Below are 144,179 nucleotides of genomic sequence, written 5' to 3'. Positions count from 1 at the left end.
TGTTAGGTACTTCTATTACATATGTTATATATACTTTTTTCAAAACTTTACTTCTTGTAAAAACCATCAGTAAAGTGTAAAGTACATTTTCTGTGTTAACTATGAGGCCCTTGAGGGCAAGAACTTTGTCTCTTTTGTATACTGTTGTCTTCCCAGGAGTAAAATAATGTCTGGCACAAAATACAAGCTAAATGTATGGCTATTGACTAACAGAGTAAATAAATGGCAAATTAGTTAAAAATGTTTTTTGTCAAATCACTATACCTAGTAACTTCTCATATTTTGCCGTGGGGTTTTCTAAATGTAAATGCTATGGTCAATTTCAAAATAATACATCCTAATAGTATATACCATAAGAAGACACTTTAAATGATATCCATTTTCTCAATTCAGATATTCTCTCTATAGCCTGATAAATGTTCATCCATTTTCTTGTTGAAAACTAAATAATAGGGAACTCATTCCTCATAAAGCAGCTCATCCCACTTGATATAATTGTCTCTCTCAAGCTGAAATTACGATCCCTTCTGTTCCCTAATGCCTAAACTTTAAGTCCCTGTATTTTCAGCTCTCACAATTCCTGAGCGGAAAAAAGCATAAGGAACATAACCACAAGCAGAAATTGACTATCCTGAATCCATAAAAAGTAGTTACTACTTTGTTATTTCTGATCTGTCCATATTGCCTTTCAGCAACCACAACAGAGGCATCATGAGCTATTTATGTCTTTGAGGTGAGAAAGCTTCCTGCACCACTGCACACCCCACATATCTTCTCTACTTTTCGATTCATTGCAACTATCATCCAGTTGGAAAAACTGGATGCATGTGAATTTGAAGAAGGATGTGAAGAAATTGAAACCAACCTAGGCAACATTTTATTTTTAGTTTTACCTGTGTCTGAGATACGCAAAATCATGGTCTTTTGCTCTGAGTTCCTATTTAGTGGAGGAGATAGTTATGCACAAAATGTAGCATTGTATAAGTCAAAGCAGACTTTGAGAAACATTGCAAGATAAAAAAAAAAAGTGCCAAAGACAAGAGCTTAATTTTAAACAGAAGGATGGGGAAGAAAAAAAGTTTGTGGATTGTAGGAACTGTTGGAATTAAAGATGAATGTCAACTAAGTAGTAACATTGATTAAAATAGGTTTTTCTTTTTTTTTTTTTTCAGATTGTCTAATTAATAAAGTCAGTAAATTTCTGTTGTTCTGCGTTCCACTGAAGCTTCTTGCATGATTTAACATGTTGGCTTTTCCTTCCTTCCTATATTTTGAAATACCTCTTCTATTTTGATCACTTCATTCTTCTGACCCTCCTCCTCTCATTCATAATAGCAATGATTTCCAACTCCCTCAATCCCTTGAGCAAAGGAATTGTCTTCTCTAAGTGGTTTCAATAACTAGATCACAACTCCTTCACACTCTACTGTATTTTAGTAATATCAGTAGTATTTTTCTAGAGTATCTTTCTTTTCCTGAGTTTTCCGACAAGAAATTGCTGCGTACAATTGAATAACGTCAATTACAACATGACCAACAAAAAATTGTTACTAATCAGCTCAAATACCACTGTTTCTAAATAATTTGTTATTTTTAAACAAATTGTAACAAACACATGTTAATCCCTGCAATATGCTTGCTTGTCAATACACAAACAAGCTTTAGTGCGTGGGACACAGTTGGCATGCTAGAGATTATATAATACCCTTCAGCCTGCCTCATCTCGTACTGCACAATTTGCTTTATTCTTTGAATATTTGCGAGGAATATTCAGCAATATCCTTTGGGATGCTGTACACATGTGTTTGGCATTTTTCATGGGTACACAGCATGGTGGCATCAATATTTACTGTCCTCTCATAATGAGTGCAAGTTAAGTCTCCAGTATTTTTCATGGCTTGCTCGTAACAGTCTTAGTCACTCATACATGATGAGAATGATATAAATGATTTAAGACCAAGTTAATTTCATTTTAGGGAGCAGATGAGACTATGACATAGCCTAAGCCTATCATTGATATATTTAGACATCTCTTCTTTCGGCATTCCACGTTACTAAATATATTTCCTAATCCTTCCTAATTCAATTAAATGAGTTTTCTGCCACCCAGTTAGTCAGCCAGAGTAAAAAATGTCACAAACAGTCTATTTGGGCTCTTCTGCTCATTAATAGGACTCACATCTACCCAACTGACTAACAAAGCCCTGTCTGTAATGGACACTTTGAGATAAAAAAAAAATCATACAAAAAATGAAAGAAAACAATCTGGAAAAATATATTGTTCAAGGGTAGAATTAACTAACTGGGATTCAGTTCATTGCTAGCAAGACATTAAGTCACTTGCTACTGTCCATGATCAGTTGTATACATGTGATTTTATCTAACAATGTAAGATTGACAAACTGGTGATACAACTGCAGCAAAATGTATTATTTTTTCTGCATCCTTTTCTTGCCTTATAGGCAAAATAATTGACTCTCTTAGACACTGTGTAATTTGATATTTATTAATAAAATATAAAATTATTCAATCCTTGGAAAGTTTGAAAAATAGTAATAATTTAGTGTAGGTTATGATTTTTAAAGTCAATTTCCTGAAATATTTTAAGTCATTAGCAGCAAAAATAATTTGCTTTTTCAACAAGCAAAATTAACTTACTTTAAATAAAAAATTGCAATTGTGTGTTTAATGTTCTTAGATTTGAAATACTTTTTCTCTTATGATCAAATAGGTAATAGAGATACCACTGTTTTTTTTTAACCACTGACAATTTCACATAGCAAAACCTCTCTCTAGATATCCTAGAGCTGTTTTAGTGTTTCATAATGAACTAATCAGTGAATTAGGTATAATAAAGAGTATAATTTTTACCATAGCAAAACTATTTTAATACCCTTCATAGATTTTTCTTAAACCATGGAACATAGCATAATTCCAGTATAATAAGATGGAATGGATATGCTGTTTCTGGAAATTGACTATTACTCTGGACCCAAATATTGTTGGGATTTGTCTATGTCTACCTGTTATAACATGAGCTGGACATTTAGTCAATATATGTTTATTTGCTCAAGCTAGACAACTAATCTAGAAAATGCAGTTTCTTTCGTGTTCCGTTTAACTTGACTGTCTCCACTGATCCCATTATGGGAGAACTGCCAAATCTCTGCCTCATCTGGGGCTATGGAGACAGCCCTAAGAAAAATGTATGGGAGTTGTTTTGTTGTGAGTTTTTAATCTTTTAAGTTTTCCACTGAAACTTGTTTCATTAAAATGGGAGAAACCTGTCAAAGAGCTGCCTCTGTAGTTTGTATTATTTCTTTAGATTTGGTGATCTGCTTTATGTATAGAATTCCCCCCCGTGACGGTTTATTGTACTTTCTAAGCCATAGCATTTCTGGCCATGTTTTGAATTTGCGATGACATTGTTTTGGTTTAATTTGACATCTAATGTATGTTTTAGATTAGACTGATTCTCACTTAAGGTAATATTTAATAATAGCCTGAGAATTTGAAAGATTTTCCCCCAGTCATATATAGAATAGTTACTAGGGATGCCAAATTATGCCACAAAAAATGTAATTTATTCCTTCAGTATCTGCTAATTTGTTATTTAAAAAATGAATATTTTGACTGGAGGCAGAATCTGTCCTTTTCCTTAGTGAAAAGTTATTTTCAAATTTTACCTTTGATCAAACTCACAAATACTTTAAAAAATGGATCAGTTTTTGCATGGTAATATTCCCGGGAATATAAATGTGTTGCTTCATTTCGTGACATTTTCTTTGAGAGTAGAACACTACGGCATGGCAAATGGAATTTTCTGAGCTTTTTGACTCCTTTATACTTGTTTGTTTTCTATTGTTCAAGATCTGAGTTACAATTAAGTTGTCTTTTTTGATTCTTTTTTCTTTTTTCCCCTAGTCATGAATTCTGGGCCTGTTAAGTGCTAGGACTGCACAAACGATGCCCAGGTTGTGGTCAAGAGCATTATTTAGTTATAAAAAGTTTAAAAATTAGTAATGACTTCGGTAATTCTCAGCTTGCGCTCCTTAACTCTTCAGGGGAAAGTAAACTAGGCTGTAAAGACTGGTATCGGATGATTAATTCAAGGTCACACAGGGAAGCAAGCATGGGAATCGTATGTTCTCAATAGTCTACTAATCTCAGTGAGCCTCTCGATAGCTGTGATAGATGGCCTGTACTTATTAAATACTTAACATCTATAGTAAATTATTTCAGAACTTGAAATTTAGAATGAAATACAATGGACTTTAGACTTGGTCTCTATTTTCAATAAAATTATAAGCTGATTGGAAAAGGAAGATGCTCACAGATGTTATTCCATTTAAGAACATAAAGTCCCTCATGCGTTCGTAAGATTCTAGACACTACGTTGAAGACCGAGGATGCAAAGATGAATGTCTTTGTATCTTCTACTCTTCTAAGACTTTTACCCTCAAAAAGAGAAAAGTGTGGTCAAAGAGGTAGCCATGCCACTTGATTACATTAGAGGAAGAAAAGAAGTGACATGAGAAGATAAGTTGAAAGTAAGTTGAAAAGTTAAAAACCTATCTGTGTAAATATCATTTTGTCTATATTTCATCAGAATCAAAATCCCATTTATCTGGATGGTAAATTTACTGAAGGAGGGGCCTACACCTGACACTGCTTTTGCATCCTCCGTGGGACCTATATTAGTGCTATGCTGTGCCACATACAGTCATCCTTAATATTTGCAGTGGGTAACTCCAAATGACTTCAACAACCCAAATTTTAAAATATTCTCCTGAAAATATGTTTGCCACTAAGAGTGAGTGACAGTGATTCCATGTATTTTCTAGCCGGTGATTCACTCCCATATGTTGATCACCCAGATCAAATAATCCAGGTATCAGAAAAAATTCCAGATTTTATGTAATAAAGATCTTTTTGCTCATTTATGGATAACCAAAGCTTGAATGTAGTGTTACTGAATGTCCGGATAGCAGTCAGTGAACATTTTGATACTCAACTAAAGGCCATATGTTCAGGGATTATTTCTATAATAAATTATGGTGGAAGTATAGTATGAAGCACACAGAATGATACATTTCAGTGAATTAGCATTTCTGACTGGTTTAAGACTCTTTTATTCTTCTCCAGTTTACTTCACCTTTAAATTTCCTAAAATTCTGGGCACTTCTTATATAAATGTATTATAAACACTTCCTGCCATCTCTCACAAATGCTAGAAACCCTGCTGTTGTTGGGCCTCATGAAGAAAGATCTGGCTTTAATGCTTTAACCTGAGTTCAAACTCAGCTTTGCCACCAACTGTATGATCCTGAACACGTAGACTTAAACCCTGCTAACTTCAACTCCTCATCTGTAAAATGTGCAAAGTAACACTGACCTTATTTTAAAGGTTATTTTAAAGGTTAGATAACACAGGATAAGCAAACCAAAGCGTGCCTACCCCTCATGGGGTAGTAATTTCCTCCTGATGCTTAAGTTATAATATTAAAATGAGCACACTCAAATTAAGAGGTCAGATGTACCATCCAATTTAAGCACTGTTTCACAATGTACAAATGACAGTGTTGTTGTTTTACTTGGTCTGATACAAAACAGGTATTCAATAAATATTTTGAGTGAATAAATGAATAAACAGTTATGGATAACTAAAAAAAAATCTTCAACAAAGTGATCTTTTGTGTTCTATATTTGCTAACAAATTAATTTCAAAGTACGAAAATAACAAATAATATTATATAGAACTTTTTGGCCTTTACTTATTTGCAAATAAATTAGATGTATGTTAGCTTATCCTCTAGAGATGCAGTGACCCTGGTTTCAATTCCCAGTACCTCCATCAAAAAATAAAAAAAGTAAAAAGTAAAAAAAAAAATTTGTTTTTGAAGGCAAGCCTCTCTGTGATGGTACAAATGTGGCAGCTCGTTATAATTGCCTGAGACTTGCCATCAACTTCACAACTTAGTGCTCTTATAATGATAATAACTATATTATTCGTGATGTGGTGTTTGTTTAACTAGTTTTGTTAAACTGAAAGATCAGAAGTGATAACTTCATGCCATCCATTGATGAAACAGCTGTGAGAAGGAAAAAGAAAATCTGTTTCTAATATAAGCCCAGATGAATTAAGAGAGATTAAATTACCTTCAAATATATTTACCACTCCATCTTGGGTGAGGTCATTTCCTAAAAAATTGTTGGAAAAAACTACAATTTAACACCTAACTTCAGCTGGTAAGTAATTCTCTTTCCTGTTTTTAGAGCATACTTAGGAAAGAGGGGGGGGGAATCTATAAATCCTCAAGTGACAAAGAGATTAGTGGTTTTGATCATTAACAGCCTTTGGAAAAATACAAAATCACTATGTGGCACAACTGATGTGCAAACTTGAGCATCATGTTTAAAATGCACCAAACTGGAACATAAAAGCTTCCATGCTTCCAGAATAAGTAGTCATGCGTCTTATCTCAAAAGCCAGTTATTTGTAGCTTTCCGCTGGGCTGATTGGAGGGAAAAACAAAGCTGAAGGAATTTCCTGAGTAAGAAAGAACAAATGGCAACTGTGTTATGATACCAAGAGTGAAAAATAATTAACTTAATAAAAGCTTTGATACTGTGGAAGATGAAAAGTTACCAGGCTTGCTTTGAGCACTTGGGTAAAACTTTATGTGAATTAGTAATTTCCTGGCAGTCAGAATTTGCATATAGAACATTTTAAATGTCACGACAGTGCTTCCCACAATGCCTTCAACATGGAGAGCCCACAATAAATAATCATTAAATAAATGAAAGAATGAAAAACAATTCAGTGGGTCTAATTTTCTATTAAAATGCATTGCAGGCTATATCCTCTGGTTCTGATGAGTTCTTTTTTCTATGGGACACGTTTTGAATGTTTTCTCTCTTTTGTGGCAGGAGAGGCCCATTTCGATTTGTTTTGTTTTGTTTTGTTTCTGAAGTTTGCACATGTTGAACATCTGGATGTTGTAGCATCAAAGTCAGTTGACACAGCAAGCCAATAGACAGTATTTTTGTTCATAACCAAATGAGATGCATGATTGCCTTTTATCAAGCTGCTTCTTACTCAGTGAGAAGAATCAGTCTCTGATCAATAAATAACAAATCATCTGTTTCATAAATCAGACCTGTCAAAGCAAAGCAGCAGCTCGTGCTGGGGATGCTCTTCTGTGGTTGCTTGGGCCTGCTAGCATCTGGTTAATAAAAAGGGCTTCTTACGCATTTGACAGTTGTTTGGATATTCTATTTCAGCACTGTTCAAGTTTACCAGCCATTCAGACTTACTACCTTTCTTCTCCGTTCTTCCTTCCTCTGTACCTCTGTGCTGAGAGTCTTAGCTCATGTGAAGGAAAAGAACTGAGTAGACAGAAAGGAAAATGAATGAATGGGCTTTCAATTGCCCATGTGATTTTTTTTTTAGGTTCATCTTTGCTAAAATCACTATGTTTCTTCCAGCTACATGTAGTTTCCATTGTTTGATCATGAATTTAGTGAAATTTGGGAAATTACTGATCATGAACCTAGGCGGTAATAGCTTGTAAACCCATGTCATAGTTTTCTCTTTCATATTTATTCTTCTGTAAATAATAGTAATATTAACAGCTAACATTTGTTAATATCCTTCTTGCTGGTGGCTGTTATTGATTCTCAATCCTAAGATGGCCTCTTTTAGATCCTATAAAAATCTTTTGAAACAGGTTCTGTTATTATCGCTATTGAAAGATGAGAAACAAGTTAACTTGCTAGCTCAAGTTCATGTACATAGTGTGAAGACCCAGTAAGTCAAATTCTAAGCCCACATTCTAAATAATTATCTCTCAAATTCATTCTTTCTATCTTGCTTCTCATCCTTTCTATGTCAAATTCAATATTTCCTCCAATGCCCAGAGTATTTCTTTTAAGAACTGATTTCATTCATTCTAGATGTGTCCAATTCCTGCAGGCTTTATGGATATGCTATATACCAAACTACACAGTACTCACTCTTGAATTGTTCCCAATTTATTCATCTATGAGTTCTGACATACTATGTTATAAGTTTTTTTGAGCAAAACTTACATTTATTACTTCCCGTCAACTCTATTTGATATATATTAGTGTGTTTATGTTAATCCTAAACTGCTAATTTGTCCCTCCCAGATCACTTTCCCCTTTTGTAACCATAGTTTATTTTCTATGTCTGTGAGTCTATTTCTATTTTGTAAATAAGTTTATGTGTATCATTTTTTAGATTGTATATATAAGTGATACCACATGACATTTGTCTTTGACTTACTTCATTTAATATGATAATCTCTAGGTCCATCCATATTGCTGCAAATGGCATTATTTCATTCTTTTTATGGCTGAGTAATATTCCATTGTATGTATATACCACATCTTCTTTATCCAGTCATCTGTTGATGGATATTTAGTTTCTTTCCATGCCTTGGCTATTGTAAATAGTGCTGCTATAAACATTGGGATGCATATACCTTTTCAAACTAGTTTTCTCTGGACATATGTACAGAAGTGGGGGATTGCTGGATCATATAACTCTATTTTTAGTTTTTTTTAAGTAACCTCCATAGTGTTCTCCATAGTGGCTGCACCAATTTATAATCCTACCAACAGTGTGGGAGAGTTCCTTTTTCTCCATACCCTCTTCAGCATTTATTATTCATTGATTTTTTAACAATGGCCATCCAGACTGGTATGAGGTGATACCTCATGGTAGTTTTGACTGGCATTTCTCTGATAATTAGAAATGTTGAGCATCTTTTCATGTGCCGGTTGGCCATCTGTATGTTTTCTTTGGAGAAATGTCTATTTAGGTCTTCTGCCCACTTTTTGATTAAGTTGTTTATTTTATTTGTTTATTTGTTTTGTTTTGTTTTGTCTTCATATTAAGTTGTGTGATCTGTTTGTACATTTTGGAAATTAATCTCTGGTCAATAGCATTGTGTGCAAATATTTTCTCCCAGTCAGTGTATTGTCTTTTCATTTTGTTTCTTTTGCTGTGTAAAAACTTTTAAGTTTAATTAGGTCTCATTTGTTCATTTTTGGTCTTATTTCCATTACTCTAGGAGATGGATCTGAAAAATATTGCTGCAATTTATGTCAAAGAGTGTTATATGTTTTCTTCCAGGAGTTTTATAGTATCAAGTCTTAAGTTTAGGTCTTTAATCCATTTTGTGTTTATATTTGTATATGATGTTAGAAAATGTTCTAGTTTCATTCTTTTACATGTAGCTGTCCAGTTTTCCCAGTACCACTTACTGAAGAGATTATGTTTTCTCCATTGTTTATTCTTGCATCCTTTATCATAGATTAATTGACAAGAAGTGTGAGGGTTTATTTCTGGGCTTTCTATCCTGTTCCATTTAGAGATATGTCTATTTTTATGCCAGTACCATGCTGTTTTGATTACTGTAGCTTTGTAGTATAGTCTGAAGTCAAGGCATGTGATTCTTCTGGCTCTGTTCTTCTTTCTCAAAATTGTTTTTGTTTTGGCTATTCAAGGTCTTTTGCATTTCCATGAAAAGTTTAAATATCTTTGTCCTAATTCTGTGAAAAATGCCATTGGTAATTTGATAAGGATTACATTGAATCTGTAGATTCCCTTGTGTAGTATGATCATTTTAACACTTGATGTTTTCTAAACAAAATGTTTTAACAACATTAACTCAGTGGTTAAGAATAGAGTCTGATAAAGCCCTCTACCAACATCATTTAACTTCCATTTTTATTAAGAGTGTTTGATATTATTCACCATGACAACAGGTGAGCTAAGTTATTTCTCTTTTTCTCCTTTGGAATCTTTGCATTCATTTTTCAGTCTATGTTCAAACATTTCAGGGATGACATTTGGGTGTCTTGCTTCCCTGACTGATTATTCTAGACTACAAGTAAAACTCTTGCAAAAAATCCAGAAGGGAGCAAGAGTCATTTCTTTTTTCTCCATGATACAAAGCTTTTGTTTTTCTTCTCTCTAGTACATCTCTACTCATTTCCTATTTTATTTCTTTCCAAAACCTTTCCTTATAGCACTTCATCCCAGAGTCCAACTATAAACATTGGCTTTCTTGTTAAGAATATATATATATATATATATATATATATATATATATATATAGCAGTTAAGATCATGGATTTGGATGAAATTGCCTATTCAGCTGTATAACTTTGAGCAAGTTACTTATTTCACCTCAGTTTCCCTTTTTTAATGTGAAGATTATAATACCCACCTAATAGGGTTGTAATAAAAATTAAGCAAGCTAAGATACTTTTCTAAGGCATTTACACCAGAACCTGGCACATTGTAAATGCTGTAAAAGTATTTGCTAAATGAATAAATATTTCTGGTTTTCTCACTATCATTCCTGCACTCTAGCACTTTTACTGCACAATTAAAGAGTTAGTTTTTAGAGACAATGGGCAAGTCATCTTTCATTGATAGTTTTGTTCCTTTTTTCACATCCAAACAAGCAGTTAAGGTCAATATGCCTGTGTTTCAGTACTTGAGGGTGTCTGTTGCCTATGAATCTCGAATTCCCCAATGTCCCTTCTGAGAGCAGAGCTCAGAAAGACTTTGGGATTAAACATTGTGTATTTTATGAACTCTGACAGGCAGCTAATTATATCTGGCACATGCCTCTTGTCTTGTTAGCTTTCTGGTTTGGCATCATTGGTATTGCCTGTCTTTTTTCTCTTGAATTTAATCCATCTTTGGAGACAACACAGTGCAACTATTTCCTACTACTCATTGTATTCTTTAAACTTAATTAACTTCTTATTAAATTGGGCTTCTGTCTCATTCACCTCATTCATTGACTCTCCAAGTAATAAGTCACTTTAAACAACATCATATGCACTATGCTTAGATAATCAAAATTGATAATTTCCATGTCTAAATCATATATATGTGTATATATATATGTGAGTGTTTGTGTATATATATATATATAAAATTTAAACTGAGAAACTTCAGAGTTAAAGCTTATTCCAGATGGCATTCATGAAGCAGTCTCACACAAATGACTCATGGCAGGTGCATAAATATACATTCTCTTCATCCAGTTCACAGTGCCAAAGCCCATTTTTCTTATTACTTATAGTGATGCTTTTCTACTGAGCCAATTTGTTCAGTGTATCTTCATTCAGCCAGAGACTGAAATATTCCCCCCAGTTGCCTGGGCCAGTGTGTTTCAAAGGAGGACACTTTCTTATTCATCTCAAGTATATTATATGTTTTTATCTACATTTGAATACTTTAAAACATCTCATTAATCCCTATAAGCTATAAAGGGGCATGTTATTGCTACATTCTAGTTGTTGGAAGTATGGAACATTTGATGTTTATAAAACCAGATTTTGTCCATTTTTTAAAAAATATATGGATGCCTAGAATCCAGTAAAGAAACGCTAAAGTTTGGATCACATTCTGAAAGAAGAATATAATAAAACTAAGAAATCAGTGTTAGAACTAGAGCTCACAGCAGGATGGTATAATGATTCCTAAATTTATTCTTTTAAACTTTCTTTTTTGGAGGGGGGTGGTATTTGATCTTAAAAATTGCAAACTCCTTTCTATTTTCAAAGTTCTTGTATATCTTCATTGCTGCTTTTCTCCTCTCCTCAAAGCCTCATAGTTCACCTGATTTATTTCCTACTTTTATTATAGAAAACTTCAAAACATCAAAAAGTTTAAAGAATAATTTAATAAATGCTGGTATTCCAATACTAAGATTTGTAAATTTTTAATATTCGTCATATTTTGTCCAGACCTCCTTTTTAAAAGACTAAACCTTACAGATGTTTTTGGAAACTCTATAGGTATCTCTTTGCAATCCCATTTTGCCCTTCTTCCTTCCTTTGACACAGCCATCGTCTTGAATTTTGTATGCACCATTCCCATGTGCATGTTGCTACTTTTACTATGTATCTGTATAGCTATAACAATGCATGTTATTGATTTGTGTGTTCTCAAGTTTTGATAAAGTGAATCATATTATGTATTTTATAAATTAAATTGAGTTTTTATTCAGCTTTGTTTTTTGTGAGATTTATCCATGTGGATGTGCACAGTTCTAACTTTTTTCAGTTTAACAGCTTTATGATATTCAATCATATGCATTTACCACAAAATCCTTGTATATTACGTTCTCATTTTCCTTTTGAGAGATAGTTGTTCCCAGTTTTGACCTTTGTATACAGTGCCGTAAGGAATGATCTTGTTTGTGTTTCCTTGAAGAAATACTGCATGGAATGTTTTTTAGGAGTGGAGTTACTGGGTTGAAGAGTATACTCTGGGTTTCTTGAAGATTGTCAATTTCCTTACTAATATGTCTCTGTTTACATGACTACTCTCTGGGTATAAACCTGTTTTATCACATTCTCCCCATGCGATCTTTGTTTTTTACCAAGCCGATGAATATAATATTGTATTTTTAAATTCACATTTTTCTAATTTCAAGGGAAGACAACCATATCTGTAAAATGTTCTTCAAATCCTTTGACCCTTTTTTGATTGGGTTGTCTTTTGCTTTTGACTTATAGAAGTGCTTTGTATAGTCTGAATAATATTCCTTTGTTGATCATACATACGATGTGCAAATATTTTCCCCCAGGCTATATCTATGTGCATGGTGCATTAACATTACTTTTCTTTTTGTTACTATTGTGTTTAAATGTAGCCATATATATCAATATTTTCCTTTATGACCGTGGTTTCTAAGTTCTGTTTCAAAATCCTTGTATATTACCAGTTGAAAAGATATTCCCCTAGGTTATTCTAGAATTTAAAAATTTGGCCATTCACTTTTACAAATAAAATCTATTTTTCCTGCATAGTATGTGGTGCAGATAAACAACTGACCCAGAATTATTTATCGAATAGTTGATGCTCCCTCCTCTGTCATTTCCATCTAAGTTCCATAAGTGCAAAATTCTAGATTTTTTTTGAAGTTCTACTGGTTTGATCATTTATCCCAGATTAAATAACATAAGGTCTTAAGTTTTAAGGCCTGAACATTTTTTAGCTACTTGTAAAGAATTCCCTTGACTCTATTATTATTGAAAATCTTTTTTGTTATTCTTTATTTTTGTTCTTTGATATATGAATTTCAGTATTGGCTTGTAAAATTTCAATAAACAGCTACAGAGATTTTGATTGGTATTGCGTTACATTTATAGACTAACTTGAACGAATCTCATATCTTTAGAAAATTTTATCTTTCTACCCACTGATTTGACATATCCCTTCATATATTTAGATTTCCTTTTATTTCTCTTATATTTTATCTTATAAAGGAAAATACGTCTTTAGAAAAATGTATTTTTAGAATTAGTCCTACCTAGATATCTTGTAAATTTCATTGCTGTTGTAAATGTTATTTTATTCTTTTAAAGTTCCTATATATTTATTGACAGTTTATGGATGCTATTAATTTGTATTTGTTTATTATGCCAAATTCACTTGTTAGAGTTACTTATTTCTCTATTGATTCTCTTAAATTTTCTTGGTAAAAAAATCTTAGCAAGTAAGAACAGGTTTGCTCTTTTTTTGTTCTCTTTTCCACTGATCACTCTCTCTTTCCTTCTCATTTATTACTGCAAGAACTAGGACCTCTTTTAATATCAACATTTATCAGTCTTATAAGGATTTTACAAGACCTAGAAAAACATGATTCTCTTGGTGAAAATGTCTGATTGCATCCTCCCCCCATTAACACTTTATTTGTATTTCCCTATTTGATTTATCCATTGCTTCCCTCTGTGTTGCTAAGTAAATGAACCCAGGTTTAACAGGACAGAACAGCTATACCAAGTATTTTTTTCAGTTTTACTGAGATGTCATATAATTAAATTCACCCATTTAAAGTGTACTATTCAGTGACTCTTTTTAGCATATTCCCAGAGTTGTGCAATCATTTGACAATCTAATTTTAGAACATGTTATCACCCCCAAAAGAAACTTCAAAGCTATTAGCAATCACTCCCCATGTACCCAATTGCCAAGCTCCAGGCAACTACTAACCTACTTTATGTCTCTATAAATTTGACCATTCTGGGCTTTTTATATAAATAAAATCATATAATATATGACAGGCTTTTTTCACTTAAACTTTGCATAATGTCTTTAAGATTCATCCATGTTATAGTATGAGTCAGTCTTTCATTCATTTTTCTTGCTAAATAATAGTCCATTGTATGAATATACCACAATTTATTTATCCATTCACTGTTAATGAAAATTTGTTTCTACTTTTTGCTATTGTGAATTGCCAGTATGAACATTTGTGTACAAATTTTGGGGTAGATATATGATTTTATTTCATTTGAGTGCATACTTAGAAATGGAATTACCAAGTCACACGGTAACTCCATGTTTAACATTTTGAGGAACTTTTGGATGATTTTCCAAAGTAGCTGCACAATTTTACAATCCTACTAGTAATGTATTAGGGTTGCAATTTCTTCAAATCCTTGCCAACATTTGTTATTGTCTGTTTTTTTTGTTTGTTTGTTTTGGTGGGGTGGGGAGAGCCTTCCTAGTGGGAGGGAAATAGTGTATCATTGTTTTGTAAGTATTTTCTCTCGTTCTGTGGGTTGTCTTTTAATTTTTTTTTAATTGTGGCCTTCAAAATTCAGAATTATTTAATTCTGATGAAGTCCAATTGTTCTGTTTTTGTTTTGTCACTTGGGTATTTAGGGTCATATCCAAGAAATCATTAGTTAACCCAAGATCATAAAGATTTACTTCTACATTTTTCTCTAAGTTTTTAAAAAAATAATTTTAGCCCTCACATATATGTCTATGACCCATTTTTAGTTCATGGTTATGTATGATGTAAGGTAGGAGTCCAATTTCACTTTTCGTGTCTAGGCATTCAGTAGTCTCAACACCATTTGTTGAAAAGATTATTCTTTTTACATTAAAAAGTCTTGGCATAATTGGCAAAACTCAATTTATCATAAATGGAAGCTAGAATCTAAAGTATATTCCTTTGATCTCTTTATTTATCTTTAGGTCAGTACCACACGGTTTTAATTACTACAGCATTCTAGTAAGTTTTGCAATTAGAAAGTGTGAGTCCAGTAATTTTTTTTTTCAAGAATGTTTGGCTAATTTTTTTTTAGTTTCCTTGGAGTTTTAAGATCAACCTGTCAATTTCTTTTTTTTTTTTTAAATCAGCTGGAATTTTGATAGGGATTATGTTGAATCTCTAGATCAATTTGGGGAATATTTTTATCTTAACAATATTTATTCTCTGATCCATGAACGCGGGATGATCTTCCATTTATTTGGGGCTTTAATTTCTTTCAACGTTTTTGCAGCTTTTAGCATACAAGTCTTACACTTCTTTAATTGAATTGATCGCTAAGTATTTTATTTTTTGATACTTTTATAAATCGAATTGTATTCTTAGTTTTACTTTTGGATTGTTCATTGTTAGTGTACAGCTGATTTTTGTGCTGTGATCGTGTATCTTGCAACTTTGCTGAGCTTACCTATTAGTTCTAGTAGTTTTCAATGGAATATTCAAATCATGTCATCTGAAAATAAAGGTAGCTTTACCTCTCTATTTACAATACCATTACCGTTACTTACTTTTCTTGTCTAATTCCTGTGACTAAAATCTGAGTATAATGTTGAATAGAAGTGATGGAAGCAGACACCTTTGTCTTGTTCCTGAGCTTAGGAAGAAAGCATTCAGCCTTTCACTGTTAAGTGTGGTGTTAGCTATAGGTTTTTCATGATACCTTTTAACAGGGTGAGGAAGTTCCCTTCTCTTCCTTGATTGCTGAGTGTATTTTATTACAAAAGGGTATTGCATGCTATCAAATACTTTTCCTGTGTCTATTGAAACATCATGTGGGTTTTATTCTTTATTATATTAGTATGGTGTATTTCCTTGGATTGCTATAACAAGTTACCATATACTCTTTGGCTTGATGTAATGATCCTTTTTGCCAAATAAGATTATATTCATATGTTCTGAGATATGGACATGTTTTTTGGAGAGGATACCACAGGACCCATCACATATGGTTTAATATACTGATTGATTTTTTTGGAAATTGAAGCAACCTTGAATTATTGCATTCCTGGGATAATTCCCTCTTGGTCCTGGTGGATAATCTTTTTTATATGCTGTATTTTGTTTAGGAACTTTGTGTCACTATTCATATGAAATATTTTATCTTCGGTGTTCATTTCTTGTGATGTATTTCCCTGATTTTGGCATCAAAATCATAATGAATTGGGAAGAACTCATTCCTTCACTCTTCACCCTCTCCTACTTTTCTTCTTCGGAAGAGCTTTTGAAGGAATGGTATTTATTACTCTTTAAATGTTTGATAGAACTCAACAGTGGTGTGTTCCTGGATTGGGCTCTTCTTGTGGACCGCGTTTAAATTTCTTATTCAATCTCCTTACTTGGTTTACATCTATTCAGATTTTTTATTTCTTATGAGTCAATTCTAGTTTTTTGTTTATTTTTTGGAATGTTTACATTTCATCTAAGTTATGTTATTTGTTGACATATGGCTGTTCAGATTGTTTCTTTCAAAAGTATTTTTTAAAGAAAAGTGAGATCCCCTCTTTTAATCCTGAGTTTATTAATTTGAATCGTCTGTCTTTTACTTAGTATAGGTAAAGGTTTATCAGTTTGTTGATGCTGCAGACAACCAACTGTTTGGATTCATTGGTTTTTATCTACTATTTTTCTATTTTCTATGTTGTAAATTCTTGCTCTAATAGCTCCTTTATTCTGATTTCTTTATATTTAGGTTGATCTTTACCCCCCGCCCCCATTTTCTTAAGGTGGCATTTTAGCTTGTTGATTAATGTCTTTTTTACTTTTAATTATAGATATTTGCTTCTCCATTTTTCTTTCTAAGCACTGGTTTTTTGGTACCTGATGTGTTTTGGTATGTTGTGTTTGTGTTTTTGTTATGTTTCACGGTAATTTCAAATTTCTCTTGTGATTTCTTCTTTAATCGGTTATTTTAAAGAATATTGTTTAATAACCACTACATGTGAACTTACAGACTTTTCTTTTATTATTGATTTCTAGTTAAGTTCTATGTGCTCACAGAATGTGCTTTGTATGATTTCAATTTGTTTAAAGTTATTGAGGCTTGTTTTATGGCCTAACTTAAAATCAGTCCTAGAGAACATTCTATGTATTGAATGTGTATTCTGATTCTGTTGGGTGGATCTCTGGCTGTCTGTTGATCTAGATGACACGTATTATTCCTGTTGACCTTAGACCTTGTTGTCTATCAATTATTGAAAGTGGATTAACTGAGTCTCCAAGAATTATTGTTGAATTTTCTATTTCAATTCAGTCAGTTTTTACTCTAAGTATTCTGGGGATCTATTATTAGGTGTATATATGAATTAACCCTCTGTTATTTGAAATGTCCCTTTTTGCTATTGTTAAATATGTTTATCCTTTTTTATCTTTCATTAGTTTAGTTATTCCAGATTTCTTTGGCTAGTGTTTACATGGTATATCTTTTTCCAGTCTTTTCTTCTTTTTTTGATTATTTTTAAAAATTGAAGTTATAGTTGATTTACAATATTGTTAGTTTCCAGTGTACAACAAAGTGATTCAGTTATTTTTTTCAGATTATATTCCATTATAGATTATTACAAGATATTGAATGTAATTCCCTCTCTATATAGTAAATTATTGTTGCTTATCTACTTTATGTATAGTAATTTGTATCTGTTAATCCCATACTTCTAAACTGTACCTCCCTACCTCCCTACCTCCCTCAGTCTCCCTTTGTTAGTCATAAGTTTGTTTTCTATGTCTCCAAGTCTGTTTCTGTTTTTCTTTTCCATCACTTTATTTTTATTTGTAAATAAAGTGTACTTATTGTAGATAGTACATAGTTGGATCATGATTTTTGTCCATTCTGCCAATCTCTATGCTTTACTTGGAGTGTTTAATATATTTACTTTTATTATAATTACTTTTAATATAATTACTCTAAGTTAAGAGTCACATCTGTCATTTTGCTAATTGTTTTCCACAGCTCATATATCTCTGTCCATGCCTCATCACTGCCTTATTTTGAGCTCAAAAGATATTTTCTAGTACACTATGTAATTACCTTGTTCCTTTGACAGTAATTTTAGTTGTTTTCTTACTGGTTTCCTGAAGACTAAATGAGTTTCTTAACTTAAAACAATCTACATTAAGTTAATACTGACAATTTCAACAATATACAGAAATTATACTCCAATATAACTCTGCTTCCATCTCCTTCCTTACATCTTTATACATTGTAAGCCCATTAACAAAGCTTTATAAATATTGCTTGTGCTGCATTTATGTTTTTAATCCAGAGAGGAAAAGTTACAAACAAAAAATATATTTATACTGTTTTTCATATTTACCTATATGGTTAACTTTACTGGGCTCTCTTTTGCTTTGTGCAGATTTGAGTTACCATCTAGGGCCCTTACAATTTTTCTTAATGGCCTCCCCCTTAGTATTTCTCATGAGACAGGTCTGCTAGTGACAGATCCTCTCTTTTTGACTAACATTTTGAAGGATAATTTTTCTGGATACAGAATTTTTGGTTGGTAATCTTTTTATTTCAGCATTTTGAATGCCACTTCACTGCTTCTGGTCTCCGTGTTTTCCGATAAGAAGTCAGCTAAAGATCTTATTAAAGATCCCCTAAACATGATGTGTCATTTTTTTCTTGCTGTTGTCAAGATTATCCGTCTATGGTTATTGATAGCTGGAATATAATGTGCCAAGCTGTGGCAGTCCTAGAGTTTAATGTATTTGTGGTTTGTTGAATTTCTTGGATTTGTAGAATAACGTTGGTTTTTTTTAGAAACAAATTTGGAAAGTTTTAAGTCAATATTTCCTCAAATATTTTTTCCTATTTGTTTTTCTTATCTCCTTCTGAGACTGTCATTAGGCATAGGTTGATACATTTGTTGGTGTGCCAAAAAGCATTGAGACTCTGTACAATTTTCATCCCTCTTTTTTTCTTATTGGTCCTCAAACTGGAAAATTTTGATTGACCTAACTTCAAGTTCATTGATTCTTTCTTTGCCAGCTCAAATCTTCTGTTGAAATCCTCTAGTGAATTTTTCATTTTATTTATTGTACTTTTCAATTCAAGAGGATTTTTCTTTATTTCTTCTTTTAGAATTTCTATCTCTTTATTGACGTATAATACTGATGGTACATTGTGCTTATAATTCCTTTAAATTCTTTAGATAGTTTATTTTAGTTATTTCAAATTTATAACAGCTGCTTTAACTTCTTTGTTTAATAAGTTCAACACCTGGACTCCTCTGAAGACTACTTTTCTCCCTAGGTACAGGCCATATTTTCCTGTTTCTCTATGCGTGTCATAATTTTTTGGCTGGACATTTTAGACCTTTAGGATTATATAATGTGTCAGCTCTGGAAATCATACCCCACCCCTACATTTTGATGTTGTGGCTGTTTTGTTGTTGTTTTTATTGCCGCTGCCGCTGCTGATGTTTATTTAGTTAATGATTTTCATGGACAAATTCTGTAAAGCTGGTATTCCCTGTGATGTGTAGCCACTGAAATATATCCTTGATTAACCTAGTGATCCATTAATGATTGGTCAGAGATTTCCTTAATTGCCTTGAACTGCTACATCTTTCACTCTTCATTAAGAAGCTCTGTTTGTCGGGACTTACCTTCAGTGTTCAGTTATTTGTATCTGTTAATCCTATACATCTATGGGATTATTATTCTTTACTTCTTACATGAGCAAGGCCTCAAAATCAGCTAGTGGTGACAGACTGAGGCCCTCTCGGTCTTTTCCAGAGCATGCACCCAGCCCCGCATACGTGCATGAATTTTAGAGCTCCGGAAGTACGTCAGAGCTTCTCAAAGCCCCTGTGGACATTTTGTTCCCTACGATCTTCCTTTTAAATTTTCAGTCAAGTTTTTACTTAAGCTAAGCTTGTATTGCAGCCTTAGGCAGCTCCCATGTTAAGCAGTCTTTGCTGAATGTTTTCTACAAACACTTTGGGGAGAGGTGTTTTCCTGCAGGGAAGGTTCCCAACCAGGTAAAACAGTAACAACATGCTATAAACAGGCCTTTCCAAGGAGCTGTCTTCAGGTCGATCAGATGATGAAAATGCTCTGGGGATGGACGTTCTGACGTCTGACCCTGGTCCTCCCTTCCAGTAGCTGCAGAGCTTCCAGTGTTCATAGCTACTAGGGTTGTGAGGCTGCCGGTTTTGGAGGGTTCTGCAGAGCTGAGAAGAGTGGGATGGGGAGAGGTAAAGCTGTAATGCCACAAACCCTGTTGTTCTTACCGAAAGTCAGCACCTTTTCTTGGATAACTATCTCATATTTTTACAAGTCTTTGATTAATTACCAGAGTTTGAAAAAGTTGACTTTGACAACTTTTGTCAATTTTTATGTTGTTTTTAGGGAGGAGTAGATTTGTGGAGGCCTCACCACCATTCCAACTCTAGGGTTTTAATAGTACTAAAAATATTGATTAATTAAACTGTCCATAATAGGAGCTGATTACATTAAAAAAGCCCTTGTCCAGAGAGGAACAATACTTTTAGGCGTCAGAGCAGAGTCACAGCCTTTAGCAAAATTAGCAGTGAATACTATGGAAATATAAACAGTTCAATACTAATAGAAGGCAATATACGCCAAGTCAAAAAAAGTCCAGAGCAAAACACTACCAGTCTTGTAAGGTTAAATTGGATTAACATGCTGCTAGAGTACAGGTTACACCAATCAAGATCCAAGACAGATTTAGAGAAAAATCAGTGTCCTGAGACACCTGAGGGAGATTATCACCTTGTCGTTAGTGCTGGGGTATCACAGCCCCACGAAGTGTTAAGAATAGATCTGGCTCTGTCTGGGACTTGTAACTACAGACATTCTGAATAAATATTCCTGAATTTATACACTGAGTCATATAATTTCACCTCACATAATTCACTGTTTCTGGTTTGTACCGTAACTGCCACTGGACAGCCTGGAGAACATCAGGAAGTAAAGAAGCAATTTTCAGGGGAAATCACAAAGGAATTCTGTTTCAGGACACAGAATGAGGTTTTACCACGGAAGCTAGAATTCTGGTCTGATGCTGTTACTCTTAGATGTAACACTGGGATATTTTGCCAGAAGAGACAGTCAAGACACAGTTATCAGCTCTATCAAAGTGATTTTAAACATTCCAGCTAATGTTAATCTCTCTACAGTCCAATGTGCCATATTCCTGAAATGTCTCTACTCTTTACGTTTGTGACAAACTTCTTTTCCATCTGCAACCAATTTTTAAAGAAATCATTTCTTAAATAAAATGCTTTCTAATAGGTTTTTAGGCCAATCAGTAGGCAAAACTTTGTCCAAATATATATTTTTCAAAGAGTTGAATGGTGGCTATAAATCCAAAATTTTGTTCAAAATGGTTATTTAAATACAATTAATCAAAATTAATAGTAACCAAATAACTGGTCTTTATCGTATGTAAATGATTTGTACACCTTTTTTGATAAAATTTATCATGTATTGATTCTTGGTTTTGAATTTCCTTTCTCTTACGATTTCAGAATTTCTCATTAATGATCTTTAAAATATTTGGCAGTAGCTTTTCATTCCCATAGATTTTAGGAACTAATGATGTTCAGGAAGTGATGAAATTATAGAACTTTGTAACTCAAGCGTTTTAGAGATCGCATAATGCAACGTTCCCATCTCCTGTATGAGAGAGTACTGCTGAAGAGCTTGAGATGCTGAAGATGGCAAAGTGCATGACACTTTCAGTCCTTCTCTTCCTGTGTGCTCAGATACATCCTGACAACATGCTCCTTTTCCAAAATAATACTACTTATCTATTTGTTTATTTATCCATTTGTTACTGAAATTTAAAAGCTCAAAGTTGAAGTAGTGAAGTAACGGTGGCCCTTTTTCTTTTAAGAATTCTGGGGCTAGCTTAGAAATGTTGGAAATCTCTTTATATAAGTGTGGCCAAAGATGTTTTTAAATAAGTTGTTGGAAACAAAGGTAGGCTACCTAATCATTAGATTGAATGACACTGTTGATGATTCAAAAGATTAAAATGGTGTCCAGACAACCTTTGACTATTACTATGTGGTTGGAAGAATGATGATCCCCAATGCATTAATTCCCAGAACATGTGAATATGTTACTTTACATAGCAAAATGATTTTGCATATATGATTAAAGTTAAGAAGGCTGAGACAGGGAGATTATCCTGAATTATCCAGGTGGGCCCAGTTTAATCACATGAGTCCTTAAAAGTAAGAACCTTTCCTGACTGCAGAGAACCAGAAATACGGCAACATGAAAAGCACTTGACCTTGTGTGGCTGGCTTTGAAGTTGTAAAAGGGAGCAACAAGCCAAAGAATGCAAGTGGCCTCTAGAAGCTGGCAAAGGCAAAGAAATTTTCTCCTAGAGTCTCCAAAAATGAATGCAATTCCACTGATACCTGTACCTTGGGTCAGTAAGATCTGTGTCAGAATTCTGACCAAAAGAACTGTAAGATAACACATTTGTATTGTGTGGAGACATATGTTTGTGGTGAGTTGTCACAGCAGCAATGGAAAGCTAATACGTACCAAAAATCTCCATTTTATCAGCATGACAGGCACACCGATTCAGTACATTCATTCCAGGTTTAATTCTCTTTATCAAATGAGGAACATTCATTTGAAACCTAATATCAAAACAATGCAGAAGTGAAAAAATGGTGTGATTGTTATTGCTACAGTAGTAATTTATAAATCTGTTAGTTTAAATAGGACCAAAAAAAAAAAAAAAAAGATAAAGCATTCATAAGTTTGAGATCAGAATAGAATTAACAATATAATCAAAAAGGCTTAGATAATACAAAAGAATACCAGTATTTACCTTCCTGTTCTATTCCAGGTTTTTACAGAATGTTATGATAAGCTAAGACCCAAAGCTGTGAAAGCTTGTTGAAGCAACCCTTCACCCTCTGCTGTGGAGACCTCAGTGTACCCTTGACCCAGTTCTCCACAGGTATACACGCCTTGCTCTGAACTCTTGACTCAGAGTACGTTCTACAGGTGCGCAAGATCATAGCAACATTCCTAGCCTTTAAGAGATGACATTTCCAAATGTTTGAATATGAGGATCGTTTTGATTAAAGGGACAATTTGTGCATTTGAAATTAAAATGTTCATATTTGAGCTATTGACCTCCTTCAGTCTCTTTTGATCTATGTTTTCACCTTTCTTGTAACCTTTATGAAGAGTTGAATGATGTGCAGAAATTGAGTTCATCCCAAAATCAATGCCATTGAGTATGCTATGTGATCTCTCAAATATCATATAAAAAGGGGAACTCTAAGAGCATCATTACTGCCAAAGCTCTATATATTCTATTTAAGAGTATTTAGATTGGGTCTGATCTTTACTGAAAATTCGGATGAAGCTAAAAGTTACGATTTGGCCTATCAACATGTCAATTATTACAGAAATGGGACATTTACATTGCTTTTGTTCGCTATCTACAATAATACTTCATACAACCATGTCATTCTTTACTAAAGGGTCTCAGAGCTCTTTATATACATTTATTCCCTTATCTCAGTCCCAGTCCAGTGTGAAATTGAAGCATAGTTTTAACACTAAGATGTAATAGTGAGTTGATGACTGGGCTAAAGTATGAAATGACCCAATGCTTAAGTAAAACAATTTGTACACTGAAAGTAAAGTTATAAGGATACTTTTTCCTACACACAAAAAGAATTTTAAAGGTGTGGTTGCTTATTTTTAAGTTGTTTTTCTCTTTTATTCTTCTGCAGACTAGAGAGATCCTTAGGCACTAAAACTTTGCCTACCCAAAGCCGCTGTACAAAAGGAGCATGGCTGGCCTTCTAACTAGAATGTGTGTGTGTGGAGGGGGTGGGGATAGTAATGAGAGGTGGGAGGTGGTAAGCAATTTGAAAGAGTCATGCTTTGCATTTTTAAAATTAAAACTCTCATTTTCCTTCCTGCCTCTGGAGCATTCTTCACACCTTCAATGCTCCAAGGTGTGAAAAGTGGGTACGAGAGCCTCCAATCCCAGCGCGCAGACCCAATGGCAGTGGTTTTATTCTCTGTATTTAACTTCCTCCTTTCAGAAAGATTGGCAGTTTGGATCCATTCAATCACCAAAAAGTGTCCAAATAGATATATGTATCTGTTTCAAAGTGCTGTTGAATTGTATTCATCAAATGCAACTGCAGTTGAGTGCTTTCACAGAGAGAAAATTTGAAATGGCCATGAGATAGTGACTCAGTTTTTCTGGCAACTTGCTTACCACCCAACTTGAGGTTCACATATTTTGTTGTATCTTTTTCTTTTCCTTTCTTTCCTTTTTTTTTTTTTTTTGTTTTTGTTTGTTTGTTTGTTTGTTTTTATTTTTGCTTTAGCTCACTCAGAAGAGGGGCCCCATCAATCTCTGGCACAAAAGATGTTGGTAGAAATGGAAAACCACTATGGTTTTGCCTGCTGATTCTATGTTTATTTTTATTTGTTTTGATTTGGTTATAAATAGATTCCTCTCTTTATTTCACTGGTTCCAGTTCAGTTTGGTAATACTGCCATGATTAAAAGACTGATTTGAGTTTTAAATAGATATCCTTCAATTTTTATATTTTGTAGTTTTTCATACTTTTCAGTTTTTCAAGGATAATTCTGTTTTCCCTTATGCAAATTCGGTATCTAAGAAAAACTATACCTTAGAAAGTTGGTTTAATGTGCATTGATTTTCTGTTTATACACTTTAATGGAGAGCCTTTTTTTTTTTTTTTTTTTTCAGGCACTGAAGATTGATAGAGCCTTGTCTTTGTTCTCTGGCTGCTTATGGCAATCGTCTGTTGATTACTAAAAAGACAAGATAAGGAAGTAAAATAAGCAGAATTTTCTCTAAATTTATTGCTTAAAATAAATCGGTAAGCCAGAACCCAGTGTTTCTCTTACTTGCATGTACGGGAAATGTCTCTCTCAAAGAGTGTGAAGAAGGTGTAATAAGAACAAAGGCTATTTCACGCTTATGGTTAAAAACAGTCAAACCTGAAACCCCTACGTGTCACAGAATATTGTGGAAGGGGCGCTAGGACATTTTTCAATGATTTGGTCATCAAACACGCAGTGTTTTATTGGCCCCCTTACTGCGCACAACACAAGTTAATATTTACGAGGTTCAAGCAAACTAATGGGCAAGATTTCAAGGAACAGTGCTGGTGCGAGTGCCTGAAAACTTCATTGCCAACATTGGAGGAGTTACTGAGGGGGAAGGCGTGTAACCTAAGTCCCGTTATAAATGGACCTAAGGAGAATCCCCACTGATAAAGGGAGTCATCCAATTATGTGCTTATGCTTATTATCTTGTCTTAAAATGTGAAATCATACCTCAGGCAATAGAGTGACCATATTTACCAGAATTTCTATCATCATTTATTATGATGATTTCACCATAAATATGTTTTCACTTATAGCAGATTAAATGTCACTGGGCAAAGGTGTGCAGCAAAACTGTTAGCTTCTGGTTTCATGTCACAATATACCTTTGGAAGTGTCGCATGGAATCTAGAATTCTTTCTTTCTCAAGTCCCTTTTAAGATATGAAAGTAAATAAACGGCTGCACAGAGGAGACTTTTCCAGATGCTGTTGCTAGCCACTAGATGTGCAAATCATGCTTCCGTTTTGAGAAGGTGGATGCGTTCACATGATTCCAATCAAAAGAAATCTCAGTGATGTGGAAGTCTTAGATAAAGGAAGATGTTTTTAGTCTAAATTATCTATACAATTACTTCAATTCTTGGTTTTACTTTAGGGCACCAACCTGACTTTTGAGAGTGAAAATATTACGATTAAAATAGAAAATGGAAACATAGGGCAGTGTTATGATGGCTGTGGTCATTTTCATTGCTGGCTCCTAGGAATGGATTACTAAGTTCAATATTTTACTTATAAAATACTTCAGGCTAAAATTTGAAAAAATGGTCTTTTACTTTTTGACTGAATATTCAAGCCTGCTCCAGCAATATTAAATATATTTATACAAATGCTCAGAATTGCCTCCTACTCTTACAAATGTGCTAACAAGATTTCTTTAATATTTCTATATTCAAATATCTTGTCAGTGAATTTTAAATGTGTCCTGATGTGTTTAGAGTGACCTATGTCTAATACCAAACATAAATCTTGGCTTTATCCAGAATGAATATTGCAATATTTTTGTTTTTATCATTTCTTGGACTACTCTTCCAAGGTAGAAAGACTGCCACCTTGTCTATCCTGATTTGCTGTGGAAAATTTGTGTTGGAGAAGAAAGTCTAGTCTGGCAGATTTTTTTCCAATGTCTGATCATGCTCTTACTGGTTTCATAAAATTGGATTATACGCCAATATTTATGTTCTTAGCATCTTGGAAGAAGTTGAAGCATTCTCGGTGCTACCATCCAACATGTAAATGCAGTCTTTAAAACTGTAGCAGTCTTTAAAACTGTAGCACTCTTGAGAAAGCTTTCAAGAACTATCTTTTGGAGAACATTGAACGTACAGCACATACCATCTTACTGGTAATCTGTTTGTTCTCAATTTTATTTTAAAATTTCAATTTGGCCAAAAAATGTCAAGTTTTGGTCTGCTTGACCTCTTGTGATAAAGAAACAGTCTTTCATTCCCTTCTGTATTTGCTAACAAGTTAACAACATGCTTATATCATGATTTTCATGTCTTTAATTATTTAAGATTACCTTGTGAGGAACAAACATGCTCTAGTAGAGTTGTAGACATGGACTCATTTCTTCAGATGGGAATTTCTCATAATCTATAAAGTGTGGAGCTGAGCACAGAGTGCTTTGAGACAGATGTGTGTCCCAGTAAGCTAATTACTCTTTACCATTTCAAACTGATATTCCTTAAATTTTTGCTCACCACTAACTTAGAACAGTGGCTGAATTCTCCATGGGGAATAAATGGTGAAGGAGACCTAATGGTGGAATCTCCTCCCTTGGCCTGCATGATGTAACTGTGGTCCCACATTTGCACACCCATTTTTGAAATAACTGCAAATGGTTTATCAAGTACTTCTTCCAAAAACATAAAGTGCTAGCCTTGACATGAGCTCTGTGAAACAGTTTTCTCCATCTCGGTATGTTCTCAATGTTATCTTAGCATCAAGTTAATATTCTAAGCCTATGTATATTGGTCCATGGGAGCAGTTGGTCTCTTATCTCTTAATTAGCTTATGGTAGTAAAACAGAGTAGGGAGAGCATGTGGTTTGGAATTAGACTCTGGCTGAAAAGCATGTTCTGCCCCGTAACAGACGATTCACCTTAGAATATTTCCAATCTTCGGTAACCTTATATTGACCTTTATTGAGAAATCCGTAGTAAAGTTTTTATGAAGAGATAACTCAGTTTGGAAATTGATGACAAAAATACGAAAAGGTATAGAACACCTTGCCTTTGTATAAGAAACTAAGTATTTCTAGATTAAGGAAGATAGGAACAAGAGGTAGAAACTGGAGCTACTAAAAAAAAAAAGAGAGAGAGAAAGAAAAGAAAAATCCAGGTGTGAAAATAATAATCTGATTACAAACTAAATTATGGAATAGTTAATCTTGATATAAATCTAATTTTGAAAGTTCTAATTTCTCAAGCTGAGAAATGGGGAATAATAAACTAAACAATGTAGAAAAGAAGGGAGTATAGCATAACAGAATAAGTAAAATAAGGTTTTGATTAACCAAGGTTCTGGGAAAAGTAAGTTGCTAACGAAACAAAATCTGGATTAAAACTAATCAAAGTCGCCAAACATTAGGCAGATGGATTTGGGGTAAAAAGCAGTAGCACTGATCTCACCTAAATCATACGTGATTGCTTCCTCCAAACAGCTGCACAGTGACCCCAAACTCAGACTTGAGTCACAGTCAAGAAAATCAATATTTTCCTCAATGGTCAAATTGAATCCTGTTATCTTTTTCCTCAAGTCCCCAAGTATCTTCACGTCCATACCTTAGGGAAAGGAGCTTGATTTTGGACTCATAGGAGCCACAGTTGCAGTTGAATATGGGCATGAAGGTCGAGACAGGCTCCTGGGACTCAAGGGCTTGTGGTTTAGTGATCAGGCGCGTCGAGAACGGACCGCGGTAAAAGATGATAATGCGACTGCTCCATCTCTAGAAATGCTTCTTCTTGAAGCCTGTTTTTGACTGGTGGCAAATGAACTCATGCATCATCTGGTAAAGAAGAGTGTATAGGAAAGGATTGTCAAAGGTCAATATTTTTTAGAGGATAGGCTGAGGAAGAGGTCATAAATGAAATGGAAGGAGAAGCTGGAGAGAGATATTTCAATATTTTAGGAAGACATTTAACGTGTTGAATAGCCCTGAACATGATTATACAAGTAATATTTAGAAGTTTTAAACATTGAAAAGTGAAATGTTCTAAATGACACCACACAGAGTTAAGGCATTATTAAAATTTGGGGTATCCATATTGTTTTTATTCAAAAAACAAGTACTGAGGATACCACAGTGAGCTCAACTTCATGGTCAAGTATTGTTCTAGGACAATAACCAACCAAGGAAACCTCTGCAAATACTTTGCAGGAAATTGAAAAGGATAATAGAACCCTCATGGATTGTTGACTGGAAGCCTGAGGAGGTCACCATTAAGCCAGACATGAATATGAGAAAGCCAACCGTACAAAAGGGTAGAGGATTCAAGCAAAAGGGTTGAGAGGCAGTTAATGCAGATGCCATAAGACTTTTTGAAATCTAGCAATGGAAACATGATTATATGGCAGGATGGTGCAGTCTGTGTGTGTGTCTGTGAGTGTGTGTATTTCAGAATGAATCACAAACAATTCTGAGTATTTTGATATGGCCAAATAGAATGGGAGAAGCTGTGAGGTCATGGGTAAAATGCAGCCATTGGCACTTAACATTCAATAAATCTTAGCTGTTATAACCCCCGTAATTCTTCGACATGCTTCAAATCCAGCAAACCACTTTTCAAGTTGGGATAGCACTGTAGTACGTTGGTAACCTTGTATTTAATGTTTGCATTTCTTTTCAGAAGATAAATGTGCCTGCATATGTATATGTGTTTAGGCATGAATTAAGTGATTGAAATTGCAGCTTGTCCCTGTGGTCCCTGATTCCCCCTTTCCCTGCTTTAATTTTTTCTGTAAGACTTGTAACTTTCTAACATGTTCCATTTATGTCATTGCTGTCTTCCCCCTGCTGGAATGTAAGTTTCATAACGGCTGAGATCAATATTTCTCTCACAAATGTACCTAAGAACAGGGCCTGGCACTTGGTGTTGTACAGTATCTATTTGTTTAATGTCTAATGAACAATAATGATAAAATATTTGTTAAAACTCACATTAAAAACAAACTAATTATAAAATGGGCAAAAGACATGGACAGACATTCCACTGAAGAGAATATACAGATGGCAAATAAGCACATGAAAAGACCTCCAACAAAATTAAAGCCACAATGAGAAATCACTACAAGCCTATCACAATGGTTAACATAGAAAAATAAGATAAAATAAAATAGTGAGATCACTACTCAATTCTTGCTAGAAAATAATGTGGAGAAACGGAATCACTTACCCATTGTTGCCGGGAATTTCAAAAGCTAAAGCCACTTTGGATAGCATTTTGGCAGCATATGAGAAAATAAAAAATGAAACTACAATATGACTGAACAGTTGTACTCCTGGGCATTTACCCCAAAGAAATGAAAACTCTTATGTTCACACAACAATTTGTACACAAATGTTTAAAGAAGCTTAATTCGTGATAGCCAAATACTGGCAATAATTCAGATATTCTTTAGTGAACAGTGAATTGTTAAACTGTGGAATATCCACACCATGGAATACTACTCAGCAACAAGGATTAATGAACTGTTGATACACAAAATAACTGTATGAATCTCTGTTTGCTGAGTAAAACAAAAGAAGCTAATCCCAAAATGTTACAGACAAAATTTCATTTATATAACATTCTTGAAACACTGCATTGTAGTATCAGAGAACAGATGGATGGTAGTCAGGGGTTTAGGAGGTGGGTCAAAGTGATGTAGCTCAAAAAGGGCAACATGAGGGATCCTTCCAAGGTTGGAAATATTGTCTTGATTGTATCAACATTAATATCCTGGTTGTGATGTTGTACTAGAGTTGTGTAAGATGTTACCATTGGGAGAAACTCTATAAATACTACAGGAAAATTCTGGGGATTTTTCCTTAAAACTACCGATGAATCTATAATTATCTCAGAATTAAAAGTTTAATTTCAAACGTTGAACATGAAGTGAAGAATATTTTTTTAAAGGTAGTACTTAGACAGCACCTTCTGTGAGATGGGCTAAGCACATTACATCAATTAACTTAGTCTTTGAAACAGTCCTTTAAGGCAGGTATTTCTTATTCTTTCCCTTTTATAAATGATAAATTAAGTGTTAAGTAACTGAAGCACTTACACAATGAAACAAGTTTAGTTTGATATCTCTCTAATTTAAAAAAATAAAAAAATTTAAGAAGTAGGGACAATAATAGTATGGACTCATCATCTGGTTTCAATAATTATCAATTCACGACTAGTCTTGTTTTATCCAAACCCCTTTACTCGCACCATCCTCTGGCTTATTTTAAAGCAAATTCCCATATTATACATTTTAACTGTAAATATTCTAGAGTCTAGCTCTAAGAGATAAGGACCCTTTAAAAAAACATAATGCCAATAACTTTACTATACATATAAAAATAAACAATAATTCCTTAATATTATCTAATATCCTGAATAGATGTTTTCACCAAAGCCATGACTCCAGAATTTTTAACTAACAGGTCTTCTCTGATAGAAGGTCAGATCTAATTCCTTACCTAGGGCTAAAAAAATAAGAAAAAGAAATATTGGGTCTTAGAACACTATGACAAAGCATTACCTTACACAAGGCTAACATGTCATTTTATTGATAAACTAGGGTATAATGATGAATTAAAACCCAATTTTGCTTTGATCTTTGATTTTCCATCTTGCCCCTCTACAATAATTTTCTTCTAGTTAGGTTCAGATATTTTCATTCAATAATTATTTCTCTTTCTAAATGATCTCCTTCAGGTACCTGTTGTCTACCACACTTCTCCCTGGTTATCAGTCTTGAAGCGCATCACTCCGGTGGTTTGTTTGCTTTTCTCTGAGGTTTAGACCACTGCTAGACCTCCTTATCTTCACATGCTTATTAAAACAGACAAGTGTCTGGTGTACTTGTACATGATGCAACAGCCTGGCATTTTGAAAATTCATGTTCTCAAATTTTAGTTTATATTCAAATTTACACATTTAGAAATAGCGTTATATTCTGAAAGATCAACGGTGAAAAACAGAAAACCCTTGCACCTACATAGTGGGTTTTTTTTAACGTTCCTTTTGTCTCTATTTTTTAAATTTTTGATTCTTTAAAAAATTTTTAAAGATTACTTTCCATTTACAGTTATTACAAAATATTGGCTATATTCTCCATGTTGTACAGCACATCCTTGAGCCTGTCTTACACCCAAGAGTCTGTACCTTCTTCTCCCCTACCCCATACTGCCCTCTTCCACTAATGACAACTAGTTTGTTTTCTGTATTTGTGAATCTGCTTTTTTTTGTTGTTGTTATATTCACTAGTTTGTTGTATTTTTTAGATTTTACATATATATGGTACCATACAGTATTTATCTTTCTCTGTCTGACTTATTTCACTTAGCATAATGCCGTCTAAGTCCATCCATGTTATTATGGCTGAGTAGTATTCCGTGTGTGTGTGTGTGTGTGTGTGTGTATTACAACTTCCCATTCATCTTTTAATGGAAACACATTTTTTCCAAATCTTGGCAATTGTAAATAATGCTGTTATGAACACTGAAGTGTATGTGTCTTTTCAAAGTAGTGTTTTGGTTTTTTTGGATATATACCCAGAAGTGAAATTTGGATCATATGGTAGTGCTGTTTTCAGGTTTTTGAGAAACCCCCATGCTGTCTTCCGCAGTGGCAGCACCAATTTACATTTCCACCAACAGTGTAAAAGTGTTCCCTTTTCTCCACAACCTCACCAACATTTGTTATTTGTGTTATTTCTGATGATACCCATTCTGATACATAATGTTTTAAGGTGATATATTATTAGGAAAGTAAGAAAGACAAGGTTTTTAAGCCACATTTCACAGCTATGTAAACTGTGGCTCAAAGTGTCAAGAGAATGACTAATTTTCTAGAAAACAGAATCCAAGAGTTCTGAGGTTGAATGCAATGTTTTAAAGGGTGTTTAAAAAGAATATTTTTAAGTGATAATAATAGAAAACACTAAAATAAAATTCAAAGAGAAAGAGAAGTTAGTGGCCAAGATTTGGTTATGATTTAATTGAACTGGGCTTAGAAGTCCAGAATACTTTAACTAGAGTACAATAATGTTAATATCTAAGTTCTAGTAAAACCAACCAATGAGCTTCATTTGGAGTGCCCTCTCTGCTTAGCTTTTGTAAAATGAAAGGTTCAGATATCTACAAAGACTTGGCCAAAGGTGTGACTTTTATAACATGTATATACTTGAAAATCAATTTATATACTTTGTAATCTATAACTTTAGACAAAGAGTTTAAATACTATTTGTGTTTATGTACTAAATAAAGCAGTTTGTTACTGGATCATGATCCAGCTAGGCAAATTAATACCATCTTGAGTTCAATGATTTCAACTGAGGCTTCTTTTCCAGGGAGTTCATGAGACATAATCCATTCCTAAGTGCTTTGATTATGACTTATCTAGGCTCTAATTCCCCATGACCTTTTCCAAGTCCATTTTCAATTTAATGAGCCTAACTAGTAAAGTTTACACTGTACTTTTGATAAGGGTTTCTGGGATGTCTTTATGAATTAAGATATTTTTTGTTCAAACTATGCTCCTTCATACTAAATGAGGTTGAAAAGTTGACTCCTTTTTCTTAAACATTGCCGTCTATTTGCATAATTATGCCTTGAAACATGATTCTGTCTCTCAGCATTTAAAACTTTCAATTCTAAGAGTTTTTTTGTTCTCTTTATTAATTTCCTATTGCATTTCACCGCTAACATTATAAAGTTTCAGTGTTAAAAGATACTATTCTAAATAATAACCAAGAGTAACAAAATGAAATTTATCCCCATGCCTGAAACAACTGAAAAACAGGACACAACATATGAAACAACAGGACTCAAGTTATGGTCAGGAATAAGGGACAGTAATTCTTGAAAAATTTTGACAAAAACAAAGAAAGACCTATGATTGCTCCAGTTTGCTGCCTGAAGAAAGTTTCCAGACTGCAATGCAAGGAGGGGGAAGTTTTGTGGTCTTCCTAAATGGAGAAGACAGAGCTGGGTGGCCAGAAAAGATAAAGCAGTGAAGTCACAGGACAGAGTGCCAGACACAAGAGAGATGCATGAAGAGAGAACTCTGCAGATCCATGAGTCCTTCTGGAGGATTCAGTTGAGAATTGATTAGCACAATTGTGTGGAAAAACTACCTAAGATGAAAAAGAACAACTCAAAAGGATTAAGAGAACAGTACCCAGAGTTCATGCAGTGCCAGGAATAGTGTCTATTTTCAACAATCAATATGGAAAACCTCATAACAAAGGGGTATTGATAAGAATACTAAGAAAGGTCTTGCCTTCTTAGTGTGGAAGCTGGGTAGATAAACTCGCTCTGGTCCCACTTGAAAATAAGACCTGAAAGGATCACACTGATGCCAAGTAACTCAACTACATCCCAAACAAAGCTCAAGAATATTTATATGCACAGAAGCAAGGTAAAATTCACAATGGCTGGTATCTTATCAAAGATTATAAGAAATGCAATGGAGCAGAAAAGCATTATCCATAACAAAAAGAACAGTCAATCAATCAAAACCAACCTAGGGAGACACCGATGTGAGAATTAGCAGGTAGTGATATTAAAACAGATACTATAACTCTGTTTCATAAGTTCAAAAATTTACTAAAGACATGAGAAATACTAACCACAACAAGACAACAAACAAAACTTCTAGAGGTAAAACTTTCAACGCCTGAGATAAAAAGATATGTATACACAGTGTGGAACTAATGGCAGGTTGCAGAAGAAAAGATTAGTGACTTGAAGACATAGTAATAGAAATTAACCACACTGAAACACAAAGACCGAAAAAAATTAATAAAGCATCAGTGAAATGTGGGATAACTACAGTGGTCAACAGTATATACCAGAGTCCCCAGAAGGAGTGGGAGGGAAGACATATTTGAAGAATTAATGGCTAAAAAATTTCCAAATTGGAGGAAAATGATAAACTCACAGATCCAAGAAGCTCAACAAAGCTCACGCACAAAGATATGGAGGAAAAAAACCTCACTTCAAGACACATCATAAACAAGTCACTTATAATCTGTGGTTAAAAAAAAAAAAAAACTTAAAAGAAGACAGAGAGAAAAAGAGTTAGAGATTCAAAGATAAAGATGACAGTGGATTTCCTGTCAGAAACAATGCAAGCTAAATGATGGAGCAACATCTTTAAGGTATTTAATTTAAAAAAAAAAAGTCAAAGTAGAATTCTTTATTTAGCAAAAATATTTTTCAAAACATAAAGATAGAGGTACTTTTAAACATATAAACGCTGAAAAAGTTGATGCCAGCACATTTGCTCTATAATAATATATATATATGAATATGTAACAAAATAACTTTAATTAACTTCAACCTTAGTGATATAAAAGTTTATATATATATTTGTATATATATTTGTACACACAAATATATATACAAATAGCAGAAATTCAGAATTGGCAGTTAAGAGGTGTCAGAAGAATGGATAGGACCCTAATATTGTAGTTTTCAATGTGCAAAGTCAAAAGATATTATGGATAGCTAAGGAAAGAGGAAATAAATATGAGACTATATCATTTATAGATGCAAAGAAAATTAACTTAATTAATTTTAGCCATACTAAAAATGGTTGCCTTACTAAATTGAGACAAGGAAGGAAGGGAAGAGGAACATAAGCAAAATTATCATCTATTATAGAAGGAGATCAAAAGATCTAAAATTGATAATCTAGGAAAAGACCTAAAGAAATATTATTTTAGCAGTTATTTCCCCAGTGGAGTAATAATAAGGAAAGAGACATTGGTTGGGAAGTAGGGCCTTTAAGCTTTTTCTTTTGTACAGGCAATTTTTGCTTTGCACAATAGTATGAGATGCTAAAAATGAGCATGCAAGCTGAAATCATGCAAAGCTATTTTAATAGTAAATGGAAAAAGTTGCAATTGTTCCATGACTCTAAAAAATTTTTGTCAAACATTAGAATTTCTCTTAGTGTCAGGTATCAATGGATTAGGATGTAAAAATATAGTAAAATAAACATTTACTTGGTATATTATAATTTAATTATTAATAAACAGTGACAATTAAAATGGTTTCTCTGTAAAAATATTATTAAAAATTGTTGCACAGTGCTTGTCTTTTCATCATGTAACTTATAAAGCAAGAAGCACCTTTTTTATGTTTTGACAAATTGTCATACTTCTTTCTAAGTTTGGATTTGTTCCCAACATTTTATCCAATGTGCTTTCAATGTCATGAAACATCTTTGAGAATTCTTTAATATGAAGTTTTTTGCTCATGTCACTTACTCGGGGACATCTTTGTCCTTTATGTCAAAATCATTTTTCTCACTTATGTCAATAAATTCACCTTCACTAAGTTCCCCTGGCTGCATATCATCAGTCTTTGAAATAGCAGCACTGTCAACGTGATCAGCTCTTTGTTTTATAACACCATTTATATTCAATTTTAATTGCACTGTGGGCATTATCACTTTTGGGGTTTTTGCTGTGTGCTCATCCTGGTTCCCCAGTTTCTTCTCTTAGTTAACCGTATTTTTTTGTATAATGTCATGTGGGTTTATCACTAGGTGACAAGAAGCAGCACATCGAAAGTCTGTTTGGTATGAACTGAATAATCAGATGAGCAGTGATCAATCACAGACTTTGAAAGAAGTAATGTGAATGAACACTGATCTTGATGTGCATCTGTTATTTTTGTAGCTGTATAGTTAGTATATTATGGTACCTGAAATTTGAATTATGTTATTGAGGGGCTGGCTTTATTTGCATAAATGCAGTAACTCAAATTTATGTATTCTGGAACTGCACAAAATGAGTAGTCTTTTTTTTTTTTTTCTGTTCCAGTATTATTGACTATATTCCCTGTGCTGCACATTACACCCCCATGATTTATTTATTTCATATCTGGTAGTTTATAATTTTTTATTCCCCTTTCTTTACTTCATCCATCCCCCCAGCCCCTCCCCTTTGGCAACCACCAGTCTCTTCCTCGTATCTTTGAGTCTGTTTCTATTATGTTTGTTTGCTTTGCTTTTTATAGTCCACATATAAGTGAAATCATGCAGTGTTTGTCTTTATCTGACTTATTTCACTTAGCATAAAACCCTCTATGTCCATTCATGTTGTTGCAAATGATAACATTTTATTCTTTTTTAAGGCTGAGTAATATTCCATTGTATATGTATACCCCATGTTCTTTATCCATTCATCTATTGATAAGCACTTGAGTTTCTTCCATATCATTGCTATTGTACATAATGCTGCAGTGAATACTGGGGTGTGTATATTTTTTCAAATTAGTGTTTTCTTCAGGTAAATACCCAGAAGTGAAATTTCTGGCTCTTATATTAGTTCTATTTTTAAATTTTGAGTACCTTCCATACTGTTTTCCATAGTGCCTGCACCAATTTAAGTTCCCACAAACAGTGTACTCGGGTTCCCTTTTCTCCAGATCTTCACCAACACTTGTTTTTTCTTGTCTTTTTGGTAGTGGCCATTCTAACAGGTGTGAAGTGTTCTAATTGTGGCTTTGATTTGCATTTCCCTGATGATTAGTTATGTTGAGCTTCTTTTCATGTACCTGTTGACCATTTGTATATCTTCTTTGGAAAAATGTCTATTGTGGTCCTCTAGCCATTAAAAAATCAGATTGTTTTTTGGTACTGCATTGTATAAGTTCTTTATATATTTTGGGTATTAACCTCTTACAGGACATATCATTTGCAAATATCTTCTCCCATTCAGTAGGTTGCCTTTTTGTTTTGTTAATCATCTTCTTCATTGTGCAAAAATCTTTTTAGTTTGATGAAGTAGTATTTGTTTATTTTTGCTTTTGTTTCCCTTGCCTGAGGAGACAGATACAAGAAATTATGCTACAGTTTATGTCAAAGAGTGTACTACCCATGTTTTCTTCTGGAATTTTTATGGTTTCAAGTCTCACAGGTAAGTCTTTAATCCATCTTGAGTTTATTTTTGTATATGGTGTAAAAATGTTGTCTAGTTTTATTCTTTTGCATGTAGCTGTCCAGTTTTCTGAACAACATTTATTGATGAGACTGTTTTCCCTATTATATATTCGTGCCTCCTTTGACATAGATTAATTGACCATATAAGCATGTTTTTATTTCTGGGCTCTCTATTCTGTTCCAATGACCTATGTGTCTGGTTTTGTGCCAGGACATTAATTATTATAGCTTTGTAGTGTAGTTTGAAATCAGGAAGTGTGACAACTGCTTTGTTCTTCTTTCTCAAGATTTCTTTGGCTATTCAGACTCTTTTGTAGTCCAGTACAAATTTTAAGATTATTTGTTCCAGTTCTGTGAAAAATGTCATGGGTATTTTGATAGGGATTACTTTGAATCTATAGATTGTTTTGGTTAGTATGACCATTTTAACAATATAAATTCTTCCAATCCATGAACATAGTATATCTTTACAATTATTTCTGTCATCTTCAATTTCTTTCATCAATGTTTTATAGTTTTCTCAGAGTACAGGATTTTTGCCTCCTTGGTTAAATTTATTACTAAGTATTTTGTTCTTTTTGATGCAAATATAAATGGGATTTTTAAAATTTAATTTTTTGTAATTGTTTTTTCTTATAGTTTTCATTCATGAGTAGAAATGCAACAACATTTTGCACATTAATTTTGGGTCATGCATGTTTACTGAATTCACTTACTAGTTCTAATAATTTTTTGGGTGGCATCTTTAGGTCTTTATATATATTTATATACACATATAATGTCATATATATAATCTTTAGAATTTTCTATATATATATAGTATGTCATCTGCAGATAGTGACACTTTTACTTCTTTCTTTCCAATTTATATACCTCTGGCTGCCTTTGATTATATGTGTATTAATTGTCTTTTTCTTTAGTTGTATATTTATTCATGTATTTTCACCTGTTTATTATCTCTTTTATATTTTAGTTTTATTGCAATATAATTGACATTCAACACTACATAAGTTTAAAGTGTAAAGCATAATTACTTGATTTACATATATTGTGAAATGATTACCACAATAAGTTTAGTCAACATTCATCATGTTTATTTTCCTTAAATTCTATGAGGGCAAGGACTATACCTGTTTACTCACTGGTGTTTACCTAGCACATCAGAAACATATTATAGAATCTCAGTAAGGAGCTGTGAATTAATTAAAAAATAATAAATTCTGTGTTTTCAAGAGAAGAGTTATCCATTGGCCTATTTGAATGTGTTTGGAGGCATTATAATGTAGTGGCTAAGGGTGTCACTCCTACAGATAAATTCAAGAATGAAAATAATATTCTGGATGAAAATCCCAGCTCTACCATTTAATAGCTATATAATCTGTGGTAAACCTTTTAAATACCTTGTGACTCAGTTTTCTCATCTATAAATGTGAATATTAGATAAGTTAATATACACCAAACAGTTTGACAATGCCAAATTAGTAACCATTGTACAAATGGTAGTTATCATATTGGAGTAGATTAGATTTTTGGAGCAACAGTACTGTATATCAGTACCACTAGATAGAGCCATTATCTATTTCCATGTGTGAAATGGCTACCGGAAAAGGACAAAGATACTAAGGAAACTCAAGTTGTTATATATAAACATACGCTATAAAAACTAGCTGTCTTTGTTGAATATGGGTTTATCTAAAATGCCTTCCTAGAAACTGGAATGATTTGAACTTAAAAACTAACATGCTTGTGTTTTTTTAAATAAATATTTTCATAGAAAAGATGTGATTTATTTTATTCTTTGGTAACAGATTTTTTTCCAGAGCTTCCTGTTAAGTAACTGAACTAGTTAGGTAGCAGTGAGTGTGTTTTCTTTTTCTTTTTCTCTTTTTCTTCCTTTTTTTTTTCCTAAAGAGAAAGAAATAAATGTCAGGCTTCAGTTTTAATTAAGCAATTAAGAAAATGTAATATAGAAAAGACAAGACAAAAGTTCAATTGTGTAATTTAATTTTAAATGAATGAAGTAAGTTAGTGAAGACTAGCTGCTGTTTCATGAGTCTTTTATAGGGCAGAAAATGGATTTTGACAGCAGAAACAGGGGTAACATTGAATTTAATTCTATTTAATTAGCAATGTCCAACATTTATCAACAGAAAAGCAATACTCTTATTAGATAATACCAAAAGTGTGATGGATTTCAGCCCAAAGTAATGAAGATGTGACCTCTACAAATAAAAATTTCCCGAGAGTGAATTCTGCAAGCATCCAAAAGGGTATGCTCAAAGTTAAAAAAAGTAATTACATCACTTCCAGTTAGTCCAGGACAACAGCAGGAGCATAGTCCCCCACCACTGATAAGATAATACATCCTCTTAACAAGGCCAAACAGATTTTAACATTTAGCCATAACCAGTTATTTGTTATTTATATTTTAAGTAAACTTTTTGTTGAAATATAACTTATAGATTAGAAGTGTACGAATCACTGGATTTTCACCAAGTTAACATACATAAGCAATCAGCGCCAAATTCAAGAAATTCAGTGTTGCCCTGCCCAGTCATTATTGCAGTGCAACTGCTATTCTGACTTCTTACATCAAATTTACTTTTGTTGTTTTGAAATTCTGCAAATCAGATCCTACAACGTGTATTATTTTGGGACTACCTTCTTTTGCCTCAAATTTCGATTAGGAGATTTCTCATTATTACATGCATTCAAAATGATTTATTGCCATATTCTATTGTATTTCTGTACCACAATATAGTTATTCATTTTAATATTGATGGGCATTTTGATGATTTCCAGTTTTCCAAACTATTAGCAATAGTGTGGCTATGAGAATTCTTGTGCAAATCTTTTTTACTGAAATCTGCTTTACCTTCGGTTTTCCCCATCTTAATCATTGGAAACTCTTTCACTGGTTCAGGGAAAGGAAAAAACTCCTAAATCTTCCTTTACTTTTATTTTTCACTCATATCCAGAAGTCTAATGGCTCTACCTTCAAAATAAATATAGAATATGACTATGTCTTATTATATACTCTTTTATCATCCCATCTGAGCCAACAACATCTCAAGCCTGGAATACTGTAATAGTCCCCTAGGTGGTTTCCCTGTGTTTACCTTTTCTGAGTAAATTAACCTCAGCAGCCAGACCAATACTTTTAACATATGAGTCACATCTGTCATTTCTCTTCTTACGACCTCCAAATCGCTCCTCATTTCATTCAGAAGAAGCCACGGCTCTTGCTTGTCTGATTTCATCTCCTATTCTTCTTCCTCACTCTACTCCTGGAACAGTGTGGTTGTGAAATAAAAAGGAAAGCAATGTTGCATTTTGTAATCATGTAGGTACCTGATATTCATAAATAAAAACTCGCACAATCTTACTTTTTAAAAAACATCTCATTTGTTTTCATTTATAGCAGGACAGTGTATTGAATAGGCAAGTGTACAATGGCTTGCCTTTCTCTTTTTTCTCTTATGCTCATTGCATCCCAATACCTTTGGTAATTTGGGGGTCAGTTTTAGCCTCCGAAGAATCAGAAAGAAACTAGAAGGTTGAAGACTTTAAAGGGTAGAATTTCTAAGCAGTTTAGGTTTCTAGTCATAGCATATTTGAAGCATATCATTGGTATGACAGAATGAGAAAATGCTTAAGACAAAAAGCTTATACTGGCTTCATTTATTTTTTTCCTGCTAATAGTCCATTCTCTTTCTCTTAGCCTTGTGAATTGGAAAAAGCATTAAGACCTTTGGAAATTCCACTAATGATATAGTTACAAAAGCCTCTTCCTCCAAGTCAGGTTTAACACTCAACATGAGATATTTTCTTGGCTTTTTGAATGCTGCATGCCTTAGAAATTTACTAAAATTCTACCTGCCAAATATTTTTTAAAATAATTTATATTATCCCAGAACCCTAAACACTATATACAACATACATAATGACCAACAGGGTCTGAAAAGTATCCCCAAATGACTTTTAATAGAAAAAGAGAATTATTCAAATGCTGGAAGACAATTAGTAATGACATGGGAATACAGAAGAGAGAAGAGATAGAAAAGAATACTCAGTTCAGGTCAGTAACATTTTTCTAATATGTTGGGCAAGTATCACTCCTATATTCTACCTAATACTTAAGATTTCACCCGAGAAAGTGTATCAAGAACGAACTGCATTACCAAGACAAACATTTCTTTTCTACCCCCCTTTTTTTTTTAACATTTTTTATTGATTTATAATCATTTTACAATGTTGTGTCAAATTCCAGTGTTCAGCACAATTTTTCAGTTATTCATGGACATATACACACTCATTGTCACATTTTTTTCTCTATGAGTTATCATAACATTTTGTGTATATTTCCCTGTGCTATACAGTGTAGTCTATTCTACAATTTTGAAATCCCAGTCTATCCCTTCCCACCCTCCACCCCCCTGGTAACCACAAGTCTGTATTCTCTGTCTGTGAGTCTATTTCTGTCCTTTATTTATGCTTTGTTTTTGTTTGTTTGTTTTTGTTTTTGTTTTTTAGATTCCACATATGAGTGATCTCATATGATATTTTTCTTTCTCTTTCTGGCTTACTTCACTTAGAATGACATTCTCCAGGAGCATCCATGTTGCTGCAAATGGCATTATGTTGTCAGTTTTTATGGCTGAGTAGTATTCCATTGTATAAATATACCACCTCTTCTTTATCCAGTCACCTGTTGATGGACATTTAGGCTGTTTCCATGTTTTGGCTATTGTGAATAGTGCTGCTATGAACCTTGGGGTGCAGGTGTCATCCTGAAGTAGATTTCCTTCTGGATACAAGCCCAGGAGTGGGATTCCTGGGTCATATGGTAAGTCTATTCCTAGTCTTTTGAGGAATCTCCACACTGTTTTCCATAGTGGCTGCACCAAACTGCATTCCCACCAGTAGTGTAGGAGGGTTCCCCTTTCTCCACAGCCTCTCCAGCATTTGTCATTTGTGGATTTTTGAATGACGGCCATTCTGACTGGTGTGAGGTGATACCTCATTGTAGTTTTGATTTGCATTTCTCTGATAATTAGTGATACTGAGCATTTTTTCATGTGCTTTTTGATCATTTGTATTTCTTCCTTGGAGAATTGCTTGTTTAGGTCTTCTGCCCATTTTTGGATTGAGTTGTTTATTTTTTTCTTATTGAGTCGTATGAGCTGCTTATATATTCTGGAGATCAAGCCTTTGTCGGTTTCACTTGCAAAAATTTTCTCCCATTCCGTAGGTTTTCTTCTTGTTTTACTTCTGGTTTCCTTTGCTGTGCAGAAGCTTGTAAGTTTCATTAGGTCCCATTTGTTTATTCTTGCTTTTATTTCTTCTAGGAGAAAATTTTTTAAATGTATGTCAGATAATGTTTTGCCTATGTTTTCCTCTAGGAGGTTTATTGTATCTTGTCTTATGTTTAAGTCTTTAATCCATTTTGAGTTGATTTTTGTATATGGTGTAAGAGAGTGTTCTAGTGTCATTGTTTTACATGCTGCTGTCCAGTTTTCCCAACACCATTTGCTGAAGAGACTGTCTTTATTCCAATGTATATTCTTGCCTCCTTTGTCAAAGATGAGTTGACCAAAAGTTTGTGGGTTCATTTCTGGGCTCTCTATTCTGTTCCATTGGTCTATATGTCTGTTTTGGTACCAATACCATGCTGTCTTGATGACTGTAGCTCTATAGTATTGTCTGAAGTCTGGGAGAGTTATTCCTCCAGCCTCTTTCTTTCTCTTCAGTAATGCTTTGGCAATTCTAGGTATTTGATGGTTCCATATGAATTTTATTATGATTTTTTCTAGTTCTGTGAAATATGTCCTGGGTAATTGGATAGGGATTGCATTAAATCTGTAGATTGCCTTGGGCAGTGTGACCATTTTAACAATATTGATTCTTCCAATCCAAGAGCATGGAATATCTTTCCATTTTTTAAAGTCTTCTTTAATTTCCTTCATCAATGGTTTATAGTTTTCTGTGTATAATTCTTTCACCTCCTTGGTTAGATTTGTTCCCAGATATTTTATTACTTTGGGTGCTATTTTAAAGGGGATTGTTTCTTTACTTTCTTCTTCTGTTGATTTATCGTTAGTGTGAAGAAATGCAACTGATTTTTAACGTTAATTTTGTAACCTGCTACCTTGCTGAATTCTTCAATCAGCTCTAGTAGCTTTTGTGTGGACCTTTTAGGGTTTTCTATATATAGTAGCATGTCATCAGCATATAATGACACTTTTACCTCTTCTTTTCCAATTTGGATCCCTTTTATTTCTTTCTCTTGCCTGACTGCTGTGGCTAGGACTTCCAGGACTATGTTGAATAGGAGTGGTGATAGTGGGCATCCTTGTCTTGTCCCAGATTTTAGTGGGAAGCTTTTGAGTTTTTCACCGTTGAGTACTATGCTGGCTGTAGGTTTGTCATATATAGCTTTTATCATGTTGAGATATGTTCCCTCTATACCCACTTTGGCGAGAGTTTTTATCATAAATGGGTGTTGAATTTTATCAAATGCTTTTTCTGCATCGATTGAGATGATCATGTGGTTTTTGTCCTTTCTCTTGTTGATGTGATGTATTACACTGATTGATTTGCATATGTTGAACCACCCTTGTGTCCCTGGGATGAACCCCACTTGGTCATGATGTATAATCTTTTTTATGTGTTGTTGGATTCTATTTGCTAAAATTTTGGTGAGGATTTTGGTGTCTATGTTCATCAGTGATATTGGCCTATAATTCTCTTTTTTTTTTGTAGTGTCTTTGCCTGGTTTTGGTATCAGGGTGATGGTGGCCTCATAGAATGAGTTTGGGAGTATTCCCTCCTTTTCAATCGTCTGGAAGAGTTTGAGAAGGACTGGTATGAGTTCTTCTATGTATGTTTGGTAGAATTCCCCGGTGAAGCCGTCCGGTCCCGGACTTTTATTTGTAGGGAGGTTTTTAATTGCTATTTCTATTTCCTTTCTAGTGATCGGATTGTTCAAGTGTTCAGATTCTTCTTGATTCAGTTTTGGTGGACAGTATGTTTCCAGAAACTTGTCCATCTCCTCTAGGTTATCCAGTTTGGTTCCATGTAGTTTTTCATAATATTCTCATATGATATTCTGTATTTCTATTTTGTTTGTTATAATTTCTCCATTTTCCTTTCTTATTTTGCTAATTTGTGCTCTCTCTTTTTTCTTCTTTGTGAGTTTGGCCAGAGGTTTGTCGATTTTATTTACTTTTTCAAAAAACCAGCTTTTGGTTTGGTTGATTTTTTCTATGGTCTTGTTAATCTCTATTGTATTTAATTCCTCTCTGATCTTTATTATTTCCTTCCTTCTGCTGCTTTTTGGGGCTTTTTGTTCTTCTTTTTCTAATTCATTCAGGTGGTGGGTTAAATTGTTTATTTGAGATTGTTCTTCTTTTTTGAGGAAGGCCTGTATCGCTATAAACTTCCCTCTTAGCACTGCCTTTGCTGTGTCCCATAGGTTTTGAGTGGTTGTGCTTTCATTATCATTTGTCTCAAGGTATTTTTTAATTTCAGCTTTGATTTCCTCATTGATCCATTGTTTTTTCAATAACATATTGTTTAATCTCCATGCTTTCCTTTTTTTCTCCTTTGTTTCTCTGTTGTTGATTTCCAGTTTCATGGCATTGTGGTCAGTAAAGATGCTTGAGATAATTTCTATCTTCTTAAAATTGTTGAGGTTTCTTTTGTGCCCAAGTACATGATCGATCCTGGAAAATGTTCCATGTGCACTTGAAAAGAATGTATATCCTATTTTTGGGGGTGTAATGCTCTGAAAATATCCACCAAACCTAGTTTTTCTATTGTAGTATTTAATTTCTCTGTTGCCTTGTTTATTTTCTGTCTGGAAGATCTGTCTCGTGATGTTAATGCAGTGTTAAAATCTCCAACTATGATTGTATTCCCATCAATATCCCCCTTTATCTCTGTTAGTAATTTTTGTATGTACTTAGGTGCTCCTATATTGGGTGCATATATATTAACGAGTGTAATATCCTCATCTTGTATCACTCCTTTAATCATTATAAAATGTCCTTCTTTATCTTTCTTTATGGCCTTTGTTTTAAAGTCTATTTTGTCTGAAATCAGTACTGCAACACCTGCTTTTTTGGCTTTTCCATTTGCATGGAATATCCTTTTCCATCCTTTCACTCTCAATCTATATGTGTCCTTCTCCCTAAAGTGGGTCTCTTGTATGCAGCATATTGAAGGTTCTTGCTTTATTATCCAGTCTGCCACTCTGTGTCTTTTGACTGGAGCATTTAGTCCATTAACATTTACAGTAATTAATGATAGATGTGTGTTTATTGCCATTTTGAACTTATCTTTGCAGTTGAATTGGTATATCCTTTGTTCCTTTCTTCTTCCTTTTGTGGTTTGGTAATTTTCCTTTGTATTATCATGGATTTTATTTAATTTTTGTGACTCCTTTGTAAATTTTTGGCTTGTGGTTACCCTTTTTTGTAAATCTATCAACCCATTACTATAACTGTTTTTATTAAACTGATAGTAACATGATCTCAAACCCATCCTACTGTTAAAAAAAATTAAAAAAGAAAGAAAAAAATATTCTATATTTCCCTGCCTCCCTCTCCCACTCTCAGTGATTTGTATGTCTTCTTTTATAATTTCATGTTTACTTTATTTGTAATTCATGAGTTATCACCTTTCCAGTTGTGTGTTTCTCATTTCTGTAGCATCCTGCTGCTTTTCTATTTAGAATAGCCCTTTCAATATTTCTTTTAGCATGGGTTTAGTGTTGCTAAACTCCTGAAGCTTTTTTTTGTATGTGAAATTCTTTATTTCTCCTTCTATCCTCAAGGATAGCCTTGCTGGATAAAGGATCCTAGGCTGCATCTTTTTTTCATTCAGGGCTTTGAATATATCTTGCCACTACCTTCTGGCCTGTAGTGTTTGTGTAGAGAAATCAGCTGAGAGCCTTATGGGGGTTCCCTTGTAACTTACTCTTTGCTTTTCTCTTGTTGCCTTTAGAATCATTTCTTTATCCTTGACTCTGGCCATCTTGATTATGATATGTCTTGGTGTGGGTCTATTTGGATTCTTCCTGTTTGGGACCCTCTGAGCTTCCTGTACTTGGATATCTGATTCCTTCTTTAAGTTTGGGAAGTTTTCAGTCATGATTTCTTCAAAAACCTTTTCAATCCCCTTTGATCTTTCTTCTCCTTCTGGGACCCCTATTATGCGAAGATTGGGACGCTTTATGTTATCCCATAGGTCCCTTATGCTATTTTCATTATTTTTTATTTGCTTCTCTTGTAGTTCTTCTGAATGGGTGCTTTCTATTGCCCTGTCTTCTAGATCACTAATTCGTTCCTCTGCATTATCTAGTCGGCTTTACACAGCTATTAGATCATTCCTCAGCTCTGTCAATGAGTTTACCCATTCTACTTGGCTCTTCTTTATAGCTTCAATTTCATTTTTGACATATTTTATATCTCTAAACACTATCTCTTTTAATTCCTTCAGCAATTCGATCACTCCTTTTTTGAAATCTTGATCTAGTAGGCTGTCGATGTCTATTTTGTTGATCTTTCTTTCAGGGGATTTCTCTTGTTCTTTTAATTGGGAAAGGTTTTTCTGCTTCTTCATCTTGCTCATACCTCTTTGGCACTGTGGTTTATGGAGTATCAGTTGTTTATTTTGGTCCTTAAGGATTTTATCTATCTAATGCCTGTTTAGGAATAGAACTTAGGAAAAAAAGAAAAAAAAAAATAAGGGAGAGAGAAAGAATTTTAAAAGAAGGGAGAAAGAGGGTTTGAAAACAGTGTATAATGAATAATAGAAGAGTGAGTTGAAGCAGAGTATTAATCGGGTTGAGACGTCTTTTTAAAACCTTTACAAAAAAAGGGGGGTAGATGAATAGATGTATTTGAAACCTGTGTCTAATCAATAGCAGGACATCAAAACCCAAGAGAAATAGAAATGAATTAAGAAGTAAAAATTAAGAGAGTAATAGAAAATAGAACAGGTAAAAACAGATTTAAAAAAAAAGGGGGGGGGGGAGGTTTGTCGGTGTTCTCCTGGAGTCCGTGTGCTTTTACTGTGAAGTCTTTCTGTCTTCGTCCTGTTTTGGAAGCTCAGCTTGCTGTTTTCAGAGGCCCTCCGTTGGCGCCCTCTTCTGTGCTGCTCCCAGCAGCTGTCGGCAAGCAGATCGCGCCTCCTCCTAACACTGGGTCAGGTGCAGCTCTCTGCTGTGGGCGGGCGGTTTGCTGCCCCTTCGGATGCCGCAGTCAGATGTTGCAGACTGGCCGGGTAGGAGGGCGGGTCGTGCCCCCTCCCAGCACCTGGGTCAGGGGCTGTGTTCCTGCCCGAAAGGCGGGGGGCCGCTCTCGCTCTACCTGCGCCGCCGCCGGTAGCTCCGCTGCTCTGTGCGGCTGCGCGCTCCGCCCTGGTCGGCGCTCCGCAGGTGGGCTCGGGGAAGACCGAGGGACAGCCCTGTCCCTGCTCCGAGCCAAAACCCAGCTCCCTGTTTGTCTTTGTGGAGCAAGTTCTCTGAGGGACCAGGATGGAAGGATCCTATCTGCCCCAGGCTGCAGGCCAGTCTCAGTCTGGCCTTTGAGGCTGCTAAGCCCTTCGGTGCGGATGCCGGTTTCGCCCCCGCCCCTGCCTGAGTGCTCAGCGCGGAGGATATGGCGGCTGTGCCTGAGCCCCGCCTCTCTTCCCCCGAAAACTTTCCGCGGGTTTTCAGAGATGGGGGTGTGCACCCTTCCCCCGAGAGCACATCAACCTTGCTGTTTTATGGAGGGCCCAGGTTGTTCTGCCCTGTGCACCCACAGCCACGGCGCGCAGCCCCTTGCGTTCCCCCGGGGCTGCCTCCGTGCAGCCGCCCCCTTCCTCCGCCCGGCTTGGGCAGCCTGGCCCTGCCCGCCGCTGCCGGCCTGCATCTCAGGCTGGGTGTCAGGGGGACGCTCTGTGCCCGTTTAACTCAGTTCTGTTAGTCAAGGGTTGCTCTGTACAGATGCGAGCCTCGGAGGCTCCCCCTCCGTCCCGCTGGCCTCTCAGTTGGAGAGGGGAGACCCAGCGAGCGAGCGCCAGTCCTCCTTTGCCGCTCCCTTCCTGCGGGACCTGTCCCGCGCGACCTGTCCCGCGCTGCTTTGCCTTTTGTTCCCTCTCTTTTCCTTTTCTCCTACCAGATCTTTGGCGTCTTTATCTTTTGAAGAGGGCGATGTTCTGTCGGAGTTCCACAGGTGCTCTGGTTGGCTGAGTGGGTCTGCAGATGTGGGTCTTGGTGTATTTGTGGGAGAGGGTGACCTGCGAGCGTCCTTCTACTCCGCCATCTTCTCCCTGAGGGTTCTACCCCTTTTTTGATCTGACTCTGGCCTAGTTTATATCTACCTACAGATCTTTACCAACTTTCCTCCACCGCTCCATGCTGTTCTAACGCTTAAAGATCTGGAGTAGCCCACTAAAATTAAAGCAGACATTTAAAATGATGATCTTCTGTCTTACAGAAATAAAAAACCCTTCCTTTACTGCTTTTGCTCAGCCAGGGATGAAATAAAATATCTCAGAAACCAACTCCAAGCTCCTTGTTTTTCAAAAACAGAAAGAACGTTGTAAGTTAATCTTCTCAAAACTCTCTACTTCATATGCCACAGAAAGTCTTAATCTACCTTAAGGTTACATAGGTCCCAGTTGGAAAATCAATTATAGAGAAATTACAAATACCATTTGAACATATAATTCTTCTATTCTTGTGCAAGATTTAAGTTGTTGATTTTGTGTATTGCTGCTTCTTTAACGCATCAAGTGTATTTCTACACTTTTAAAAGCTATTTATTAACATATTTAAAATTCTATCATTTACATTTATTTCATTAGCATTAGAAAATGCAATAACAAGAATTCACACTTATAGCACTAAATGTGCTAAGGACTGTTCTCGTGCTAAATTTATTTTCTTTTTTTTAATAGAAAAAGCCTTTACAACTGTAACCCCTCATTTTTCTACATCTCCAATTATCAGTGGTCTTCCACTCTCCTTTTCTTTCTTCACCTCCTTCCCTTCCTCCTCCTTTTTTGATTAAATTTTTGCCTTCAAGTTATATGTGTTGTGAGCAGAGGGGTTACCACATATTCTGCTTTATACAAAATTTATTTAGGTAAAATCGTGTGTATGTGTGTGTGTGTGTGTGTGTGTGTGTGTTGTGTGTGTTACTCTCTCACATTGAATATCATGACCTCAGACCTGTTAGAAATGTAAATAATACAACGCAAAATTTTAAAGTGAGAGTGCATTTTATAATTGATTTTTAAATTGTAAAGAATATGTTTAATAAATAGAAAATTGTGCACTTTTTAGTAAAATCAGTTCCTTTTTTCAAAGGACTATTTATTTTGTATAAAGTAGACTGGTTTAAAGTTGAAGAATGAAAATTCTGTTAGTATATTTTTTATTATTATTTTTATATATTTTTATCAACAGAACTATTTTTTCTTCAAATTTAAGCCTTTCACCACCACCCCCTTTTTTTATAGTTGTGTTTGCTGGCTTTATTGAGTTGAACCTTATAGAAAAGGGTTGGAAGGGTCTTCAGTAATGGCTTCCTCTCTCACATAGTAAATATTCCTTCTCTGTCCTTAAGTCTCTGAGAAACTCCTAATGCGACTGAGTTGTTTTCCCAAACTCCAGAAAGCTAAGGGCTGCTTGGTGTTCCCTTGATCTTTTTTGGGAAGGGTGGGTAAACAAAGTTTCTTCTAGGAAGAGCAACTCATTGAGAGAGAAAACTGTTTTAAAATTTACATACATGTACTGTTCATTGTTTCTAAGAACAGTTTAGAGCTTTAGCTTTTTAAACGTACGTAGTTATCAAAGGAATAGAGCCAACCACAAAGTAAGAATCAACGGAATGCAGTATTTCAATCATAAAGGACAGTCAAATGTGCTTACACATGTTCAAGAAATCAATTATCTAAGTTATGAATAATTAATATTCCCCTTTAATTCTACTCGATTTTATGTTCAAATTACCACTGCTAATTTATTGTTTTATTTTTTATATCCAAAATATCTGCACCCATACCCATTTCTCTTCTGTCAAATATTGTAATTGAGCTTTGCGGGTAGATCTCACATTGTTGCTTTAAAACATTTTTGAAGAAAATACATGAAAAATGAGTGTCTTCTATAATATGCCTCACCTAATCACTTTTAATAATTCAGGGGGTCTTCATATCTTCTAATTTTGTCTACTTTCTATAATAATATATGTAGTATAAATATTATTTCAGTTGGTATAGGAATTTTAAGATCTGTTGTACCCATTGTCATAACATTCTCCAGCTTTAATCATTTGTTTGTTCCTTACTTCATCTTTGTTTTCTTTACTTGTAGTTTTTATCCATTATAGGTAGTCTGGATATTTTCCAGTTATTTGGAAGGCAGATAAAGTTAAGAACTAAAAAATAATTTTTATGCTTTTAATTTCTCTTTCTCCTTTCATGTCAACTTTTCATACTTTATAAATGTAATCTGGGGTCATAGAATAAGGTTTTTAATCATAAGAATTAACCACAAGAATTTTTATTTGCTTAAATGTTAACAAATTTATAGCAATATTTTATATGTAACTCTATTTAACTGAATATCAATGCTGAAACACATTCCTTTACTTTTATAGAAAAGAAGTACCTTATCTTGAGTTTTTATTTTTATTCTTCTTCCCATTAGCTGAAACATATCTTCAAAATTTTTTTTCAGCAAGAGGATGGAAACAACGTGTTTTATGGATTCTCAGTTTTTTGAGATTATCTTCCTGTTTCATTACTACAGGCACAACATCTTGACTGTATATTTGAGTTTAGCCTATCCCTTGAAATTGTGCAGAAAATAATTGATTTACTTTAAATGTTCGTAATAACCTAAGAGAACTCTAAAATCTGTATTTTTGCTTCTGTATATATAATGTACCTTTCCCTTTTGCTTGGATATAGTTAGAATAATTTTCTTTATACTTTAAAGTCTAAACTATTATCAGATTATGTCTAAATAAGAGTTTGATTTATTAATTTTGTCAATTGACACTAAATAATTTGAAATTTCAGAAAAGATTCATCTCATGAACATTTTCTTTAATAATTTAAGAATTTCAGTGTTGCTTCTTTCAGTTTTATTCTGGTTTCTTTTTCAATAACATTAGTTTTCACAGATTGGAGTATTTAGTCTATTCTTCCTTTTCTCAATTTATTAACCTTTTCCTTATTATTTTTATATTTTTTTGTTCTCCTTTCTATATATTAAGAGATTGTGAAATCACTCAGTTTTGGTAAGTTCATTTCCACATATCTCTAATACACAATTTAATTTTTGTTAGATTTCTGGACCCCTTTACTGGTTTTATTTTGTTGCTGTTGTTGTCAGATTAATTCAATATAATTTTAAATTGTTTTTTTTTTCTTTTTTTAAACCTATAAAGACCATTTCTTTTATTGAATTTGAAAAATGCAGGATACAAAAAGCCACTTTCTAAAAATTATTATTTAAAATACATAGACACATGAAAATGTCTTTATATCTCCCAGATATGACTTGATTACTATGGCCAACAGAAATACTTATAGAAGCTCATTTTGGGGGGGGGGGTGGATAAGATTAAATCAAATCTTATTCTCACCCCTCAGTAGTAGACCATAATAATGCTTACATAATCCAGAACATTAGCTATCATTCCATGCACATCAGTGTTGGAACTAGTGAATGTTTGCATCACACTTTGACATTCCATGTTCTCTTGTCACCAGTTCCCAGTGCTTTAGCACATTTTTGTTCTCATATTTGATTCCATGGGTTTTCACTGTGCAGACTTTTGGGTATTACTAATCTCCTGTCATGTTAACAAAAAAGTTCCCTTCTGAAGTGTAATTACGTTTTTCTCCTTTGGGGGAAATGCAGTTGGCTCTGCAACATAAGCAAAATTCAGATGTGTGGAAAATTACGATTTCCATCTGACTGGACAATATGTGTCAATATACTGGTGGCTTAACTCCTACAAATACATTTATTGAATATGCTATACCCATTTCATATTCAACATTTGAAATATTTTATACATTTGAAAATATTTCTCTGTGGTTTTGACTATGGGCAGCTAATATATAGCACAATATTCAACTTTTTAAAAGAAAAACTGCCTTTGGAATTTATTTTTTGTAATGTCCACAATAAGCAGCACCACCTTATTTGACAGCATCCTTACTCAACTTTTAGATAGTTTATAGATTAAGCTTTTCTAACAATGAAGTAATGCCACAATTTTCTATATTTTCCATGGTTATTTAAGATGGTTTCTTACATACTTTTAAGTTTTTTTGTTGAGTGTTATTACTTGCAGTTAAAATCTTATGCATTTGTCATTATTGCAATTTTTATTTCATTAAATTAAATATCCACATTAAAATAATTTATATTATGACCGAATATCTCAAGAAGAAAAAGACAATGAGATATGATAAAATATGTCTTCTTTTTTTGCTTCTTCCTCTTAGTGAATCACAATGCTAATTATTCAGAAGGGAATTTAAGATAAATTATTGTAAGACTATTCATTAAATTCTTTTTTAGATAATTAGCAGAGATTCTGTCATCTTTATGAGAGGTTTGCTTGGCCATTGTGAATCCAAGATGATAATGACATCCAAATGAAATACTTATTTTTGTAGGATTTAAAAGATTAAAGGTGGTATAATCATGTCACATTGACTGTCTCGTCATAAAATATTAAGTAAAGGATGATGTTTTTTCTGAAATAGTATTTTATATAAGAAGAGTTGAGAAGACCAGTGTGTCACTAGAAGAAAACTGTAAGCACCCTCAAGAATTAGATTTTGTTTCTACCCCTAATATGAGGAGTAACCACTGATTAAGTAAAATGTAATCCATTGGTTAGAGGATTCTTAATTGTCTGTCTCCACCAATGAGAATACAACATCAACAGGAATGATCATGTTTTTTTAAAAGTTAAAAACCCTTAATCTTAGATCAGAATCAGAAATAACAATGTGAATTTATGATTTATTTCCTGGAAAAAATAACCAACAAAATTGATTCTAGTTTTGTCCACTGGAAAGCTAGTCATGTAACAGTGAATACCCCCAGCACTTGTGGTCACCAAGCATTACTTTTAACTAAAGGAACCATGGATTCCTGGAGAAACAATTCCTTGCTCCAGACTTGAAGCAAGAATTCTACAAGTCTGCAAAATCCTATTCTACCAAAAAAAAAAAAAAAAAAAAGGAAACTAAGATCTCTAGGGTCTTTTTGAAAGGTCCTAGAAATTAATTTTAAAAACAGAACAATTTGACCATCAAAAAAGAACAAAGACTGCAGTGGATTTAAACATATCAAATATGTTAAAATTCCTGAGTCTATAGTAATACTGAAATGAAAAAAAAAGTTTACCTTCGGTTTTCTGTCTCAAGGAATCAACTCATTATTCTGCAAACGTAAGTGTAAGATATGAATAAAGCATTTCACCTGTCTTTCCCCCAAAAACCTTTTCATGGAAACAAACTAATTGATAAGAAATGTTATTCTTTACAAAATAAGCCTGTAAAATGTAGAAGTAATGAAAGAATCAAAACGTTACCATTCTGTAACAACAGATGAATTAATGGATTCTAAGCAACCATCATCAATGGCTGCTAAAACCATGACGAAAGCCCAATGGGAAACTTTATAGTGAATAGATTAAGCTGAAAATATCTGAGTCCACGGATCAATATGAACATTGCTAAAAGACAATGTATCTCCCAGCATTATGCAACAGGAAGTATATGCTGTCAATTATAAATTAGATTTTTTAAAAAAGAGGAAGGGGAAAGGCACTTTTGATTCTTTTGTTCACTACAGTATCCCACACCTAGAATTATACCTGATACATAGTAGGCACTGAGTAAGTATGGAATAAATGAATGGATGGATGGATAAATGATTGATTGATTGATTGATTGAATGTAAACAGAGGGCAATGTTAGAACTATAAACACAAAGTCATTTAATTTTTGTCGTGGATGACTTTATGCAAGTCACAGCATCTTACAATAGACAAATAAAAAACTTCAGAGTAAATGTGAAAATAAAAGTACTAAATAGAGCTTTTGTAATTGTTAAGCTCTCATGTACTTTTTTTTGGTCTTTAGCTACAGTCCTAACTCTCTCAATGAGGATGGATAAAAGATTAATTTTTTTACTTACGATTTTTTTGTCATTAGTGTCATTTAACATATTGTAGTATTTCAGCTATACATTATTTACATCTTCTTTCTCCCCATCAGGGATTTCATATTGATGTCCTTGGAGAAACCTAATTGCCCCCAAAGCAATCCCGTTTTCAGTGTTTTGTTGAATTTAAATTAAAATTCCCTACAGTGAATTGCAAAGTTGCTCAAAATTGACTCCAGGCTTCGTAAGAACCCTAAAGCTTCCAAGGGACTTGGTAAAATCTGAAAACTCAAGCTCTCCTGAAGGAAAACCACATCAGATGTATTATTCTGTTATTCTGGGGTCTGTTCTAATTCAATTTGAAGTTGAAAAGAATGTATCATGTCCCAAACAGTTGCTGTCATTTTTCGCTATTAATGCTAGGCCCAATGGAAGCAAAATTACGATACTAATATAATTAAAATAATATAAAATTTGACATATTTTATGAGAAATACATATTGCATTATTATATGGTTCTAGGTCATATTTGCATACAGTGATAATCTTTGATATTCTGTTGCTGGAAAACACACAGCTAAAATAATTTTAGAATTAAAGTGATTGAATTTCATCATACCATGTTGTAGACTTATTCTTAATTTTCATGACTTATATTTATTATCACATTGTTCTGCTAATATTTATGTTTGCAAAGATTAAAATCAATATCTCCATTGCTTACAAACAAGTTGGCTTCAACTTTCTTTTTTTTTTTTTTTTGCCCTAAAATTAAAAAAATATATACCTAGACCAAATTGGAATGTAAAAGTGAAAGAATATAAAAATATATTTTGTTTCGGTACTTACCCATTATAGGTCATACAGGTCATAACACTATATATTATTTTAGATTTAAGGAGAATAATAAAGCTTAAAGAGGATAAATATTTCCTTTGATTATGTTATTAAATGCAAGAACCAGGAATTGAACTGAGGCATGTCTGCCTCTAAACTATATACATATATAGTCCTTAAATTATATCTCATGTCCATTTCCTTGACAATTGATAACCCGAGCTGATCTCTTTTAGTCCCTCAGTCACCCCAGCCACCGCCCAGCATGAACGTTCCCTGCTGCCCTCGCGCTCTGCAACACAGCTTCTCACCTGAGAGGTCTTCCCTGACCACACAGCCGAACCTCGGTCTTCCTGCCCCAGCACTACCGATCACAGCGCTCTGTTTCATTCATAACACTTTCCACAGTTCGTAGTGTTATAATTTCATACGCATAGTCTGTGTCTCACACTGGACTGAAAAATCCCACCAGGGAAAGGCTCTTACAGCTTTCTTCACCACTGTCACTCAGAGCCTTGCACATAGACATCCAAATGGTTTCTGAAAGAATTACTGAAAGGTTGAAATCTCTCCTGTATTCTGCATATTCTTTTAAACCTAAGGAACCCTGGAAATTATGTAAATCATTCCATTTCCTTGTAAATATCAAGAATTAGAAAGTTTGTAGGCTGTTTTCTTAGGGCTAGGTCTGTACCTGGCATGTAGATTCTCCTAAAAGGCTTATTGAAGAATTTAATAAATTACTATAAATGAATAGATAAATAGCTGAAAAAAGGCTGACTGAGGCAAGGGAACAAGACAGGACCTCAAGATAAATCTCAAATTAGAGTTGTGACATACTGATTAAAAATTACCACCTGATGTTGTGTGCCAGCCTTGATGGTTTTCAAGTTCCCTGGGCTTAACTCAGTACGGCAGGTGTCTTGCGCACTGGCTCTACCCTACGCGTTGTTAGCGCTTCCTTTTTCTACGGCTTTGCACTTAGTCTGACAAATATGCCTCCAGTATGTTTCTGAGCAGGTCCACCTCAGAGCACACACTACAAACTTCCATGGAGAGACAAACCAAAATGAAGTCTATGGACTTTCTCATTAGGCCCGTTGCCTGATTTCCATTAGGCCTGTTGCCTCTGTCTCATTAGGCCCATTGCCTGCTTTTTGCTGCTTCAGACTCATTAGGCCTGTTGCCTGGCTTCTATTAGGTACATTACCTGATTCTTATTAGGCCTAATGCCTGATTTCTTTTGGACCTTCGGCACATGGGATCAGTGCTTATTGTCATGGCTTCTCCACTGGCTGTTGACTATGTTTCCCCAAATTAGTGATAACCAGAACTTACAAGTTCCTTACGCCTGAGGAGAGGCCCAGGTGAAGAGAGATTGTCACAACAAAAGCATTGTTGAAACCTAGGCTTCTTTGTCTTCTCATTGATTAGAATTCATTAGCATTTTGGTTTGAAGTTGATGTAACATTACCATTTTCAAATTAGTACATGCCACATAAAACATCTTTGCTGCAGAATGAGTAAATAAAAAAGGATGTCATTAATTTGAATTCATTTGAATTGGAACAAAATAATTTAAATGATGTTATTAGGTTAATTAAATATTTTATTTTCTATTACACTTATTTATTATACATTGTGAAATCGATGACCTTTGTCACAATGTCTCTTTTGTAATTACAGAAGAGAATATAATGATGTCATTTATTTATTTGTATGCAAACTGGATTGATAGGCCATTTCAATTCAAACTCAGTGTGTCTATAAGTGGAAAATAGTATATTAAACACAGACTTTTATGTTTCTCTTGAGACATCATTCTACATAATTTACGTATATAGCATCCAGAAACAAAATAGTTTTTCATTTCACATTTCACATATATGATCTTCAATTAGTGTTTTAAGTACGATTTTGTAGAATTAAATATTAAAAAAACTCTTATCTCTTTGAACTATGAAGGAAAACATATAGCTTGTGCAATCGGCATGCTCTATTAGCCAATAAAGTTGGTATACTTTTGATCATAGTGTTACACATATCTTTCGTAAACTGATTTAGGTTATTAACTTCTAGGTTATTAATGTCATAACTTATATAAACAATATTGACACACTTAGAAAAGACTTTGAATTCAAAGCCACATTTTCAAATTGTAAAGTTATTGAATACTTAATAAAGTTAAATAATAATATTCAGAATTTGAAAGCTGTCCACTTGAATATTTGGAAAAAATATTATCATTTATTCTTACCAAGGGAACATTAATATTTCTTTAATAATTTCTGAGATTTTACTTTCCATGAAATTTCATATACTCAAAGAATAAAATATTTTTATTTACTTAAAAAGCATTGGTTGCAAAAAGTATAATAAATTGTATATATTTTATGCTTATCAGTTAAAAAGAATACATTGCTGTGATTCTGATTCAGAATCAACAATTAGCTCTGAATTCCTTGTTAATGCACATTTATGTTATCTTCTACTTCAGTCCAGACAACACGATGAGATACCATCTTCTAATTTCCAAATGTTATCCTCAAATATTTTAAGCGGTGTGCTGAAAGAACTGAGGGGTTATATTAAGTATTGGATATTAAATGTTGGATGTTCACCTGATCAGACCTGGAGGCACAATCTACGTTCAAAAACCCATGTCTTACGCTTACTCCTAAATCTGTCCTAGACCTTGAGAGCTTTGATCTTGGATTTGTCACTTTATTAATCACTTGCATGTGGGAAGCTGACAGTCAATAATATTCTCTCTTGACAGTAGTGTTTAGATGAAGTGTTCCTTAAACATTTGGCCTAGGAATTATGACATACACATAGGTTTGAAAGATATATTTTGACGAAATGTTTTATTGGGAAGATTCATGCTTCACCCATGTCCACGTGCGTTGACTTATTTCTTGTCAAAACATTAGCTTGCCAACACATAGTCACAGGCTTCTCTGGATTAAGTTGTGTTTAAGCACTCTAGAAAAATAAACACTCTCCTTAAAATTCTTCTGGGAAGGAAATTCTAAAAATGGGGTAATCGCCTACTGATGTTGACTTTGACACCCACATGGAACTGCATATTGTACACTTTATGGTCCTGTTGATTTAAAGAGGACAGTCTGGAATAATTAGACCCCTTTATTTATTTATAATGAGCTTAAAGAGACCAAACCACATTCCTTAAAAATGCCTTCACCCTAAATAGGCAAGTGCGATTAGTTTCATGTACTTTTAGAAAATCTGCCTCCCTGAGAATGTCAGTGTTTCTGTTTTGTTTTTTCTATGTCTATAGTAGTGCAGCAGATTAAATTTTATTTGTGTGAAGTTTAGCCTTTAATTCCAAAATAATTTGAGCTATCGGAAAAAATTCTGAAAATCAATGGTAAGAGGAAAAGTGCTTCTCTCTCTGCAGTTTAATTCTAATAGTAAAGTACTTGTTAATATCAAGCCCCCACCCATAGTATTTTAGGAAGACTTCCCTTTTCTATAATTTATTCATTAATTTTTAAATATAAGTCATAGTGCCATATTCTGGAAAGTAGGTGGATGGGTCAGAAAATCCTTTGTGCCAGTCAGCCATCAAAATCAAAGGTCAAATCAATTGACTGAAATGCTAACCAGCAGAGATTAGATAATATGGTTACAAGGTGGCCCCATCATCTCCAGGTGCACCTTGTTAGGTCTAATAGCTTTGAAAGACACGCTATTCATAGTTAATCTAAAGCAGCTGAGTGCATGGACCATCCCTCAAAAGGCTTTTCACCTGTTTCTGACTCTTAGGGAATTATTTCAGGATGTAGACATAAAGATATACAACATTTTTGAAAAATAAGAAGAAAAGAAAAGGAACATTCAAGGCTGATATATTTGCTTAGACTTCTGGAAATTGGAGATGGCCTGCAGCTCTAACAAAAGCATTCCTTTCTCACTCTGCTCAACACATGCAAGTGGAACTTCAGCTCACTTCAAACTAAGCTCATGGCCAGACGGCTTTGAAAATGGGATTGTTTCATAATTTTGGCTGCTTGAAAAGTTTGAAGCATTGATTGAAGGACGTAATTCTGTTACGATTTTTATGTGTCAAAATGTTTTGAATAAAATTCATAGAATAAGTTACTCTATCCCCTCACCCCTTTCCCCAAAATCTGAGTTTCCATTTCTTAGAACATATGCAATATGTTCTTTTGTTTTTTCATGTTTCCAAGCCTGCCCTATTGCACTATATACTGGTGGCTCCACCTCTCACTGAAATGAAGCAAGACCCCAGGGGGCCTTCCAAGGTCAGACACCACTGCCCCTGCTCCATATCCTCTGCTTTCTTCTTGTCTATAGAAAAACTTTACTCAAAGAATGAATTATATCAGAGAAATAAAATACAAAGACAACAGGAAATAGAAAATGAATATAATAGCAAAACAAAGGGCTGTAGATAATATTCTGAGCCATATCCTTTGAGCTGTTTTGTAGACATTAAAACCCCCACCAGGTAGAAAAAGTTAACTACATGATGACCAGACCCATGATGTAGGCTGCTGCAATTCTGAAAACTGTCCTCAAAGAAGTGGGAACAAACCAACCCTGGAAATGAAGCTTAACTGTGCTTAAAACAATCGCAATGACACCAATCAAACTACCATAAGAATAATTTCAAGATGATTGTCAGAAGTGACTGAGCTGTTCCACATGTAGCTCCCTCCCTCCACTTATAGACCCCTGAAACTCATCTTTAAAGGCTCTTGGCCACTGACCATCAGTGGGGAGTTGGCCTTTGGGCATAAGTCCACTCTCTCCCCTGGTTGTCAGCCTCTGGAGTAAGACAAGCATTCCTTTCTACCAACACTTAGCTCTCAAGCATTGGCTTTAGTGCAGCAAGAAGCCGGACCTGATTTTTGATAGCACCATTAAATCATGTAAGGAGCCTTTTTCCCCTTTGGTATCTTGGTCATTGTCATCTTTAACTTTGCTACCAGTCAGGATTTCCTATGTACGTTATTCACTTGATTTGTACCCTTCTACACATTACTGGCATCTCTGTCCACTGCCAGTTTGTAATGGAAAGTATATTCAAATCCTTTCTGTCAAAGGTCTGAAAAACCAAAGAAATGTTCTGCCAAAAAAAGAAGTCAAGTAAAATCACAACTCATCTCTTCTGTTAGTTACTTAATTCAATCTTACTTTTCTCCTCTTAAATTTAAACAAGTTTACCATCAACATATTCCAGCTACTGAAAATCTTTACTCCTTCCCTGAATATTTATTTTCCATTTAGTAACATCTCTTGCTATCTTTGGAGCTCTTTCTTGGTCTAACCAGATAGTAAATTAAAAGTTCCCTTTCAACACCTCATGCTCTCATGATTAACCTATTTACTCTTCACTTAACTTCCATTGCTTATAATTTCTCAGGAGTTTTTTGGTGATTTTACATTAACTTGTAGATGAGTAGTCAGTGTCTGACTCACACTGGCTCTTTCTAACTTTCTGAATAATTCTTAGGTTCCCTTTTTAATTTTGATCAGAGTTGTCTAGAAATGTTGACAGAAGTTTTGGCATAAGCACATAGTCAATGACAACCCCTAAAATTTTTCCCACTGAGCCAGGCTTTTATAGTAGATGACGAGTGAGTGATAAATAACATAGAAGATGGTATCTTTGCACTGAAGGAGCTCAAAATTTTCAAATAAAAGCAAGGCAATCCAGCAGGAACTCTTGAAAATCATAAATGTATTAGACAGATTTTCATGTTCAAAGTAATATTTATAGATAACCATCAGTTATTTAATATCCTATAATGTGAAATTACATCTCATTGAAGAATGTCCTTTGAAAAAAAATGTGTTTTGTAAGGTTTTATTTGACATGGATAAGTTAATGTTACGCCCCCAGGGTATTCCTGCATATCACCTTCCCACTGGAATCTCTTTCAGGCTGTCAAATACTGAAGTATGAAGGTGATCTGAAAAAGTCACTTGATTTTACTAATTTCAAAATACTAGATTAATTTCAGGCATCATGAGTTAGATAGTTTGACCAGTTAAAACTCAGCTTGTGTAAAAAACAAAAGTGTGATTTTAGAAATTTGAACTTAGAAACTATCAAATGCTTTATGGTTTGGGGACATAGTAATATTAATATAAAGTCTTTTATGTACTTTGATCTGTCATGCATACTTTGATTGTCCCACATTTCCTAATTCCATGTACAAGCATGTCTTTTTGCTGCCATTTTAACTGCTTCAAATTCCCCCCTTTAGAATGAAGTACCCTGGTGCCCATAGCATAATCATCTTAAACATGGTTCTGTAAAGACTTGATTCATGGTGTTCAAGGCGTTCAGTGAAAGCCCTTCACTGTAGTTGGCTTACATTACAACTTTAATATTGTTTTTTGAGTATGCTTTTTTTGTTTTTTATTAAAAGAAAAAAATGCAAGAAAAATACGTCATTGAGATTGATTGTAATGGCCAGCTGTTATGATCTCAATGGAAGTATTAGGGCCCCTGCCTAAGTGCACTGAAGAGTGCCAAGCCTCATAGCAGCTCAGCTCATCCTAAACAGCACCATGGCCTGGAGTGAAAGCTGCAATTTAAAAATCTCCCAGAGACCCATTATTTGCAAATCATTGACACAACAAACTGTAACAACCCTGGTCCTCCTTGTCAATGCATGCTTAGGGAGCTTTTCATCCACAGAACCTTGCATGCTCAATAACTTTCCGTACTAAAAATCCTTATGAAATTTCTGAAGAAAATGAATAACTGCACATGGGCCAGAATCCCTTTTAAATGTTAAAAGAGAAAATTATAATTGACTAGACTGATTGGTGGTATAATATACGGGAGGGAATCCACATAAGTCAAAAGTAAGTTTTCATGTTACCATATTGCCTAAAGTAAAGCCAACTGGTCATTCAATTTTCCAGCAATAAAAAGCATCTGAAACATCTATGTTGACACTCCCTCCCCTTGTCTTCCTGCTAAGATCTTAAAAATAAACTAATGGCTTTCCCTCTAAACTTGAGGAGAGGAAAATATCACTCCGGAGTGTCAACCTTTCTGCCAAGTTTAACCACAAAGGGAATTTTCACAGCTGAGCCATTGACTTTTAAAATAAAAGATGTGTAGTATAAACATAGAAACAGGTTTAACTGTTAGTAGCCACTGCAGGGGTATTTTTCTTCAAAGGGGGACACATTTGGGTTTAAGTCCTTAATGTGATACGTGGTACTGGCTAGCTTTTTACAGAAAGGAAATTTGGTTGAATATTATTTTATTACTATTTCTGATATTACTTCTAAGTGTAGTGTCATTGTAAATCCTCTTCAAAATTTGCAAATAGGAGACATGTATCCTTTTGGATGACATGATGGAAGACATCACCAGAAAATAGAAACTTAGCACCATGTTAGGGGGAAATGAGTAGTCTGTTAGATTGCTAGAGATGGAGGAAAAAGGAATAGAGAAACCCCAAGAAATACAACCAAAATGACTGAAGTAAAAGACAAGTTTCAAGACGAAATGCCACAGGATATTACAACAAAGCAGTGTTGATTTAGATTTTATAAATATTTCTTCTTGTACCTACAATAGGCCTGTATTCTTATTCACATATGGCAATGGAGTTCTCTCTCCCAACAATTCCGGTAGGTTTGAGTTAATCATCACAGTGCTAACAATTAAGAACTGCAATTTTGAAACTATGGAGTAAGTGACTTGCTCACAGCTGTATCTACCACCAAATAGCCAAGTGTTGATTCTGCATCAAGTCTCCTGGCTTTAGTTCTTTGCTAATGAACCATTTCAATGTACATATAATATAAATTCCTGAGTTAGTATAATAATTAAAGGATTAATTTTTTATTATTATTTCTACTATTGATTTATCTTTGTCTTGTTAGCACATACGGACTTTTCAAAGATTTTCATACCTCCTATCTCTTTTCAGCACCTAAACAGCCCACACAGGAGATAAAGTAGAAATTTGTCTCCATGTTACAGAGAAATCCTAGTGACAGGCAGGGTAAGTCATTTATCAAAACTTGTATATAGACTTTGGTTTCTTAGCTCTGAGCGCTTTTCATCGGGACGGTGAAAGGTAAGAACACAGGTTGCACAGCCGTAGCTATAGCCAGCATAGACGATACAGTGGTTCTCACTGAGAGTTCCTTTCCCTCCCAGGGGAAGCTTGGTAGTGCCTAGAGAAGTTGTCATCTCCTCTTGGAAGAAGGGGGATGACACTGACATCTAGAAGGTGAAGACCATGGACAATACTGAGCATCCTGCCATGCACAGTACAGCCCCTCTTTAACCACTGTCTGGCCACAAACCTCAATAGCACCAGGGTTGAGAAATCTTGCTGTCGAAGACATGAAAGCTATGAATACATCTAACGCTGCTATAGATGTACATGCAGATACAGACAGACATGGATTTAGACATAGCTGATCTATAGATCTACCTCTAAGTATTTGTCCTGGTTCTTCCAAGCAACTGTAATCAACCTTACTGCAACTTCATCTATTTCACTGGTCTCTTAGGACTAGCTTCCCTTCTTATTCTTTCTTTCTTTTCTTCCCCTCAGCTTTACTGAGATATGATTAACATGTAACATTGTGTAAGTTTAAGTTGTACACTGTGATGATTTGATATGTGCATATATTACAAAATGATTACCCCAATAAGGTTAAGTTAACACATCCATTTTTTTTAAATCATTTTTTCCTTTAACATTTTTTTTTTGTGGTGAGAAATTTTAAGATCTACTCTCTTAGCAACTTTCAAGTGTATAATGTAATTTATTAAGTATAGTCACCATAATGTACATTAGAGTCTCAGAATTTATTCCTCTTATAACTGGAAGTTTGTACCTTTTGACTACCTTCACCCATTTCCCCTACTCCCCCACCTCTGGCAACCACCAATAATTCTGTTTCTATGAGTTTGGATATTTTTTAGATTCCAAATATTAATAAGAACATATACTATTTGTCTTTCTCTAACTTACTTCACTTAGCATAATGCTCTCAAGATTCATCCTTATTGTCACAAATGGTAGGGTTTCCTTATTTTCATGGATGAGTAAGATTTCCTATATATTCATATATATATATAAAATTTCTTTATCCATTTATCCTTCAGCAGACACTTAGGTTGGCCATTGTAAGTACCCCTGCAATAAACAAGGGGTTGCAGATGTCTCTTCGAGATAGTGATTTAATTTCCTTTGGATATATATCCAAAAGTGGGATTGCTGAGTCATAGTAGTTCTATCTTTAATTTTTTGAGAAACCTCTGTGATGTTTTCCACATGGGCTGTACCAATGTGCATCCGCACCAACAGGGCACAAGGGTTCCCTTTGCTCCACATCCTCACTAGCGCTTGTCCCACTCTTTCATGTGATCGCTACCCTAACAGGTGTGAGGTGACATCTCACTGTGGTTTTGATTTGCATTTCCCTGATGATTAGCGATCTTGAGCACTTTTTCAAATACCTATTGATAATTTATATATTTTCTTTGGAAATATGTTCACTCAGGTCCTTTTTTTATTTCTTAATCAAAAAAAATTTTTGCTGTTGAGATGTACGAGCTTATTCTTTCTATTTTATTTCTGCTTACATCTTTCTGGTCATCCTTAGATTTTTCTTAGGTACATTCTGCTGTCTTTCACTGTTCCAGCTGAACAAAAACCACATTTTGGTTGTTCTTTAATAACTGCATTTAAGACTGAAATTCCTTCTCATTTAAAAGCATACTATGTGCTTTGATACATAATTCTTTTGCTTTCTTTATCAAATAATGCATAATTTTCACTTCCTCTTTAAACTCATGGTTTATGTAAGAGTGCATTTTTGCTTCCAAACATATCATTAAAAGACAACTTTAAATAGATATATGGGTGTACATATATATCTTGTTTAGCTGCATTGTACTCAAAATGTGGTATTGGATGATCATTCTTTTAGAAGTTATTTTGTTAGTGACTATCTGCTAAATTTTTTTTCCAAATATCCTGTATGAAACTAATGTATTTCTGAAAAATAGCATTCTATCTCTCTGTATGTATATATAAACATACACGCACATATGCATATATGTATATATGTATGTATTAGGTCAATCTTGCTAATTTGTTTTTCAAATTTCTTACATTTACTTGATCTAATACTGTGTGTTAAAATCATAAATGCAATTGTGAATTTGCTGATTTCTCTTTAATCTTTTTCTTTTTTTGCTTAATAGAATTTAAAAATGTAAGTAGAATATATTATAATTTTTATGTATTCCTGGTGTGCTATTCCTTTAATTAGTATTGCTTGCAGCATTTATTGCCTTACTGTACCTGTGAATAACATTGCTAGGACAGCTTACTTTTTCTTAGTGTTTGCCATGTATTTTGTATTTTCATTTTTTAATTTTTACTCTTTCAAGGGAAGAGGGTTCTCTTAGGTGTGAATCAAGTACATAGCATAGAGCATGATCCTGTGTTTTAACTCATCAGACAATTTTGGTTTTTTAATAAGTATGTTCAATCCTTCATATTATTTTTAGTGAAATACATGAATTTTCTAGAATTACTTTTTGGGCTTTCAATCTACTACTATTTTTATTTTCTCCTCATCCACTTCCTCTTATCCTTTCCTGTCTTCTCTTGGAGTTGATAAGTTTATCTTTCATAACTCCCTTTTTTTCTTCTACTATTTCAAACATTATATTTCTGGTCTTTTAGCAAATATATTTTAAAAATACTAAACATTTCTTAACAGAATCTAAAATTAAAAATTCCACACGTGCAGTCACTGGGCCAGCAGGTGGCTTGACGCAAGCTTCCCAAGTCCCTGGGGTCCTGTGCAGCTGTGGTGCTGGGCTGCAGTCTAGTCCACAGAGTCAAGCTTCAGAGTCCGGTCCCCAGTTGACATGGTGCTCCCCAGGTTCTCAGTATTCGACACCTGCCAAATTCCCAGCACCACTGTGTTATTCTAGACTTCAAAATAAGGAGATATGTGGCTTCAACCTTGTTTTCTGTTTCATTTCTAGTCCAGTTAGGGTTGACGAGGACGCAATACGGCATGAATTCCTTGTGCCATCTTCCCTAGCGTCCCTATCTTTTGTTTCTTTTTCAAATTGACTTACTTAAATAAGGTTGATGTTGATCTTTCAGCAAAACTAGCTTACATTTAGTTTAATATAAACTATGATGAGAGACCAAGGTTAAGTTTGAGGCACATAACAAAACAATGGTTCAGGAATCCCTTGGATTCTTAATAGTAGCCAAGGGAAGAGTAGGGACACTCAGGGTAGAGTGATAGGCAGCTGCCTCTGGGAACGAGAAAGAAGAAAAAGAAATAATGGGGCATGCGGTTACCCTCTACCGAATGGAGAAATAAATCAATAGATTATTTAGACCCAAGGAGAGAATGTTGTAGTGGACAGCAACAAATCATCTTCTTCCCTCTTAGAGTAATTTCACATGTCAAATTATTACTATAGTATATCCACTTTGAGAAAACAGCTGTTGTTTCTGAACCAGAGAGTCTGTGAATCATTTTGATATGTGTTTCGTTTTATTTGTTATATGCGACTGTTCAATGTATGTAACCATTTGTAAAATAAATGTGTGAACTGCTTTTGGTTTACAAAAAAAAAAAATTGAGCACACATGTAAATAGGAAGTCCCATATTGAAAGGAATAGTCTTTTTTTCTTTTTAAATTTGCAGAAAGAAAGTGGGGTGAGAATTGGAAGGGAGAAAGCTTGAGAAAACTTTCCATATGAAGAGTCTGGATCTTATCAATTTCACAGCCCAGGAAAGTTCCTCGCATTTGGGAGTTATATTTTATTATTGAGTTGAAACAAACAGTGAGAAGGTAGATCGCATTACAGAATATAAGATATTTTAAACCATTTTCCCATGCTTAAGACCACATTTTCCTCTCTAAAATTATAAAATGAATTTCATGCTCACAAAAGATGGCAAACTGATTGCCCAAGAGAAGTCTGCTTTCTATTTGTTTAACAGGTCTCATATAAATAGCTACATCTCTACTTCCTTACGTAGAAACATTTTCCTGTGTTGGATTTGAGCAAATTCAGAGAGTGAGCTTAAACAAAACATATGATTAATTATCAGAAACAACGACCCATCCATGGCAAGGTGTGTTCATCATGACCATAGTACAGCTGATATGGTAGAGGTCAGTGATTTTTTTTTTTTTCCTGCAGAGAGCCAGATAGCAAATAATTCTTGCTTTGTGGGTCACGTGGTCTCTGTTGCAACTACTCAGCTCTGCCAGTGTAACATGAAAGCAGCCAGAGACGATATACGTGAATAAATAGGCAGGGCTGTGGTCTGACAAAACTTGTAGGAAACCTCATACTTTATACTACAGTTCCAGTGGACCACAAAATAAGGCATTATGTGTCTTTAGGCAGGTAAGTTTATCATTATACCATTCCACTGGCTATATGACTAGTAAAACTCAGATATGAGAACCCGGTTTTCCCAAATTGTAATACAAATACTAATTCATTACCAAGTCATGATATCCAATTGTTACCAATTTGAGAAATATCCAGAAGGTAATAATTTTTAAACTATTCTTACTATGTCCCCTGTGACCTTTACGATATTATCTCCACCATTTTCTATTTAAAATTTCCCCTTTATCCAGATTTATAGAGCCTGAAGTAATGTGGAAAACTGTCAATTTTATGGTACATTTAACTGATGGGGGACACCCATACAGATAATCTAGGTCCAAAAGTGACTAGAATTGTCCTTAAATTTCATGGTTTGCCTATCTATATACCCCAAAGGCACCGAATAATTGCCAAAGTTATTTTGTGCTTACTACGTCATGTGTTTTATAGTTACCAAAGCAGAGTGAAGAATCAACAGAGTTACTTAAAAAATTTAAGTCTACCAAATCACAGTAGAGTGTCAAAGACTTATACAGCTTCGTCTCTCAACAACAAGGACGTCACTACACATTGTTGTGTCCAAATGCTTGACCCGAGTGCGTAAGAAAATACTGAAAAATGCCAGCTCAACTATATAAGCATCAAAATCCTGGCCAAGTTGAGTATATGCAGTGTATGTTCCCAGGTCATACATCCCATAATGCTCACACTGTTTTATAATTCTCCCATAAGTCCCAAACTCCACTGTTAAGAGTCTGAAATACGATAGAATATAAAATGTGATTATAAACTATATATGTATTAAGTCATAAAACAGTTTTTTCTGTGATATTTGCTGTTATTGCAATTTTTACATTTTATTTATTTATTTTGTTATGCAATTTTTGAAAAGTGGAAAGATCTGTGTTCTAATATCCATGTCTTCTTTGGCTAATCCAATCACTGTTTCCACTTCTGAGGGTTAGAGAGAGTAGGGCACAGGAAGTAAACAGTCTTCCCTAATATACCACCAACCTCTTCCCCTCAATGGGTTCTGCTGTACAAAGGGAACTGCACTCCTTTAAGGAAAAATGAAATTGCCAAGAATGGTAAAAATTGGGGTGAAAAAAATCAGAACCTTTGCTTTAACAGGAGCAGCAGTAAAACTTTGCCCTTTAATCAAATATACTCAGAAAATAAAAGAATGACTCCTTTTTAGATTTGGGCTGATTAACTGAAAATACCACTGCATTGAATCATTGGGTTTCTATTTCACTTAATCTCCATAGATTTTGTTTTGTTGTGATAATCCCACTTTATATATTTATACATATAAATATATATGGCAACTGCAATTATTCAGATAATTTAAGTCCAAAACATATTTTTATTAAAGTTGTACAAGCAAAACTATTTAAAACTTACCCGAGTTCCCTGGATGATCGCCACAATACCTTTGAGAGATGCCATTCTCTCACGAGAACGTGAGCTATTCACTTCCACAGATATCATGAAAAAGATTTGAAGGAAAGTGTACACGGGCAAAATGGCTTAGGAAATAAGGTGATTATATAGTTAATAACCACCCAAACTTCCTAACAACATGAATCGCTGATGTTCCAGGTAAATTAAATTCTCAGCTTGCTGCAGCTAGGCAGGTATGTCTTTTCCACTTTTCAAACAGCTGATAGACAATGTGGCTTGCTGTGTTACACGATTTTTATTAAGCTGATTTCATTGGTTCAACGATCAAGTCAATGAATAGGATGCAACATAACTGTTCAGAACAGAGGAATTTCTGTGCACAATAAAAGAACGTGGGAAAATCAGCAACTCTGAGGTAACTTCTCACATCTTGTCGTTTATCTTCACATACACATAGCCCTGCACATGTAAGCATTATTTTATCCACATAGATATAGCCCTAGGTGTATGAATATAGTATCAGAAACTACAAGTGATCCATCAGAATCTGTTTTCCCCTTTTTAAATACTAAGTTTTTACCAGGGCTCATTGCTACCTTGAGTGAAGACTTCATTTCTCAGCCTCAAACCACAGCTCGGTGCTGCCATATAACTGCGTTCTGGCCAATTCGCGAGAGGAACGCCACTCGGGCCACTTCTTCAAAGACAGTAGGTTTCTTTTTCAAGAGCTGGACCAGCCAGCCGTCCTACCGTAATCTTGCCTTATCGTCGAGAATGAAAGCCACACAACAGAAGGCACAGATCCCTGACGACCGACAGCCCTGGACAGATTACGTCCAGAGCTTTATGCCGAACAGAAGTCAGACTCGGCCCCCTTTCCGTCACTATTTTCAGGTTATGCTTATAGACGTATCCACACAGGCGAACACATACCGTTGGGAACATGCTCTAAATAACGTTTTGTCATCACTGTAGACTGAATATGAGCACATTTTTACTCCATGAATATTCCAGTTACTATGAATAAGGTAATTAATGTCAACAGTAGACGTGCAGTCCTGCTCCTGAAGAACAGATTAATCTCGTCCTCAGAGAGGGGTGCTGGCTACCGCGTAGGTTACTTTTAATTCCCTACAATGTCTGTGTCTGCTCATAATTTGGAGTTTTGGTCAGATTTTCTCTTTCCCTGGGGCCCTCTTCCCTTCCCTCTTCCTCTGGATACCTTGTTTTCCTTGTCTTCCTTCTGGTCTTTTTAAAAAGTACTTCCTCTTCAAGTCCATTCATATCAAAAGGGCTTGCTAATTTGGTCATGTGGCAGCCTTTATTTCCTCTAAAATGCTATAATACAGTAAAATTACCTATTAACACTCATGATGGAAAACTCCCAAAGGACAGGAGCTGTGTCAGACACATAGTGGGGCCCTGATAAATACCGTTGGTTAAATTAACAGTTGCATTGGACATAAGCTTTATTATTTTAACTGCTGCTATTATACCAGAAAATAACAGGGTTTTTTTTACAGAGTGTTCTAATGTTGCTCTTACAGCTTTCTTTATCTACTCTTAAGATATCGGTTCCAAAGACTGTGACTTCTCCTTGTTGAGCCTTCAGTGCCTCTGTATTCTCAACTTCTTGAATAACAAAACAATACTTAATTGTACTAATTTATGTCCTCTTTTCCTCTTGCTAATCATAGAGTCAAAGACAAAAGTTAAAGGATAAATCCGAATATCCGACCCCAGTTCAATATGTTGGATTGTGGGAATGAGCATCTTTCCTGATGCTCAGCATCCTGGCAGATCAAGTGACGAGCGACAGCAGTGTGACAAGGTACACAGAAGGAAACGTAGGCAACACATCACCCTCTTTACTGAAGGGAGGAAGTATGTGTCTCAAGAAAATTTCCTGGTGTTTAATCCAGAGAAAGATTTCTCACACAGCAGTTTATAGAGGGCAAACTCACCCAAACTGTTTTTGCGGAAAAAGAAGAAATTAAATTTATATATAGCCAATGCCTGTAGCCACGTTTGATGAAAGTGAAAGGTGTAAGAATGGAGTGAAGTTCAGTGAAGGTGGCTGGCTGATGGTGTCTAATCTGATCAAAGGAGAACATTTGATTTTGCATCGAAGTGGACGGGGGGCAGGCAGTTCGGGGTTCTCCCCTGAGCTCGCTTTTGAGGGACTGTTGCTAAGAGCCAAATAACAATTAGTTCAAGGTTTTCCTGTAGGACAAAAGGGCTGGAGTCTTCTTGTGCTTAACAGAGTTTTAAGGATTCCTAAGCTTTGAAGAGCCGTGCGAGTGCTATGACTTTTATTAAGAGAATTAAGGATTCTCCACGTTATTCTCAGCAGAATGGAGGAACTGCCACCTCTTCAAAAATGTCCCTACAGGAAAGACAAACAAACAAACAAAAAACTCCTTTTGCTTTGTTTCACACTGGAAAGCCCTTTGAACACAGCTCTTGGTTAAATCCTGTACAAAGGCTTCAAATTTTCACAGCGTAGCAACTCAGACAGGGACGTGGTCTGCAGAGACATTCCGACCAGTGGATACCAACCTTCCATTAAGGCTAGAGAAAGAGCCAACCATAAGCCTAAGGAACATGGGTAAGGAAGTAATCTCACAACAGTCAGAAAAATTACTGGCAAAATGTACCTTTAATTAAATTAATGAATGTGCAACTCTCTGGCTTATTTAGGCTCACCACATAACTGTTGGAGAATGTCTGGCAGAAATAATAACCTTTGTTTTGCCATGATGCTTTTTCTTAAGCATAAGGCAGCTCCTAAACCACATAGTTCTTAAGACTATACCCACCTCGTTTACAAAGAGAAATTGATGTTTTCCAGCAGCTGGAGGGTATTTATCTTCTTATTCACTCTGGAGGGTAAACAGTTACTGACGACCTTTTTAGGATGAGGCACACTTAGAGGAGAGGGTACCAGCAAGTTCTTTGTAGGCAGTTAGCTTTCTTGAGTGGAGGAGCTCTGGTCATTCCACTATAAGGATAAATGACTCCAAACTTGAACGCCACTAATTATGTTCCTCATGCTCAAGTAAAATCATTTGCCCTTTAAAGCACACAAAGATTTTCTGCCATTTTGTGACCATATGAGCTACATTTTAGAAGTAAATCAACGTATTGCAGTTTGCAAAGTACACTTTAGTACTTAATGGATTCTGTACAATATAGTTAACATTTCAACAGTGATAGAGAAGTAGAGTAAATATTAATCTCCCTAGTCAATTAATCTAAACAGGATTGTCACCCTAAAGTAAATGAGTTTTTATACAGCCGTGTTACCCTGTGTCAAAAGGAACGGCCTCAACGAAATCTGCAATTATGGGTTTGGCAGTGTGTCAAGCATCTCAGGTACAGGGCTTTTTTGACCTTTTAAATGTTGTTGTTGTTTTTTGCAAGATCCAAATTACTTTACATTTGATATAAGTGAAAATACTAATCTAGGCACAGAACAATGTAAGCAAAGATAGTGTCTTCTGCCCAAGAAAAAGATGGTGATATGCCAAAAAAACTCAGTAACTGCCTCTTTTTTATTAGCTCGTGGCTAGGCTGTAATGGGCATCGGTATTTATGCTTCCGTCCTGAATGTAGCTGGAAGCAGAAGATTGTGGTTACAAATCTAGGTAATCTGGAATCCGTAGGAGGCAGCAGACACAAAGGAGGAACAGGGAGAAAGTGTAGCAAGACTTATGGAAATTAGGAGCCGATAGATAGTAGAGGATATTTATTGATTATTAAATCATATTTTAAAATCGGCTTTTCAGGATTTCATTATATTATTATGAATTTAACATGTTATACTAGTTGCCTGTCGCTGCTGAAACCGCACAGGACAAATAAATTATCTTATACAACTTAAGTAACTGTTTATCTTAAAACAACACAAATTTATTGTCCTACAGTTTGGGGGTCAGAAGTCTGACACTGGTCTCACCGGCCTGCAGAAAACCAGGGTGTCAGTAGGGCTGTATTCCTCCTGGAGGCTCTAGGGAAGGACGCATTTTTTTGCCTTTTTTAGCTTTTAGAGGCTGCCTTCCTTGTTTAGTTCCTTCTTTAGTGGCTCTATTCCTCCATCATCGAAGTCAGCAACAGCTGGCCGAATCCTTTCCATGCTTCAATTCCTCTGGTTCTTTCTCTTCTGCCTCCCTCTTTCACTTATAAAGACCCCTGTGATTTTATTGGGTCGACCTGAATAACCCAGAGTTGGATGGTTAGTGATGGTCATTCCATCTGCAAGCTTCAGTCCACTTTGCTTCACAGGTTCCAAGTATTAAGATGCTGATATCTTTTTAAGGGAGGGGGGGATCATTATTCTGCCTACCATACGTATTACCTGTGTTAAACACATATTTCTATCAATTTTCTTTATTCCTTAAGACCTTTTAATGGAATGTCGTCCACGTCGTGCACGGCACATCTGTCCTCACCTATACTCTCAGCCCCGTGAGGCCCAGGCACAGTCACAGCAAATCGCTCACTAATAAACTGTAATTTCATGGCTTTGTCTTTTGAATGTGCTGCAAAGACCACCCCTCCCCACCCTTGGAGGAAGCCCAAATATTGTCTCTTCGGCTCCCGTATGTCTGTGTCCTATTTTATTTCCCAGTGGATTCATAATGTAGTTTGCTTGCATTAACATGATCATGTGCATGTCAGTGTGGTCACTAGGTGTATGACCAACTCCTCTCTTGCGTGAGGAGCTGCAGGAGGATAGAAACTGTCTAGACTTCATCTTTACCTCTCTAGCACATAGTAAGGATCTTAACCTAAATGATGTTCTTAGTAGGAAGATATGTTTTATAAAAAGTGACCTAAACTGCATTTCTTCTGTTTAGATCATGCTCGTGCTGCAGAATATTATTCACTCATGTGTCATCTTTCAAGTGCATTTTATACCTTTATTATCACCAGAAGTCAAAATACACAGTCAGGGGTCACATTGTCTCAGTGTTCTTCTTTTTCCACTGGAGTGGAGACTCAGCAGAGTTCACTGCCAAGTGAAAGAATGGACATGAGTCCGACAGACAGCCCAGAGTTTGTAGAGGGCCAGGGTCACCAAGGCTAGCCAGGAGAGGGGACAGAAGAATTTAAAAAAAAAAAAAAAAAAAAAGAGTAAAAAGCAGCTCCAGAAATTACACAGGGTTAGAAGAAGGAAAAATACTTACTCATATATCTTGGTTCATGAGGAACAGGGGGCAGTTCTTAAATAAACCAGGATGAGGAAAGTGAGACAAGTGTCATCTGTCTACCAGATGGACGTATTAATATTAACTTCTTATTCAGGAAATTCTATTGCTTTATTATAAAAGAGACTTTTAGCTATTTTAAGATCTTGATTCCACATCTTTTGAGGCATGTTTGAAGAAAAAGGAAGTGAGAGTGGATGGGATAAAACTTTAATGTTTACTTTCACGTACTGAGAAAATATTTATATTTGTCCCCAAAACATTAAATCAGGACCAGCTACATAATTTGTTGGGCCCAGTAAAAAGTGAAAATCTGGAGCCCCTGTTCAAAAATGAAGAATTTCAAGAAGTATTAAACCAAGCGCGGGGCCTGTCTAAAGGCAGGGCCCGTGCAGCCGCGCAGGCTATAGGGCTGGGGGCAGCTCTTGCGTCAACTTTGATTTTTAACCATAGCTGATCAGAGTAACAAACCCTTGCTAATGTTCAGGAATATTGCCTTACATGTTTCATCATACCTAAAGAATGAATACAGCATCATATTTATCAAATAGTCATAGTTCTTTTTTTTTTTGAATGAAATAAACATGGCATTTATTTCATCCAGTAGCACCTGACTCTGTAGAAGGCACACAGACGTTAGAGCCGAAAGCAACCGGTTCAGGTCCCGTTCCTTACCACCTGGTAGCTGCACGAGCTTGGGAAGTGTACTTGTTCTCTGTTCTGGAAAAGTGTACTGATAGTATCCACCTCGTCGTCGTTGGTGAGGGGTAAGTGAAATATACACAAAGTATAGAACAGTTCCTGGAATACAGTAAGGACGGTTTTTTTTTTAATTGAATGAAAGATTCTTTAAATTCTCTAGTGCTTTACAATTTCCAAAAGCTTCACACACATGATTTCATGTAATCTCATAACAGCCCTTTCTACTCCTGTACCCCTGTCTTGCCCCTCCCTCCTTCCCTCTCCCCACTGGTAACCACTAGTTTGTTCTCTGTATCTGCGAGTCTGCTGCTGCTTTGTTTTGTTTGCCAGTTTGTTGTAGTGTTTCCACATGTAAGTGATATCCTGTGTTAGCTCTTATCATTTTGCCTGATGGAGAAAGGACGGTCCCAAGCTTTAGGTGACTTGTCCCCCATCTCACTAGAAAGCGATAAATGTCTTGCTAAGTAGATTTTTTTGTGTGACAGGAATGTCATAAAGTGGTCCACTTCATGAAATGACTTTTTTTTTTTGAACAGGAGACTTACTAGAAAAGTTGGAAGCCCTCAGTATAAGTCCATAATTTAGACTGAAACTTAGAGGCAGAAAATTGAACATTCATTCTTTCTTTTTTATTCATTCTGTCAACATTGAGTGTCTTCTTTGTGCAAGATACTGTGCTAGGCTGTAAGACCAAAAGGTGTAAATCGTACGTGTAATCAGCGTGTAATTTTGTAGGTAAAATTCAAGGTTGTCCGTAATACCAGGCTATGTGAGCCATCGTACGAGAGGTCTACAGAGTTCAAGAGTAAGAGGGAGGAAGAGTCTGGCTTGATAGATTAGGAAATTCATCCCACAAGAAATGACGTACCGGCTGGGCCTCCATGAAGCATGGATGGAATTTCAACAGCAAATCTCAGGATGAGAGTGTATTCCAGGGGGAAAAGCATGAACAAAACCAGAGAGCTGAAAATACAGTTATTTCAAAGTTAGGGCATTTCACCTTTCTATTCTCCCTAGCTCTAGACAAGACTTAAAGTGTCCCACAAGGATACGCAAATTACAACAAGGTAATATGATTAACAATTCTATTAACAAACCACTTCAGGTATCTCTTAGTTGAGTTTAGGTTGCTAATATAGTAAGAAGCAAAGTTGGAAAAGTGAACTGGGATGAGAATTTAGTGGGTTTGAAATGCTGGAATAAGAGAATTTTATTTTATTCATAGGCAATCGGGAGCCGTAGAAATTGTGCAAACAAGAGCTGAGAGGGTTTTAACCGGGCCCTTGAAAGAGTACCCGGGTGGCAGGCCTGAAGATGGGTTGAAAGGAGGGGTTAAAAATATGAACGAGAGTGGGGAGGGTATAGCTCGGTGGCACGTGCTTTTAGCATGCACGAGGTCCTAGGTTCAATCCCCAGCACCTCCATTAAAATAAATAAACTTAATTGCCTCCCCTACAAAAATTAAATTAAAAATATGAAAGAGGGGACTAACTGCAAGAAGGAAATGCAGCCAGGGAGTAAAACCATTTTGTGATAAGATAGTGGCAGCAGGAAAGGGAGAGAGGGATGTGAGAGGGAACAGAAGCATTCAGGAAAAAGAAAAAAGAAGTTTTTTAAATTAAAACGGTAACATTAGGGAATATCTATGCAAAGTAAGTAGAGTTGATTCCGCTTGTGTTTGCTGGTTTGTTTTCATTTAAGATCAATTAAAATTCTCAGGGTTCCCGCTTCTGGTTGTAACCTCACCCTCTCCAGGACAGCCGCCTCTAGTCATGGGTCCAGGGGAGGCAGGCAGGCAGGCAGACTTCCTTCCCATTTAGGCAAGAATGAAGGACCTTGGGGGGAATACAGATGTATGCGTGTAATAAATCTCAGCAGAGCTGTCCCGGAGAGATTCACAGCCCAGGATTTGGACTGGAGAGATGAAAATAATTCAATTTGGCACTCTGTAGCTATAAGGAACCTTTCAACTGAAAATGCCTGAATACATTCAACTTTCAATTAGCTGTACCAATCAACAATCCACATTGTATAAAGAACAAATAACATTTGATAACAGGAAGATCACCTGAATTTAATATGTGATTTTTTGAAAGGTTTATGATGACTACCACAAATATTTAAAGGTAAGGTAAAGTTGAAGACACAGCAATGTCTCATTTTCCCAACTGAAAGATTTTGGGGGAATGAAGGGAACAATTGGATATATAAAGCTGGAGGCATGTAGATTAAATAGATAACAACAGTGCTTGCCACATTTATTAATTTAATTATACATGTTTAAATTGAAATATTTTGCGAAACAATGCAAATTTATAAACTGTCTCCACAATTGAATTTTATGGAATAATCTTCTCAGACTCTTCACGTGGTCCCCCACTTTGGTGGCTCCCCTCCTCATCACCAGCATCCCCTTTTGAGCCATCCTCCTCTATCCCCCAGAGCACAGCTTCTGTCAAAGTTCTTTGAAATCATTTTGAATCCGTGCATGATGCTGTCACTGGAAACTTTTTAATTTCCAGTTACAAGCACCCGTTCACATACCATTCTACCATTTTTTTTTTCAATTATCCTGAAGACATATTTTTATTGTCTCTATGAGGTAAAACCACCGTTTATTCTTTAAAAATCATTTTAGAAGCCTTTTTTACAGTGAAATCCAACATGTACAGTTGTGAGAGAATTTGTCCAAAAATAACTAAATGTATTTGCCGTCTTTTGTAATAGATATCTCTATCCAATGTGATAGCTATAAATATTAAAAACCACAGTTTTGAAGTTTTCCCAGGCTAGTGTTCAAAATAAAATAATTGAAAGATCATCCCTAAATATTACAGAATATTGCAATATTCAATTGCAATTCTTTAATTGCAAGAATTCAAATTTATGACAATTCATCATTTTTAAGGTACGGATTTTTTCAGTGAGGGGAAAAAATGGCTTATATATGATGGGAGATGATAATTGAGTATAAGTGTGTCTAATATTTTGCAAACTTACCTTTTAAGCTAAAGAATGAAACCAAAACGTAACAGCTCTGTTTACTCTAATGAACTTCGCTAGCTGCCCTTTTCGTGGTTCCTCTTTGCTGGCTCCTCCTCTGGTGTAAGCAAAGAAGTCATTCTATCTGCTATAGGGGGACGACTCACAGCGTCGGTCACGTGACTTGTGGGGTCTCGTGCAAAGTGAAAACGTGGAGCTTTGTTAAAATGCTATTAAGGATGTCATGAGGGTAACAGTGGAGGGTTAAACAGAGTGTGGGGCCTTCCCCAGCACGGGGCCCTGCGCCGCCGCTCAGGCCCACATCCGCAAAGCCAGCCCTGATAACTGGTGCTGCCTGTCCCGACTGGGTCTTGACACGGTGCTGGAGACTGAGTGAAACCAGGAAGGTTCAAGGTCACCGACAACTTCGAAGGGTTTTTACTAAAACTTTGTAACTCCCCACTGTGAAAATAAAATATATCGAAGGGAACATGTTGCCACAATGCAATACTTCCCTTACTGGCAGGGTGGATTAGCAGTTAACTGATCATGAAAGGCAGGGTGACTTTCTGCAAAGAGCTGGATTTAACCATTTGTACCTAAAGGGAGTGTATGTCTTGAAAGAGCCGAGAACGTAACAAGAGGGGTGTTGCTCAGGCCTGCGCTTGTCGCTAAACTGACCTTATGACTAACACGTTCCCTCCCTGTGCACTCTTTTCTTAGAGTAACTTATCCTTTTACCCTAGAGGTCTTGAAAGAAGGTCATGACTGAACCTCAAGAAAATGGGCAGATCGTCCTCAATTCCTCCATAACAACTGCAAGCTCTTATCAAGATGTAGAGAATGTGACACCCTGTAAAACACCCTGATTGTGATCACCTTTTCTGTTCCATCCAGTTTTTCTATAAAACCTCAAGACCCCAACCCCAAGATGGATTCACAGTTTCTAGGGCATTTGCCCGGCAATGCAATAAAGCTGCTCTTCTCTTTGCTCCCAAAACTCTGCCTCCAAGTTTGAATTTGCTTTTCGGGGTGCAGAGGCTAATTTTTCGACAGTCTGAGCAAACCACAGGAGAAAAAATTGTGAGATCTTTTGAAACTATGAACAAATTAATTGTAGACTGTGTGGTGCAATATTAATTTAAAAATAATTCAAAAGTTCGAACAGACAATAATCTGGATTAGCAATGTGGTAAACGTCCCTTGGAGTGAATGTGCTCTAAAAGCTTCGATCTCCCCAGTTTGCAGGAGCCGTGCTCAAACATGCAAAACAGTCTGGCGGTGCAGAAAATTATGACAGATGAGACAGGACTCATGAAGGGACAGGCTTCAGAGCCACCCAAATCCAGATCTGGCCCCATCGCTGTGTCACTTTTTTCCTTCGAGCCTTGTTTTCCTCATCTGAAAAGCAGAGAGAATAATCACAAGGGGTCGTGTTGGGAATTGGAGATAAACTGTATCTCATCAATTTCATGCCGTGGATTGCTTTCACGTTTCAACAACTCAGAAATCAGAATGCATCTTACAACTGATGGGGACCAGGAGTCAGTGAAACGCACTACATGAAATTCCTGGTGCCTGGAGGTGCGCATTTGCCGTAAATTACTTTGATTAGCTCTGTTACTCCTTTTCGTCCTCTATTTCAGCAGTCTCATGCACCTCCATTGTGTCACCCACACAATGAAGGTTTTCAGATTTGTCAACGTCAGACTCGACTCCTAACCCAGTGTCAGTACAGAGCATGAGCTTCCCCAGCTGGGCGGCCGTGCGGAATGTGACTACCCGCTGCGCACGGGTGATCTGACCTACAAGCGGCGCCCGTAGGGTCTTTGTGATGATTCTCCAAGACGAGTTGTGTGGTAAATGCTCCTAGCAGAGTAGCCTAGAGATGGGAACACAGAGTGAAAAATGGGTGCTATTTGGAAGTCAACACACTTGACTTCAAAACCAAATAATCCATTTACTAGGTTTGTAAATTTGGATGTTATTAACTTTCCCTGAATGCCTCAGTTTTATTTTCTCATTTGTGGAATGGGGAGGTCTAATAAAATCAACACAAATAAGATTCGCTTATTAAGTGAATTCATTAATATAATAATGATATATATTATAGATTCATTCATTCATTTAAAATGTATATGTGCCTGTGCATGTAAGATGTGTATTATGTATGATACGTATCACATAGTTAATGTCACAGAGTATATTCCATATGATGTATTATATATATAGTGTGGGAGTGTGTTATTGAGCACCTATCCCACATCAGGCCACCTTCTAGGTCTTGAAGATTCAGAAACAATGTATGTCAAGTTTTTGGCTTTATAACCATCCTGTGCCTCCCTCTGCCTCCATTTCCTCATCTATTAAGAGAATGACATTGATTACATCAAGAGATTGTTCTAATGAGCTGACATCTCTAAGTGCCTGGAAGAGTGGCCAGTAGAGAGAATCATTTAGCTATTATCATCACTATCTTTCTCAGGCTGTACTGTGTAGTGGTGGAGGCTCAGGCTCTAGAACCAGACTGGCGAGGCTAAAATTACAAGTGTGCCATCTACCAGCTGTGTGACCTTGGACTATTAGTTAACCTCTCTGGGCTCCTCTGTCTTAGCACTTATAAAATGAAGATACTACTACTCACCTCCGATGGGGATGAAAATTAAATATTGCAAGATTTGTATAGTACTTGGTATCTGGTACATAAAAGCTCTACGTAAGTATTTGCCAATCAGATTAATAAATAAAATTCTGCTTTGATTTACATAAAGTTCTAGAACAGGCAGAGCTTACTGACTGTGATAGAAATCAGATCAGTGATTTCCTGTGGTGGGTGATGGGAGTGGATGCATTGCAAAGGGACTGGAAGAAAATTTCTGAAATGAAAGCAATTTTCTATATCTTGGTGGGGACGGTGGTTACACAGGTATTTGTCAAAATTTATCAAACTGTATGTATACTTAGAAATGGCTGTGTTTTATATATGTATATTATACCTCAATAAAATGGGAGAAACGGTTATTAATAAAAAAAAAAAACCACGCTTGCTCCGTAGCACACAGGCTACAAGTGAAATGATCGGAACAATAGGAAAGTGACCCTGTAGAAGAGCTGTGGGGCCATATTTTGGTGAGGTCATCCCTGCGTGGGGGTCAGAGCAATGACTTTGGAATCAGACGGCCTGGAGTATGGACTATGATACTTATGAGGCATGTGATAAAAGAATAAACATTGCTCCTATAAAATAGATGAGATGAATGAGAAATGTGCCCTTGGGCATAGCACATCACTCTTCTGAACACTAGTTTCCTCCTTCGTGAGTTATGGCAATTGGGTCATTCCCAAGGCCTTTCACTTCTAAAATTCTTTGGGTCCATGGCTTAGAAATACCATGCTAATTAATCAGAACTAGCACTGAAAATACTTTATTTCCTTTCTTCCTTTTCTTCCTTTTTAAACAACTTTTCATCTTCAGGGTCAGTACGAATTAGGGGCAATTTAAATGAAGACAAAGAGTGAGTCATTCTTCGAACAGTCACTTAGTGAGCCTCTAGCGTTAAAAGCTTTATTTGTAAATTGGTATTTTTTAGTTATTTCTTAAAACTGCTATTGTCTGTGAATATGATGTCTGATTCACTGAGGTTTAATTTGCTTTGGGGGTCTTAAAAAAACCAACTGCACAGCAGTATCATTAGATTCCTCAAATTCCATTTGATGTAGCACTCATTATCCAAAGGTTAATGCCGGAAATAAAGCTAGCCTCACATGCCATTACGGCGTGTTTGAGTGATGGGAGGTGAGCTAGTGCAGGTGCTGAAGACAACTTATTTCTGTTTGAAAAATGTCAGGAGAAACACATTGACCAAATGATTAGAAGATATATGATAATCTTTTTTTCTTAGGGGGTGGCTGTCACACATTTAATTCATATTTACACACACACACACACACACACACACACACACACACAGCCAGTAGGATTTTTAAAAATCTGGGTAAGGTGTATATAGTGAAATTGATTTTTAAAAAATACACATAGTTGCTTCCCTATATTTCTGCACAAAAGCTTTTGTTCATACTTATGGCAGATGAGCTTTTTGGAATTGTGTAATACAGGTTTTTGCACAGATATTTAAGACAATTATGAAAAATGTGTCCCTTGGCGTGTCATTACAACTGTACCTCACTATTGTGCACTACAAATGAGAAATTTTGGAAGGGTATATAGCCGCGTTCATAAGACTATAAATGCATACTAAGCATCCTCTTTTTTCTTAATAGTTCCAATTACTTCATTAATATTTGTTTAGATGCAGCAAGCAGAGAGTATACTTTGTAACATCTGTTTGTTGAACGGGGTTTTCACTGAATCACAATTGCCCACTAATAGCTGCAACAAAGAAAATTATGAGAAGATTGTTTCTACATCACAAAAGCTTTGTGGCTGTTGTTCTCCAGCAGCGAATATGCTTTTAGAAATAAAAAAAAAAAGAAGAAGAAGAAATAAACATTAAAGAGAGAAGCACTGTAGTCTCCCCAGCTGTGTATGTCACATATTCTATGAATGGGGGCATCATTTTGTTACTGTTTAGTTCAACAACTGCTTACGTGATCGATAAAGAACATTATCTTAAATCATAGCATGAATTCCCAATATCACACATAAAATCAATAAAACTCACAAAGAACAGGACTGAAAATTTCCGCTAAAACATCGCCTGCTGCTTTGGAAAATAATATTTAGTAGGTTGGATTTTTTTGTTGTTGTTTTACTAATTATGAGCTCAGTGGCAGTTTATTCTGCAGTAAATCTGCTGGTGTGAGATTAAACCTGTTATTGAACAGAGTTTTGAATCTACTGCAAGGCACTCATCACTGCTGGAGAGTGAACATTGCTGTTATCTCATTTAAAAGTTGGCCAGCAAAGCAGCCCATTTGTTTAAAATGCAATTAAGCTGGTGTCTTGAAGAGAAATTAGCAAGGAGTACTTCATTTTGGAGGCATAAGAGGTCTGTTCGTAGACACATTAATCCTGCGATTTGGGACATCATTGCAATTTGGGACTCTGTTCCGAAAGGCTGTTGAGAACACACAAGCACAAAGGGAAAACCTGGGTGGGGAGAAGGGTCAGCTCTGCGCCTGATCAAAAGGAATTACGTACATGTGTTCACATCCTAAACCCTCAGCCCAGCCTTGCATTTTACGCATGCCAATTGAAGAAATTAAAAAGCAAGTCTAATGAATGTTGCTGCTGAACTGAATAAAAAAGGTCACCCATTTTTCACATCAGCATACATATGATACAACTTGTTTTTAGAAGAAAATATATAGTAATTTCACTGCTGGATAATTGTTTTAAAAATGCTTAGTATTGAGTCTGTTTTAATTTCACGATGCAGTGATTACTACAAAAACAATGGATGAATATTTGTCATAAAATTTCCCAGAGAATCAGCTACATGAAGCAGAAAACTTTTTTTTGAACCAGTACACTTTCAGATTCCTTCTGTGCATGTTGTTTCTAATTCTAGAAAGAAAGGAATGTTTTCTTAATGATATTATCGAGTATGGTACTTTGCAAAAGCATAGGTTTTAGTTTGCAGAAAGCAAAGGAACTTTACAATGCTTTATCTATTTCTCCAGGTAGGAACAATAATAAACTACAGCAGGAGATTTAAAAAAATAAAGCAGAGGTTTGAGGTAATTACTTCGATGAGTCAAGCAAAAAGCAATCTAAGTTATGATAATCAGTTATAGAAACAACAGATTTTTGTGGTGTCTGTAATATCAGGTGTTGATTCTCACTTCTGTATGACTCTCCCTAAAGTGATTGGCATGTGGGATATTTTTGTGTGCTGGAAAAATTAAATGGGTGTCTATTCGCTCAGCCCCCCCATCTTCATTTTGGTCTGTCCTTCCAAAGGTAGTGGAATAAGCAGCTCATTTTAATGTTTCAATCAACCCTATGTGCTGAAGTAGCGTATATATGGCAGTGGTCAGCTCTGCAGAGCTCTCTTTGACTGGGAGAGAGTTGGAGATTAACTCTGTAAGAGCCAGAACTGTTTTTAAACTTCGTTTTGCTGCAAAACATTCTAAAAAGTATACCCGGTCCTTCCCCAGCATCTTTAACAGAATATACTAACCCAGTTTTGCTATTTCTTATGAATCAGGGTCGTCATTACAAACATCAGTCGTTGGAATGAACTGAAAACACACACACACAAAAGAAACAGGGTATGTTTTGAAGGGCGTGAGGCTGAAGTGCCCCAGGCAAATTTAATACAATCCTACTCAAGATGCTGTCATTGCAACAGCTTCAATAATATTTTATTCAAATGACCATCTAACCTGCCTAAGCTCCTTGAGGGCAGGGGTGGGCTACATTCATCTTTGTCAACCTAGCACTAACCACAGTGCCTACATCATTTTGAATACAACAAATAACTTTTTTTTCCCTCTCTGTAAAAATATCAGCTGCTCTTTTTCACTTCAGTTCTAATTAATGACACCCATCATCTCTGATCTTCTTCAAATTATTTGCTATTTTATTTCCCCCTTTTTATTATTGTTGCTTAAATTTGACAACCTGAATGGCTACCCTCTTAGTGCTGCCAGCCACTGTCAAAGATCCCTTTTTCTTCACTTCTCACTAGCAAATGTGGAATCACATCTTTTCTCTCCTCTTGTCTCTCCTCTCTTTGTTACAATAAGAAACTAGAGTTTTGCTTCTCCACAAGTTTCTTTTTCTCAATTCAAACTACACTTAAGCCTAAACTCTCTGCAATATTGGAAACACAATTTTTAAAAAGGTTAATTTGTCTTTCTTTGACTGTGTGTGTTTGGGCTTTTCCCTTCCTTTTTAAAAATTAAAAAAAAATTAATAACTATTAATTTAAAAGCCAGTTGAATTTCATGTCTTTTAAATATAGTTTTATTTTTTTACATTTTCTGCTGAGTCCATACTGTTTTTCCTAATTGTTCAGCATATAAGACTAAGTGTATGAACAAACTCTGTGTGTCATAGTTCTTGAAAATAATTTGTTCAGTTTACTTTTTCCTGTTAATTCAGTTTGGGTTTTAAAGTTCAAAAGTTTCAAATTGTGATATAGTTCTACCTCTGTATCTGTTCCTTTGCTACTTCCTTTCACATTAAGAAATCAGAAAAATACTCACAAATATTATCTTCTAGTTCTTCCTGATTGGAATTTTTACATTTAACTTTTTGTTCCACTTGGAATGTATTTTCATAAATGGCTTGAGATCAGAATCTGAATGGATTTTTATCCAAATAACCAACCAGTTGCCCCCAGCTCTGTTAACTGAATAGCCTTTTCCTCTCCCTACAGATTTGTTATGCCTCCTTTATCATCCAAGGTCTATGACTGGGCTACTTGCCAGTCACCTAGGAACCATATTTAAAGGAAGATGGGACAGTGATTATAAGATACAGGGAAAATGTGGATGCACATGCTGAAGCCTTAGAGTCTTTAGTCTGCTGGGAGACACTGACTTGCCCCAGTACTCCTTGTAGCATTTTGTCTGGTTTTATCAGCATCTCCTCCACTGTGTGCAGAATGCAGCAAAGCTCTATTGCTCCGTGCAATAAAGTTTTATTAAGAGAGAAAGTTAGTAGGTAATCAGGAAATAGAACGTATATTGGGAAAAATCTATAAGTTGTAAGGTAGCCTTTCAATCCATACTTACACTTTGGGGATGTTTGTTATAAAAGCCATAATTGCCTTGCATCCCCCAAAGCTGAAAAAGATATTTTCAATACAGTTATCCTACAAAGACTTGTATCTAAAAATGAAATAAAAATTGACCACTTAATAGAAAAATAGGAAAAGATACGAATGTATACTTCAATAAAGAAGATATACAAAGAGCTAATAAGTCTATGACAAAGTGTTCAGTCTCGTTAGTCGTTAGAGAAGGGCATATTAAAACATCAGTGAGATAATCTATCAGCCATCATAATGGTGGCTAAAAATAAAATGAATATCAAGTATATTTTCAGTGAGGATATCAAGAAACTGCAAGTCTTGTATACAGCTGGGGAATGTAACTTAGTGTAACCACTTAGATAACTATATGGTAATATCTACTAGAACTGAACAAAAGCAGATCCTGGAAATTATACTCCTGGGTATACACATGCAATAAATGCACTTCTATGATTGCCAAAATGCATTTACTAGAATATTCATGTGTCTTCACAATAACCTTACCCTGGAAACAGCCCAAATATCCAACAGCGGTAGAATGCTGAATATGTCACAATATTCAGAGAATGGAGTACGACGTAGCAGTGTTTCTGAAAACTAGCAGGTGTCAGAATCATCTGGAGAGTTTATTAAAACACAGAGGGCCGTGTCCACCCCCAAAATTTCTGATTCAGGTCAAAGGCGGGGGTTCAGGAATTTGCTCAGGAAATTGCATTTCTAGGAAGTTTCTGTGATGCTGATGCTAATGATCTGGGGGTGCATTTTGAGAAGCACTGTGACATGATGAGAATGGACGATCTACAGCTGCCACGAAAGTGTGCAGAATTTCACAAACCCGATGTGGAGCACAAGGAACCAGGTGTTGAGACAAGGACAAAACCCAGGCAAACAAATTCACAGCGTTACATGTCGGGACAGTGGCTATGCTTGGAGGGGCAGTCGTAATACAGAGAGGCCAGATATTTTTCTTGCCCTAGATGCTGGGTAGATACATAGATGATAGATAGACTGACTGATAGATAGATAGATCGATCGATCAATCTCTACACACATATTACAAATACATGTCTATAGGTCAATAAAAACTATAATTGAAATATTAAAAAGCTCAAATACACACCTATCTCCCAGATTAAATCAAATACTCGTGATACTAAATTCTAGTCCAGAGTATGTGATCATGTGATTCAATATCAAATTTTTAAACCTCCACCCCGGGTTTCCAACTATTAATAAGACTGTATTGACAGCAGCAAGAACACCTGCCTGATTCAGTCGAGGTCTGCTCCAGCGAAAGCTTTTCCCAAGTGTCCCTACGGAGCACCGAGGATGAGGTGCGGTCTCCCCTGCCGCCCTCGAGGCGCTCACCTGCGGCTTTCCAGGCTGCTGCCAGGCAGTGGCTCTTACACAGCAGAGAGGAAGGAGGGAAGGGAAGAAGGAAGCAAGAAAAGGAAGGAAGTTTTCCAAGAGTGAAGAAAAAGAAAAGTGCCTTCCACCAGGATGACAGAAAGTTCCTTGCTCAGGAGGAAGTGAACACAGAGCTCAAGCTTGAAAGAGAAGAGAGCAGGGCTCGTTTCATCTCTCTCGAGGCCTTTTCCTTAGCGGCTCTGCCTTGTACCGCCCCCAACCAGACTGGGAAGATGCAGAAAAGGCTCCTGGGGCTTTCTTACCCTTTATACTTCGCTGCTGCTCGTGTTTCCCTCTCAGGGTCATTCTTCTTCAAAGCCAGGTTAACAAGACAAAAGTGGATCTTTTACAAGGTTAAAGTTGCTTTCATAGGGGGAAAAAAAAAAAAAAAAAAAAAGAAAACCTTCTCGAAAGACCCTAAAGCCTCTCCATCCACTCTCCCCCAGGGCTCCGCGTTCCTCAATGGCCTGCGGGTTAACTGCCTCCAGCTCCGGAGAGGCAGCTCATCTTCCCCCGTCCTCAGCCCCCGCGGAGCCCCTTCCGTTTGCTTTTTCCAAGATGACCGCATCAGACCTGATAGCTGGAACAGGCGGACTTATGAAAGGAAAACTTGCCTATATGTTTATAGGTTAATGTTTTATCCAGAAACATTGGGCTACAATGAAAAATTTAAGCAGAAAAAAAAAACACCGTGTAATATGGATCCTCTCTTTTCTGCTCATTTTTGGGGCGTTTATGGGTAAGCTAGTGGTGGGGTTCATCAGCATTTTATGTAGGAACGTTGGCTCTTCCACTGCCAGGAGATGCTCTTCTCTTAACCATTGAAAGGAAGGGAAGTAGAAGGACTGCAGAGAAGAAATACTGATTGCGACTGGCAATTTGACATGTCAGTGCTTGGAAATCCAGAGACTAGCCCTACCAGTAACAGGTGTAAACTGTGAGAAAGAATGAATGCTTTTGAATGCCATGATGGGTGGGGTCGAGGTGGGGCAGCATTAAATACAAATAAATAAATAAAAGGCAAGATCTTTTCCCTCAGTGAGTTTACTGCCTAACAGCAAGCAATTAAGAATGTAAAGGAACAATAGATCCAAGATTGAGAGAAACAAAAGAGAAAGATATGAGAGATGAAATTGCAAATATATTGAAAAAGACCCTCCACAGGGTTTGCTTGAGACCCCAAAGCTGCTGACTGGTTCATATCAGCTTTGCTTAAAAATGACACTCTCATCTCTGAAATAATCTATGAAAGACCTGGTCGCTTATCTGTCCTTTGTGGTTTTCAGAGCCGTTTCTTCCACACTCTTTCTCTAATTCTTCAAATCGGTCGTCAACATTTTCATTTACTTGTTGTTCGTATCTTGCCTCAACACCTTCCCCCTGCAAAAAAAAAAAAAAAAAATATATATATATATATATGTATATATATGAATTATAAATATGCACAGAAAATGAAATAAAATCTGCTGAGAGAAAAATAAGGCAAAGGGAAATCAAGAGGAGGAAGAGTAATATTGAGTCAGACATAAAGTTAGTGACTGAAGTCAATGCCATCAAGTGTCACAGGCTTGGGGAAGGGTGGGCTGAGAATACGGTCTGAGCTTCCTAGGAGTCTGTTCAAAAAGAGAAACACGTGGGAGCTGTGCATTCCTTTTAGAACATGAATTCAGTCGTGCCACACTTCCCCAACATGCTTCAGATCTTCAATGACTTGCCATCTCCATTTTCATTTCTTCCCTGACCACATAAAAGTCAGGGAAGAAATTTTATGCCCTTATGGCACAATGGAATTCTTCATGAACATATGATAGCTTCATTTCAACTTTTTTTTTTTTTTTACAGGATAATGTATTTCATGCCTTTCTCACTTACTAAACTCTAAGTTCCTTGAGGTTAGGACCATGTCTCTTTGTATTCATTAGTGTATGCCTTATACCTGTCACTGTGTTTAGCATGTTGTAAACATTCCGTTAAAATTTGTTAAAAATAAGGGGGGGGGGGGAGAGGCAAGCTTTTTTTCTTGTTAAAAATGTCCCTAATAGAGCCTCATAAAAGGAGAGTGTGTGATGTGGGAAACAGTGCCCTCAGCAATCTCTTTACAATTAATGTAAGTAAGGTTATTCAAACTGCCATGATACTAAGGCACAGTTTCATAATAGCAGTTCAATAGCAACCCACCATGATCCGAGGATGAAATTAGACAAAACAGAGTAAAGAAAGACTTCATCTTGTTTAGCCAATCTATCGCAAATAGTTTTTGCAACCAAGTGTAAAAATAGAGCATCAAATAGAACAAATACATGGAGAGCAGACCTTTTTAAACTGATTGACAGCAGAGCCATATCTGCAAGAATCACTCAAACTGAGGTCAACTTGACATTGCTTATGAAAACCAAGAAGCCCAGCCAAGACATAGGGTGACTAGGAGTTGGGGCTACAGTTATAATTAGTATTAGTGCTAGATATTTGAAATATTGAAATTGCATGAATGAAACCCTCCTCACTCTCTCTCAAATGATGTTTTCTTTATCATCCTCTACTTTGTGTAACCTAGAGTTCCTTTTCCCGAGGGAAATTAAAAGAACTTGTTGGCTTCTGAGAAAAAGCCTTGGCATATTCTTTTCTAAAAATACGTCAGCTGAAATGCTTAACAGTTTATCTTCTGAAAATTAAAAGGCATAAACATTCATCAGTCTTATGGTGACCCAGATCTGCAATGTTTGGCAGTGAACAAAATTAAGTATAAAAATACATTTATGGGATTAGATGTTAATCAGAAGAGTTGGTGTTGGAATGAATATAGAGTTGCCAAGAAAAGCTTCCTCTCAACTGGAAATGAGAGCTTAGAGAGGACCTCACAGACCTAGGATGCCAGGCAACCTAAAATCTTAGAGATATATGGTAGGCAAAACAGTTTTTATTCTTTCAGATTAGCTAGAAGGGAAGAAGGAAGGAAAGAGATGTTACAAACGAGGAATTATTTTACCCTTTTACTAATAATACATGGCTAATTATGGAGATATTAATTTGTATGTGGATTTGTTTTTGTCCTTTGTTTTGTTTTGTTTATTTGTTTTGTCTTTCTGACTTGGAATGCTCGTCTTTTCGAGAATCTTAGTAGATGAGGAGTAAGGGGTGTCCTTGTCTGGGGGCGGGTCCTTGAGCCGAGTTGAACCTTCCCTTTGCCTGGGCTGCACTGACCACTGGATTTCAGGCAAGCTACTGTGAACAGTTCAGATGTCAATGGGGGGGGTGTCCACTTATATGTTGTCCGTATCCTTTGCACAGCTGATTTAGTAGAAAACTGGAACGAAAAGGATTTTACACATATCCAGAGTCATTATTATGCTTGTCTTAGAAACAAGCCAGATGATGTGGTCTGGGTACTTGAGGGGTATCTAAATGCTAAGGTACTCACCTGACTTCCTGGACTTTCAGTTTCTGAGAGTCTGAATCTGACACCTAGAAGACTATGGGTCCTCTGGAAACGAAGACCACAATTTGCTAGTTTCTGAGAGTGTCCAGGGCTGGAAATTCTCTTGAACACAGCAGCAGTGAACTCACATATCAGATGTAAGGGTGGCAGCATCCAACACGAAGGGCCGAGGCTTGGGGTGCCTTATGATTGAGTTTGGCGCCGAGCAGGTGCATGCCACCAATGGTGTCATCTCCATTCGAACTCCCGTGGGAGCTCAGGAAGGGGGCCACACCACATGCAGTCAGAATGGAGTGGAAATGTCTCCATTTTCTGGCAGCACCATGATTCTGGGAATTTTGTAGTATCCAGTGGAGGAGCAGGAAATCCCAGAGTGAGTGACATCAGAATTCCTGACAATACTGATGAGTCAGATTTTTCTTGTATTCCAGAGCTGTAAATGTCTGTTATACTAGGAAGCCGCAAGGGTCCAAAGCACTTCTAGAGACTGGAAAAGCACAGAGCAAATATTTTCTTAGGGGGGCTATTAGAGCCAGAATTAGTACTATTTATTACAACATCCGAAGAAAGTTGGAAGATATATCCAGGCCAAATGACTGCAGGTTAGAAGAAACAAAAGAAAAGAGAAAAATCAAAATGAAATTTATCAGTAATTAATTAATATAGTCATTCAGGATAGGGAAGTACTTAAATTTACTATGCTATTTGTATTTTTAATTAATTATTAAACTGAAGTTTATAATTAGAATATATATTATGATACTTTAATAAAGTATAACTCCTTGACTTAAAACCCTTTAATTATTTCCCATTACTTTCAAGATAAAGATAATACCTTCCTAAGTGGTCGTCTTGCCGCGCCCCTTCCCTCCCTGACACCTGCACCTCATCATCTTGCTCAACACAAAAACCAGAGTGAGCTGTTTAAGTGGGAATTAAATCATGGCACTCCTCTGCTCAAAATCTGATAAAAGCTTCTCATTCTGTTCATAGTATGAGTCTTAGAGTGACCTAGGAGTTTCTGCATGGTTGGATCCCACATATGCACTATCCCTCTGATCTCATCTCCTTCTACTCTCCTCTTAATTCCTTGGGTCATAGTGTTCTTTGAGAATTTGAATTAAGCCCTCACCTCAGGGCCTTTGCACTTGCTTCCCCCTCTGCCTGCTCTTCCCATAGACATTCCCTCGGCTTGCTGTCTCACATTCACCTTGGATCTGTGCTTAAGCACCATCTTATCAGTAAGGTCATCCCATCACACCCAATGTAAGTAGTTCCCAAACTTCCACCCTCATGCCACCCTTCCCCTTGTCTGTGTTATTATTCTTCACAACATTACTCCTCCCTCCTTAGGAGACTGTTCCCTGTTACACAGCCAGTAGAGAAGAGAGTGTGGCCAGAGGTCCTGAGGTCAGTTCATCCAGACCTTTTGGACCTGGTGACCAGAAATCTCTTGAGCTCCTGGTCTCATAACCTCCTAGTCTGTCTTTTTGTCCCCTGGATTGTGCATGTGGTTGGATTCTCTGATGCCGACTTGCCGCGTTGACTGCTCCCTTTACATGATGTATGCTGACTACGGATTGACAATTTCCCTAATTAAGTGATATTCAAGCATGTTCCCATGGAACTAGGAAACATTTTGCTAAGTGTTGTTTTCAAGTCGTTTAATTCTCACGGGGCAATCTTATTTCCCTGTTCTCTAAGCACTCGGGGAGGCCTCATGGCTCAGCCCTGAAGGCTTGGGGCTATACGGAAATAAATTACTCTTCCCCCCTCCGAAGACGACGGACATGTGCACAGCTCGCTAGATACTGCAGGGGGACTTCTAACAGCTACTGTTCTATATTAACATTTTCCTACTCTAATGGGAAAAAGTGCTCAAAAGCCTTCTTATTCATTCTGAAGAAGGGCAGGCAGAGAATCCAGGTTACAGCCGGGAAGGCTAAGAGGTATGGACTAGAGCCGAGAGCGCATGTTGGACTTCTGTAGACACATTCAGACCCTTCCACAGAAAAGAGGTTCATTCCATTGTTTCCTTGAAATGGGAAAAGATGAGGTGGTAAAGCGTGAGTGTGTGTGTGTGTGTGTGTGTGTGTGTGTGTTTGTGTAGTCACGCCCCTTCTGACATTTGGGTCACAAAGTACCTTATCCTCTTCCCCATTGTCATGCTGCCATCTTGGATGAAAATAAGCTTCAATATTATAAACCTTCCAAGCTGAGCCTGACCACTAATGAATGTAAGGTCCCCTTTAGTGGGCAGAGCGGGGGACATCCCTGCTCTGACTGTAGATTTAACCACGGAAACGCCTTCCCATTCCTCCTAGTTCTAGCTCCAGGCTCTTCCTCTGTCAGATGACTGCTCTCACAGATGGGCCGAGGAACACCACACAGAGGCTCTGTCTCTGCCCTTGCAAAGGGACAGTGGCCGACCAGTTCATTTTAAAGCCTTTATGTGGCACCTCCTGAGTCAGACTGACTAGATCTCAGCTGAAATAGCCAGTGGATAAAAGCTCTCTTTTGAAATGGCCCTTTGATGGGAAGTTTTGGAATTCTTAGCATTATAGTCCTTCAACCAAATCCCACTATTTTCTATTTCTGCCTTTGAGCTCCAGGGAGCTCCAGAAGGAAAGCCATTCTAGAGAGAAAGGAGGGGAAGTTTGCCATGGAGCTGAGAGAAGTGACGTCGTGCGCTACCTTTGCAAAGAAAGTCTAGGGGTTTTTATTTTTAGCAAGAGGTGTCTATGAAATGAAAGCAACTCTCAGGGGGGAAGTTCAGATGCTGCTGTGACTAGGAACTTGGCTGTGGCAGCAGCCTCTCCATGAAGCAGGTGTGGAGGACCCCGTTGCCACGCACCGTAAAAGCTCAGGCCAAGCTCCGCGCTACAAGATCAGGCAGTCAGCAATTAGACTGTGTTAGGAGATGTCTCTCGTTGCTCCTCGAAAGTAACCTTTAATAATTTTTCCAATTGTGGCTACAGGCCCTTTACTGTCCATTTTCCCCTTACTTACCATTTTATTAAGCATTTCCTTGCATTCTATCTTCAAAGAGTTTAATAGTCATTAATCGGGTAATTGTCACATTACTGCAAGTAAATTCACTACCAGTGTCATCCAATGCCAGAAAAAGGAAATGGGGGCATGGAGAGGCTAAGTGAATTGCCCAAATTCACTGAAGTCAGTAACCAGAGCAGAAGGGTGAACACTCTTTGCATATGATTCCTTGTCTACAGTGAACCCTGGGAATGGCTGGCCGTTTTCATTTAAATTTTTACTTTGAATGATTTTTTTGGTCACATATGTTATCCAGTTTGTTTCCATTCTTGTGGATGAGTAAGGGTCTTACAGAGGCTTGTGCAAAGATCTCCAGAAAGGGGGCATTTCCAGCTATCACATTCAGAAGGCTTATTTTAGAAATGATGGCTGGAGAGTCCTAGTAATGCAGAAAAAAATGCAGAAACATTCCCTCAGTAGTAATCTTTTATACCTCTTAGCATTGCCAAAAATGCATGTATGTCCCAAACTCAATCTCACAAGAAAAGTGCACACAGAAAACACTAGTGCAGACACATTTGAAAATCTCACACACACACACACACACACACTTTCTTCATACTAGTTTCCTGCAGTTTTGACTAATTACACTGAGTTAATTAAGATAAAGGGAAGATTCTGATATTAGATTGAAACACAAAACTAGAGATTTGAGTTCCCAACCTCAGAAGTTTGTAATATTTTCAATAAATATACTGCAAAGAAAATTCATGTTTCTGTTTTATTTTTTTTTTTCTCAGCCCCTTTTGTCTTCCTGTGGGAAAAATGACGTGAGCTCAGGAGTTAGAAGAGTCTAATATATAACAGTTCCATAGGAATTACACATATTACTAGTCAACAAAATATTCTGAAGAAATAGAAAGTGAAGCTTTCGTATGATGCTCTGCCTTTTCTGCACTAAGGCCTATTTTTAATTTAGGCAGAAAGAATGGGCAAAGAATTATAATAGTTGGCAGATAAAGATCTTCAGTAAACCAAAGATGGTACTAAGATCCCTTTAATTTCCCCAAATAACTTCTCAAAATAGCTCCTGTAAAGGGTGAAATAAAAGAGGTTTAAAATTGAATTTGGAATTAAATCTTTTCAAATAGAAAAAAATCAAAATACAAAATAAGTTTATTATCTTTTATCTAAAAATAGATGTGAGCTGAGCACATGAATCTGGGAAAAGTGGTGGGTAAGACCTAAATTCATCCAAGCCTGCCTGTGGATATGGCCTTTAAATTTGAGAACTAAAGATGAGGACTGGCTAACCGATAGGCAGAAGGCGGCAGTCAAGTGTACAGTGAGGAAGAGAATTCCCAAAGGAGGAAATGGCATGTCTGAAGATCAGGAGAAGGAAGAGTAACACAAGGACGGAAGATCTTCGTTATTGCTGGTGTCCTGACTGTGCGTGGAAGGGGAGAGAGAGCACACAAGAAAGACTGGAAAAGGAGGCAGGAGTCAGGAGCCCAAGAAGGGTTTCTCAGTCACTTGTTCTAGGGCTCATCTGGCTACAGGAGAGAGAGACAGAGTGACCATGTCTCTTTCCATCAACTATAATCAAGGGAGAGGCTATAGGTCAGTGGTAGAGTGCATGCCTGGCACGCATGAGGTCCTGGGTTCAAACCCCAGTACCTCTGCTAAAAAATAAATAAACATAATCACTGCCCCTTCCCCTCCAAAATATATGAAATCAGAAGAGTGTGCCATCCATTCTTCACTTAGCAGTTAAGCAACATGAGGCATCAGTTGCAGAGTTTACAAAATAATGATTGAAAATTGGGTTTCCTGGTCTAATGGGCTATAAATTCATCTTGAGAAAAGTCAGAAGCCACCGTCACTAATTACATTCTCTTCTCCTTCCACACAACCTTTGTCCTGGTATCTGACCGTCCTCACCCCCTGCCAAGGCTCTAAACCCAAAGAGTGAGGACTCCGACATGAGTTATCAGTCAGTGTCCGCTCAGAGTGTGGCTGTGCAGAGTCCTGGCTCCCGCGGACCGGGAGCTGAGTGTTCTTGGTCTGAGCGCTGGCTCACGTCTGGAAGTTGAATGAGGGATTATGATTTGTTTCTTTCACTCCAGCAGTTACCATCAGCCTTGCTTACCTTTTCTTGCTCTATTTTTGGTTATATAAAGAAGTTGAATGAGGGATTATGATTTGTTTCTTTCACTCCAGCAGTTACCATCAGCCTTGCTTACCTTTTCTTGTTCTATTTTTGGTTATATAAGTCAAACAACACCTACGTTGCCTGCCCATCTGTCTTAGCCCTGGGAGCCCTGTGCCTTATTATTACTGCCACAGATTCCTGCAGCAGGGCCGGCTTCGCGGGCGTGCCACCAAAGAGGGCCCCGTGCTCAGAAGGGTCCCCGCTAACTTCGGGAGCCCATGGCAGCTCCTCTTACAGTCCGCTCTGGCCTGTATACGACCGCTGCCACCGAGCTTCACAGCCCCTGGGTGCCCCTCACGTGTGCGTTTCCTATCGCTTTAGTGAAGGGAGTGTTCTCTGAGCCTTCCTTGGGAACGTACGCAGCTGGTGGGCTCTCGGGTCTGAAACAGTCAATCCATTCTCGCTCACTGTGTCTCTCAGAGCCTTTTAAATCCTCCCTCCGTGCTCTTCCAAACGGCCAGGCGTACTCACGTTTGTTACCATAGGCCATTATTTTCATCCAAGTTTCACATTAGGACCTCCCTCAGGTGTTCTTGCCAAGACATTAAATCCTGAGTCACAGGACAGTGTCCCCGTATCAATAAATATCTCTCATTCAGCCTTGTATTCCACTCCCTGTTCCTCGCCCAGAGCCCTCCGGGTTCATTTTCAGACACATTCGGATGCCACATGCAACAGATTAGCCGGATCCTTGAGCTCTTTTATGGACTACTACCCATCTTTCCGTAACACAGAGAGCATTTCCCAGCGGGTCCGTGCTGAAGCCTGTCTTTAGCTATTGGTCTAAAGGCAGGGCACAGACCTTGAGGAAGTCGAGCGTGATCCTGGGAGGCAACCACCCCAAACACAGCCTCCAGGAGGCCCCCGGCGAGGGGACGCCGCCCTCCAGCAGCAAGGTGGGCAGGTAGGGCAGGCATGTCGGCCCAGAGGACCCACAGAAACCTGGGGGTTCAAGATTCTCATCTGCGTCGACTCAGATGTCTCCACGGACATTTCAGGGCCCCCTTCAGCACCGTCAGCCAGCACGGGAGGCTTGCTGGAGCCGTGTTTGAGGCTTTGCTTGCTTAGTTGGTTGGGTTTGTTATTTTATTTTATTTTTTTAAATTCTACTGCTCTGCTAATCAAATCCTGGTCATGATTTTCAGAACAGTCTCTCGTCTGACAACAAGAATTTGGATGTGTTTCAATGCAGCCATATATTTTTTGATTTCACACCAAGCTTTGGACTGGTAGCCGGCTTCTCTGAACTTACCATTTTCTTCCTTCAGAGCTCTGATGGCAGGTAACAAAACCAACCCCTCCAGGGTTTTTATAATTATCACTTCCTCCATGTCTGTAAACTGCACAACACAGAGCAGTCCCTTCTGTCTGGGTCTCACCCCACCACAGGCGGGGGCCTCATGCCTCTGTGCTGTAACACGCTGGGCGTAATCATCACCCTGCTCATCCCTGGCAGTGACACCCGTACCCCACACAGCCAGCCGAGGAGCCGATTCCAGAAGCACATTCTACGAATTGGCTTCCTAGGACCAGTTTCTGTGTTGACTGTCCTCATTTGATCCTTCAGAAGCAGAACCTGGGACTAGGATGCAAGTTCAGGTAGTTTATTTGTTTGAGTGGTCCTAGGAACCTCTGCAGAAGAGTAAAAAGGTGTCAGAGGAGGGAGAGAAGCCAATCAAAGGTGCTATCACTGGACAACGCCAGGACAGCGCGGGGCCCGCGGCTCAGCCTCATCCGCCCTGGATTTTCAGCAAGCGGGGATATTTACCTCCTCCTTCAATGCGTATCAGTCATCGGTGAGCGTGGCCTGGGCTCCCAGAAGGGTACGTGAGGAACCTGGCACTTCTGTCCTGCTCCTTTCCTACCCCATAAACACACACACACACACACACACAGCATCAATGGCCCAAGAAAGCCCTCAGGCAAAGAGCAGTAAGTTCTCCCAGTCGAAAACGAGGCCTCGCAGACACAGAAGCACTAGAACACAGGAGCATAGGGACAAGACGCCGAATTACCCGCTTTGGTTTTCCTTTACCTAAACAGAACCTGAAGACTTTACATTCATTAAAAGTCTTTCAACCCTGATCTCCCATCACTCTTGATTATATAGTCAGAGTTCTGACCACACAGTTGTCTCTTCTTGCCTGTTGCTTCTCCACTCGTTTTTTTAATTCATACTGTTCCAGCCACCTGGAACAGCTACCTGTAGTAACCTCACCTTCCTCTCTTGGCATGTGTTTAAATCTTCTCTGTTATGCAAATAGACCACATCCCTAATTCTCCACTCTCCAAAGTTAGAACTCGGTTCAGAAGCTCTTATGGAGAACGTCCAATGTGACAGCTGCCTTGCTGTGTGCAGGTGGGTAACTCTGGGGCCGCTAACAAGGGGAGGAAAACCCATCACTGATGGAGGGTTAGAGGAATCACATTTGAAATGGATCTTAAAAGCTGGCAAGAAACTTGCAAGGTAGGGAATGCTGAGAAATGATAAGCTGGTGAGACGGAACGGAATAACTAAGCCCTGGCTCCCTGAACGGGCTGAGAGCCCAGTGAGTCCAGACTGTGGAATAAGAGAGTGAGAATGTTGGGAGAATCAGCTACACAGGCTCGGGGGCCAGGATTTTGGGGACCTCGGAGTGACAGAATACCGACTTGAGTGTATAGGAAAGATGAAATGTAGTGAGAAGAGAACCTATTTCTGTTTCTTTTACTTATAATGTAAAGAACTGAAACTTTATATTCATTCAAAGTCCTCCAGACCGGGTTTATGTAATATTAAATACATAATTTTGGCTTTGTTATGTAGGAAACAAGAAATGTTTTAATTAGATGAATAGTATTCTTATCCATATTTTAGAAATTATTGAAGATAAATCAGAAGAGTAGACAGGTTAATTGAGGTGCTATTGCAATAGTTCTTAAAGTAAAGCTGGGGTAAAAACTAGGAGATTGGTGTTACAGATGATTTGGGAAAAAAATATTTTTGGAAGGAATGTGTGCATAAATGCCATGAGCGGCCACCTTTGTCTGTATCTTTAGCAGTTAATAACAGTTTCAGGCACATGGCCATTGAATAAATGAAGGAATAAATGACAGAAATGGTCAATTCCTCTTCCCAACTTCACAGTAGCCATTATGCCCCCTATTGATACTGAGTGTGTATTGTAACAATTCCCTTAAATCTTATATCTCTTACCATGGTGCTTGTCAATCTGTTGGCACACACACACTCACAAAAATCACATCAAAAATTTTTTTTATTGAAGTATAGTTGATTTACAGTGTTTCCTGTGTACAGGAAATTGATTCAGCTATGCATACATACATATACATATATATTCTTTTTCATATTATTTTCCATTATAGATTATTACAAGATATTGAATACAGTTCCCAGTGCTATACAGTAGGGCCTTGCTGTTTATCTGTTCTACATATATAGTTGTGTATAGCTGTTAACCTCAAAATCCTAATTTATCTCTCCCCTCCTTCCCCTTTGGTAACCATAAGTTTGTTTTCTATGTCTGTGAGTCTATTTCTGTTTTGTAAATAAGTTCCTTTGTGACTTTTTTTGAATTCCACATATGAGTCATATCATATGATATTTCTTTCTTTTTCTTACTTACTACACTTAGTATAATAATCTCTAAATCCATCTACATTGTTGCAAATGGCATTATTTCATCCTTTTCTGTGGTTGAATAATACTACATTATATATCTGCCACATCTTCATCCATTCATTTGTCAATGGACATTTAAGTTGCTTTCATATCTTGGCTATTGTAAACAGTGCTGCTCTGAGCATTAGGGTGTGTGTCTTTCTGATAGAGTTTTCTCCAGATACATACCCAAGAGTGGGACTGCTGAATCATATGGCAACTCTATTTCTAGGTTTTTAAGGAACCACCATACTGTTTTCCATAGTGGCTGCACCAGTTTACATTCCCACCAGCAGCGGAAGAAGGCTCTCTTTTCTCCACACCTTCTCCAGTGTCTACTTGTAGACTTTTTGATGATGACCATTCTGACCAGTATGAGGTGAAAATTCACAGTTTTGATTTATATTTCTCTATAATTAACAATGTGAACATCTTTTCATGTGCCTGTTGGCCATCTGTATGTTTTCTTTGGAGAAATGTCTATTTAGGTCTTTTACCCATTTTTTGATTTGGTTTTTTTTTTTTTTTTTTTTGATATTAAGTATGAGTTGTTTGTATATTTTGGAAATTAATCCCTTATCAATCACATCATTTGCAGGTATTTTCCTCCATTCTGTGGGTTGTTTTTTCATTTTATTTATGGCTTCTTTTGTTGTACAAAAGCTTTCAAGTTTAATTATGACCATTTTTAAAATTTTCTTTTGTTTCCATTACTCTAGGAGAAGGATTCAAAAAGATATTGCTGCAATTTATGTCAAAGAGTGTTCTACCTATGTTTTCTTCTAGGAAAACATACATACATTTTTTGTGCATTCCAAGGTTATATATCATGTGACTTTCTATTTGTTAATTGAACATACAAATTGTATTTTCTAATTGGAGAGAGTTTACCTGGAAGCTACTGTGAACTTTGAGAGACGGAATTGAATAGCACAAAATGCTCTAGTCATTGAGAATTAGGTGAGTGACATTTTACCATGTCTTGTTTTAACTCAATAAACTAATGACAAACATTTATATATATTTTTTGAGTCATAAAAAATTCAAATATTTTTATGCATATGCAGAGATGCATCTGAATTGATTAGTATGTAATTTCATTTATTCAACAAATATTTGTTGGCTGTGTGCTATGTGCTTGTCATCGATTTTGGCCCAAGAGATAAAGCAGTAAATAAGACACAAAAGATTTTTGTCTCATGAAGTGTATGTATATGTGCATGTGTAAGTCTGTTTGTTGTTTATCCAAATGACAGAGCTCTAAAACATTACACTGCACTATACTTGGAACCCAACTTTCAAATGAAATCACAAAAGCATATTATTTAATTGTCTCAATTGTACTATTTTTCAGAGAAAAGAAAAATAAACCCAAAGCAGGGAGACACTGTAGTAATAATTAAGCTCTATCAGCAAGTGATTTGGGGAAAAAATGAACAAGACGGATAAAGGAGACTAAGCAAGCTGAGTGATGAATGAGATGATATTAAAATTTCTGGCAGAGAACATAGGTCATACTAAACACAGAAAAGGGAGATTCATTTTTGTACATAAAAATGTGGCATCTCCATTCACAGGATCTACTCCCTGCATTTGCTCTATTACAGAGCTATTAACTTCTATTAAAATAAAGATTAAGTTCTCAAGCTGGAAGAAGCTTATGGAATTAATTATGATGCTATGTGAAGGGAAAAGAGGAGGTGTTTCCATGGGGCTGCAAATGTATGAGAGGAAATGAATAGAAGGGAAGAAACAGCTCCATTTGGGGTTTGTAAAAGACTTTCCAGGAGGAATTATTTAGATATTTTAGAGATGGGGTAAGTTTAGATTTTAATATAAAATAAATTTCTTCAGGTAATTTCATATAAATGGTAAATGTGCCTGTGTTTTTTTTTTTTTTTTTTTTTTCTATACCTTCCCACAATTCTTCAGGTGTTTCCAGCAGGACACCCTGCGGGGGTTTGTGAGCGGGGTGAGGACATTTTCCTGATGGAATGATCCCGGAGGATCAGGCTTCACAATGAAATGAAAATGAACCCTCTAAGGGGCTTTCAATCAAACAAGAAAAAAATGAAGTAAAACCGTGTGACACAAAGTATTATAGATAGCACTCAGAGATTTCTCAAAAAGAACTCTAAACTCACATCACCAAGGGCAACATCTGAATGCTGATGGTGAGAATTTGTTTCCTTTATCCATTTGCACATATTCACCAACCGCTCCTTCACTTTCCTCCTCATTTGTTTGTCAGAAAGACAGATCAACTAATCATAAACAATGGGAGAAGTGGAAGTTTAAAAGCAATAAACTAAAAAAAAAAGTCATGGGAAGAAGAATTGAAATCAGAAGATGAATGCTTATAATATAGTGCAGGGCGGGGGGTAATCCAGGCAGACTAGATCAGACACAGGGCAATGAGAGTGACTTTATTAAAGTCTTCAAAAAGTCTTTGGGGCCTTGGACACAAAGAAGTCACCAGAGGCCTTAAATGTGTTATATGCTGTGACTCTAGAATTGAGTCTCGCATCACAGGCTGTGGCTTATTAAAAACACAGACATTGCCCCAGTTGTTGTGCTATTTGGCTGAAGGGTGTATACAACTCCTATGTGACACACTAGACGCAAACAGGACTACAGTGATGTTCAAATCACACCACGTGCACGATAATCTCTAGTTCCAGGGAATGTTAATTCTGCAAGTACTTTCTAAAGGTGAATTTAATTTTCATAACTTACTAAGGTACACAAAACCCTAATAACATGTAAGAATGTTCAAGCCTCCCGTAGCACAGACTTCAAGTGTGAGCAAAAATTACTCAAGGCCTTAGGATGGTCTCCGAACCTTAGAACAAACACCCCATGAGATCTTTAATGTCATTACAAAGCAAAGGAGTCTAAGTTTATAAGTTTTCATCTGAAACACCCTAACACAGTGAAGTACGTGCTGGTCGATTTATCCCTTCTGGAAGAATGAAAGGTTGCGTTGGACCTGGTGAGATTTTAACCTGTGATCCTAGAGAATCTTCCAGAGCTTCAAACCTGAAGTTTGATCTGTAACCTACTGGTTTAAAAGGACCTACATATTAGTACTAGAGAGTCTGACATAGTGGGTGGGTACATCAGACACCAGAAAGAGCAATTTAGTCAGCAAGATACCTGTATTCCCAGTTCTAATCATTAAAAAAAAAAAGGCGATCTTTCCAAGAGCTTCCACAAGGAAAATCTCCACACGCACGGAGGGAGAGCAAATCACGTTGCAGAATTTTCCTTTCTGGAGCTTCAGCCTCAATTTAGAAGAAACGTTCTCACTTATTTCTAAGACCGGAATGCCTTGTTTTATTAGCAGAATGCGTGTGGTGATGCAGGTGACGCTCACATTTGTATGATGTTACTGTTGAATGGACGGCATTCCTGAGTTCAAAGGGCAGCGAGCTTATTTATCGTGATTTAATTGATATTCCTCACTCTCATCGTCCATCGGGACATGGATGCAGGCAGATAAATGGCACTCTGGGAAACACAGCTCAGCATACTCATGACACGTGGTGAGCTGCTGTCACAGTGGTTCCTATGAAGAGGGGCGTGACAAATGCCATCCCCACCCATCCCCACTGCACACCACCTGTTTCAATAAGAGGCCAAAATCCCCACCAGGAGAAAGAACACTGTCTTCTTTTCTTCCTTTCTTGGCTGCTGTTTTGGGGCCAAGCCTCCTGAATTTATCATTGTTCGCACTTTATGCTTGTATGTTATTTTCTTTTGTGGATGGTGAGGAGGCACAAAGGGAGAGATGACATTTTTTGAGGGTAAAAGACTATGGCATAAATCTCAGTATAACCAAGTTTTTTTCCTAAGCAGAGGCAGTATTAATTTTTGTGGCTACTGGTTCAATTCTATTTTTTTCAGCCACTATTACCAATTTCTGCTCAAATGATTAAATTTGCTTTGGAGTTAATTCAATGTGGATTTGTCAAACAAACAGATAGCTGGGGGAAAAAAATCACCTTATCTTGTCTTTATTTTTTTCTTTTCTTTTCTTCTTATCATGGCTCTTCTCTTTTTACCAAATTACTGCCCTTCTCAAGAAAATGAATTTACTTTAAAATAATGGCTTTTGCATTGCTGTTAATACCAGAAGTAAAGAAGTACGTTTTACTAAGATTTAAGATGTCTAATGTTTTCCATTTCCCCTACTCTCTTTACAAAAAAAGAATTGAATCTCAAAAGAGAACAGGCATACATCCACATGTAACACATCGGCTCACTTTATTGAAATAACATTGTAGCAGAAGCTGCCATTTTGCATCTTGGCTAATTTAATTGTCTGGTGGACAAGACTACCCACTTAAAGTGTGTACTGGGAAAATAAAGTCTTCCTCCTATGCCTGTGAGTAAATATTATTTACTGTATTTAGGATTGCCAGATTAAAAACAGGATGCCCAGTTAAATTTAAATTTTAGATAAAGAACAAGTATATTTTAGTATATATATGTCTCCAATATTGCATGGGATATACTCACACTAAAAACTAGTACTTGTAATCTGAAATTCAACTTTAATTGGGTGTCCTATACTTTTACTTCCTAAATCTGGCAATCCTCACTTGCTCAAAGATGAAATAAAATGATTTGGATTACCTGAAAAGTGAGCAGCATTTTTGATCATGCAAGGATTTTGTGGAGACTTTATCTATAATTTGAATAAACTGTTGCTTGAGACTTGGGTTAAACAAATTATTTTTTAAGTATTGATATTTATTTTGATGATTACCCACATATGGATGTTTCTTTTGTAAATCTTAAAAACTCTGGTGTTAAGGATTGTTATTTCTATCCTGTATCCATGTCTATTGGCCATTATGGTAAGACTCAAATTTGCATTTTGATAGTACCAGGCTAGACATGGCTATAGTCATAGAAAATATTTTAGGACTAGAAAGAGCCTGGCTCTCTCAAAATTCCTCCTCGGCTCTTCCATCATTAACAAAATGTGAATTTTTTTTGGAAAGAAAAGGATGTATTCCATATTCCAAAATCATAAATAGACAAGCCTCAGGGAGAGGCTGAAATTGGGAATTAGAAACCTAGTCCTGCACTCCATGGTTTTCACCTTTACTCTTCCCAGAGTGTTGACTTCCATCTTTTCCTTACAAACTCTTCTCAGCTCTTCAGTCCACGTGATGAAACCATGACATCCCCAAATTCTGACTTCGAATGTACAGGTGTAGCCATAATCAAAGCCTCCATTTCAGCTCCAACTCCTTAGGAATAAAAAATGTCACTGTTCCAACCTGGAACAGATAACGTCTCTGTGCTCATAAGCTAGCCCGGGGTGGTGTCAGCTAGGGCATGCCTGACAACCGGTGGCTCACTCTTGACGGAGAGGAGCGCCTCTGAAAAAGGCCAGCCATTAGTGTGTGTGTGTGTGTGTGTGGGGCCTGGAAAGATACCCCAGTAGGTACCCATTCCAAGTCCTAAGGAAGAGAGGTTGACAAGTAAACTGAGATTCGAGATAAATTCTATGGCATAAGATGAGGTCAGACTTGGGCCGGTTGATGGAATTTACGGAGCATCTGGGAATAAGGTACCAGCAGCCCAAGGGAAACACAGAGATCCTGCCTGTTTCAGTGACAGGCAAAGGTGAGGTTTTAAACACTTCTTTTCCAGTGTTTTATTTTAATGTCAAACTGAAATTTCGATTTAAAATGGTTTGTTTTATAATTTGGGGCACACACAAACATATTCCCAAACATGCAGTGAGTAAGTTACATGAAGTGTTCCGAGTTGTTTCAAAAACAGGGAGGGAGTGGTATACGGTTCTGTGCTTTTAGGCTCATGTGTTCACGACAGTATTATGTGGAAAGGCTTTGTTTGTTCACTTTAATGTTGATCTAATGATAGTTTCCTTTAATATTTTTTTAGAAGAAAAACTAGCTGTTACTCTATTAGTTTGTTTAGAGGTAGGACACAATTTTTTTTTTTTTCATTAAACTTTGGTGGAGATTTTTGGCACTTTTAGGCCCAACACTTATGTGAAATTACAAATTATGATCTTAAGGAGTCTGCTGTCTGCAATATCTTACTAATTCTTCTAGGAGCTTTCATTAGTAATAGCCAAAGGCAACTATCGCAGGTATAGGAAAGAGACTGAATTGAAATTCTTAAGGCGAGACTCCTCTTGAAATAAATTTTAAGTTCGTGCAGGCAAACCAAATGTAATTACTGATAACCACGTGCCTGCCCGGCACTGGTGGAGGGCCTTCAGGCCCAGAGCTCTGAAGTATTACCTAAATATTGACTCATTTAAACCTCAGAACAACGCTGTGAGGTCGATGCTATTATCACACTAATCTTTCAGACGAGGAATCGGAGACACAGAAAGTGAGATTTTCCAGGGACACACATATCCTGCTGGTGGTCGAGCCAGGGTTTAATTCCAGGCCGTTTAGCTCTGTGATCCTTGCTTCTTACCACCACTGCACGGTCTCACTTCATCAAGGCACATTGATTAAGTTAGAAGCACGCTCTCCTTTTAAAAAGCATTGGTACAGTTGTTCGTGCTTCAGAATAGGCATTAGGCTTATTTATTCTAAATGTTTAATGTGTCCATGTTTATGTCACACGTCCCCTTTCATATTATTTTACATTTAAATCAGTGTTATTTTACACAAAGTGTAGTGCCCCAAAAATTGTACACGTAGGAATAATTCTGCCAATATACTCAAAATTCACTTTTAAGAAATCATATAAAGAAAAGGTATATATAATAATAAAGTCCTTATACTTACTTAAAAAATCAGAGAAACATGATATTATTGCAGACTAATAGCACTCTTATAAAAGCTGTTTTCTCAATTTGATTTCTCCTTAATTAAGGGCTGGTAATATTTATGCTAATAAAAGTATCTGGTCTATGACTGGGAGATTCTTTTTAACATGAAAAATTATACACCCTGACACTGTTCCAAGAAATAATCACTTTAATAATGATAGATAAAATCCTGATAATTAGAAATAGCATAAAATAAAACTGTTCTTTATTTCAGCAACATCCTCGAAATTATCAATTGTATTTCAAGTTCACTCTAACTTACAAAACTACCTTGGAATAAGTTTGTATTATTATATAATTTTTTTAATCTTAAAACTTCCTTTCCACCTCCTCCCAGCTTTAACAAAACAGGCAAATATACATCTCAATGGCAGATTAAGGCTTTTTGGTAGCTAAGCCTAATTAAAATGGCAAAATTCCAATGGTTTCTTTACCAGGGAGATAGGACATCTGTAAGGGATAAAAAGATACCAAGCATTTTGATGCGTTTGTTTCCAGTGTTTAAATGTGACAACAGGAAACACGGATTGATACTGGCTAAACTACAAGCAACATTTGAGTTGGATGTTTAAAAAGGACACAGGAAATCAAAGCAGTTAAATGAATTTTTATTTTCGGTTGTTGGTTTGCATGCTATTTCTGTCTGTTTTCAGTAGCATAGAATCCCCCAAAATATGTCCCAGCTTATCATAGTCGCCTCTTGGAAATGTCTTATACAGAGAGAAATTCTACAGAGAAGAAACTGGTTCAACTTTAATTAACCCAGCATTTCCCAAACTCACTGACCATGAAATACTGCTCTTTTTTTTCTCCCTCCCACCATCAACAACATTCTCCTTTGAGCATTGTTCAGAAAGAACTGGTCTAGAATACTATTCCACAGCATTTAAGAATATCATTCTTAAATTACAAATGTTATAAGTGCTTTTTGTGTCCTGAAATTTCACAGTGGCCACGTATATTCTACGTATTAAGGTGCCGATCCAAGTTCAAAGATAGAGAGCAATGAGAGAGAAAATATAACTTTCTGTGCCACTGAAGGGAAGTGGCTCTTACAACAGCTGCTACTTTGTGTTACACTGACCGTGTGAATTCCCTGGTCCCTCAGCTCCAATTATTGACTGAAAATAGTTGAGGTTCCAGATCACACTATTGCCAGATGCATTTCATAGTTATCTTTTTTTTTTTAAATTGAAATATAGTCAGTTTACAATGTGTCAATTTCTGGTGTACAGCATAAAGTTTCAGTCATACACATACATACATGTATCTTAATACCTAGCAATGTGCCTATAGTAGAGGAATCTGCCAGTGGATACTTACTGAATCAAATTAAAGAACTCTGATTTCCTCAGCTTATTTATTTTCATTCAGTAGCTCCTAAACCCTTGGAGTCATACTAACTGAAAATTAGCCCTTAGATTTTTTTTTTTTTTTTAACTTTATGCTCATGATGTAAATATCACCTGTAAGGAGCAAGAGGTGAAGTAACAAATTCAAGTTTACAAATGAGACAAGCTGTACGCAGAAGTCAAGCACTTTTGCAATTCTTAATTTGATCCTAACATGTAGTAGGATTGAGACAGCTAACAGTACTTTTTCTTAAGTTTTTATTCATTTTTATTTTATTTTACAAAGAATGAGATATATATTTCAAATCACGATACAACTGGGGTACATAGATTTTCTTCTAATTCATCATTTTAAAGTCCCAAAGATTTTAAAACCATGAGAGAGAGATATGGAGACACTGCTGGGACCCACTTTCCTTGGGAGCAAATAGTTCAGATGAAATATTTGAAATATTTCTGCTAAGCGAAGTTTGTTTTTTCCTAGGTTACATTTGTCACCTGCCATGTGGCACAAGATGAACAGACAGAAGATTGTAAGTGCAGGATTGGGAAAGGCTTTCTTTCACACATAGTATGTAGCTTGTGCCTCAAGCTAGTTAAATTCTGTTCTGACATGCAGATAATGAACATGTTCTTCAGTCACATTTTGTTTTTTGCAGAAACTTTGATTCTAGACACCATTCCCTGGAAACAAAAATAAAACCCAACATTCATTCAATATAAAAAAAAGGTTATTTAATAAAACACTAATCTAAAATTTGCCATGTGATATTTACTAATACTTAATAATTTTGATGTATCTTTACCAGTTAAAATAGTCTGACATTTTCTACATAACTCTGACCTTGAATCAGCTTAGCAGGACAAAATTCTAAGCTTTAACTAAGTACTATAAGTGAAAAATACCAAAGTGTTTTGAGTATCTGCTAGGCTAGTAATGACAATACTTATGAATTTGAACAATTATCCCAAAATTTAAATTTAAAATTCCGACATTTCACAAATTTTCCACTTTCAGATTAAAATTTTAGTCATGATTTTTTTCCTTTTACTGAATTGAAGTACTTTTTTTTTTTTTTTTGATGTTCATGTACAAACAGTTTTACTTATTTGGTAAATAAAATCACAATGCACTTGAAATTTTTTGTACTGACATTTATATACCAAAGTATAATGATTAGCTTTTGGTTAAGGAAACAAAAGCTCTCAATGTGTTAAGCAGAAGAGGATTTACCATATGGGATTCAGATTATAAACATGCACTGGAGCCTATCTGCCCCCTTCCTTCTTCCTTTTAAAGGTATTTTAGAGGACACCTTATTTTAGAGGGTACCCATCCCAAGGCAGTGATGACTCCCTGCTGGAGGATGGTATCATGGAACAGGAATTTAAGGGTGCTCTGAAGGCAGCCAGTTGTGACAGTCTGTCCAAGGTTCACGTGAAGACAGCATGTTGGAGCAGGATGGCAAGAATGACCCAGAAGCGGTCAGGAATGGCAGCCCACCATGTTGGAGCCAGGCAGTAAGTACAGTCTGGCAGACCCGGTGATGAGCTGCTGTGAGGGAAGTGAGGACCTACATAAATGCATGGAGAGTAACAGGAGCAGGATTCTCGCTGAAGAAGGAAGGTACATTGAAATGAGGAAAGCTGTGGTGTTGGACTGAAATTTGAGACACTGCTGTAAACCCATGGTTTTTAAGATAAATAGACAGATAGATGGTAAATAGTTAGATGGTACATAAATAAATAATGGATAGATGACTGATAGATATGTAAAAATATAAAGGGGTGTGTGTATGTACATTTCAAAACTCCACCCAGTAAGAAGTCCTGGGGATGCAGTGACACCCCAGCAGCATCTTGACACTTCCAGCGCGCACATCTTGGTTTCTAAGTACAGCTCTTCACTAACATAGACTAGGGCTCCTGGAGAAATGGCAGATTCTAGTGCTGGATTTGGAAAACTGGAAATAATGAAGTGTATAAAAAAGTAAAGAAATAATCAAAGAATGAGCAAGTATTGAAGGCAGATCAAAGGGACAGAGAAAACAGCTTGAAGGGGCTCCCATTGGCCAAATCTAAGTATAAGCACCAAAGGAAATAATAGTAGTAAGGTTAGCCCTCTGTGGCCATGGGGTCTGCATCCGCAGAGTCAACCAACTGTGGACTGAAAATATTTGGAGGGAAAAAAAATTTTTCAGGAAGTTCCAAAAAGCAAAACTTGAATTTGCTATGCACTGTCAACTATTTACATAGCATTTACACTGTATATAAAACTATGTACATAGCATTTATATTGTATTAAGTATTATAAGTAATCAAGAGTTGATTTAAAGTATACAGAGGAAAAAATAAAGTATACAGAGGGTATGCATAGGTTATATGCAAATGCCACACTATTTTATATAAGGGCATCCATGGATTTTGATTTCTGCAGAGTTGTCCCAGAACTAATCCCCCATGGATGGATACTGAGGGACAACTGAAATGGATTTTAATCCACTGAATAAAATAGATTAAAAAATGGGGAGAACAAAAAGCTGTTCCTTATAGTAATGCCCACCAATAAATATGAAAAAGGACGATTGAATTTAAAAAATTACCACTTTACAGTCATCATATTACTTATTTAGACAAGAAATATAATACTAAATACTAAAACTAATGGGTAAAAGCAGAATGCAAAAAGGGATATTAATCTAATCTCAAATATTTTTACAGAATATTTCTTTTTAACAAAGTGAAAAAAAAAATACAGTGGAGACTCCTGGTATTCACACTCTTAGTCTAGTGATCAAATTTAAATCATCAGTCCTGGGACAAATCTACATTGTGGGCCACCAGCTGTAATGTAATGAGAAGAACACTGCATCACCTTTCTGTGCTATTCCTGCCAAAAAAGGCATAACCTGAGTCTAATCACAAAGAGGCATCAGACAAATCTAATTGAGGAACAGTCTACAAAATTGCTGCCCTATAATCTTCAAAAACATCAAGGTCATGACAATGAAAGTCCAAGGTGCTGCTCCAGATCGAGACTTGAAAGATGACCAGAAGCAGTGCATGATTTTTTTTTTTTTTTTTTTGCGCCATAAAAGGCATTATTGGGGATACTGGTGAAGTCTGAAGGAGATCTCCAGGTGGAGCATACATAGAGGGTGATATACTATTTTTACAACTTTCTGGAAGTTTGAAACTGTTTGAAAATAGACATTTGAAACAAAAAGTACCAGAATGAGTGAGGAGGACGAGTCAAGCGAGGATGCTGACAGCTCTCAGTTTGCAGTCCTCTCATTCAGAGCGTTGAGAAGCTGCAGGGGCCTCATGAACTTGCCAGTGACATCACAGTTGCTCCCTGACACAAGGCAGACTCAAAACTAAATGCACAGAAGCTGTTGCAAATGTCCTTGTGTGAAAATTCATACATGTCAACCACTGCCAGATGAGCAATAATATGGCTCTGACTGTGCTCTTCCTTCCAAATCTCTGTGCTTGGTCCTCTTTAGAGGAACTAACCTGGAACGTTGCAGGCAAGGGCTTTTGGGAAATGTAGTTCTCAAACCTCAAGCCTTGGTATGTATGGAAAGTGGACAGAGAGTATCAGTGGTCTGGCATACAAAGCGTGACAGATCAGTTCAGTTAACACAAAGCTGACCGCTTTTTGCTATTTATTAATAAACACAAGTTTGCAGTTTAGAGGTAAATTTTTTCACTTCTTAACTGAGTGTGTACATTCATTTACTGTTCAATAAGTTTTTTTTTTTTTTTTTTTTTTTTTTGTGCACTTAGTAAATGGCAAGCTCAGTTACAAGCACTGGGGATTCAGTGGCCAACAAGCAGGAGAGGTACTGGGGCCCTTTTCCAGCTTGTAGATCTTATGGAGCCTAGGGAGACAGGAAGCAAGTTAGTCAAAAAAAGAAAGAAAGGAAAAAAGAGAAAGAAAGAAAGAGAGAAAGAAAGAAAAGAAGGAAGGAAAGAAAGAAAAGAAAGAAAGAAAAATAAAGAAAGAAAGAAAGGAAGAAAGAAAAAAGAAAGAAAAGAAGGAAGGAAGGAAAGAAAGAAAAGAAAGAAAAGAAGGAAGGAAGGAAGGAAGGAAGGAAGGGAATGAGACAGGTACTGTGAATGAAGTGCACAGTAGGGTCACGTGGCAGAGGGTACCTGGAATGGGGGAGTGCTTTATGCAGAAGGGTGAGAATGGGCCACTCTCATGAAGCCTTGGAAGACTTGCATTCTGGGCAAATGAATCTGCAAATGCAAGAGCCCAGAAGTGGGAAGGGTGCAGAGGTGGAAGGAGAAAAAGTGTGGGGCTAAAGAGTTTGGGTATCTCTCTAAGGGCAAAGATAAGATAATTAAGCAGAAAAGTGACATGATGTGATCTTTGTTTTAAAATGATCATTCTGGCAACTTCGTAGACAAGGAAACATAAAGGGGTTTAGGGTAAGAGTGCAAGCAGGGAGGAGAAGTTAGTGGGTCATTTTACAAGATAAATGAAAAATGATGGTGGACTCCAGAGATACAGGGACGTGAAGAGATGGGAGATGATTTGGAGGTACAACTGGCAAATTACACAGCAATAAGAAGACAACCAGAAAATAACTTGTCTATTTTTGTATTATGTGCACTGTATTTTTCAGTTGGTTGGCATGTTTGGTAGCTCAGAAACATGCTGTATGTTTCACCATGGACAAAGCCCCTGAGAAGGACAATTACATTTTAAGGTTAATGTGATGAATGATTGTTTTTGTCTACACAGAATCCCGTCACCATCTTTTGGGAATAAAACCCAGTTTTACTTTACTTTTGTTTATGTTACTTTACTTTTACTTTCCTGCAACACACAGCCATCAGTCACATTATTTCTGTCTCCCTCACCCCATCTCACCCTGCACGTATGACTCAGGTTAGTCCATTCACACTTTCATCCCCCAGGACTGTGAATCAAGAGTGAAATGATACAGGGATGGCAGGAGGCGGAGCTAAGTTTTTCTAATAGAAGTGGTCAAACAGACTCAATGAGTTCCTAACACCCTCTGAGACCTTGCAACTTCTGACGTTTTTTAGGTCAGGTACATCACATTTTTCTTTGAATATATTGGTTTTTCAGTGCAGGGTTCTTCCAATAAATTCCTTCTATACTTAGTCATCTATACTCAATTTCTGTGGTTTACAACCAAAAATCCTAACCCATATAGTAATTTTCTAATGCTTAGCTACTTTTAATCATGTAGCATAGCAATTGTTAATGTAAAAAGGCAAAACAGAAAAATGGAGGAATTTAACTAGAATTTCTCATTATTGAAATCCATGTAGAAAACTAAAACAGAGCTTTCATCCAACTTTACTTAAAAAAAAACTCAGACTAACTTCTATATAGTCAAAACATATATATATATATAATAATTCAGAAGGTTTTATGAGAAGCAACAGTTCTTTGCCCCACCTCTTTTTACCCTCAGATCTACTCCCTAGAGATAACTTCTTTTAATCATTTTTGTTTTTTAGACTTCTGGTTGTTTTCTATTGCTATGTAATTTGCTAATTCTCCTCTTGCAGATTTTTAAAATGTAAATATTATATGCCACATTCCTATTACTACATATAAAAATTTAATTATTTACATCAGCGTTTTGAGTTTTTACTATATATTAAAACTACATACTTATATCATCTTTACTTATTTTATTCAAATAAAATGAGGATCTCATTGTTCCTAAATTTCCCTTCAACTTTTGTTATCTGTTTATGTACTTTTAATTATTGAGCTTGGTAAGTTTTACTTTTCATTCAGTAGCTTTATGGTTGTCAAATTTTGCCCATAAATTGAATTTAAGGGTTAAAAATCAGTATACAATGTTTTCATTATTATGACCCTTCCCTTCCTCCATTTCTCTCTCCTTCCACCTGCCCCCCCCTTCTTCCTTCCCCAAGTTCTTAAATAGCCTGTTTCCTTTGTGCTAAACACTGTTCTAGATGTTGGGGCACAGGGGTAAATATCGCTCTCTGCATCGATAAGTGATATGCACTATGTTCCTTCTTTACTATTTTGATCTTCCTGAAGTTTCTGATGCTTTTACTCTCCCACCCCAACACGTGAATTTTCCCTTTTTTCATTCTCTGTTCACCGTGTCCTAGGTGTGCATGTTGTTAGTTCGCTAACCTCTCCACCCCGGCTGCTGGTTTGTTTTTCCCTGGTGACTTCGCCCTTGAAGTCCTCCACTTTCTCTTACTAATCAGCCCAGGACTATTAGCTGCCTGTCATTTTGAGCTGTCCCTTCATAAAAACTGTCGATTTAGATCTGCCTCTTATTGGACCCAGGACTTCACTCTTCATTCCTTACTATGCTGTAGCACATCTTTCATTGACTTTCTAAGACGTATTCACGGGACACAACGTTGCCTAAAAGTCTTTCTTTTGTCCTTAGATGTGATTTGATGACTTTGTTCAACATTGGATTTCTGAATTTAAAATTATTTTCCTCATAATTTTAAAGGCAATCTTTCATTACTTTTTAGCCTCTGATGTTACTGGTGATGTCTGATAGCAGTCTGATTTTTGCCTTCTTTTAAAATAAAGAAATCTTTTATTTTCTTCCTTTTTCTTCCTCTTCTTCCTTCTTTCATTCTTTTCTTTCTAGAAATTTTCAGCAGTTTCTTTTTATTTTTGGTGTCCTGAATTTTTACAATGGTATGTTTAGTTTATTTTTAATTTTTAAAAATTTATTATTTATTTATTAGTGCAATTTTTCCCATAATCAACATTCTCTGAACCTTGCATTCATTGTTTCAGGGTAGTTTTATTTAATACTTGTATGATAATTGAATTCCTTCTATTAATTTACTTATTATTTTTTCAAATTCTAGAACTTCTCATACTTGGATACGAGGCCTGTTAGATAGAATATTCATATCTCTACATCTCTTACTGTCTTGTCTTTTCATTTTAAATTTATTGATTTTCTTGCTTTGCATTTTTACAATTTTGTGAGTTTCTTGTGGGAGTTAGTCACAATTTTAATTTTGAGGAATTCTTTTCATCTTGTGCTTCCTTTTTCACAGTATCTTGGTTTTCTTTTATGGATGTAATATCTTGACTTTCTCAAAGTGTGCTAAAGATTTATTTCTTACGTTTCCTATCTGAAGGAGAATTTTAACAAAAGAAAAGTTTTTTTCCTTTGGGGCACATTTTCCCATTGTTACCTTGGTCTCTTTTTCTGCTACAGGTTTTCTTCAGGTGACTGGTAGGTCTGGTTAAATGAATGCATATTTAAGAAAGAAGCAACCTTGAGAGGCTGCAGTGCTCGGAGTGTTGGCTTTCAGGCTGATCATCTGTGGTCAGCAATTCATTTTCATCAAATTATGCGTGTGTCTATGCGAGTGAGAGAGAAAGCAGATCTGTAGGGGAAAGAAGTAAAGAACTCATTTGTTCTATAAACTGATCTCTCATTCAACCTCCATCTCAGCCCCAACTCTGGCTACTGCGCCCTCTCCTACACAGAGACCATCTTGTGCCTGAAACTGGGCTGGGGTTCCAGGGTTCTGGGGGCCACGTCTGCACCTGCCATGGCTTCTCTGGGTGCCCTGAAGCCTTCGGCCTCCCTTCTCTGTGTCATCGGTCACTAGCTTCCATCAGCCTCTCAACTTCCTAAAAATATCTTGAAAATTCCCCTGGGGGACCGGCTGCCTTTGCATTCTTTTTGCTGCTGTGAGATAGTATCTTATAATTCCTCCACGAGCTTTGCAACCCAGACAGGGAAACGGAAAGAAACGATACTCAGGCGACATTCACCTTCCTGAACTGGAAGTTAATGCTGGCACTTTTTAATTCTGCTAAAGAAGTGTAATTTTGTTCAGTGCTGGGGGTGAAAGTGCATTTGTTAACATTAATTATAATGTATATTTCAGATTTTCTAATATGTGATTTTGAAAATTCTTCAGCTATTTTCAAATATTCAAGAATCATACAAAATCCATGATTTTTAGGCATGAGCTTAACTATCAAAGCAGCATCTAATGTTCATGATTCAGCATCATAAAACATTCCAGTCTATCTGACCCTGGGGCTGTTTTGCAGATAAAGATAGTGATCAGAGTCAGACGCACTAGAAGAGCATTAAGTCAGTCTCTCTTAGGAGCACTTCCCCACGTGCGGAGAAGAAATCCCCCCAACATATTTCATCTGCCCGACTCACCTCTTGTCACACCACAGGCCTACTAGGAACAGAGAGGGGCAACACCGCTCTAATTTGAGTGAAATCTGCCTCTGAAACTGGGGAGAACTGCCCCGCATCCCCACGGCTGCCTGAAGAAGGAGAGGGTGCCTGCACAAACCCAAGAGGCCTTCAGGAAGGAGAAATGGACACGTGAACACTAAAAGGGCAACCATCACATTCATCACACCTGCGATCTACTTCCATCAACCAAGCAGTTGGTAACAGTATATTCAAGTCACTGTCCCAAAGAGGGGTTTGATAAACTTTAGTGAACAAATCACAATAACGAAGGTGCTTCTGTTCAGGTGATGAGCACAGAGAGGCATGGGCCAGATACAGGAGGGGCTTACAAGCCAGTGTGAGGAATGTCCATGTTAGTTTTATGATCAGGAGTTGTTGAAGTGCTTTAGACAGAGGATATCCCTCGGGGACAGCTGTTTGGTGACTGGGCTTGTGGCGCACGGGGCTAGGGGCCGAGGGGTCGTTGAGGACGCGCTCTCTATGGTTTGCGTTCAGTCCCCTTCTGATCCACCCCTTTGCATTCATCGCTCTGATTATTGTCTTTGAACGTTAATTGCCAGAGCACACGCCTAGGTGATGTGACTTACAGGAAGCCTCCTGTCAAACAACTGCGATCAGCCTTTTCACAACTTGATTTCTCATTGCAAATGTATCCAAGACCATGTCGCTGCCGTCTAATTTACTTTAGGGAATACTTTAGAAACGTCTCTTTCACCCTTGCTTCTATTTCCTGGGACACTGGTTGTTATTTATAGATGTTTAGATCTGTAATATGGTTAACTCACACACAGTATATGATACACAGACGTAGAATTTTCTAATATATTTTTGTTAAAATTACTCACAGATTGATTTACACTTCTAAATTCAAGTTGATTTTTTATTTGTGCAGTTTCTAGGCAATGTGCTAGTTAAATATAATTCTGAACTAACAGAAAATTTATAAACAATCCTAAACTAAAATAACTATGTCTGCCTAAAATTAGGAAATGCTTTTTTTTTTAAACTCCCACTCTGAACTTTATCCATTTTACCTAATTTTAATAATTTTTTAAAGTACTTCTGCTTCGACTTCTGTGGTATTGCTCCAAGCTGACATTTTGATTTATGAAAGGATTATTTACAATTTAGATTTGGCATCTGTCAGAACAAAACAGAAAACACTTTCATCCTATTGGACATTATAATACAGCTGCTAATGACTGCTGAAATTGAACCAATCACACCGGGTGACAGCAGGAAAACATCCAGACAGAAATTTTATGTCAAAATCACTGAGGAAAAACATAAGCAAAAGTGCAGCAAATTAGTGCCTCTCTAGTCTAGTAGATTTCATTCTGATTAGCCCATGCAAAATTGATGGCACCAGATAACCAACAGAGACAATATCACATTTTTTTTAAAGTACTGTCAAAAACTTTTATAGTGGTCCCAGTAATATGATCCTGGGCCCGTCTGACAGTCTAGGACACAGAGAGCTGTCAACCTGGGAGCAGGCCGAGGATGATTGTTAACGGGATTTGGTCCTCTTTCTATTTGCCTAATAGAGAGCCTTGTGCTCAGCATTTCCTGAAGCAAAAGAAGACAGATGAAATCTCTGGGCACTTCATCGCTGCTGCCTCTCAAAGATTTCCTGTCAAAACGAGGCTATAAGGGGAGAAAGGTTTTTCAATAACATTTTTTTTTTTTTTTAACCTGGCAGGATTTTCAGCCTTGCTATGAAAAGAGTTTGAAGGAGCTGTCTTTGTTAAAGAAAAAAGGAAAGAAAGAAAGAAAAAGAAGGGGGGGGGGAAGATACCGCCCAACTACCAGATCTAGTTGTATTTAAAAAAAAAAAATAGAGCAATGTGGCTCATGTGGCTCATATTACCATAACATATACAGAAAAACCAGTTCTGATGGACATTTTATCCATCATTGAGGGATTTTGTTTTTCTTCCTCAAATGGAGGAAGTGACCTTGATAGTCTCACTTCTCAACTGAAATCGAGAGCATGTTTGTTGTCAACCATGTTCAGGACTCTTTTAGTAGCTTGTGTAGACAGTGAGGACCTAAGGTCTCGTTTTTGCCACAGGGGTGTTTGCCAGTCTGCCTTTCTCCCTATTAATGCCTCACTCCCGGACTTCTTGCCATCTTGTCAGTCAGCCAGCCAGGCAGCGAATGAGCCCACAAACATCCAGCAGCTGCTGAAAAGACAGCGCTTCTGTCCTCAAGGGCTTTACATTCTGTGGGGAGAGATCTTGCAATGAGGGTAGTTCTCTAAGTTTCTAAGAAAAGGCACTCATCCTCATACCTTTTCCAGTGGCGCCAAACAAGTCAGGAGCCACAGGCTTGAGCTCTCCCTCCTTTGCCCCCAGAAACAGAAGCTCTTTTTTGGTGCTTGTTTAGCATGGATCATGTGCCGTCATAACTTCTTCTGTTCCTTCCCCCTTCCTGTATTCCTCTGAATGGAACACAGGCAGAAGAATCTGAATAAAATCAACATCAACAACAAAAAAAGGTGATGACGAAATTGGGATCATGAGCAGTGTTCTCAAAGTTTTCTCAAATTGTAATTCCCAGCATGGATCTTTGGTGATAATTTGTGCAGACATCTTTGATCTCCAGGTAACTGGCATGATGTTAGTAAAGTGAGAACAGACAGCTAACACAGAAGAACAACACAAACCCAAAACAAACAATAAACCCTCAACTGTCTGTAGGCATTTAATGTAAGGGCACACAGGGCAGGAGCTTCAAGGATAATATAGAACAGAACAATTGATTTTTATATATAAGAGCTTCAAGTCATTAAGAAAATGTTAAATCACATTGGCCATGCTTTGTTAGGGTAAGAAAACATGCCATACGTTTAATAGCACTTTAATCAAATTTATATACTAAAAATGGGCATATAAATGGTCCTTGTTATCTGGAAAATTTATTTATAGGAGACATCCATTCCACCAAAGAAATTGGATAAGTGAGATGTTACTATATGTTGAAATAAATCAAATTCCATTTAAGTAGATTTATTTCATAATATTATGATACATTTCTTTTTCTGTAGCAAAGTTTTAGAAATTTATGGGTCAAAACCTATAACTTTAACATGTTAAGTTAACACAATAGATAACACAAAAAAACTTTCTCTAAAAAAGCAGCCACGGTTATGGTAGACGACTAATTGGCAGCCTGTAGGCAATGTAAAGGCTTTTTAATGGGGAGTTCCCAGGTGGAGGGAGCTGACTCTTAGAAGAGCAGCAGCCTGCAACAAAGGATTTCTTTTTTTTTTTTTTTTTCCTAAGAAGGAGGTGAAGATGTGAAGCAAGGAAGGTCATAAAGTACATGGTCATGAGTTAAGGATAAAAGAACATCATGGAATCTTTTCGGCAGTGCAGGGACGTGAGCACAACTATGAGGTGATTCAATTAAGCATACGTGTGTGAGTAAACATGTATGTTTTATTGTTTAGAAAAGACTAGGGTCATGATGAAATGATTTGCAAAGAATCAACACTAATTCCTTTTATAACAAACCACTGCAGTCATATCCTTATACAGCGAAATTTTACCGAGCACTAGCGGTGAAATGCTTTTTACTATTGTCTATTAAAACTAAATACCATTAAAATAAAAGTAACTCCAAACAATACTGGACCATCTCTGGGAGTTGTAATAGGGTTTGAGAGCTGATCCAAAACAAGAATCATGAAAAAGTGAACAGTCAGCAAGATTTAGGAAGCCAAGTTTGCAGACAGTAGCAGACTGAGACATTGTTCTAAGAGTGACACTAAGTTCTTTTAAAGGTGGAACAGTGTGGTGATCAAAGACAAACTCAGAAGTGTGCTTGAGTATTAGAAACAGAGTCATAAAGGCATTGAGGAGAATCAAGGGAGAGATTCTGAGTGAACTGAGATTGTAATGAATACCTTCTTGGTTGTTGATTTTCCTTTTTTGTAAAAAGATGATCTAATGGATATACATTTGCTTTGATTCTGATCACTTTTTGAACTACCTTTGACATTTGTCATGAAGCGTTGTCAAACTAGTCAGCTTGAAGAAGCTAACATACTTATTTGAAATAACACAAAACTTAGTGTGGCTTCCATGTTAAATCGAAAGATCAGAAAGGCAGAACAATTCTTCGATCCGCTCGGATCTCTTAATTCTGAGTATAAAAATAATTGTTGGAGAGTTTGTGGTATATATAACCTCCGCCCGTTTGTCTATTGGAACTATAAGCATAGGAACAAATCCATGACAGTGAATCAATAAAAGACTTTGTAATGGGATTGGAGAAATAGAGAGCTAAAAATCTCCTGTTTCAATTCAGTGGAGATTTTCCCTTCCACAGCTAATGGCTCAAATGTGGAGAACCAAAGCAGGAGGCAGGTTTGGCTTTGCCTCCTGCACTTTGTATGCCATTCTGTTACCCACCGCTGTTCCTAGAATTAATGAAATATCAAAACCAGGCTAGTGGAAGAGCTGCTACTTTGGTGGGTAATGAAACAAAAGAATCTAAAACGCTTATGCTTCCACCTTCCTATGAAGGGAAGGCAAAAAAAAAAAAAAAAAAAAAAAGAACAAATTACACTTTGTATCATGGGATATGAAACAATTACAAAAGGATGAAGGTGGAGAATGCAAAACTCAATGGACCCTTTAATGAACAGTAGGAAATATCCACCCAAACAAACGGCGTATCCTTCGTAAGGGTAGAAAATAGCCTGCTTCCATTCAGTTTTGTAAAAGGATCTTTATAGATTTTCCCCCACTGAATTAATGTCAACTTTTGAAATTAATCGGCTTTCATCAGGGGACAAGTACATACATCACAACAGCTTTTTTATTTTTCCAATCGTCACTACATTTGGGACTGAGCTCATTCTAGGGCGTTTCCACATTCATCTGACTTATTATCCCAGCTCCTGCTGACATCCAATTCATGTCATAATAATTAACTTGTATCTGCTACAATCAGCTTTCATAATTCACATTTTATTTGTCAAACCTTTTTTCTCATGGACATAGTTTGAGATATAGCCTATGTACTACCTTTTGAAAGCTTTTCTATTTTATAACCAATAGTAAGTTTTAGTCCCAGTTTAAAATTCAAATGTCAATGTACTTTAACTCTTTGTCCCGATTTTTCAGTTTTAATGATAAAGGAAAAAAATACTGGAAAATAGTGGGAAGAAGATTTCCTCAAAATAGCATGAGTTGCTTTATCCTTAAAACATCAAATAATTCTTGAAAGCCTGTATTTTCTATTGGAAAATTATAAATCCTGAATCCTAATCTCCTATTTACCACCTTCGATTTTGAAGAATATTAGATGTCCAATCAATATGGAATTTATAACAAGGGCAATGCATACCAAATAGAAATAGGACTTGATAGCATTTTAAAATACATACTTATTCAGTACAATGATAGTATTAAAAATAGTTGGACACAAAATTTGAGGAATTCAGAATTTGTTTTCAGTCCCTATCACATTTAAAAGAGTATATATATTACATATAACACATTTTTAACATATATATATGTTACAACAAGGCTAATATGAGCCACAGCATTTTCTCATCAGTCTCCTAAGATACACAATAAAATTCTCAAAACAAGATGTTGAAAAGGATAAGGATCCTTCGGATCTGAATCAGGTGGATGATTGACAGTAAATTTGACAACTGTCTATGAGCTGACAACTTGAAAGAGTTTCTTCCATTACATACTGATAACTTTATTTGTTCTAAGGGTAACTGAAAACTGAAATGTCACCTTTTTTTTTTTTTTTAAAAAGTTGCAGTTTGAGGCAACAGTGTCTTCTAGATCTTAAACATACATATTTTTTTAAATACCCGCTGAAGTCAGCCACAAGCTAAAATGGCTGTTCTCCGTGAAAGACGTAAGCTGGGTTCTCTTATCCGTTTTCAGATATATAATTAGGCTAATACATTTTCATTAGCCAAAGAATTCATTTAATTTTACAAATTCTAAAATCTCTTAATTATATCTTTTACACACCAAAATTTGCCTGACCAAAAATTAACTTTTTGTGCTTTTTATAGTTGATATTTCCTGTGAAAGAAAGTAGGAAATTATAGAAACAATTAAAATGTTAGAAAGTAAAAAATAAAAGTCTAGTGGGGCTTTCTAGGAACCAGGCAATAACATGTTAACTCTGATTATTTTTGTTTATGTGCCATTTATTATTTAGATATTGTAGGATATATTATCACATAGAAATAATAAAATGGGGTAACAATAAGGAAAGTGACTCTAAAATTTCATTGCTACAAAATATTGTCAGGAACTCAAATACACAACTCATTCTAAACCTAGTCTTCACTGCCTTTACAGGATGTAGAATATACAAATTCATTGCCCAGTGACAAATGGTACAGAAACAGAAAACTTGGTACACTCAGACATGCATTATCTTGTGGTTCTCAGTTACTGGGAATCATTTATTCTGATTAGTCCTTTGAGTATTTGAATGAAGTCTTAGAATGTACTTGCTTTTTGTTCCACCCTCCTTTTCACATTGCTGTTTTTTGTTTTTTGTTTTTTTTAATTCATTCTTATTTCCAAGAGAGTCTCAAAAGTCTAGTCCAGGAGGAAACAAACAAATGAACAAACAAACAAAAAAAACCTTCAGTGTCATCTCTTTCTCCAAGTAGGTAAGAATAACCGGGAAGCTCCCAAAACAAAACCAATCACTTAGATAATATCAAACTATGAAACTCGCAGTGAAGATCCGACACTGGTACATACGTATGAGTCTGCTCCAGCTGAAAATCATGCCTCAAAAATGCAACTCAAGACTCCAGGCACCTAGTGACACCAATTGGTATTCACGCAGGAGTACAGACGGTTACATATGCTCACTGCAAATTTCGCTTCAGGGAAAAATGGAGGACCATTTAAGTGACTCCTTCTGTGCATTGAACTGTCAACTTACAGAAGTGCCATACAAATCTTAGGGAAACTCTCTGCAAAGCTCACTTGAGTGGGAAGTGAATGTAAATGTCCCAGATTATGAAATAGCTACTTCATCAAACCTGGCAACCAGGAGGTACTGATCTTGCACTCAGCTTATCCACAAACCCTTATTTATTAGATACTTTTTTGGAAGATGTTGATCCTCTCCTCCAAAAAATGAATTTTTGTTTTCTTTTGCTTGAACAGATAATGAAATACATTATTTTAGGGGCACATATTGGATTTGCCATTAGTAGAATTGCTATTGCACAAATAATCTTTTTGAAAACATATCTAAATGGTCGTACTTAAATGTATATACTATGTTAGATGTATTCACATTTACCTAATATTTTAAAGCACATTCTCCATAAGCATTATGCAGAACAGCCATTTTAGCTTGTGGCTGACTTCAGCGGGTTCAATCTGTTAAAAATAAATAAGTTCCCCCACCCAAAACACAAAAACAAAAAAACCAAAAAACCCTAAAAGATAGCTTCTTAAGAACAACCCTAACCACTGAGACACTGTCGTCAACACTGAAAGTAGGAAACAAAGTGCAGGAGTAATAGCGCTCGTGGAAATTGTAAGACAAAACAAAGCAAAAGAACAGCAACAGGAGCAACATGTAAGCCTATCTCTGAGAACACACTGAGAAAATCTGATTTCAGAATATTCTTTTTAAGGAAAATCTGTATTTTAAGTTTGGGAAACTTGGCTTCTTTTCCACTTCCTTCAAAATGAATGGGGGAAAAAAACCCAGAAAGCAAGCATCTGCCAGGTGGGCTTTCCAAGTCCTGATTATTAAACTGTAATTTTCATCAGATTTTAAATGCTGCCGTCAATAGCGAGATTGTAGACGGATGATACAGCTAAATCACGGCTGATACACAATTAGTTGAGTCTGCTGTCTCAAGCCAAGATTGGCAGAGCCTGCCACTCTCGTAATCAGATTCCTCAGCACTCAATGTAGCAGGCCTGAGTTTCCTAGTTAATGCTATAAAGCAGGCATTGAATAAATACAAATGGCTTAATCTCCTTTGCAGTCATATCCTCCCACGCTGGCCTATGTCATTAGGAAAATACTACATCTCATGTCCTGAATAGTGAATACAGCAGATTGTTCATCATTATCTTTATATGGCTTATATAAAAGTTATTTAAATTTATGAGGACTGTAAGATTCCAGGTACATCACCCAAATATATACTGTCATGCTGCAGCTTATGGATGTGTTTATAGTGTTTCATGAGAGAATTACTATGTAACAAAAATTCAGGTGCAGCAAACGTTGGAAAAAATGTTAGAAAGAAAAGGATGTATGTTTTCTTTTTGATTAATATATGTTTTTGTTTACATCTATCTCTACATATATAAACACACATATATGTACATAAAAGAAATTTGATGAAGTTTGCACATCCCAAGAAAAAGATGCATTCACATATAGATGAAAATATAACCCTACATTCAAATAAAAATGTGATATTAAAATGTATACTAAAAGGACTTCTAGTAAAGCCTATTTTATAAAATGCATTGTGAACTATATTTTACACCACCGTAATATTGATTTCCTACCAAAACACATTAAATAAAAGATTTATGAGGAGTATAGCAAATCTCATTTGGCCAACAAACTGTAACTCTTTTGTGCCTGCTTTATGAAGAGGAGCAAAAATGACAATGCTTCACGTATTTCAATAATTTATCAAAAATTTACAAATATTTGTCATTTAAAAATAATTAAGAGAATAAGAATAATAATGAGTGATTAATAACAAAATAATAAGGATTTATTTAACTAACACTCTTACAATCAACAAAAATATATATGAATGTATATTATGTACATATGTAAAAGGATGAGTGTTTGCACTTTCAAAAGTGAGTTTACAAATAATAAATAAAGGAGAAAATTAACTGGCAAAGAATATGGCTTTTGAAATAAAATAGGTTTTTGAGATATATCAAGCGACAGCAATTACTTAAAAAATACAAAACAGAGCAGCTTGAATCTGATTGAAGTGGTTACATACTGTGCGGGCAAAGGATGCAAAGTCTCGAAGAAGTGTCGGCGGAGAACAAGGGAAGCATGACTGGGAAACACACAGGAACGGTCCTCCTTTTATCTCTGTAACCTCCATCCTCCCTCTTTCACCTTCCAAAGTGGTAACCCTGAACTTGGGACAACAATCAGGAGATTTCTGTTGAAACTGTTCTTCCTTCCCCTAATCTATTCTTTCACATAATTAACTGCCTGACTCATTTGTCCTCTGATTTTTATCTGAGGAGCTGGCGAATTTCACTAATTCCTGCAGTTACCTCATATCAATGTTAAAGAAGTATTTAATTCCCAAGATGAAAAGCAAACATTCAGAGTATGCGTAAGTAAGGCTGAAATACTGGAAAGTTATTAACACTTGTCACTCTTGTAGCACCTTTCAGCCAATGATTTCAGCACCCTTAAAAAGCAAAAGCTTATCACTCTCATTTTGCTGAAACTGAAATACAGAAAGGTTAAGTGATTTGTTTATTTATTTATTTGTGATTTATTTATTCTGCCCTCCAAGTCAGTAATGGAGCTGGGAATAGGAGACAAAATTTCTGATTCCTTATTCTCTTTCAGACCACTCACCTTGCTTAAATGCTCACCATGTAGGCTGGTGACATTTACTTGTATAAGTCAGGTGTCATCATTATTGAACTGGTATGCCTACCTTATGCTTAAAAATAGTCAGAAAAGTCAAGGGTCATTGCTTTGGAGCTCGGAGTTCAGAGCAAAGTTACTTTGAACAATTGTAACTTTAAAAATGACAAAGTTAACTGAGACATTTATTCAGTGTGTCCCCAGTATGATGTCACAAATCCAGCTAACATTTACTGGACCCTCCGTGACAAGGAACTGCGCTGAGTGCATTGAGTTCAGCCAATCAATTCAGCCACATAGCAACCTTGTCCACCAATATGCTGTTCTTCAGATTTTTGGAAAAGAAAACTGAGGAATAGAAAAGTAATTTGCCCAAATTGAAGGCTGAGTAAAGAGTGGGGCCAGGGGCATATGATGTACGTCCGCTGAAGTCCAAGCCTGTGACATTTACCACTAAGCAATACTGCCTCTTTTTGCACATCAAAAAATTAATAGCAGAACACTTGTTTAGTACAAGTAAACAATATGAACCGTTAGCCTAAATGTGAGTCTGCCCATCAAGCTGCTTAAAAACACTATTTTTTAAGTGAATATAATATAACCTCATAACAACACCAATTTAAACAAATATACAAAATCCAGAGTTTTCAATGCTGATTGGAGTAAATTAAAAGAAGGCTTTTTAAAAGGGTCTGGTTTTAACTTCTAATTTATTGCAACACAGCCACATCCTTTCTGCTTTGGAAGGGGTGGTACAGGAGAATATTCTGGCAGGGTTATTCCAAACAGGTGTATATTTTGCCTAAAAAGGTTATTTCACTGCTGAATATTCAATTTTAAAATAATCTTATTGTGTATTATTCAAGTGCCAGATATGTACAAGTAGGATCTACAAAAGTTCAACATAATATACCTTTTCAAATGTAAATAGAAAGTAATATTTTCAGTAATGTATTACATGGTAAGGTAAAAAGAACAGACAGAGTTTGGACATGGTTTCAAATTCTGCAATGACCTTGGGTAAGTCATTTAACTTTGCTAATCCCCAGTTTTCTCGGAGTAATATTTCTGCTTTGTGGGGCTGTTGTGAGGATGAAATGGACCACAGGCTCCATGTGGGAAAGACTGGTATTTGTTTTGTCCATCACTTCCTAACATCCAGCCCAGCATGATCCTCACCTTGCTATGGACACTAAGTAAATATTTCTTGAATGAAGGCGAACATGTGGAGCTCTAACATATTAGCTAGCATGGTGGGTACTCACTACATACGATCAATTATTTAAACTTCATTATTAATATTATTAACATTGGTAATGTATCTGCAAAAACTGGGAGGGGTCTGCAATTTACCCTATTTGGGAGCTAATTCGTTAGTCTGCCATGCTTCATGGGCTGGAGTGGAGGAGGACAGGAGACTCCTGGGTCAGAGACAAAGTGCGGTTTCTTAATTTCAGCAATAGTTACAGCCAGAGAACCACTGTCCTTGCCCTGGCTGCCCAAGCCCCCGCTCCCTTAGGGCAACATGAAGAGGGCGGATGGGTGATATTACAGGAGACCGATCAGTGACCAGTGAGCATGATTGCCCTTTGCTCCAGCGGGAGACACTATATCTTCAAAGGCTGAAAGCAAACTTGCCCTTTGCTTTGAAGAAGGACACTGTGTTTTCTAAGGCTGGTTTGCAAGTATTCAGTGCCTCCCTTGAAAGATGTATAGAAATATGGAAGACCCGTGGAGAATTTCACCCAATAGTATTAAAAAACACAATATGTTGGAATGTGATTTTCAATTATAAAACAGACTAGAAAATTATATAATGTTATATATTTTTTAGAGAGTTTAATGGTAGATTTAATTTGTCAGATGCCTTTGTATCCAGAGTAATTAATTTATTTTGTTAAATTTTACCATTTTCTGAGAACATAAACACTGGCTACAGAGTCAGAACTGTAGTTCCTTTGAACACAGTTTTATTCTGAGCAAGGACACTAGAGAGTTTATGAAAGACCTTTTATCTATCAAAAACATAAGAATCATAAACTTGAGGTTATTATTACAGGATTCTATTCATCTGGATAGAGCAGCCATATATTTCTGTATTGGAAATAGATTCAGAACTGTGGAACATCTCCGGCAGTAACTCTAGCAGTGATAGCCTTGTGGTAGTCTCTGCCAGCAGCTTTCTCAGATGATTTTCCTATTTTTCTACACTTGTCACTGCCAACCCTTGAAAGGAGTGGTTTACAATTATTGCGTTCATTTCAATACTCATCCTTTTACTCCTTAATCACTTAATGTCAGACATCAGTACCAAAGGCTCAAAAGAAACCCTTAAATATCAACAATGAACTTTCATCGAATTTAATGACTTTTCCTAAGTCTGCTTCTACTTTTGCTGTTGGTATCATCCTGTCCATTTGGAAGGTCTATGCCTTTCAAACTCCATGCCTTGCTCTGTTCTCAAATCTCTCCGACAGATAGCACTTCAGTTTTCTCTTACCTGGTTCTGTTTCCCGTCCCATCTCTTAAATGTCAGTTTTCTTTTGGGTCCCTTGTCCTTTTTCCTCTCCATGTTCTCTCTTAATGAACCCATGGTTTTCGAGCTTGATTGAGCTCTATCCAGATGGCATCAAAAAGTATATCTTTATTTCCAAACTTTCCTTTGACTTAGTCTCTGATTTTCAGATATCTGATAGACACCTCCGCCTGAATACCCTAATCATATCTCGTACCCAGTGTATTTATAACTTAACTTCTCCACACATCCAACCAAATCATCCCCGCCACGAACAGCCAATTCCCTCTACATGCCCTGCTGTTATGAAGAACAGTGTCCTTGCTTCTTCCTGAGCATCTGTCTGAGTTATTACACCTCTTTTCCTTCATGTCACCTCCACCCTGGTTTAGAGCCCCGTAGCCCACCTTTTGACAAAAAGAAAAATCTCCCTGACAGGTTTTCCTGCTTTTAGGCTCCACTTCTGTTTCTGTCCTTTCCTTTCAGGAGGAGGGACTGCCAGGAGCTCCGAGTTGCTCCTTGAAGGAATCCATGCCCCTTGGTCCGGCATCAGTTCCTTCCCAATCTGGCCGTTGTCTGCTTTCATTCAACAAATGTTTAATGAACTAGGAATCAGGTGGCACCTGGTGCCTTTTTGGAGTGGACATGCAGGTAGGGGGAATGGAGTGAAGGCCAGCAATCGATAAACTGATGTATTATTGCAAACCATTAAAAACCAAGCACTTTTAATATTCAAGAGAGATGATACTATAGAAAGACTTGTTTCTACCCTTGTCTCTGGCTCCTGTGATGACGTCTACCTGATGTTATCACCAAGTTATACTGAAACTGTGTTCCTTTTCCCCTCTCAAAATGTGCTCATATGATGTCTCTTCTATGACCTTTCTTTTTCCTCTTTCTTCTCACTGTCTTTTGAACGTCTTCCTTTTCTACGAGGTGCAGCCTAAATGCCATGGCTCCATCTTTGCTCCGTCTTTGATCATCTCAGCCACTCTGAGAACAATGTTTGTGATACTCACATACACCACATCTCACCAAAGTTCTGTGTACACGTGGTAACTGCCTTGCTATATTGTGAAAGGGCTGGGGTGGGGGGTAAGTCTCTGTAATCCCTACATGCCTAAAATATTAGCTAGTCCATAGGAGACTGCCAATATTTGTTGAATGAGTGGATGGGTTGATAAAACCACCCTCACATTCAGGTGTTTCCTACGGCATAGACTGGAAAACCAGTACAAGCTGCTAATTCATAGAAAAGCAGTCAGTGGCTGATGTGATGGGAGCCTGACCCTCTGCTGGCAAAGAAGGTAACAAGGTATTTTGGGAGGCAGCAGTTCCATGTGGAAACTCTCCATCAGGACCCACATCTCCCACAGAGCAGCAGGAAGGAGGTCAGTTGCCCAGTAGATTGGGAAAAATAACCTGTAAACAAATTTCACTAGAGTAGAGGTGCCCAGAGCATAATATTATCACCTCCGCAGGAAGTCAGTATTTCTAAGAAGTGTATCATCAAAAATCAATCACTCAGCAGTTCTGCTATTGCCATATCATTCGAGGAAATGCCATTTGCAGAAAGAGTGAAATAGACAGAGCTTTGCCAATTCTCCAGATAACTTCTCTCCTAAATCAGGGGCCTCCAATTTTCTAAGCTCATTAAACTACTCTCTAATTTTATGCCTGTAACACACTGCTATATATGTGGTTTAAAACAATCATAAGATTTAGTACATTATATCTTCAAAGCTCTCTGCACACATCAAATAATTATCCACATAACACCCCTGTGATGCAGGTGTTATTATTCCCATTTTATAGATAAGGATATTGAGACACTAGAGAGCTAATAATTTGCCTAAGGCAGTACAGTAGACGAGCTGCAGAAATGAAATGAAATTTTCTGACTCTTTGTCCTGATTTCAGACAGTAAAATTGTGCTGGATCTCAAGCTTTCCTCTATATGCATCCTTTATAATATTTACACGGGTATGTATTGAGTTCTATGTCTCCTACAAAAGAAGCATCACCGTTATTTAACAGTAATGTAGCTATGACCATATTACGCTGCTTTCTGCATGTGAGGTGAGAGAAATAAACATTATCCCAGGATGCTTGGAATATACATATCAACTACAGAATTCTATTTAATAATCAGTTCCTCTTAAATGTATAAATAACACTCCCCACTGTTGGCAATTTTAAAATTCCCACAATGAGATGATTAGAAACAAAATGGCTGGTTTGAAAAAAAAAAAAAAAAACCCTCTTGAGTCCGTTCATTCTGTGCTGTAATACCTCACCAAAATGGGGGGGACATGATAATCCTGTACCTCATGCAAAATCAATTACATTTTAGTTCAACATTCTCAGTGGCTGAAACAGGGTATTATTTTATGTCCTGAACAATATGTTGTTCCAGTTACTAAGGAAACCAGTAGCAAAAACTAAGTTTACAATGATGCATTCTCAAGAAATTGACTACAGTGTCAGTCTCTGAGGCATCGTTACAAAGTGCTATTTGCATTTAAATTTCTTATAATCCTTAAGCAACTGATTTGTTTGTTTATAAGCATGAGTACGCATTTTTAGCTCAGGAAAAAAATTTTAAACATCCAACCAATACATCGATATTTAACCATTTAAAGAGCTACCCGTTAAGCATACCATGCCTCTTGCTGAATTATTATGTGTGGATTGTGCTTCCGTGGGTTTCCAATGAGACCTCTGTTCAAGTCTTAGCACATAATATGCGCCCCACTAATGAAAGCGGCACATTCTGTTTCACACATGGCAACAAATAGGCAAAGTCATGTTGACTTACACTGTTGCATGTCACAAATAACAAGATTCTACAGGAATCAATACATCTATTTTGCACACAAGGTTCCTGGCGTGAACGGCTATTCAAGGCGGACTCCAAATTCCTCAGGGAAGGCGAGGAAAACTCCAGATTTTTCTTGACAGACACTTGCCTCTTTTGTCAAAAAGAAACAACAAATATTCTGATGAGTTACTGATGCTTTTATAGTTGAAACCTCTCCTGACAAACTACTCCGCTGACCAGAGATGACAAGGCCTTGACATGCTGCCTGTACCTTTGGAAGATCTAGAATTTCTACAAAGGCTGATCAGACTGCACACGGCCAGAGAGAAAGCGAGCGCGCGGGAGGCGGAGCAGCAGAGGCAGGGACGCTGGCTCGGGGCTGTCTGCCCTTGGTGAAATCAGCACCCATGCACTGTCTCTCCGGAAGTCTTTTCCAGCAGTATCCTTTGTCTTAAGATTTCCTGCTTAGACCTCTATAATCGTATTTGTACAAACAGCTTTTCTCGGGCTGCAAATTTATTTCATATTTAGTGCAATAAAACCACACAAACAGTATAAAATGAGCCTTTCCTAAACAGATCACTTTTGTAACTAAGCAATAGCTTGTACCCACTCCCAAGGAACACAAAAACTAAATGGAAGAGGCAAGATCTCTATTCAAAACTGCAGACAACCGATTGCAAATTCAGCCCTCCACAAGAAAATAAATTGAATTAAATAACGTTGTAACTTCAGAAAGCACCACCGCTGACTTAGAGCAAGGGTTTGCTGTTGTTTTGGGGACATGGAGGGAAATTATCTTAATACAGTCTTTAGAATTACTGATTTTTTTTTTCCTTCTCTCCTACTCAACTCAGCATTGGCATGTGTGGTAAATATATTGCTCCTGAACAGTAAGAAATTATGAAAGGCAGGAACAGAGATCAAGCTTTCCTGGGTGTCTGGGAAACCAGCACACTGGAGGCTAATTTTGTGTAAGGTTTCTTTTACTTCCCATCAATATGCCATAAGCCTGACCTGGAGGATCCCCTTCAATTGATGCAAGAAAGTAATTAAGTCTCCAGGCTCATCACAACCTGTGCCATCTCATGTGCAAAGATTGCGGCTTTGAGTCAAACAGCTTTTAGTTTTATGACAAAGGCTCCTGTAATGTAGGGTTAACAATTAAAGGCAGACAGCCTGCTTCTCTCCTGGGGCTTGACACTCACTCAAATGCTACCATCACTGATCTCATTTGAAAGGAGACTGGTTTAAACCCAGATCTTTTCTTTTTTTTCTTTTCTTTTCATTTTTTCTTTTCTTTTTCTTTTCTCTCCTTTCCTTTCCTTTCTTTGCTTTTCTCTTTTCTCTCTTTTTTTTTTTTAAGGTCAGTCTTTCTTTGCTTCACCTGTTTTGTCATCTTGCTTTCCTTGTGCCCCCTTGTTTTCTTATTATATTCAGTCCCCACCCTTTGGAAATGTTAGGGATGTTTCCTCCTTGCCATGAGTCACATAATAAAAATCAAATCCTCAGACAGTGTGGGGGTTGTTTACTGGTTTTGTTTCAAAATCTTGAAAACAAAATGTAGCATTGGCAGGTTGAAACAGGTCTCCTTGAACATTCGTAGGGTATCAGCTGCGTTCCCAGCCGGAGTGAGTGACACACACACTTACGTGCACACACCCTGGCTGCGTTTTCTCACTGCTTGTCTCCATATGGAAGACGCATCCTCCTCCCTAAACACAGACCAGGCTTGCCTCACATTCTCCCTTCTAATAAACGTTGCCTATTTCTTCTGTCTTCATATTAGCTGTCTATTTGCTTTCTATGACAAACCAACATCTTAATAGTTCAGCATCTACTTGTAAATTAAATTTTAAAAACCATGCCATTTGTTTGAGGACCAATAACATGTTGCTAGTATAAAACTGATCTAATCAAGAGACGTGGAGGAGGGAAAAAAAGGAACAGAATTCTTGGAGGAACGCACATCAGTGACCTTCTAGCAAGTCCGTCAGAGAGGCTAAAGAACATTACACAATTTACAGAAGCCAATTGTTAGAAGCTAAAGTTCGGGACAATCGTTTCGCTTTTTTTAAAGGAGATATTTAGGATTTGAAAGAATGTATACATTCTCTCAATGACTTAGATCATTAAAAGCTTCCTTTTAGTGAACCTAAGAAAATAATTGTGACTGTTATATTTACACTGTTTCAGAAGACCGGAATTAAAACAGCTGCAAAGGAAAAATAAAGGTGACAAATACAGTTCAGAATGCGATTAAAAACAGGTCCTTCTTTCCTGGCACCTCATGTTGAATACAGCATCCTGGGCTCAGTGAGGTGTCAGTGTGCGCGGCATGGAGAGCGCAGACGGCCCCGCCACCAAGGGCACCAAAGGGTCTGTAACCTTGTTGGAAATTAGCAGCAATATTTTTGTTTCCCACAAATCTCTGCTCCTTTTTTTTTTTTTTTTTTTTAAATCTGGTACTTATTTTGGACAAGGGCAGTTTCTTCTGAAGAAGAAACGTCTGTAAACTAAACAGGAGAAGCTCCCCAGAGTGCCTGCTCCAGCATTTCACCCTCTCCCTCTGCGGTGAGAATTCGCCACTCTGCACACGTTAATTGCGGGAGTTAAAGGTGCAAGTACCATCCTCACTGTCCCAACTGGAGATGCAGATGGGAGAACACGGGGGTGGCCGCAGTTGGCCTCTTGGATTCTTCCCTTGAGTACTGGAGAGGATCCCCGCTTCTCATCTGTTTTCATCAAATTCTTTCACCTTAACTCTGTTTCAAAGTCATAAAAAAAAAAATCTTCTATCTTAACCTTGGCATGAGGTCAGGAGAAAAGACTTTAGAGGGTGCATTGATAGGTTTTCATCCGCAGTCTCAGGGGACTGTACGTTCTCCAGCCAGCTGTACCTTTTGAAGTTTCACAGAGGTTCTGTTCGCTTTCTAGTTACAATTTCCTTTTTTTTTTTTTTAAAGACTCCAAGCTGATTAGTTAGCAACTTTTCTTTTTTAACTATTTCATCTGGTGCAAGTGACTTAAGCTATATTGTTCCTTATCAGCTCTTCTCTTCACAATAACAAGAGCTTCTTTCCTACAGATCCACCTCTGCTAGCCTTAATCTTGGTTTTATTTGCTATTTCTGGAAAACTCGAATATAGTGGTAGAGACCCAGAAAGAATTTGCATAGGTGGCCAATTTATTCTAATTTAAAATAAATGTGTCAGAGAGGAGACAGGAGTTTTCATTTTTGGGAGTAAAGGGGGTTATATCCATTTAATTTTGTTTGAAGCAAGAAACGTATATTACCATAAAAGAGATTTGACCATATTCCAAATGTGATTATTTTTCATGAGACCTGATACTTATAACCCAGATTTTTATTTGAACATTTTTTGTCTCATCATGCTTGAAATGTGAGAAAAAAGGAGGTGGTACCGTCCCCCTAGTAATTAAATCTGAACACTGTAGGACTGTATTCCACTGCCCCATGTTCAAGGCAAATTAGGTTTCTCAGCTACAGTTCAGTGTAAGTCTCAGGTGGAAAAACCAGAAGTTAAGGTGTTGTCTCTCTGTAAAATCTGTCTAGAACAGTCCCCCCAAACTCATTCTGACACAATGCAAGACTGGGACCTGCCCTCTGCAGTAAGTTATGACCAGGAACTAAGCTTCTATTGGACTTTACAAAATAACTGAATGGAATAAAAATAGAAAATTGACTTTCAACAGCTAAGAAAAGGAAACATTAATAGCCTAAAAATCCAAATATATGTAATACTAAAAATAGAATACAACCAAATTAAAATCCATACAATTTGTTTATTTTCTTTGCTCTATTTGAATATCATAAAGCAACAAATAGAAGAATCATGTGATACTTCAAAATAACAGAAAGGAAGGTTCCCAGAAGCAATTATGGTTTCAAATTTAATTTTGGGTAATTGTCCAAAAAGAACAAGGAAATCCCATAGGAATTCTGCGAACCAGAAACATAAAGGAAAAAACACAATTTAAAAGGATCTTTTGGTTTTTGAAACAAGACCTTGTGGTCTTTCAACAGATTCATGAAAAAGCAACTGAGGGACATGGAGAAAGGAGGAACGTGTTAATCTTGTCAGCTAACCCTGCTGTGGGACAGCCTCGGATTATCTCTCATGACACAAATTCTGGGCAAAACTTAAGTTTAGCATCCTAGCCAGGAACTCGTAAATGCTGCCAAGCAGTAAGAGAAACAGCTAGAACTCCTGTTGCTGGCGTAGTCAGGCGGCAGCAAGTCCACTAGCATCCACCCTGGTATGCAATTATCCCCCTTGCCCAGTCCCGGCAGCACACTTGGAAGAGTAAGTTCTATTGTGGATTTTCTCAGGGAAATGAGTATTTATTTTGCCTTAAAAATGCCTCCCACTCCTATGCTAAAAAAAAAAAACAAAAAAAACAAAAAAAACCCCAAAAAACCCAAATCCACAAAAATATCTCTTTCTTTTAACTTCCCCAAATTTATCCAGGCCTCTATTAGAGAACTTGACCCATTTTATTTCAGAAAGTTGGGAATGTCCTGTTTCCCTTAGTAAATGCAGATCCTTTAAAACCATATGCAGTTGTGACAGAGGACAGCGATTCAAAGCACTGACCATGAGTGTATTCTGGACACCACACTTAGTGGTGTGAGCCTGGATGGGTAATTTCACCTCTTTGTGTTTTAGCTAAATTATCTGCATAATGGAATCTTAGTAATACCTTACGGGGTCGCTTTGTGAATGAAATAAAGTAATGTATGGAAAAGGTTTGCGGTACTGTGAACTGGTTTTATTACTAATTTTGACCAGAGAGCTTAACAGTAGTTTTTCAGTAATAAATATTGTTCAGTCAAGAGTGAATATTTTCAAAGTCTCTGGCTTGTACTGACTTATTTATTTTACTTATTTTCATGTTCAAGAAGCTATATATATACATACAAAGTAAAGTATATAATATATAACTAGATAATAAATAATAAATAATACTTTATATATATAACAAAAAATCTTACTTGGGAAATTTATAAATAATAAATAATTATATATATAAAACAAATAATACTATATATATGTAAATAATACTTTATATATATAACAAAAAATCTTGGGAAATTTGAGAGTTTTGAATGAGGATTTACTGTAACTTCTAATTAAAATATTCAACTAAATATCACAAAAAGTTACTTTGCTGGTTATTTAGCATATTTTGAAATGGACATCATGGTATAAATTAATGGTAATCCTGAAAACATACAGAAATAAATGTCTTATTTTTTTCTAACACTGAATGTAATCAGTATAGAGTTTTTCTCTTTAGACTACTTTGAGATGATTTTCAATCAAGTAACACTGTAATGTCATTTTATTAGGTAAGTAAATAAGAGACTAGCAGTACTGCTAATAACTGCAGAATCTCTTACACTGGGATTTTTGGTGACAGAGCCCTGACGAAAAGATTGTCTGAAACTGACAGAAAAAATGTGGAGAATAGAGTTATAGGCTATGGGAATGAAAGAGAGCTTAGATAAGCTAATTTTAAACTTCTAATGCTGAAGAAGAGAAAACCTAAGTCCGGAGAGGTTAATAGTTAGCCTTAGCATTTAATAAATTAGGAACAAAGCCATGATAAGAAGCTGGATCTCAGATTTCCGACCTTCAGTTTCAGGGGAGGAAAAAAAAATTTTAAATGTAATTTCTGTCAATTAAAAAAATATTGAAATTTGAATAAGTTTAAGGGTGGAAATGTTGCAGAAGGTACTAAAATTTATCGAAAAATGTTAGTGTAATATTATGCCTTACCATGACCTTTATTCCAATGATTATTTTTATTTGCTACTTTTACATTTCTACTAGAAAGTTCATGTGTTTATTACTATTTTGAAGTAATTTGATTATTTGGGTTGTTGCAAAAAAAAAAAAAAAAAGTTCCGGTGTGCTGGGTCAGTTTATGGTTTCCTATTTAATTTTTCATTTAACACTCATCATTTTATTGGCATTTTTGTGTTAAAATAAAATTCCAGATTTCCGGGAGAATATCTGCTTATGTGTTACCCTTATTTTTTAAAAACCCTGCTTTCATAAAATATATCAAATTTAAAATGTTCTATCCACAGAACTTATTAATATTGGCTCTTAGGAATTACTAGATTCTTGAAATCACAATAAACAGGATTCAGATGATGTTTATGAAGAAAAACAGTCCTCAGGGAGGGAAGGAATAATAAAACCACGACTTTCTGAAAGATTCTAAAAGGTAAATTATATCATTTCACGGTTCTTTTCTAATACACTTTAGGAGACACCACTAGGTAAAGCAGATACCAAAATGAGCCTCTTTCGAAGATGGAGACGTCGAATGCTTTTTTCATCGGTTGTTTTTGTTGTTGCCGCATTTTGCATACATTGTGCACAGCAACTACATTCATTCCATGTGGCCTTCAGAAATCTTAAATCTGGGGCCTGGAAATACAGCAGTCTTACTTGAATTAAATGAAAGTAAACAAAAAGTCAGATACAAATATGTCTATTCTTCCTGAGACCCTATGGATGCTCATGGGTGTTAACCGTATGGAATACGATCACGTAACTATTACAACAATAAAAAACAAGAAATGTGGCTTTTATTGATTCCTTGCCCAGCTTCTTATAAGATGGCATCCACCTTCTCTATCTCAACAAAATCAAAGCAGACAGTGGTTAGCCGTAGACATGTGTGCTTCTGTACCTATGATACAATCACAGTACCTCCACTCGGGAAACACGGCACAGAGACTCGCTTGAGTCCACAGCGACAAGCCAGGGTACCTTACTTCCTATGTTGGAACATTTGACCGAACTTAAGAAACAACACCCCTGCAACCTTGTCATTTCAATTTTTCACACTTTTGTCTGTATGTGTTTTATGTCTCAACAAAGACTTATCTCCCCAACCCACTGCCACAGGATAATTCTCTGTAACAAAGCTCAGTCTCAATCTCCAACCAAATGAAAAAAGGGCAAATCCCTGAAGAGAAAAGCAACGGTCACAGCCATTGCCACGGGTCCCAATCTCACAGCCCAAGGAGGAACCGATGACAGTTCATCACTACCACAAACCAGCAGAGTATGCCCCAGAGGGCCTGGAGGTTCTGTAAGGGGATTTTGTATGAAGAATATCTTTCTGAGCCCTCCAACAGAGAGAAGCATTTTTTACAAGTAAGGAAGCTGTGTTGGCACAACAGACAACATTTTCAAGCTGGGCGTAGATGCAAATAGCCACCAGGGTGAGAATGTTGGTGTCTGTCATCCACGGGACTTCCTAAGCATTCATCTTCTCTCTGTCTTTTGTGCAATTATGTCTGGAGGGAGAAAGAATATAGCATTGTGGAAACACTTTGCTATAAATCACCACAGCATCCACAACATCAAGGGCCCTCAAAACGGGCCTGTTCCCCTTTCCTATGAAGGGTTAAGATGGAATTAGGTAGCCAAGTGAGGGAAATGGGGGAGGGTAAAGGTGGTGGTTAACCAAAATGCAGAGCCATTACTTAGAATTGCACCTGAAACATCATGGCCCACTTCTTTCCATGATTCTGTTAATAAAATAAAACTTTATTTTATGCAGTATCTTTTTGCCAAAATGCATCCCCCAATACTTTACAGACTTAAATAATGCATGTAACACAACTGCCGTGTGGTGTTACGGTGTCCCAGATCGCTGGGAGTCTTAAATTAATGCACTGTAATGATCTCCCCCAAGATGTGGCTGGAAGTGTCTAGTTGCCGGGCAGATTATCATAAGGGGTGGGGGGAGCAGTAGCATAATTAAGGAGAGGTGCTTGATAGCTGGCATTCCTCAGGGAGTCTGCTTTTCTTTTCCCTATTTTAAAAATCTGTAAGAGACTATTCTGTTGGCAAACTCCAAACCAGAGAAAATCCTGAAACATGAGCAAACATCCAGACATTTTCCTTTAAGAGGTGGAGAGAGATTGGATGGTGATGATAACCTGAGTGAAAACATTGACTATAAGTTAGCCTCTTGTAACATCTTTCAATAAAAAGACAAGGCTTAGCTCTTATTCGCCTACACATCTCCAATATAAATGAGTACAACTCTGAGACCAATACGGAAGAATTTCAGGAAGTTTCTATTACACCTAGCATGTGACCTTCTAAACCCCCGGGTCCCCTGTGTGTGGCGTATTCCAGCTAATATAGGGGCTTTTGTCTCTTTCTATATGCTTCACTGTCTCTCTAAGACAAAAGCCAACTTTTGAAGTGCAAAATAAATGTGTTAAAGGGCTTTTAAACTAAACTCACAATGATATAATCATTTAAAGGAGTTGATGTAATCATTAGAAGCAATTTGTCCTTGCCAAAGATTGAAAAATGAGTCCTATAAGGGGAGAGCTCATGCTGAAGCCTGCATCTAGGTTCGCATAGAAGGACAGAAAATGCCTCTTACATATTTTTGCATTAGTTGTTCCACTGCCTAATTGGGCATGAAAGCAGGACAGAATTTATGGCTCTGAGCGCTCCTCAGCCACAGGTGTAGAGTGAGATTGGGATTGTTAACAAGCTAATTTTGGTCTGGAACCCAGTTGAAGCGTTTCATTCCGAGCGGCTGGAGAGATGTCACCCATTCTCGGGCAGCAGAATGTGCTCTTCCCCTCGCCATAGAGGTTAGCCACAGCCTGTGGTGCTGGTTCTTTGCTGGAAGGAACAGGACAGAAGCCCCACTGCTGTGTTATTATCCGGGATCCATTATGTTTTTACATTTTTCAGAAATCTTTAAGCTAGATCTTTGACATTCAACTGCCTATAAAGACATGCGCCACCCGATGAGAAGCTTTGATGTGCATTTTGAGGATTAAATAATCTAGATAGAAGGCAATGTGTTTCCAGCCAAGAAGAAAACTATGGAGAAAATTTTGCCTCCTGCAGCTAAGCTCTGTTGGCAGTCAATACCTTTTAGCTTACCCTCTATATTTGATTTCATACATATTTACAGACTATTTTTCCTCTTATTGCTAATTCTTTTGAGACCAAATTAAGAACAAAGATAGCAGGAGTAGGCTTCATCAAATAAAAATGTAAATACGCTGCATCTCATTTGTGCTTGAAGAAACTTTACTTAAATATTTTTTGTGAAGCGGAACAGTCTGGCTGTATCACCATCAGCAACCAGGGAAGTAACAGACGAAGTAAGGGGTCAGCCATGGAAGGGACAGTAAGCGTATGCATTCGGCAGTGGGGCCTATTTTGGAATGAGGTTTTTTTCTGTAACTTCCAAAAAGACAGTGATAGTAGTACTGAGGTACAGAGTCAATGACAATTGTCATGATCGACTTTATTTTCCGATACATCAAATGAAGGATTACTAACTTTGGCTAATGGAATTTCACCAAGTCATGTTGGTATAATGTTTTTAAGTGAATGAGATGGAGGATAATTTCTAGATTTTTACCTGTTTATTTAAATTTACTTGTGTTTGGAGAATCCTAAAAGGAAGCCCCCATAGTCACATGCGAATGAGACTCTGCTGAATTGTATGTCTCCTAACTTGGCGGTAAGTATTACATCCGTGTCAGCAGCAGTAGCCAGGAAGGAAAGCAAAGAATCGTGCTGGCTGCATAAAGCATGCTATTCATTAAATACTGCAGTAAGAAAATAATGTTTTTAAAAGACTGTCAAAGAAAAGAATTTTAAATCTCAATCAGAAATTGGATTGCATTTCTTCAGGTGTCAAAGAGTTACCAACCCTTCTCCAAACTGTGCTAATTTGTCTTTCTTTAAAAAGAAATATGTCATCAATTCTGAAAAAGGGACTATTTTTCCTGCCTATGGGCTGAAATTTCATATTTAAACTAAACAGCTTTTTAAAAATAGCATTTTGAGGGGCTCAGTATAACGTGTCAACTGCCAATGTTATAAACATCCTAGCTCTCCATCTTCTTTTAGAAAAACCCCCTCCCCTGCCCCTACATAGTTTATTTATTTATTTTGACAAAGTTATTCTTAATAAGGGGTGGAAAACGCAAGCTGTCCTCTACCACTGGTGATTTACATTGTCTTTGTTGTCCAGACGTATGCTCCAAATACTAACTGTTCAACTCATTCAAATGTTTTATCCTTAATGACTTTAACATGAAGGGGAGAGCTAGTCAACCTTCAAGAATTAAAGAGAGAGCCTAAAATACATGATTGACCGCTATATTCACAAACTGAATGATTCCAGGGCATCTTTGGCTATTGAAGGGCGTATAGTTCACACACAATGAACTCCTGCTATAAAGCAAGGAAGAAAGACTATTTTATTGGGAAGAAAAGAAAAAGAGAGCTAAGACTGACCTCCGGGAGAAAATGTTTCTTGCTAAATACTTTCTTTTTGTCTGTGCTGGAATGACTGTCCTCTACAGCTCAGCAGATGAAATCTGCTCATGCTAACAGACAGAAGAACTTTAAACGTCTCAAGTGTGGGAATAATGAAACTACCATTTCTCATCTACAACACTATAATCAAAGGAGTTTGAAAAAACTTTCCGTAATAACTATGAAAGTGATTTATACAAATAAATGTCTCAAAATCTCAAAGGTTCCACCACAGTAATTAAAGGTGTAACTTTTGCATTTATTTTGCAATTCATGTCTCTGGAGGCTAATTTAGGGTACTTTTTACACAACAATATTAATTTATTTCTTTGTGCTACATCTTAGATGATTTAAAGTTAACATTTACGGTGTCCTTGCTTTCAAATGTAGATTTTGCCTTTCTAACTCTTGCTTACTGGAAGAGCTGTATATGAAATGCAGTCACACTCCCACACCCACTGTTTTCACGCATAGCCATTCGTGCCCACACACTCACACCCACAACACGCACAGACACACAGATGGTCTCTTTTCCGTGCAGTATAGTCATCATCTTTAGGTTTTCAGGGTGGCCCAGAAAATTTGAAGTCAATATTCCACTAAGAAACCTTAAAATCTTGAGATCTGTTGTCCTGAAGTCAAGTAGATTTGATGTTATTTATCCGTTTAAAATCAGTAGGTAGGATTACTCACAGATCTGGCTTTTCTGAGCATTCAATTAAGTCAAATTGTATCTATGTTAACTGGATATAAACTCAACATTACAAGATTACAAAAGGAAAAAAAAAGGTCAAATCAACACCAGACCCGCTGGGTGCCAGAGAACTCATTTCAGCCAACACTGTCTTACCGATTGCATCCTGAGAGTTGCTGGGACGAGCCCCATTCCTCCTGGACTTTTGTTGTCTTCTGGAAGCCTCCCTCTTGGCCCCCAGATTCCAAGTAACCTAGTTAGCATATCTCCTTTGCATGTAAAAAGGGATGTACACTGTAACCTGAGGCCAGGCCCACCTTAATTAACATTTCAAATCACAGTCTCTAAGCAGATATTTTACAGAGGTACAAAAAGGAAAGGAAACTGGCAGGGTGGGATAAAGCCAAGCCTATGGAGGCCTAATTTACTAAGCATTATTAAACAAAGATTTCCTAAAGAGACAGCAGAGAGGGAAGTGGATTTCTACATAGAGTAATGAACATTAAGCAACTAAGCTCATGTCTTTTAAAATGGGAAGAACTGTAGCTAATTTATTCTCTTAAATAGGTTAGACCCCAGTAAACAACTTGGGGGGGGGTGCTTGTGGTATTTTGGTTAGATGCCTACCTCTCCTCCCCCACCCAGAACCCTACTTTAACCCTTTGAGTCCATAAGGTATTTGTCTGCAAATGCGTTTTACTTTGTGCAAACAGGTTATTTGGAGTTATTGGGTGAACTGAATCAATGTAGCTGATTCAAGCAGTTCCCAAAGTTGTTTTGTTGTTGTTGCTTTTTAACTTAAGCATTTTATTCTATCACTTTATTTGTCTGGAGGCTTTCTAAGATCCATTAAGCTGTGGTAGTCTTTGAGTGATCATAGTGTGAACGAAAAATACTGCAACCCACATCAGTAAACAAAGAACGCTGAAGCCATCAAGTCATCAGCCGCTGCCGCCACCCCCCAGTGAGGACAGGCCTGCAGCCCGGCCTCTGCAGCCACTCACAGTGGTGCACCCTGAGGGGACTCAGAATAAGAAAGGACAGGATGCTGGCCCTAGATAGCTGGGTGCTTGTCAAAGGAAAGAATTCAATGAGCCCAAATGTTTGCTTCCTCCCGTACATAGAAAAGCGCTAAATTCTTTACCTTGAGATGCCTGGTTTTCCTTAGATAACAAGTAATCTTTTATTGTTCCAACTACCTGGTCTTTGTTGTAAAACTCCTATATATCCTAGCTCCTCCCCTACCTCTTCGGAGCAGTGCCTCAGAGCCATCTGAGAGGCTGTCATCCCGGGCTCCAAGGGGTTTGAGTTCTCAGAACTGTCCGCCAAAGTAAACATAACTTTTAGGTTGTGCATTTATTTTAGTCGACAATAGCCAAACTAAATGGGATGGAAATACTAAGTATAATTAATTAAAAAGCTTATTACTGTGCTCCCCAAACCAATCAAGGGCACATAATTGTTACTTTTTTTCTTCTGGTGTAACGTATGTTTTGGGGCAAGTGGGGTATAAATTGTACATAAACAAGTAAATAGAATTCTTGTCTCTGCAGAATTGGACCTACTGAATGTTTTACTCCTCTTATGGTATGCCTAGAGTCATAAACTCAGTCACCACCCAGGAGAATAACCATGGAACTAGTTGTAATTATTCAGTTTTAGAATTTAGTTGCCCACAAGTTCTCCCATTCCACAATCCTATAATATTTATTCTAACAATCCACAGATTTTCAACCAGAGTCAAAATTATGATCATGCAATGCCTTCCATTGCCATTGACTCCAAAGATGGAAGTGTTACCTTTCTCTGCTCACACAATTACAATGAGAATGCTGATGATTCTTTCAAGATCTTTGTTATTCTGCTGGTGTCTAATAATTCAAGAGAGTACTTGTGCCAGTTAGGGCAGCTAAATGAATCTCAAATCAACTTTTGGATGAACAAGAAAATGGATTCCTGTCAAAAGCAGAAGTGTATGTTCTTCCACTCTTGTAGCTGGCAGCATTATTTTAATATGAAGACGTTCTTCTTCTAGTGCTTGTGGCATGGAGCACACGGTGCATGAGAATGGGCAACTACTCAGCCTGGGCCACTGAGAAATTTACCCAAAGGAGGTAAAATCTAAATGAAATCATCCTCAAGAAGAAGGCATCACACAGCTCA

This window comes from Camelus bactrianus, chromosome 13 (genome assembly GCF_048773025.1).
Source record: "Camelus bactrianus isolate YW-2024 breed Bactrian camel chromosome 13, ASM4877302v1, whole genome shotgun sequence".
Taxonomy (NCBI): Eukaryota; Metazoa; Chordata; class Mammalia; order Artiodactyla; family Camelidae; genus Camelus; species Camelus bactrianus.
Note: the sequence above shows the minus strand (reverse complement) of the source record.